Source organism: Phyllobates terribilis, unplaced genomic scaffold (genome assembly GCF_046119375.1).
Source record: "Phyllobates terribilis strain yellow unplaced genomic scaffold, ASM4611937v1 Scaffold_3__8_contigs__length_932513732, whole genome shotgun sequence".
Lineage (NCBI taxonomy): Eukaryota > Metazoa > Chordata > Amphibia > Anura > Dendrobatidae > Phyllobates > Phyllobates terribilis.
This window is the reverse complement of record NW_027362763.1, coordinates 848,262,054-848,406,232: the sequence shown is the minus strand read 5'-3', so window position 1 is coordinate 848,406,232 and position 144,179 is coordinate 848,262,054. Positions and strand designations below refer to the sequence as shown.

Here is a 144,179-nt window from a genome sequence, read left to right as displayed (position 1 = left end):
GGCCAGGGGAGATCCCATCTGCTCAAGGACTGACCAGGCCCCGTTCGCTAGCAAGTACTCCGGGAGGGTCTATCGTTGTTACCAGTAAAGACCCTGAACGCTACCATACCGTCTCTGAGTGGTTCCTGCTACCCCCATCATCCACGTCGGCTGCCCTGAGGCCATACCCCTCCCGTTGGGGGTTATACTATCACGCTGCACCATCCTTCCACCGGCCTCAGCGGTCTGCCCTGCAGCAGCAGCCCCCTGGCTGCATTCAACGGGTGGCGTAGTCATCAACCATTTTCTACCGCTAACAGACTGCCGTCCAGTTTGACTCCCTGGGCACGGACCGGGTCACCGCCACGAGACTACAACCCTAAACAGATCCGGCTCCGGGTAAGCTCCCGCGTGCGCAACGCAGCGCGACACAGGCCCAGGGGCGCGTCAACTTTGGCGTAGTCGGCAGGATCACGTGCCCGCAACCACCGGGTACTGCGTGCCTGAAAAGCAAAGACTGTTCAAACTTACCAGTGGTGAAGATTCCCGCCATCGGTGAAGATTCCCGCCATCCGGCGCCATCTTCAGCCTTCTTCCCGCCATCGGTGAAGTTTCCCGCCATCCGGCGCCATCTTCAGCCTTCTTCCCGCCATCCGTGGAGTTTTCCCGCCATTGGACGCCATCTTGAGGACGCCGCGCGGGAAGAAGAGGGGCGTGGACTCCGAAAGCGCGCGAGAACTGAAGCCCCGCCTCACGTCCGGACGTTGCGTAAGGTCCTGGAAGGAGCCCAGCAGACGCCGACGTCACAGGAGCGCGACGGAAGGTCCTCAACCCTGACGATCCACTGCGGAGCCGCGGCCTACGGAACAGGAACATCGCAAGGTAGGCCACGGTCCACTAGGGGGGAGGAAGATGTCGGCTACGGAGGAGAGCTCCACTGCCTCAACCCCCGCCAGCGCTACCGCTGTTGCAGTTATGCCCTTCACCATGCCCTATATCCCGGGAGCAGCTTGGCTACCCCAGTACTCAGGGGAGTCACATACCCTGCATGACTTTAGAGAAAAGCTGGATAGCCTCTTCCAGGTGTACCCCCTCACAGAAGAGCAAAAAGTGAGCATCCTGGTGGCCCAACTAACTGGGGCAGCCAAAAGGGAAGTAAAATCCTGGCCACCTGGGAGGAAGACTGTCGCAGGGATACTAACCCGGCTGAAGGACACCTTTGATACCCGCACCTCAGCCGAGATTAAACTTAGATTCTACGGGTGCAAGCAGCGAGCGCATGAGAGTATAAGGGACTATGCACTCAACCTACAAGAGGCCCTGAGGGCCATTAAGCAGACCGACCCTAATGGAGTGGGAAACGAGGACAGGCTGTTGACCGAACAATTTATAGAGGGTTTATATTGCAATGCCCACCGCACCCAGTTGCGGGCAATGGCCTTACAGGACCCTCATCTAGAATTTGCACAGTTCAAGGACAGAGCCATCCGGGTGCTCCGAGAACCGGCACCAGGTGGCGTTGTGACCCACAGACGCCCCACTACCACTTACTACCAGGAGGCGGCGCCCTTGTCAGCAGGGCCTGTGGGAGCTGATGCGCAGGCTTTGGACAATGACCCGGCTCCAGACCTACACCATCAGGTCCAAGAGCTAGCTAAAAGCGTTGCTGCGCTAACCCGAACTGTGCAGTCTTTACAGGTTTCCACTCCAGGGAAGATCCAGCTGGCATCCGGACCGGAGGACATCCCGTGGCGTCGACCAAGGAGGACCCCACCGGCCAGAGGAAGACCCAGTGACCGATACAGCGAGGACGGACGACCCATCTGCCGCCGCTGCAATCAACCCGGACATATGGAAAGGTACTGTTCTTTAAACGGGCACAACCTGGGGTAGAGGGCCAACCCCCAGGAAAAAGATCACCAGGCCCATCGAACTGGCGCGACAGATATGTGGGAGGACGTCCAGTCTTGCCTGTGGTACTGGATGGCATTCCCATGAGTGCCCTACTGGACACCGGGTCACAGGTCACCACCATCCCGTACGTGCTCTTCAAGCAGTACTGGAATGACTCGGATATTACCCGCTACCCTGACGACGACTTGAGTATCATCGCCAGCAATGGTCAGCCCGTGCCACAGATCGGATTTAAAGAGGTGACCATCAAAATTGGTAGAGTCGAACTGGCCGCACAGGGACTGATCATTGTAGATATTGACAAACATGAGAGTCACCCAAAAATAACTCTAGGAACTAATGTAATTGAAAATTGTCTTGCAGAGGTGATTTTCCTTTTACAGCAGGTTGCCAAGAATGCCAGCTCCGGCGAGCAGCGGGTGCTCCAGAAAGAGATCCGGGCACTGATGCAACGGCAACAAGTGGAACTCTCCGGCGGTGAGATTGGTAGCGTAAGAATGTGTGACCCTTTTCCTATTGCCATGCCCCCAAAAAGTGAAATGATGATTTGGTGCCGGGCAGCTATTGGTCTGAGAGGTAGAGATTACCAGGCAATGGTAGAACCAGTTTACTCAGACAGTAGGCCCACCATTTTGACAGCACGGGGGGTGGTCAATGTACGCCATGGGAGGGTGCCCGTTCGCATAATAAATATCGGGGAGAGGGAAGTGTACCTGCCCCGGTATGCCACGCTAGCCAAATTATATACCACTAATCAAAATTCTATACAATCTGTGGAACCCTTGCCTCCATCTCACCCGGAGGAAGGTAACGGCTCTAAGAAAGACATGGAGGACTGGTGTCAGCAACTACATCTGGGTACTGACTCCACTCCCTCACACCAGAAACAAGGAGTCTATCGGGTGGTTCAAGAGTATGAGAGAGTGTTTAGTAAACACCCGTTAGACTTCGGGCGAGTCAAGGGGGTAGAACACCGCATCCCCACGGGAGATCATCCTCCCATAAAAGAGAGGTATCGACCCGTACCCCCTGCACATTACCAACACGCCAAGGGGATGCTTAGAGACATGAAGGAGGCTGGGGTAATCCGGGATAGCTGTAGCCCCTGGGCAGCCCCACTAGTTTTAGTCAAAAAGAAAGACAACACCATGAGGATGTGTGTAGATTACCGGAAAATCAACCGTATCACACACAAGGATGCGTACCCCTTACCAAGGATAGAGGAGTCATTGGCTGCTTTAAGATCTGCTAACTTCTTCTCTACCTTGGATCTCACTAGCGGGTACTGGCAGGTTCCTGTAGCAGAGGCGGACCGGGAGAAGACCGCATTCACCACCCCGATGGGACTTAGCGAGTTCACCTGCATGCCGTTCGGACTCTGCAACGCCCCAGGAACCTTCCAACGATTAATGGAGTGCTGTCTGGGCCACAGAAACTTCGAGACGGTCCTGTTGTACCTGGACGATGTCATCGTATACTCCAAAACTTATGAGGACCACCTGAAACACCTGGCGGAGGTGTTCGAAGCTCTGGCGAGTTACGGCCTAAAGGTGAAACCCTCCAAGTGTCACCTCCTGAAACCAAAGGTGCAATACCTGGGACACGTGGTGAGCGCTGACGGAGTCGCTCCCGACCCCGATAAGATCACCGCAATCAAAGGATGGCCAAGCCCTTCCAGCGTAAAAGAAGTGCGGCAGTTCCTAGGGTTGGTAGGCTACTACCGAAGGTTTATTCCCGGTTTCACCAAAAAGGCGGCGCCTATGCAGGACCTCCTGATAGGCCAGTCCCGGAAGGCCAAGAACCAGAAGCCGCCCTTCAAATGGGAAGAGCTAGAGGAAGAGTCCTTCCGCCAGCTGAAGATGGCCCTCACGGGGGATGAAATCTTGGCGTATCCGGACTATAGCCAGCCCTTCATCCTCTACACCGACGCCAGTAACGTCGGGCTAGGAGCCGTACTGTCCCAGATTCAGCAGGGGAAAGAGCGAGTAATCGCCTATGCCAGCCGAAAACTGCGACCCACCGAAAGGAATCCCGAGAATTATAGCTCATTTAAGCTAGAGTTCCTGGCCGTGGTATGGGCAGTCACCGAGCGCTTTAAGCATTACCTCGCTTCTTCCCGGTTCACCGTATACACGGATAACAACCCGCTGACACACCTGGACACGGCAAGACTCGGTGCCCTGGAGCAGAGGTGGATGGCCCGTCTGTCCAACTACGAGTTCACAATTAAATACCGGGCAGGGCGCTCCAATACCAACGCGGACGCCCTGTCCAGGATGCCCAACCTGCCGGACGGAGGAGAAGATCCGGAGGGACTGGAAGAAGTTGAACTCCCTGCGTTCCACCGTCATGGGACTATCCAGTATTCCCACCGGGTAAGGAGTAAGCAGGCTGCTACGTTGAACCCCTTACCTCACTACAACTGGGCGGAAACGCAAGACAGCGACCCTGCCGTCCGACTGGTGAAGGAGATGCTGACTCGCCCGGAGGCTAGCCTGGAATCAGACGCTCCAGAGGAAGCCAAACAACTATGGGCAGAGAAGAGTCGACTGTTCCTTTACAAGGGGAAGTTGTGCCGCAGAATGGTTAACTCCAGGACGCATGAACTACTCTGGCAAGTAGTGGTGCCACGAAGAGACGCAGCCATGGTGATGGAGGCATACCACGACGGAGCTGGACACTTCGGGTGGAAAAAGCTGGAGTTCCTGCTGCGCGAGCGGTTCCACTGGGTAGGCATGAGGGGAACCATCGAGAAGTGGTGCAGAGACTGTGGCCCGTGCAATCTGAGAAGGAAGGACCGGGCCAGCCAGAAGACTCCCCTGCAGTCCATCGTCACCCGGCAACCGTTGGAACTGGTAGCCTTGGATCATGTAAAACTGACCCCCAGCAGAAGTGGCTACGTCTACGCGTTAACCATCGTGGATCATTACTCCCGGTTTCTGGTTGTCGTCCCCGTCAAGGACTTAACGGCTCGAACAGCAGCTAGAGCCTTCCAGCAGCACTTTTGCCGTCCACACGGGTACCCGGACCAAGTGCTGACGGACCAGGGACCTGCCTTTGAAGCGGAGGTCTTCCAGGAATTCTGCAATCTGTATGGCTGCCGGAAGATAAGGACGACACCCTACCATCCGCAAACTAATGGACTTTGTGAGAAAATGAACCAGGTGGTAATGGATCTTCTAAAAACGTTGCCCCTGGAAGAACGCAGTCTGTGGCCTGAGAAGTTGCCCGATCTGGTGGACCTATACAACCACATCCCGGTAGGTTCCACCAACTGTACCCCGGCTTACCTAATGAGGGCAAGACCTGGTAAGTTACCTGTTGACCTGGAAATGGGAGTCCTGACGCCCGAGGACACTTCACCAGAAACAGACTGGGACACAGAGAGGCGGCAGCAGTACCGGAAAGTACAGGAGAGCGTGGAGCGAAGTCTCTGTCAGGCTAGGGAAAGACAAGAGAAGACTTACAACCAGTTTGCTCCCGCTGTTCCCCTGGTACCCGGAGAGCAGGTCTTGAAGAGGAAGAGACGGCTCCACAAGTTGGACGACCAGTGGGAGAAGGACCCGTACACCGTACTGCCCTCAAGCCACGAGAACCCGAAGGTCTGTACCATCAGTAAAGACGGAGGGGAAACCACAGCCATTGTATCCCGGGACCACCTGAAGAAGTGCCCCGAACAACTGAGGAACCCTGAGGAGGAACAGGAAGACCATCGACCCGTGGAAGAAAGGGAAGATATGGTTAGTACCGTGCTCGGGGACTTCCCTCGGTCTTGGACTCAAGTCAATGGTGCAGTTGTGGTACCCGTACTCACCTTCCTCCAACCATCATCCCAAGAACCTACGGAGCAACGGGTAGAGCTGGAAGAGCAGCCGGTCCAGGAGGCAGAAGACTCCACCCAAGCGGAACAGGAGAATCCACCCTCTGCTTATAGTGAGCCTGCCGTACCCCTAGTGAGACAAAGAGCCGGTAGACAGCTGCCCAGTTTACCCTTGACAGCTCCTACACCCTGTAGTTTAGGGCCAGACAGTCAGCTCCGTAGGTCCACTAGGGCCACTAGAGGCCAGTTACCCGCACGTTGGAGGATCTAAATGTTTAAGTTGTTTTACGATGTTTACCTGTTTATTGTTGCTTGTGTGTAATTTTGTGTTTCTAGTTGTTTTTAGGAGTCTTCGGTGGATTTGCCGGGAATCCTTTGTATATAGTTGGAGCGTAACCCAGGATGGACTAGAGACTGTTAAGGACTCGGGGTAGGACAGACCCCTACCTGGTTACGTCTCCCTGTGTTGGTGAAATGGACACCTTTGCTTTTCTTCAAAGACTGCACCCGGTTGCGGACATCCGTGACCATCTTATTGTGTTTCCTTATTGTATTTTATTGTTCTTTGATATACCTTGTTATATTTTTCTAAAAAGTGTTTAGTCCCGGAGTACTAAATTTCACTAGGGGGGAGTGTGACACCCCAGGGGTCTGGTTGTCACAGTGATAGAGATATTACGTCTGAGAGCAGGTGGGAGGTCCTTTGGTCAGGGATCCTGTGCATGCCACACCTCCTGCCCAGCCTTGGGAGGGGAAGAACTTCCCCTGTATAAACCCGGGGCTGAGGCAGGGTTAGTGAGTCCAGGAAGAGTAGAGACAAGAGCAGCATAGGAAGCAGCAGAGTCACAAGGAGTCAGGGGCTGGCAGCTAAAGAGCTCGCCCTGACTAAGAAGATTCTTTACCGGACCCGGAGTCCGAGGCTGTGGGGACTAACTTCTACCCAGCAGCAGAATCCGTCAGGCAGGGGATTTCAGGTCCCCTGGCCCAGAAGCCCGAAGGCCCGGTCACACGCGTGGGACCAGCACCGCCATCGTGGAGCGGAAGCCATTAGAAGGCCCCGAGTCACCGGCCATACGGGTGAGCACCACACGGTACACTCAGGGACGTGGGCTACTTACATCAGCTTCTAGCAAGGTAGCCAGAAGAGTACAGTCAGCTTGGGAGGCCTACAACTACGCCTGGCCAGGGGAGATCCCATCTGCTCAAGGACTGACCAGGCCCCGTTCGCTAGCAAGTACTCCGGGAGGGTCTATCGTTGTTACCAGTAAAGACCCTGAACGCTACCATACCGTCTCTGAGTGGTTCCTGCTACCCCCATCATCCACGTCGGCTGCCCTGAGGCCATACCCCTCCCGTTGGGGGTTATACTATCACGCTGCACCATCCTTCCACCGGCCTCAGCGGTCTGCCCTGCAGCAGCAGCCCCCTGGCTGCATTCAACGGGTGGCGTAGTCATCAACCATTTTCTACCGCTAACAGACTGCCGTCCAGTTTGACTCCCTGGGCACGGACCGGGTCACCGCCACGAGACTACAACCCTAAACAGATCCGGCTCCGGGTAAGCTCCCGCGTGCGCAACGCAGCGCGACACAGGCCCAGGGGCGCGTCACTAGTATTGCCACCCTTTGCATTAATTTAGTATGGAAGCACATTTTGACTCGCCTGTGGTAAATCACAAAAGTGATTCACCTGTGATTAATTGTCGGTGCCCATGGGACAAGAATTAGCCAATGAATGATGACTTCACTTTTTTAAAAAGCCACATGTTAGGCCCTGATCCTTTGTCACAATGGTGAAGACAAAAGAGCTCTTAGGACATCCGAACTGCTATTATTAGCAAACACAAGACTTCCAAAGGGTATAAGGCCATCTCCAAAGACCTTGGTATCCCAGTTTCAAGAAGTTTGCCAAGCATGGAACTGTCCAGAACCTCCCTGGACGCAGGGGAAAGAGGAAAATTGACAAGAGATGTCTTTGAAGGTCGGTGGCAATGGTGGAAAAAACACTACGTCAAACACCCAAAGACCTGAAGGCCAATTTGGAACAGTCTGAGGTCATGGTTTCAACAAGTACCATACGCCGCACTCTAAACTAAGCTGAGCTTTATGGGTGAAGGCCAAGGAAGAAACCATTGCTGAAGAAAAGACATAAAAAGGAATGACTGATCTTTGTCAAAGAGTACCTTGACAAACCAAAATCCTTCTGCGAAAATGTTCTGTGGACAGATGAAACAAAAATAGAGCTTTTTGGCAATGCAAAGCAACAGTTTGTTTACAGACGGTGCAATGAAGCTTATAAGGAAAAGAACACCTTACCAACAGTTAGGCATGGAGGAGAATCCATAATGCTGTGGGGTTGCTTTGCTGCGTCTAGTACTGAAGGCCGTAACTATATCACAGAAATCATGAAATAAGAGAATTATCAAGAGATTTTAGAGCAAAATGTCCTACCCAATGTAAGAAAACTTGGTTTGAGTCGAAGATCATGGGTCCTCTAGCAAGACAATGACCCAAATCACACACCCAAAAGTACACAGGAATGGTTGAAAAAGAAAAAATGGACTGTTTTAAAATGGCCAGCAATGAGTTCTGACCTCAATCCCATTTGAAATCTTTGAGTGAGCTGAAATCTTCCATTGGGAAAATGAACCCTGCAAGCATTCAAGAGCCTGAACAAACTGCAAAGGAAGAGTGGGAGAAAATTCCAGCTGAGATGTGCAAGAAGCTTATAGATGGCTCCAAGAAACGTTTGGAGGTTGTCATCAATGCCAAAGGGTGTGCAACCAAGTATTAATTAGGGGTGCCTTTATTGCTGCACATGCTATTTATTTTGTTTCTTCTTTGAAATTGCAACATGGAAGTTAAAAAACAATGTTTTATTGTTGTATTACTTTGGACCACTAAATAAAAAATCCTGAGGATATAACTTTGGTACATTTCCTTTTATTTCTGAAGATATTGTACAGTCTATTAAAAAAATGAAGAGTTGCCAATAACGATGAGCAGGACTGTATGTGATATGGTGTTCAGTGGGAACTGTTAATGTGTGATTGGTGAGGACACGGTGCAGAAGTGAAGTTTTTCCAAGAGTGGGCTGTGGGACTGTGGAAGATTCGATGGGTTGAAGGTGGAGCTGGGGTGGAACCTAGGCGGAGTATCAAGGGGGCCCAAAAAATTTTGCCAGTATGGGCCCTGAGATTCCTGGTGGCAGCCCTCAACACATGTACCGAAAATAAAATTATGTTTGATTGAATCCTCAGGCTATGTTCAGACTTCAGGCCTTAGTTGAATTCAGGCCAGTCACGTCTGCAAATTGCTGACAAAACTGGCTCCGTGTGCCCGTCTGTAAAGTGGCAGGTGCAGGAGTCTGGTCCATAAATCAGACTAGACTAGTGCACACAGCAATTTTTTTCATACAAATTTGCGGTCCGTGTGAAAAATATGAGAAGCATGGTGGCTTAGTGGTTAGCACTGTCACTTTGCAGCCCTAAGGTCCTATGTTCTAAATCTCACCATGGACATCAACGAGGAGTTTGTATGTTCTCTATTGGTTTCCTTCAGGTTCTCTGGTTTCCTTCCCCACTCCAAAGACATACTGATAGAAGCTTTATATTGTGAGCTCTAACTGGGACAGTGATGATAATGTCTATAAAGTACTGCAGAGCATGATGACACTATATATTTTGCACTGAAAATATGCTTGCCTGAACGTACCCTTTGGTCAGTATTTTACCTCAGTATTTGTAAGCCAAAACCAGGAGTGGGTGATAAATACAGAAGTGGTGACGTGTTTCTATTATACTTTTCCCCTGATTGTTCCACTCCTGATTTTGGTTTCCAAATACCGATGTAAAATACTGACCAAATACTGAATGTGTGAACGTGGCCTCATACACACATGCTATTCGTAATATTAGTGTCTTTGATTTGGCTATTTCCAAATAATCTGTATTTTTTCAGGATCTTGAAATTCAACACTACGAGGCATTGCGGCAGGATACCAAACTTATACTTCTTGTCTTTATCACAGCTGCGGGGGATGGGTAGTGACATCTTTGATTAGCACATGACCTTCCTATCTTGGAGCAGTTGTCACCTTTTGACAGCCCCCCGATCCACATTTATTATAGGCAGATGATGTGACAGACTGTCCCGTTTTATTATGGTACAGCACATCCACAAATAAAAGAGATGCAAGAACAAGAAGCTCTCGGTCAGGGAACACAGCCATGATCAAGGTCAATAAGCAGAACAATCTTCACACTGTGTATAAATATACCACATTACGCTTTATAATTAGGTGCTTAGTGCAGGAAGAATGATATCTAAATGCAATGACGGAAACAAGTTCTGGACGACTCCAGGTCCATATTAATTAACTAATCTGCACCCTCCATTTGTATTAATCCAAAACTGAATCCCTGTCATGTAATAATTTATCCGATTTATGCATTTATTTCATATTAATTTATGAATAGTGATTAATATTATCATCATTAGTTTTATACATTGAAAGGGTTTTAGATAATTATACCCTAAGGTTCACAAGGCTCATAATTGGTGCAAGCTTTAGTCTACACTGAAATACACAATTGTTTTTGCACCAAAAATCTGTGCACATTTCCATACTTAGGGCTCTTTCACACGTCAGTATCTCCGGTACGAGTGGTGACAGTTTCCACACGTACTGGAGACACTGACACACGCAGACCCATTAAAATCAATGGGTCTGTGCACACCTCAGTGTGTTTTTGCAGACCCTGTGTCCGTGTGCTCCACGCGGAGACAAGTCTGTTTTTTTGCGGACACACAGTCCCCAAAACGTACCACACGGATGACATCCTTGTGTCATCCATGTGACACGTACCGGCGCCTGGGAATCACGCTGTTCCCAAGCGCCCGTGCTGAACATTGCCCTCATCATGGTTCCCTTCCGGCGCCGTGATCAGCACCAGCAGGGACCATGATAAGGGTAGTAGTAGTGTACTCTCAGTGTCCCCACCTGTAAAATTAAGAATAAAATAATAAAATCCTTATACTCACCTCTCCTAGGTGTCCCCCACTCTCATCTATGCGACCGCTGCTGCAGAGAAGCCAGAGAGAATGAGCCGCTCTGGAGCTGCAGCTCAGGAGCGGTATCCTGTCACTCACTGAGCGCAGCTTCGGAGTGGCTCATTCTCCCCAGCTTCACTGCAGCAGGAGCACATGGACACATGGTCTGCAAAAACACACTGACATGTGCACAGACCCATTCATTTGAATGTGTCTGCGTGTGTCGGTGTCTCCGGTACGTGTGGAAACTGTCACCACTCGTACCAGCGATACTGACGTGTGAAAGAGCCCTTAACCTGCGGAACTATACTTAAAGTCATCATAGTGTATCGCTAGCCTAAAGGGTTATTCAGCTTGAAAGTAATTTTGAATAATGACAGCAAAATATACATTCATTTAATGTACTTCATTACATGTCAACTATTCCCTTTACTTTCTACCCTCTTATTTTTGTGCCAGATGTTCTGTAGTCATTTTTGTTACTTGTAGATTAAGTTGGAACCCACCCCCCAAGTAAGAGCTCATTCACACATCAGATTTTTGGAGAGAAAAACAGACCAAGTTTCATCAGTGATTTTCATCAGTGTCATCAGTTTGGTCTGCGTTTCATCAGTTTTTTCACTGATGAGAAAAAAAAAGTTTCTCCACCTTTTCCTATCGATCGGTCAGTAAAAGGCCGCACAAGGATGGCATCCAAATGCTGTCCGATTTTCTTCACTGACCAATAGACCTGCTTTTGCAATTTTGATCCAACACGTGGATCAATATCGGATAAGTCTCCACGATTTTGTACGGACCACTCGGTCCTAGGAAAAAATCAGACATGTGAACAGCCCCATAGACTGTCTTAAGCAAGAGTGCTATCAGTGAAAAAAAATGGATAAAGTGACGTGTGAGTGAATGAGCCCTTAGCATGCCTCAACCACACCTGCAGCACACCATACCTAGGTGGTTGCAACTTTAGCTTACAAAGCTCTGGGTAGACCGGATTCAATTATACTCACATTATGAGCCTGAATCTTAGATATAGGGTCATCTAAAAAAAGCTAAAAGAGAGGTAGTAACCAATTTTTTTACTTTTTTTTTTTATCCATAGCCTCTTAACAATATTCAGTTCAACTCAGATGAAAAACTGAAGTACAAAGTCAGTCTGTCTTCAGCGTGTCGTCCATTTTACACAGATCCCCATAGACTATAATGGCCCAGTCTGATCCGCAAAAACTAATGACAATAGGACAAGAGACACAGATCCATTTTCAAAACTGATGTGTATATGGCTTGAAATTCTATTCGTCAATGTGGTGTCCTAGAAAATAACAGAGAGAACATGGACGTCTCACACGGATGTGTGAATGTAGCCTAAGGATATGTGCACACAACATTTTCTTTCTGACGGTGGTGCCATTGATTTTTTCTAGGCAAAGCCACTTCAGAAAAACGCTGGGCACCTTTTTCCTGAAACGGCTTAGCTGGCGGCTTTGCCATCGTTTTTTATGCCAGCTTGGACACCGGCGTCTTTTCTCTATATTTAAGACTATATCCACCCGATAAATAAACATGTTACTTCCTTTAATTGCTTTACGGTTTCCGAACCCTGAAGCTGTTAAAGAAGTGGTATATAGTTCCTTGAAAAATTATTCACACCCCGTGAACTTTTACACCTTTTTTTCATATTACACCCACAAACTTTAAATATATTTTATTGGGAATGTATGTGATATACCAACTCAAAGCAGCAAGTATTTATGAAGTGTAAAGGAAATAATACATGGTTTTCTAAATATTTTAAAAATATAAATCTGAAAATGACGTGCATTTGTATTCAGCCCCCCTGAGTCAATACTTTGAAGGACCACCTTTCACTGCAATTACTGATGCAAGTCTTTTGGAGTATGTCTCTACCAGCTTTACACATCTAGAGGCTGAAATTTTTGCCCATTCTTCATTGCACACTCACTCTCGCTCAGTGAGATTGGATGGAGGCATCTGTGAACAGCAATTTTCAGGTCTTGCCACAGATTTTGAATGGGATTTAAGTCTGGACTGTGACTGGGCCATTCACACACATGAATATGCTTTGATCTAAACCATTCCATTGTAGCTCTGGCAGTATGTTTAGTTTCATTGTCTTGCTGGAATGTGAACCTATGCCCCAGTCTCAAGACTTTTGCAGCCTTTAATAGGTTTTCCCCCAGTATGGGGGATAGCTCCATCCATGTTTGCATCAACTCTGACGAGCTTCCCTGTACCTGCTGAAGAAAAGCATGCCCACAGCATGATGCTGCTATCACCATGTTTGACGGTGGGAATGGTATTTTCAGAGTGGTGTGCAGTTAGTTTTCCTCCACACACAGCATTTTTCATTTAGCCCAAAATGTTCTACTTTGGTCTCATTTGACCAGTGCACCTTCTTCCAAATGTTAACTGTGTCTGCTACATGGCTTTTTCAAATTCAAATGTGACTTCTTATGGCTTGCTTTCCAAAAAATTGCTTTCTTCCTGCCTGTCTACCATAAAGGCCAGATTTGTGGAGTATAGGACTAATAGTTGTCCTGTGGACAGATTCTCCCACCTGAACTGTGGATTTCTGCAGCTCCTCCAGAGTGACCACGGGCCTCTTGGCTGCTTATCAAATTAGTGCTCTCCTTGCTTGGAATGTCGGTTTGGGTGGATGGCCATGTCTTGGTAGGTTTGCAGTTGTGCTATACTCCTTCCATTTTTGGATGATGGATTGAACAGTGCTCTGTAAGATGTTCAGAGCTTGTGGTATTTTTTGTATAACCTAACCCTGCTTTACTCCTCTCCACAACTTTTTCCTTGACCTGTCTGGTGTGCTCCTTGATTTTCATGATGCTATTTGATCGCTAATGTTCTCAAACAAACGTCTGAGGCCTTCACCGCTCAGCTGAAGATATACTGAGAATAAATTACACAAAGGTGGACTCAATTTACTAATTGTGACTTTGGAAGGCAACTAGTCAGTCGGGATTTTGTTTAGAGGTATCAGACTACATGGGGCTGATTACAAATGCACATCACAATGTTCAGATTTATATTTTTAAAGCACCACTCCAGCACTCCACTCCTGGTGTAATGAGCCTGAAAAATATACCAAAGCTCATACCAAATAAGTAAACCCCACTGGGATATGCTGTTTTATATTTTTGAGCAAGGGGCCCTACCATCAAGTAACATTTAAGGGAAACGAAAATGAACAATGGACAAGATCATATTGATGATCAGGACCTATGTAGAAACAATCTGATGTACAACTGATAGGTCATCAATTAAGTCTATTTGTGCATTTAGCTTTAATGGGTATTCCAATACTTTTGTAAATGTTTGAAAAGGGTCTTGCCATATTATAAATGCACCAGTAAAGATCCAACAAAGTCTGGGATGGATTTAGAGCAGTATGGATTTAGTGAAAAGAACAGATACTCATCATCATGGATTCTATTAATTTTCATGAAGCAAACGGCTGCTAAAGCACATCATCAGTTTGTCATAAGACAGGTGTGCACAGCATATGGTCCGCGGGCCACATTCGCCCATCAAAGGATTTATTGCGACTCGCAGAGAACCAGGAGACCATGGTTCTCTCTTTCTTATATTCAAATGTATTTGCATCTTATAGAACACTTGAATGCCGTAGTGATGGGTTGTTCGCAAACGATCCCGTACAAAGAGCCTCCTCCATACTGAGACAGGTGGGAGCAGACACCCCTGTGAGAGCCACTAAGTCTTTGCATGTCTCTCACTGGTGTAAAATGACGAAGTTCAGCAGACAAAACCCCCCCAAAGCTGGCAAAACCCTGACCACCCAGTAATTTCATTGGCTAGCTATAGGTGGGAAGGTTTTGATTTTATCTTAAATGTGTGATCACTGCGAGTGAACTCATATTTAATAGGCATCCATTTGGGATCAAAAAGAGCTGGATCGTTTTGGTGAGTGGAGCTAAGTTATCAAAATGACCAAAAAGACCCAGACTGACCATCACTAGAATGCTGGGAAAGGGCAGAGGAGACCTCATCAGCTCCCTGCCCGAGGTGCAACGGCATGATGAGGTCATCACGTTGCTAGCCTCATCACACTACTGTCACCGCTGTGCTGCACAGGCAGCAGAGACAAAGGTGAAGTTGAACAGTAAGCGCTCCATGGAGGAACTGAAGATTTAATGTCCTATTATTGTAGATGATGGGGGGGTTGTGTTACTGTGAGGGTACATTATAGGGCAATGGGTGGAAAATTGTGAAAGTGGGCTCAGTATAGAGAAGGAACAGTATGGAGAGAAGCAGCATGGGGGACAGTATGGAGAAGGGGCAGTAGGGAGAGGTGGTAGCATGGGGAAGGACAGAATGGAGAGGTGGGAGCATGGGAGGACAATATGGAGAGATGGAAGTGTGGCATTATGGAGAGGTAGCAGTTTGGGGGGTCATTATACAGAGATGGGAGTTTGGGGGTGTTAGTATAGAGTGGTGGCAATGTGGGAAGCAGTATGGAGAGGTAAGAGAATGGGAGGACAGTGTGGAGAGATAGCAGTGTGGTGGGAACACTGATGGTGGGGACAGCATGAAGGAAGACAGTGTTGAGGTAGTAGTTGACAGTTATGGTTCATAAGGGAGGACTGTTATGGTTATAATTTATAAGGGCACAGCATGGGAGATTGTCAGGAAAATATTGAGGAATATTGATATAGACCATCCCTTATTCCCCTTTTGGTCGGTACAAAGCTGTCTCCATAAAAATCTCAGCACAAAGCCCCAATTAACACAGTCATGAGTAAGGCCTTAAACAAACTGCTGACAGCCAAGAAGTGTTATAACTTAGTTAAGATGCGAGCATCTTGTCCCTGGAAGACGCAGGGGGTGATTAAAATGCAGGATTGCAATAATTTGTGTGTAACTGGGAAAGCTTGCTTCCCGAGCTTCAAAAAGAAATCTCCAGACACTTTGACTCCGAAATGAAATATGAAATATTGTAAGTTCCATGCATCCGACAATAGCGGGACCTATATTTTTTGTGGCAGAATCGGCCAAGAAGCAATATGCGTATTCCCTGTCACTGTAAGTGTCTGCGTAGAGCTGTAGCACCTAAACACCAGGAGAGCAGACTGCAACTATGCGATATGTAGTTTCTACATGAAGGTAAAATCATAATAGAAAATATGATATCACTTTTGGGCTTCTTTGTAAGGGCACAGCATGGGAGATATTTTTATTCTTAAGGGCACTGTTTCAGGTAGTGCTACAGAAGACCAGAGAAGGTGGAAATCTGCGGAGACAAGCTGTGGGGTGTGAAATCTCATCATGGCATCTCTACTTCATGGAGACAAAAGGGATGAGAATGACTTTAACCTGAAGAGATGTCACCTATAAGGTACCTGGATGTAAATCTTATTTGTGATAATGACCATATCTCATCAGTACTGTGGTTCTTTCATTTTGAGATTATATGAGGAATATTTGGAGAGTTTCTGCTCCAAAACACACAGATTTTCTGCATTAGAAGCTATCCAAATTCTCCTCAAATACTTGAAACTTTGTTCTGGACATGTATTCATGTAAATACCCTTTAAAAGAATTTTGCTGCCCTTGGGATTAGGTCAGTATGATGATGTGGCCTTAGGACGAGAAAATTTGTGTACACCTTCTGTAAAGAAAAGAGCATGCTGCAAAAAATAGGTGTTAACATACATTTATACATTTCCTATAACACTCAATAATAAATGTGTCTTCAGTAAGCTCCCTCTAGTGGTAAATGCAGGTTGACACTGAATTATTATTTCACTCTGTGTATTTAAAAAAACATTTTGGATTTTCTGTCTTAACACCTATTAGAATATATTTTGTTATGAAATAAATCAGCAGAGAATTTTGAAAATAATAATTTATAAATTAGGTTTATTAAGATGAATGTTACTGGTTAATCCCACTGCCTCTTAGAAATAAGCCACAAAGGGTGGTTTCAATGGTATTTCAATCTGTATTCACACCAGGAAATCCCACATCTTTCCAGATTGTATATCATTCCAATTTTTGTAAATGGTTGACTGGAAAATACAGTTCTTCACTTAAGAGGAACTGCCTTTATATGTCGCTTTACTTGTAGGATGTGCTAGGGAGTGCATGTTTATTGCTGTGAACACCTCTAAACATCACATCAACAGATAAAACATCATGTTCTGCTCCATCCTGTCACTTGATGAAGTCTTCAACCACATTTTGCATGTACATGCTTCATAAAATGAGTGGTTGAGCACAGAGCTGTTTAATTTCCTGCCTTAGTCAATAGTCAGGTCAAATAATTAGCTGTAAAAAGCAAAAATGCTGGGAAATGGTTGTCTGCTTTCAGCATATAATGAAGATCTACAAGGGAAGAGCTGGTTTATACTCGGGCTAAAAACCTCTGTTACTGGGGAAGCTTTACACATTCATTAGGAAAATCAGAACCTTTCTGTCCATTAGTGGTGAGTAGGAAACAACCGGATTGTGTATCCAGGGTCAAGGTATATTGAAGAATTTACATGAGCCTAGAATGACACTTGAGTCTCTGAGTTTCATGCAGAGCTGACATTTAAAAAAAAATAAAAATAAACAAATATCCTAATACAGTAGTACGAGATTTACACTACAAAGTGGTGCGGAGAAAGGTCAAATAATAAATTGTGCATGTAGTGCAAAAAAAAATAAAAAATAGTCACTGTACTTATTTGATTTTATTTGATTTTGAATGTGGTAGATAGACAATCTACAAAACACTTTATTAAAAGCAAATATTTTCTTACCCTTTAGTAATAACCAGTCCAAAGATCCAGCCACCAGGTGTTTCCTTTCTATCTAATTTGCAGTTCTCTGTCTGCCTCAAATATAATGTGTCTTTTCCAGCAGATACACCGAAATGTATTATGCCTCATTCACACGTCCGTGTTCACAGTACGTGCGGTATCCGTTTTTTTTCACAGATACTGGACGTACCCATTATGACTTATGGGGCTTGTAAGGTGGCTAATGGTCGTGTAGTCAATGGGAGGTACAGTACAGACCAAAAGTTTGGACACACCTTCTCATTTAAAGATTTTTCTGTATTTTCATGACTTTGAAAATTGTACATTCACACTGAAGGCATCAAAACTATGAATTAACACATGTGGAATTATATGCTTAACAAAAAAGTGTGAAACAACTGAAAATATGTCTTCTATTCTAGGTTCTTCAAAGTAGCCACCTTTTGCTTTGATGACTGCTTTGCACACTCTTGGCATTCTCTTGATGAGCTTCAAGAGGTAGTCACCGGAAATGGTTTTCACTTCACAGATGTGCCCTGTCAGGTTTAATAAGTGGCATTTCTTGCCTTATAAATGGGGTTGCGACCATCAGTTGTGTTGTGCAGAAGTCAGGTAGATACACAGCTGATAGTCCTAGTGAATAGACTGTTAGAATTTGTATTATGGCAAGAAAAAAGCAGCTAAGTAAAGAAAAATGAGTGGCCATCATTACTTTAAGAAATGAAGGTCAGTCAGTCCGAAAAATTGGGCAAACTTTGAAAGTGTCCCCAAGTGCAGTTGTAAAAACCATCAAGTGCTACAAAGAAACTGGCTCACATGAGGACCGCCCCAGGAAAGGAAGACCAAGAGTCACCTCTGCTTCTGAGGATAAGTTTATCCGAGTCACCAGCCTCAGAAATCGCAGGTTAACAGCAGCTCAGATTAGAGACCAGGTGAATGCCACACAGAGTTCTAGCAGCAGACACATCTCTTCAACAACTGTTAAGAGGAGACTTTGTGCAGTAGGCCTTCATGGTAAAATAGCTGCTAGGAAACCACTGCTAAGGACAGGCAACAAGCAGAAGAGACTTGTTTGGGCTAAAGAACACAAGGAATGGACATTAGACCAGTGGAAATCTGGGCTTTGGTCTGATGAGTCCAAATTTGAGATCTTTAGTTCCAACCACCGTGTCTTTGTGCGACGCAGAAAAGGTGAATGGATGGACTCTACATGCCTGGTTCCCACCATGAAGCATGGAGGAGGAGGTGTGATGGTGTGGGGGTGCTTTGCTGGTGACACCGTTTGGGGATTTATTCAAAATTGAAGGCATACTGAACCAGCATGGCTACCACAGCATCTTGCAGCGGCATGCTATTCCATCCGGTTTGCGTTTAGTTGGACCATCAACAGGACAATGACCCCAAACACACCTCCAGGCTGTGTAAGGGCTATTTGACCAAGCAGGAGAGTGATGGGGTGCTACGCCAGATGACCTGGCCTCCACAGTCACCAGACCTGAACCCAATCGAGATGGTTTGGGGTGAGCTGGACCACAGAGTGAAGGCAAAAGGGCCAACAAGTGCTAAGCATCTCTGGGAACTCCTTCAAGATTGTTGGAAGACCATTTCCGGTGACTACCTCTTGACGCTCATCAAGAGAATGCTAAGAGTGTGCAAAGCAGTCATCAAAGCAAAAGGTGGCTACTTTGAAGAACCTAGAATATAAGACATATTTTCAGTTGTTTCACACTTTTTTGTTAAGTATATAATTCCACATGTGTTAATTCATAGTTTTGATGCCTTCAGTGTGAATGTACAATTTTCATAGTCATGAAAATACAGAAAAATCTTTAAATGAGAAGGTGTGTCCAAACTTTTGGTCTGTACTGTATGTATCACAGAGATGGCTGGTCTTTGTGATGTAACCCGGCTGCCGGTGCATGCATGCACTAAGAGGATTAATTGGTGCACCTGGGAGCCGGGGTTCGGGTTGCTAGGAGAGATAGGCGGGTCCAGCTACCCACATGCCTCACCTCTGGGTGTGGTTAAACAGCCTATAAAATGGAGGCTGTTGTTTGGCACATGGTCTATGTGTCTGGAGGGAGAAGGCCTCCTGTTGTGGTTGTCTCCAGACTAGGCCGTGTACTGGATGCTACGCCAGCCTGTGTGACCACAGTGCTGGCTAACCAGAGACTTTTACTTTGCTTTTTGCCTGCACTGAAGGCTGTTTGATTGCATTTTATTTTCTGGACAGTTTATGAAGCCAATAAACTGTACTGGACATTTAAAGGAACATGCCTCCTGTTTGCCTCACATCTCTACAAGCTGTTCACATATCCATGTTTTTACACGGACCATGTGTCCATGCAAACCACACAGAGACATGTCAGTTTCTTTTACAGCAGAACAGATGACAAAGGCCAATGCAAGTCTATGGGTCCATGAAAAACACATACAGCACACGGATGGCATCTATGTGCTGTACATGTTTAGCATTGCAAAGTATAAGAGAAGCCTTGTAATTTCATTCTTTCTTTATCTATACTGGAAAAACACTGATGAGACACTGGTGGAAAATACTGATGGCACCAGTACCAGTTTTTCATATACGTATCAGTGGTGCTGTATGATGAGCGGGGGGGCGTATTTGATGAGGGAGGAGATGGGGAGAGGTCAGAGGAGCAGCACGGACTGTTATTCTTAATTTTTTTTTTCTTAACTTAATGTGTGGAGATTCCGGCAGCCAATCAGGGAGCAGTAACCATCCACAATGTCCAGACATAAGGGCTTGTGTCATTGACTGCCAAAGTCACATGTCCCTCTCCATATACAGAGTGGACATGTTGTTTTGGCACCATTTTATCAGTGTAACAGCGCAGAGAGGCTGCTCCTGCTACTAAATAGTGAGATAGTTAGCTAGGCGGTTTCTTGTCAGTCAGCTAATTTAGATAGATAGGATCCTGTGTGCCTGTGAATTCGACCTTCCAGCAGATCAATCGTTTTTGCTAATAGTGTGGTCCAGAGACACCAGGCCACATTTCAACATGTAACTCTGTTGTGCTGCTAATAATGTGCTCCATGCAGAATTACACCTTTGAAACTCCAAATTCTTTCTGCTAATACCGTGGTCCTGAAACAAGGCCACATTTGTGCATAGAAAGATGTGGTGCTAGTAATTTTTTTTGGCCAGGCAGGAGTTCACATTTGAAAATCTAAATTCTTTCTACTAATAAGCGTGGTCCTGAAACCAGGCCACATTTCAGCTTTTAATTCTTTTGTGCTGATATTGTGCTTCATCCAGGGGTCCACATTTCAAAATCAAAATTATTTCTGCTAATAACGTGCTACAGAAAACAGGCCATATTTCAGCTTTTAATTATTTTATGCTGATATTCTGCTCCATCCAGAGGTCCACATTTGAAGTTCTAATTTTCTTCTGCTACTATAGCTTGCTACAGAAAACAGGCCACATTTCAGCTTTTAAAAATCTAAATTCTTTCTGCTAATAACGTGGCGCTGAAACAAGGCCACATTTGTGCACAGAATTATTTGGTGAGAATTTTACATATTTCTCGAATTAAGAAAATACCTGAGGAAACACTTTAAATTTCCATTGGTCCTTCCAAAAGACTTACTATTGCTTATACAAAACCCAATACAAGCTAACTTATGGATAACCAGAGAAATCTATTCAATAATAAATCTAGACTCTTTTTTCTCAAAATCTCCCTATGCCCAAAAATGGGAAAGGGAATTAAATACTCAATTTTCTGATGAAAAATGGCAAAAAGCTATTAAACTTACATATTCTTCAACCATTAATGCCTCATTGAAGGAGTCGTTCTTCAAACTTATAACCAAATGGTATTATACACCTTCTAGACTACATTTAGCATTTGCAAATTACTCAAATCTGTGTTGGAGAGAATGTGGACTATAGCAAATATACAACATATATTTTGGGACTGCCCCAAAATTAAAAAACTATGGGAGGAAGTTTTTACACTTTAAAAAAAAAAACAGACACGGATATACCAATGGAACCACATTTTGCACTGCTATCATTGGATATAGAGAATTTTGTACCTAAATCCACATCTATTATTCTACATCTCTTTTTAGTAACAAAGAACCTACTAGCATATAACTGGAAATCTTCCAATATCCCATCTATTGAAAAAATAATTGATAAAGTTACAACTCATAACTCATTTGAACTTGCGTACACGGTATGAAATAATATTCTCCAACAATACTGCAATAGATGGGATCTCTGGAATAAAGAGTTTCCTTCAAAGTCATTGCCGTCATTTTACGGTAAACAATAAGGCTGGGAACTTTAGAGTTCTTAGATTAAACGATGTATGTTTTTGTTTTCTATAGAAATACTTTAACAATATTCATGTAACAATTATAGTACTCTAGAGCATTGTTTACTTTCTTATTATGCAAGTATTGCTTCTTAGTGACTTATTTGTATTCATATTGTTTGTATTTGTATTGTTTGTTTGGTTTATTTCCCACTTATTTTCTCCTATTTTTTTCCCGTTTACCCCCTTCACCCTCTTCCATTAACCTCCCCTCTTACCTCACATTCCTCCTAATATTAATAATATTGTAAAATCTCAATAAAAATAATTTGTTGAATTATTTGGTGCTCGTAATTTTTTTGGACAGACAGGAGTTCTCATTTGAAAATCGAAATTCTCTCTGTAACTAACAAGGTGCTGAAACAAGGCCACATTTGTGCATAGAAATATTTGGTGCTGGTAATTTTTTTGGACAGGCAGGAATTCTCATTTGAAAATCTAAACTTTTTGTGCTAGTATCGTGCTACAGAAACCAGGCCACATTTCAGCTTTTAATTGTTTTGTGCCAATATTGTGCTCCATCCAGAGGTCCACATTTCAATATGTAAATTCTTTCTGCTAATAACGTGGCACTGAAACACGGCCACTTTTGTGCATAGAATTATTTCGTGCTGGTAATTTTTTTGGCCAAGGAGAAGTTCACATTTGAAAATCTGAATTCTTTCTGCTACTAGCGTGCTACAGAAACGAGGCCACATTTCAGCTTTTAATTCTTTTGTGCTGATATTCTGCTCCATTCAGGGGTCCACATTTGAAAATCTAAATTTTTTCTTCTACTAGTGACGCGCCCCCTGGGCCGTTGGGTACTCAGTGCCGGGCCGGTCGTTGCTAGGGGAGATGTCACAGTGGCGGGGCGGTCAGTAAAAAGGGGAGATATTTACAGGGGATTTATAGTTTTTATGTACAGTTTGTGACGTCACCTGTGGTATGCGGCTAACGGGAGCTGCCGCTGCAGAGCAGGTCCTCTGGAGCTGGTGTGAATGCAGCAGAGTTGGTTTAGCTCTCCACAGGTAGAGCTTAGCTCCAGGGCAGTGCAAATGTTGTGGATGATGCTGGGCAGTATGGCGCAGGTGATGGCGCAAATAATGATCACAGACACAGTAAGGTGCAGTCCTCAGGGTTTACTCACGGTTTCTTAGACTTCGAGTTACCAGTACTAGAGTAACTTCCCACGGCGTCCTGTGCTTACTCAGGGAGGGGTTCAGCAAACTCCCAGGCCTCTCCGGAGTATGTAATGGGACCCCCTTCTGCGTATTCCTTCTGCCCATCTCCCTGCACTTCACACCCAGTGTCTCATTCCAGTGGCCGCGGACCTTGCCGGGCGACGTCTTTTCTGTCCCCTGGGTCCTCTATGGCCACCTTTCTGGTGATTAGATGTGGCTTTTGGCCACAGTACCTGAAATACTTCAGCCTCCGGTTTCCTAGTTGAGGCTTAAAGAACTCTGCTAGTTTAGGGACCGGTCCCCTCTGTGCGACCTGACCCCTCCACCTCCTGGTAGATTCGGGCGTACGGGTGGCCTCCAGCACTACCCGTACCCCTGGGGTCCCTTCCACGTTCCTGGAGCCTTTCTCCTGCTCCTCTCTCTCTCTTCGGTCTTGGGCCTCTCTGGCTAGGCCCTCCTCCAGAGCAGAGCTCCTACAGAGCTCCTGCTCCCTCTACTTCTCCTCTCAGACTGACTACACTCCCAAGATGGCTTCTCTTTTTATATCACTTCCTTCAATGCTCTCCTGATCTTCTTCCTCCACCCATACCCTCTACATGGTTCCCCCTACTTTTGTTCCCCCCACTCCAGCTAGCGACAGGGCTCAGCAGGGAAGCGACGCATCTTGCCCCTCCTGCTGATCTGGAGTAGTGTAGTGTTGGATGCAGGTGTTAGGGTCCCGGGCTGTACTCCTTCCTTTCCTGAGAGTGAGATACCACACCTCTGGGTGAGATGCAGTACCTCTGTGGCAACTGAACCCGCAGGGGCGCCACACTAGCATGCTACAGAAAACAGGCCACATTTCAGCTTTTAATGATTTTGTGCTAATATTCTGCCTACTTTGTAAAAAACGACCCAGTAGAGGCAAAAATTGCAATAATTTGACTACTAAATTCATTCGCGATCAACATGCGTTAGTCTTGGAATCTCACTGCGATAAAATGCAGACTAGGAGGACTCACCAACCACCGGCCGCCCCATCAACCACATCTGCTGCTTATTCCTCTTCCGGCACCGCGGCAAGTGTTTTCACACAAGTCTCTGGCCGTAGAACCTCTACTTGTTTACCCGCTACAGTTGGGGTGAGTGAGAGCCTGCTGTATTCATTCACTGAGCACACCACATCTTTCTCAATCTACCGTAACATCTCCACCTGCACCTCACTCACAGTCCAGCAGTTTGACGTATTCACTCTACTCCACCCTCTCTTAGCACAGGAGCCAGCCCTCGGTTCTGCAGTTGTGGTCACGTAAAAGATTATTTCCTCCTACACATGACAAAGCTAAAAGCTTGAACTCCACCATCTCTAATCTGTTAGCCACGGAAATGCTGCTTTTCCGCCTGGTGGATACAGACGAAAGCTAATGGCCGGAGCAGTTTCCCTGTACTGGTTGCCCAGACACTATTACTTCTCTAAGAAAACTGTGCCTGCGCTACTCCAGCATGTTGCAGACAACATCACCCTTTCTTTGAAAAAAATCTATGTATGCCGGGGTACATTTCACCACAGACACCTGGATGGGCAAGCATGGCCAGGGGCGTTACGTCTCGCTCACTGGGCATTTGGTGACTCTGGTGGCTGTGGGGGCAGGTGGGGAAGGGGCTTCTCCACAACTCTTGGAATCCCCAAGGCTTGCAGGACAAGCCTCTGTATGTAACACTTCCTCTACTGCCTCCTTCCTCTCGTCTAGGGTCTCCACCTGCGTCTTAATGAGGCACACGTTCCAACAGCGCAGAGAGAATCCCTCCCACCTCCGTACTGCACAGCCATGGCTCACCACAATCAGGCAGTGTTAAAATGAATATGCCTTGGAGATCGCACTCGTACAGTATCTGCAACATGAACCCCGTATTGTTAGGATTCAAAATAGTGCTTACTAATGGGTTGCCACTCTTAGATCCACAGTACAAGAGTAAATTTTGCCACATGCTTTCTGCCCAGGAAAGGGACGCACGCATGCTGGAGTATCAAAACACGCTTGTAGACAAACTTAAGAGTGGTTTTCCCCAAGACAGCTGTGAGGCACACAGTGTGCATCGCAGTTGTAGACTTCCAACCCCGGGAACGTCAATTTGTCAACACAAAAACATTCGCAGCAGCAGTAAGTCGCAGAAGCAATTTCTGTGAGTCGTTTCACACAATTTTTAGACCAGCACTTATTGGCGTATGAGGCCTGGTGACCAGAGGGGCCCAAACGGAAACCCTCCTCTTTCTGCTTATGCTCACTGAGGGCCAGCGGACGGGAGATGACATGGGGGATGGATGGAGACATGGGGGCAGAATGCAGACATTCAGGACAGAATGGAGACACATGGGGTCAGAATGAGAGATGACATAGGGCAGAATGGGAGATGACATAGAGGCAGAATGGAGAGATATGGGATATAATTGAGACACATGGGGCAGAATGGAGAGACATGGGGGCAGAATGGAGAGACATGGGGGCAGAATGGAGTGACACGGGGCAGAATGGAGAAGTGGTGGCAGGATGAAGTCCCATGGGCCAGGATGGGAGAACATATGATTATAGGATATAATTACTGGTGTGATATATTTTATTTTTGAGGATACTGTTTTCAGTGAAGGGGGGTCCTGTTACTGTGCAGGGCGACACTGTCGCTTTTTTTCTTCATCTGGTGTAGTGTAAAAGTTGGGGAAAAATTAGGGAATGTGCTCTGGAAACTGCTCTAGATAACTGTGTTATTTTCTGAAGAGAGGAGTCCTGGCTGGAAGAAGTGATGGCCGTCTGTGCTGGATGAAGAAGAAAAGCGAAGATGAAGGACTTCAACTAGAGACGTCACCAGTGAGTCAGTGTGTTACCTGTACACTTACACTATATACTACATACTACATACAGGGCTCCTGTGTATAATTTCACTGGTGATCCCCATATTACCTGTACACTGACACTACATACAGAGTTCATGTTTATAATGTCACTGCTGATCACTGCATTACCTGTGCACTGACACTATAAACAGTCCTCCTGTGTATAATGTCACTGGTGATCACTGTATTACCTGTACACAGACACTATATAGAGAGCTCCTGTGTATAATGTCACTGGTTATCACGGCATTACCTGTACACTATACACTATATACAGAGCTACAGTGTATAATGTCACTGGTGATCCCTGTATTACCTGTACACTTACACTATTCACTGTATACTACGTACAGAGCTCCTGTGTATAATGGTAATATTAGTATTGTGTTTTTTATTAATGATCAGTATTGTAGTATTTGTTCATGATGTGATGGTAATATGTGGTCTGGTCATGGTGTGGTGGTATTTGACCCTCGTATGTGTTATTATTCAGTCACTATGTGGTGGTAATATGTGATCTGGTCATGGTGTGGCGGTATTTGTTCCTTGTAAATAGTATTTTTTGGATACTATGTGATGGTAATATGTGGTCTGGTTATGGTGTGATGGTATTTGTCCCTTGAATGTGATATTATTGGTAATTTTTAAAAAAATGTATGCAACACATTCTCTTAAAGAAAAATATACCTAAAAAGAGTACTGGATATTTTAAGAAATGTTTAATAAGCTAGAATAGAGATGGCCCAGCCAAAAGAGTCTCCTTGTCGTGGTGGCGGCTTAAATTTTTTTTGGGGCCAAAACAAAAGCTGCTGGCTATGTATGTGATATGGTATTCAATGTGAACTGTTAATGTGAGATTGGTGAGGACGTGGTGCAGAAGTGGAGTTTTTCCAAGAGTGAGAGGTGGGACTGTGGAAGGTTGAGTGGTGGAGGTGGAACTTGGGTAAAAGCAGAGTTAAGCTGGAGCCTGGGCAGAGTCTCAAGGGTGCCTGAAAATGTTACCAGTATGGGGCCCTGAAATTCCTGGTGGCAGCCCTGGCACCAGCAGAACAGAGTACAAGTCTGACACATAGTCAACGACTGGAGATGATGGTGCAGGAGTATCTTGAGCTCAATATCAATGCCATCAGGGAGGGTTTGGACCCTTTTGCATTTTGGTCTTCAAAAATGGAAGAGTGACCTGAGCTCATTTGTCACGCGTTTGAGGTTTTGTCATGCCCGACAGCCAGCGTTCTCTCAGAACGTGTCTTCGGCGCTGCTGGTGGTCTCCTGATGGATAAGCACATCCGGTTGTCCCCTGAAAGTGTACACTGCCTAACTTTCATCAAGATGAACAAGTTATGGATCTCCAAGCACTTTTGCGCCCCAATCGCAGACTGTGCAGACTAGGTGATGGTGTAGTTTTTAGTGTACTGCATTGATGTTGCAGTATTGCAGTCTGTGACACCTTTTTCGTGGTTTCTGTACCTGCTGTTGCTACTGCTGCTGATGTTATCAATCAATTTTTGAAATGTTAAGACTCCTAGTTGGGTCTCCATCTGGTGTGTTTCCTGTAGTGGAAGGGGTGTCAGTGCCCCATTATACTATTTCTACTTTGGTGAAATTGATGCCACCTTAGTGGTTTCTGCCCCTAATTTTTTGAAATCTGGACACTCCAAGTTGGATCTCCTTCATCTGTGTTGCTTGAAGCAGTAGGGCTCCCAGACCAGCCGGCCTGTACTTATTTTCAGTCAACTACTAGTGATGAGCATACACTAAAATGCTTGGATACTCGTTGTTCGGGTCGAGCAAATTGAAATGCTCTAGTGCTCGTGACTCGCCCCCTGGGCCGTGGGGCACTCAGAACCAGGCAATAGGGAGACGATGGGGGTAGTAGTGGCGACCCGGTCCCGTGGCTCAGGGTGGTCCTACCAGTGGCAGTCTTTTAGATGTTTTAGATAATGTCCGACTACGCCACCCATGGATTGCGGTTATTAGGAACCGCCGCTGCAGGGCAGACCGCTGGGGTCGATGGTGTATGCGGCTGGGATGGTGTGACTCCCCACGGGAAGAGTGCGGCCTCAGGGCAGTGTAGTGGATGGTGGGAGTGATGGTGGTGAGAGTCCCAGTGCCGTTAGTGCTGGAGCAGCGAAAGAGCACACAGACAACGTACTGCAGTCCAATGTCTTTTACTCACAGTTCAGGTACTCCGGGTCACTTCTGTACAGGTAGTGACCGCCCGAGCCGTGCTGCGTCCACCTGGTGAGGGGCTCGGTCAACTCCCAGGCAGCTCAGGAACATGGCACAGGACCCCCTTCTTTCCTTTCTCTGGCCTGCTTCACCAGTGACCGACTTTTGTCCAGCTGCCGCAGACTTGTGCAGGTAAACGTGGGCCCCGTTCTCCGCTGTCCTATATGGTGCCTTCCTAGCAGGTTTGATGAGGTGTCGCACCAATAAATGATCACGACGTCCGGTCTTTGGCTGAGGGTAGTTTCTCCTCCACCAACTTGGGATCCGGCACCCTTAATCTGCCTGACCCTTCACCCTGTATTCTCGTGGGTTCTTAGGGTCCCTTCCACCTTCTTGTTCCTGAGCCCTTCTGTTTCTCTGTCTCTTCTTCTCCTTTTCTGTTCCTTCCTGTTCCTTTCTGTTCCTTTCTTGTGGAGCTGGGATGAGACGTAATCACAGCTCCCTTTCACCTCCTCTCTCTCTCTCTCCTCCACTCTCTCTTCCTCGGCCTCTCTGTAGGCCCGCTCCTGAGTGGAGCTCCTGCAGAGCCTCCACTCCCGGTTTTCTCCTCTCACTGACTGAACAGACTGAACTTCCCAGAGCTAAGATGGTGCCCACCTTATATACCTCCCTCTGACCATGAGCCCAGGTGACCAGCAACCAATGGGCTCCTTCCTGCGCTCAGGAACCAACCCCTATCTGCCCCTACAGCACTGGGTATTCCACCCCCCTCCCCACTCCAGCCAGGGACATAGTCGGTCGTGCCTGCACTTCTGTCTAGTGGGAGCACCGTTGAGCTGTCCCTCGGAAATGGGGTGTGTTTGCTGTATGCAGCTAACTGAGCCCTGGTCCATACTCCATCCTCACCTGGGAGTGGAATACCACACCTCTGGCAGAGGTGCAATACCCCTGTAGCAGCCGAACCCTCGGGGCGCTACACTTGGTCCGAGTAACGAGCCCAATGTAAGTCTACGGGAAATTTGAGTATTTTTACTGCGCCCCCCCCCTCCCCCGGCGGTCTGCAGAGGGCCTAAAAATTGCACAAATCGATGGGAACAGTGCTCAAATGACATGGGAACAGCATGGGGAAGACCCCTGGATGCATCTCTGACTCCCAGGTTACTGCTGTCAACAACATTGTCAGAGGTATTACGCCACTTTTACGGACTCACAGTAAAACATACAAAAATGAAGCCAAAATGGATTTTCCTGGGAAAAATGTTATGCAACATCCTTTCCAGGGTAATGATTTGTATATAAAGCAAAATAAATAACCAAAAACAAAAATGCTCCTCCACACCTTGGGCTATGTTCACACGTAGCGTTTTTGATGAGTTTTTGCACTGCTTTCAACGGTGAAAAAATGCATTCACAAGGAAACGTCAATTTAACATTTTACTGCCTTATCAGGCCATGTGGTGTGTGAGACATCATCAGACACATCCTGTTTCATTTATGAAGGAGGGACTCTGAAAATCACAAACGCTATTTTTATAGGGCCATCAGGTGGCCCTTACTATTCTTAAAGGGCCAGCAGTCGGCTATGCTCTGTTGTTCCCATTATTAAAGAGTGTGTCTCCTATACTATTATTGGGTATGCAGTGACTGCAAGGGCTGCCAAAAATTTGGACGCACCCCAATACACCTTTGAAGAGACATAGAGGAGGGTCTCGGTAAAAAAAAATGTTCCCATGATAAAGGAGTGGGTCTCCTATAGTGGTAATGCCATGCAGTGACTGCAAGGGCTGCCAAAATTTGGGAAAAACAGAAAATAACAATTTAAAGACACCTAGAGCTGGGCCACAGTAACAACATGCTCCCATTAGAAAGGAGTGGGTCTGCTATACAGTTATAGGGTATGCAGTGTGTGCAATGGCTGCCAAAATTTATGAAATACCTCAATAACAATTTAAAGACACATGGAGCTGGGCCACAGTAATGACATGTTCCCATTATTAGGAAGTGGGTCTCCCATACTGTTTGCCTATGCAGTGAATGCAACAGCTGCCAAAAATTTGGAGAAACTCCAATGTCCCTTATAACAGACGTAGAGGTCAGAGGGCCTCCTGAAAACAATGTTCCCATTATTAGGAAGTGGATCTCCCATACTGTTTGCCTATGGAGTGAATGCAACAGCTGCCAAAAATTTGGAGGAACTCCAATGTCCCTTGCAAGAGACGTAGAGGTCGGAGGGCCTCCTGAAAACAATGTTTCCATTATTAGGAAGTGTGTCTCCCATACAGTTTGCCTATGAAGTGAATGCAACAGCTGCCAAAAATATGGAGGAACTCCAATGTCCCTGGCAAGAGTCATAGAGGTAAGAAGGCCTCCTGAAAACAATGTTCCCATTATTAGGAAGTGGGTCTCCCATACTGTTTGCCTATGCAGTGAATGCAATGGCTGCCAAAAATTTGGAGGAACTCCAATGCCCCTAGCAAGAGACGTTGATATGGTGATATGGTAGATTTTGTGGTGATATGGTGGTAGAGGATGAGGATGAGGACAAGAGCAAATAGACAAAATCAAGAAGCTTATACCCATCTCTGGGTGTGAAAACATACAGTTATATGAAAAAGTTTGGGCACCCCTATTAATCTAAAGCTTAATGTTTTATAAAAATTGGTGTTTTTGCAACAGCTATTTCAGTTTGATATATGTAATAACTGTTGGACACAGTAATGTTTCTGCCTTGAAATGAGGTTTATTGTACTAACAGAAAATGTGCAATCTGCATTCAAACAAAATTTGACAGGTGCATAAGTATGGGCACCCTTATAATTTTCTTGTTTTAAATACTCCTACCTACTTTTTACTGACTTACTAAAGCACTTTTTTTTGGTTTTGTAACCTCATTGAGCTTTGAACTTCATAGCCAGGTGTATGCAATCATGAGAAAAGCTACTTAAAGTGGCCACTTGCAAGTTGTTCTCCTGTTTGAATCTCCTCTGAAGAGTGGCATCATGGGCTCCTCAAAACAACTGTCAAATGATCTGAAAACAAAGATTATTCAACATAGTTGTTCAGGGAAAGGATACAAAAAGCTGTCTCAGAGATTTAACCTGTCAGTTTCCACTGTGAGGAACATAGTAAGGAAATGGAAGAACACAGGGACAGTTCTTGTTAAGGCCAGAAGTGGCAGGCCAAGAAAAACATCAGAAAGGCAGAGAAGAAGAATGGTGAGATCAGTCAAGGACAATCCTCAGACCACCTCCAGAGAGCTGCAGCATCAACTTGCTGCAGATGGTGTCACTGTGCATCGGTCAACTATACAACGCACTTTGCACAAGGAGAAGCTGTATGGGAGAGTGATGCGAAAGAAGCGGTTTCTGCAAGCACGCCACAAACAGAGTCAGCTGAGGTATGCAAAAGCACATTTGGAGAAGCCAATTTCTTTTTGGAAGAAGGTCCTGTGGACTGATGAAACCAAGATTGAGTTGTTTGGTCATACAAAAAGGCGTTATGCATGGCGGCAAAAAAACACAGCATTCCAAGAAAAACACTTGCTACCCACAGTAAAATTTGGTGGAGGTTCCATCATGCTTTGGGGCTGTGTGGCCAATGCCGGCACCGGGAATCTTGTTAAAGTTGAGGGGACGCATGGATTCCACTCAGTATCAGCAGATTCTTGACAATAATGTTCAAGAATCAGTGACAAAGTTGAAGTTACGCAGGGGATGGATCTTTCAGCAAGACAATGATCCAAAACACCGCTCCAAATCTACTCAGGCATTCATGCAGAGGAACAATTACAATGTTCTGGAATGGCCATCCCAGTCCCCAGACCTGAATATCATTGAACATCTGTGGGATCATTTGAAGAGGGCTGTCCATGCTCGGCGACCATCAAACTTAACTGAACTGGAATTGTTTTGTAAAGAGGAATGGTCAAAAATACCTTCATCAAGGATCCAGGAAATCATTAAAAGCTACAGGAAGCGACTAGAGGCTGTTATTTTTGCAAAAGGAGGATCTACTAAATATTAATGTCACTTTTCTGGTGAGGTGCCCATACTTATGCACCTGTCAAATTTTGTTTGAATGCAGATTGCACATTTTCTGTTAGTACAATAAACCTCATTTCAAGGCAGAAACATTACTGTGTCCAACAGTTATTACATATATCAAACTGAAATAGCTGTTGCAAAAACACCAATTTTTATAAAACATTAAGCTTAAGATTAATAGGGGTGCCCAAACTTTTTCATATAACTGTAGGTGCATGCGAATAGAGTTAGACCTCCCAAAAAAAAAAAGACACTGTATTTGAGTTTATGCTACACTGCTATCATTCGGTGGTGTTGAGAAGTCTGGCCCAACCCAATTTTTAACAATCAGCCTGTCAGCATTTTCAGTTGACAGGGGGATGTGCCTATCAGTTATAATTCCACCAGCAGCACTAAAAACCAGCTCTGATAAAGCTAGCGGCAGGGCAGGCCAGGACCACCAAGGCGTAGAGAGCCAGTTCATGCCATGTGTCCAGCTTGGACACCCAATAATTATAAGGCACAGAGGAATCACGGAGGACGTTGGTACAGTCGGCAAGGTACTCCCTCAGCATTTTCCGAAACTTTTCAATCCTTAGGAGAGTACTCCGTGCCTCAGGGCCTGTGCGATGGGAGGGTCTGAGAAAACTGTCCCTGAACTTTGTCAGTGTTCCCCTTCCTCTGCTGGATTGCATTTGTGTCTCTCTTGCCTGTACTCCTTGGTTGTCCAACGAACTGTGACCTCTGCCGCCAGTGTTTTCAGATTTTTTTTCAGAATTTTTTTAAGAATTTCGAAATAAGGGCATTCTGGTACTTTCCCATTTTATTAGACCTGTCCGACAGGGGAATAAGAGACAGAAATTTCTCCTTGTAGCGTGGGTCTAGAAGTGTCACCAACCAGTGATGACTGTTACTAAAAATTTGGACAAAGCGAGGGTCACAGGAAAGGTAGCGTAACATAAACTCAGCCATGTGTGCCAGACTGAAAAGAGGCAATACTTCCGTGTCCTCACCAAAAGGATGACTAACCATGCTCTCCTCCTCATCCTCCTCCTCCTTCTCATCCTCCTCCTCCCTGTCCTCAGGCCATCCACGCTGAACAGACGGTATGACAGCTGTGCAGATAGTACCGTCTATAGCGCAGGAAACTAGCTCCTGTTCATCCTCTTCCTCCTCCTCCTCATTGTCACCCAAACCACTTTGGGATGAGATGAGGCTGGGCTTTGTGGATTCACCCTGTATGATTCCTTGCTCCATTTCATCGTGCTCCACCTGCAATGCATCCTCTTTAATTGTGAGCAGAGAGCATTTCAGAAGACAGAGAAGCGGGATGGTGAAGTTAATTATGGCGTCATCGCTGCTCACCATCTTGGTGGACTCCTCAAAGTTTTGGAGTATGGTACAGATGTCTGACATCCATGTCCACTCCTGAGGTCTTATGTGTGGAGTCTGACCTGAATACCGATGGCCGTGTGGATGCTGGTAGTCAACAATTGCCCTCTTATGCTCACAAATCCTTCCCAACATCTGCAATGTATAGTACCAACACGTGGAGACATCGCACACAAGTTGGGGAGCTGGAAGCTGCAAACGCTGCTGAAGCATGGCAAAGGCGGCAGAAACTGTAGCTGACTTTCTAAAATGGGCACACACGTGGCATACTTTCACAAGCAGACGCGACAGATCTGGCTAGGTTTTGAAAAACCGTTGAACCACAAGGTTAAGCACATGGGCCAGGCATGGTACGTGTGTGAGCTTGCCTTGCTTCAGAGCCACCACAAGGTTCCGGCCATTGTCACTCACGAACAAGCCTGGTTGTAGGTTCAGCGGTGTCAGCCACAGATCTACCTGCTGTTTCAGAGCTGTCTACAATTCTTTAGCGGTGTGCAGTTTGTCACCTAAGCATATTAGCTTCAGCATAACCTGTTGCCGCTTATCCGAAGCAGTGCTCCAGTGCTTCCAGCTTCTGACTGATGTGCTCATTTTGGAGATGGAGGCTGAAGAGGAGGACGAGGAGGGCAACCCTGATTGACCCAGGCCCCGCAATCCTCGAGGTCGGGAGGACGTGTTCCGTCCCAAGGTCCGACTGGGTCCCGGCTACCACTATATTAACCCAGTGTGCCATCAGCGAGATGTACCGTCCCTGCCCACAAGCACTGGTCCACGTGTCTGTGGTTAGGTAGACTTTCCCAGTAACTGCGTTGTTGAGGGCACGGCTAATGTTGTTGGACAAGTGCTTGTGTAATGCGGGGACGGCACACCGGGAGAAAGAGTGGCAGCTGGGGACCGAGTACCGAGGGACGGCCTCCGCCATCACGTTACAGAAAGCTTCTGTCTATACAAGCCTAAAAGGCAATATTTAAAGTGTAAGCAGTTGCGAAATGTGTGAATTTAGTAGTGTGGCTTGGGGGGCATTGGCTGCGTATTTGCGCTTGCATTCCAAGGACTGGGGTAGAGACAACTGAACGCTGCGCTGGGACAAGGAAGCGGACGTGCTTGCTGATGGTGCTAGTTGAGAGTGTGCAACGACAAGTGCAGGGCGAGAGGCAGCTTCGCATGTGCCATTGACATGGGATTGGCGTCCACACACAACAGCGGAATAAGCAATGGTGTCATCCACAGACACTGTGTCTGGACCCTGGGGTTCAGCCCACTTAGTAGAGTGCTTTGCTACCATGTGCCTGATCATGCTAGTGGTGGTCAGGCTGCTAGTTTTGCTACCCTTGCTGATGCTGTCCTGGCAGGTGGTGCAAATGGCCTTTTTGTGGTTATCTGCAGAGTCTTTAAAAAACAACCAGACTAGGGAAAACCTAACAGTTGTACTGGCAACTTCCGTCGTGTTGGTGTTACGGGGAACGCTTTCCCACCTTGTGTCTTTTGCCACCACACTGCTTCTTCCTGCCTGTAGTGGTGCTACGCCTTCCTCCCCCTCTGTGCTGCTGTCCTCGCTCTGCATGTCTTCCTGCCAGGTTGGGTCAGTTACTATATTATCCACCACCTCATCTTCCACTTCCGCTCCCTTATCTTCCTCCTGACTTTCTGGCAATTGTGTCTCATCATCATCATCATCCACCTCTTGAGACAGTAATTGCACTGTCCCACCATTGCCTTCGTGTGACCGTGGCTACACAAATATTTGGGCATCGCTACACGCATTCTCCTCTTGACTCGCTTGAAGCTGGCCGGGCGTGAGGCCTGAATCTACAAATGGAAAAGTGAACAGCTCTTCTGAGTATCCAAGTGTGGGATCAGTTGTCTCCGGGCACTCAGCATGGTAGGAGGAAGGAGGATCAGGGTGAGGAATATGCGGTCCAGATTCACTGCTACTGAGACTTGACCGTGTGGAAGACAGGGTGGTAGTGATGGTGGCAAAGTGACTGTAAGCATTATCTGCTATTCAACTAACAACCTTTTGACATTGCTCTGCGCTCAATAGTGGTGTGCTGCGGTCCCCTAGCAATTGGGACAGGAAAGTCGGGCGACAAGATGTGGGTGTTTTTTGTGGCACAATTTCAGCATGCCCACAGCCTCGGCCTCTGCATGCATCATCACCATCATGTCCACTTCCCCGCCCCTTGCCTCGCACCTTGCCAATTTTAAATGGATGACAATATTTTCCACGTTCACTAGAAATGGCTGATTTTAGAATGCAGTTATATGTGATACGTCTGACAGACAACCACAGTTTTAAATAGCAGGCCTGTAATTTACTAATATTATTCTTCACAGAGACCTAGTGTGAATAGCTTGACCGAAACACTGCAACGAAATGGAAGGCAGAAATGGCTGATTTTGGAACACTGTTATATGTGATATGTCTGACAGAGACCACGGTTTTAAATAGTAGGCCTGTAATTTACTAATATTATTCTACACAGAGACCTAGTGTGAATAGCTTGATCGACATACTGCAACAGAATGGAAAAGGAGGCCAATATTTTCCAGGTTCAGTTCAAATTTCTGGATTTTTATCGCTGAAATATAGAACAGATCTAGCTGCAGTGCTAACAAGCAAATGAAGCAGAAAATTGGTGCACTCTGGATTGCTTTTAAAGCAAATTATCAGGATTAAGATTAAAAAAAATATTGCCCTGACCCCTGATACTTGGGGCTCAGTCTACAAATATTTGTCACAGCAGGATCACTCAGAAATTGAACATGCAATGGACTCTCTTGTGCTGTATCATGCACTGCAGTCTGTCACATACCCTGCCTGCCTTGGTTTTTAAGCAAATAACCAGGATTAAATAAAAAAAAAATGGCCCTGGCCCCTGAACCTGGGGCTATGTCTTCAAATATCTGTAAGAACAGCAGCAGCAGGAACATACTATGGACCCTCTTGCACTATATGCACTGCAGTCTGCCACATACACCGCCTGCATGCCTAAATCCTGCTATCACCTTCGCCACTGAAAATGTGCACCTGGATTAGTCCTCAGAAGGACTGTTAGTTCAGATGGATATATAGATATATGTTGTGGAATACCTATACTAACTCTAAACAAGCAAATCTCTCCCTGACGCAGCAGCACCTCTCTACTCTGCCTGATTCCGGAGTAGACTGTGACGAGCATAGCGGCACCAGGTCTTATATAGACCTGATGACGCTATGCGGCCAGCCAATCACTGTAATGCCCGCAACCAACATGGCTACAGCATTACAGTGTGTGGCAAGCAATTCCTGCATGTTCACTGGCTCTCTAAAGAGCGCCAAACATGCAGGGAGGAGACCTGAGTTCCTGCTCGAGCAACTCGGAAATACTCGCCGAGCTTGTCGAGCACTGTGAAGCTCGGGCGAGTACCGAGCAGTGGTGAGCATGTTCGCTCATCACTATTAACTACCTGTGTTATTATCCTTACATTTTTCTAGCAACAGTAGTCTACAAAACTGATATTTGTGTCACCTGAGTGTGTCTGAGCAGAAAAGCAGCTTAAACTGTTGCATGTGGTATCAGGGCTCCCAGCACAGCAGGCCTACACCGATCCCTCACCCACCTCATCTTAATTTGAACTTAAATTCAAAGCGACCTGCTTGATTCGAGTAACGAGCACTCGAGCATTGTAGTGCTCGTTCATCACTAGACAGAAGCATTAGATTCTCCCAAAATGTCTCCTCTTCTGTAAATAACTGACTAGTCCAACTTTCTATACTTCTTCGATGCGATCTAACTCTTGTTTTTCTTCATAGAATAGAGAGACTTTCTTCTTTGGAATGCCATAGATGCGGGTCTGAGGGAGTTGACTTCTTGCAGGAAATGTGGCACTGTCTCACAACATTTGAATTTTGGACAAGTGTAGTTAGTAATAGTGGGATTATTCAACTTTCAATCTCACTCAATCTGATAGTTTGTCTGTTAGGTATTTTGGAGGACGTTTGACCTCATCATTTCCTCATTATGATTTGAGAAACTCAGAAAGACAGTCATAATGCTGTGGATGGACCAATGGCCTCCTAGAATCTTATATAGGTTAAATATGGTTAACACTACCATTATGTATAAGAAGATAGTATATAAGAGTGGACAGTGTACTAATAAATTTGAGAAGGTTTGGAAACTTTGGTGTGACCCATTCCCTACACATTCTACCTCACTGAGAGATAATTGCTTTCATTGTATTTCCCCTATAAGACCAAATGTAATGTGTATTGTTGTCATCTTTAAACTTGACTGACATGATGTTTATGGAGATCTATATGATATTGCTAAATAATTATTATCTTCATTCTGTAACCATTGTTATTTTTTTCTGTTCAGCAATCTCTCAATAACTTGAATTTAAAAAATATATATATATTCTTGGAAAAGTGACATTGAAGCAGGGAAAGAGAATAAGAGATGGTCTATTTCAATTTGGATGGAAGAGATAAAGAGATAAAACCTAACAGAGGACACAGGCAGAGTTGCACAGGAATGACAGTGATCAGAGAGGTATCTGTATTTTAATTTTAAGACTACGCTAGACTCCTTTGTTTCATCAAATACTAGTGAACATCTACCTTAATATTGGAACTAGCTGGTGTGAATTGTCAGCACTGATCAAGGACCTAAAGGAAGAAGTTGTTCTTCATTTGTATCTGGATCCTCAGTGAAATGCAACAAATGTCTATATAAATCTGAAGCCCCCACTAATGTCTTACCGGAATGGTTTTATTCCAGGGATTCATTTAAGGAAAGTGCTTGCAAATAATAGAAGATGGAGTCCATCCTGGCATCAAATGCCACAAAGACTTGTAACAGGGTGGAGTAGAAGTTCTTGTGGAGGGTGTTCAAGATGTTTTGGTTCAGGGAGAATTTTATTAGGTGGCTCAAACTATTATACCATTCACCCCAAGCCAGAGGAACAAAACGCTGATGCCCCCTCTCCCCTCTGTATTTTTCTTGTGGAAATTTGTGTTTTTTACAGCAGTGGAGAGGGCGAAAAATATGGATCTATGCAGATGATATTCTGCTGATTTTGTTAGAGATAAGAAATCTCTCCTGTGGACTAAAGAGGTGATCAGGTCTTTTGGTGCCCACTCTGGCTTGGATAATAACTGTAGCAAATGGGTTTTATTACCACTGGATGAAAAGAATCAGACAAGCGTGAAGACAATTACAGATTTTAGTAAAAAGATAGCTTTGAATATTTACGGATAAGTACCACAGGGGAGGTTGTGAGTTTTGTATCATTTAAAATTATATTGTTAATTTGGAAATTAAATCAGATGTCGATGTACAGTATATGCCGCTGCCGATATATCTAATGCGGATAGAATAGCCCCTGATTAAGATGATGGTCTCTCGCTTCTACTTCTTTATGTCCTCAGGGTCTGCCCGGTATGGGTTAATGAGGAAATTATTAAATTAATAGAAACTCTTCTGAACAACCTGATTTGTTGGCGAGAGAGGGTGAGAATAAAACTAAATATTTTCTGAAGTCTCAGGAAGAAGGAGGCTTGGCCGTCCCTTACTTCCACAGATATTTCTGGGCAGCACAATTACTTACATTTCAGGATCAGGAATTCTCATTTGGAAAGATTTTTACTAAATAAGAGAAATAGAGGATTTTGGTCCTTTTTTTTTATTTTTTAAATCAGGGGTCTTTATTTATGGGAATCTAGGAGATGGCCAATGTTTTACTCTTGGAATCATACTTGGGAATCTATAAAGATATTAAATATTAACACGGTAATTGGAGTTTCCTCATCATAGGATAATATAAATATACATAAAATTGTTAAGAGACAGGATACAGTATTTTGGAGGAGAAAAGGTTTTATTTGTTAAACATTAATTCCATGAAGATGAGTTGTTTCCATTTAATGTGTTGGAGACACAGTTTAGCATAAGAAAAGTGCACGATTTTAGATATTGTCAAATTCAACAAGAGGTGAAGAGTATGAAAGAATCAAATAATTTCACATCACCTCTCATAGATGAATGGATTATTTGTTGATTGGTTGCCATTTAAAAAATAATCTATCTAATATTAATAAACTTGTATATATTATGCAATATTCTATAATATAATAAATATAATATTAATACACCATTAACTGTAGATTACTTGCAGATTTCATATTTAAGAAGAAGATTAGTTGAGAAAGTAAAGAGTAAATATTGCAGAGGGTCAATATAAATAAAAACATAAGTGGGATGTCAGTCAATCAAATCATAAATTAATCCAATTGATCCATTGGTTCTATTATTTTCAACAAGTATTATACAGAATGGAGAAGAAGGCTGACAATACTTGTAACCTGTGTAAGAAACAACGGCAGATTTGATACATTTATCAGAGGGTATAAAGATATAGAGGGGAAACCGGGGACTTAGATTCTCCATTGAGGTCAAGTCAGCAATTTTAAACTGCTCTCAGTGAGTTATAAAATACGAGAGGGTGTGATTTTCCTCCTATACATCAGTGTTTTTTTTTTTGGTTTTATTAATGTTGGTTTTTGTGGATTTTTTTGTTTATTTTTTTTTTCTGAACAATTAGTTAAAGGGCAGGAATAGGGGAATTAGAAGGATTGTTGTTTTTCTGATTTCATTTTTTGTATTTGTACAGTATGTTTTCTATATTTAAATAAAGCTATATATAAAAAAAAAAAAACAATCGCATAATTCCGATGATGGCACAAATGACTGGACGATATAGAACGCCCCGTCATCCAGAGTTCCGTTGAGGGTTTTGTAGGCGTTTGTGGAGAGAGGAGTGTTGTTAGTGACTTTTGCAAATATGATGGGAAAAAAGCGCTTTAAGCGTATTATTGTTCTCTCTGACACCGAGGACAGCAGTGATGATGACGACTTCCATCAGGTGAGCGTCACATTTATATTTTTAAATAATTAGGATACATTTGAAATAAAAATCCCAGAATAAGATGGTAAGATCAAAAATATAGCTCCAGGAAGAGAATATATGGGATGTCATTACTCTGCTCATGTTTGCAGAATAATGACTGCCCTCAGTTGTAGTAATTGTAACATTATGTCCATGTACAGGATACATAATAATATTGTATAAAGACACACAAATGTCACCAAGACCCCTATCCATTTCTTAACCATGAGCGTCCTGTACACCCGTCATACTCTGCACATGAAGTAAGTGCAGGCCAATGGTAACCACATTCATATAGGCGTCTACCTGTAAATCTGTGGAATATGGAGTAAGATTATAATTTGGAGATCTTCATGTTTGTAGATTTTCTCTGACATCTTTGCCATTTTTTCAGTCTCACCCACGAAAGAAGCCAATTCCGAGGTCTCCAGGCCAGGATACCATCAGTGGCTTCAATTCGGGCCCGACTCCGAGTTTACCAGGTACTGTGCTCCGATCCAGTAACGGCTCTGATATATTGAAGTGTCATTATAGTTATTGGGTGCAGCTCACGTGCACATTGTAGTCAGGGCTTGGGTTTATCTCTATTGTACGTCTATGGTAATGAGTTCATATTAAACATTTCTTTTCAGTATTTGGTCAGGAATATTTATGCAGGCGTTAATAAGTCAGAGATATGGGATTTGGGGATTTCTTCTCATGGTGGCCATGCACAGTGCAGGTTACTGTAGCTGAATGTGGTCTTTTGCCCCATGTACATACAGGGTTACACTGAATACTATATTAGGATTTATTTCTTTGATATTGAGCCTCAGTCGTTGTTATTACAATATTCTAATAAGAGATTTATGTTGTGTTGCCCCCACAGATCTGATTTTACCACCTTCAGATCCTGATCCGGACAGTACCACCTGGTAAGACCCACATCTCCTCCATTACTAGGTACATGATGGGGATTAATTATTAATGGTCGGCTCATTATTTGTTACCTTTATTTCACAGCTCCGATGCCATCATTATTAATGATGATGAGGATTCCAATAGAGCAGGAACTTCCTCATCTAATAGTAAGTGATCATTTCTAGATACAATCCAGGGTTATGTTATTGTAGAAAAAACATTGCATTTTCTGTACTGTGACAGATCAATTTCCAAATGTAACAATTAAAGGCAAATTATATATTAGTCTGTGCATTTTTTAATTAAAGATATATTAAAGGGGTAATCCTATTTTACATAAGCTTTATTGTTGTGAGTCCTATGTCTGGGACATTTCCATATTGGGAGAACAACATTTCTTTTCAGCATTTGGTCAGGGACATTATTGATGCATTCGCTCTATAGTCAGGCAGGAATGGGATTTGGGGATTCCTTCTCATGGTGACCATGCACAGGGCAGGTTACTGTAGCTGAAGGTGGTCTATTTCCCAATCTACATATAGGGGTACACTGAATACTATAATAGGATTTATTTCTTTGATATTGAGCCTCAGTCGTTGCTATTACAATATTCTAATAAGAGATTTATGTTGTGTTGCCCCCACAGATCGGATTTTACCAACTTCAGATCCTGATCCGGACAGTACCACCTGGTAAGATCCACATCTCCTCCATTACTAGATACCTGATGGGGATTAATGATTAATGGTGGCTCATATTCTGTTACATTTATGTCACAGCTCCGATGATGACATCATTATTATTACTGATGATGACGAATCCAATGCTGGAGAATCTTCCATACATCATGGTAAGTGATCATTTCTAGATACAATCAGGGTTATATTATTGTAGAAAGAACTATGTCACAGGTCAGTTTCCAAATCTAACAACTAAACGCAAATTACAGATGGGTCTATGCCTTTAACCCCTTAGGGACTGGTAAATTTTTAGTTAACTTTTGTCTTTTCCTTCCCTCCTTCCTTGAGACATATCTGTTTTTATATTTCCACCCACATTGCCGTATCATGACTTGTTTTTAGTGCAATGAGATGTTCTTTTCAGTGACACAATTCACATTCCCATATAATGTATTGGAAAATGGAAAAATATTCCAAGTAAGAGGAAATTGCAACAAAAAACATAATTCCGATTTTTTATTCTTTTTATTTTTTATGGCCTTTATTGCTCAGTAAAATTAACATGGAAATATGAGTCCCTGTGTCAGTATGATGATGTCCATACCAAATTTGCCAAGTTTTTCTTTTCAAGTGTCAAAATCATTATTCAAATTATTAATAAATATATTTAATTTTGTCGCCATTTTCCGAGATCTATAACATTTTTATTTTGCTGTTGATGGAGCTGTATGAGGGCTTGTTTTTTTATAGAATGACTCAATGTTTTTGTTGATACTATTATGGGATGGATGCGACATTTAAACCTCTTCTTATTGCATCTTTTTGAGGAGTTGCAGAGAGAAAAAAAACCTCAATTCTGGCATGTTGATTTATTTTCACTTTACAGCATTTATTATGTTTTCTCTCCAGCATCGATCTGCGTTCTGACATGTCTGATTACAAATTTTCTCTCTTCCATGTTTCTGTACAGATAATTTACCATCTGATAGTGAGGAGAGCTCCGCTACAGAGGAGAGGTGAGTTATGCCGGACTCATCTACGCCTATATAAAACCATGACCTAGGTAAGAAATGTTTCCTGTGGATTTATATCTGATTCCTTATCTTCCCCAGGACACCTCTATGTAATATCCTCGCCTGTTTCCTGGAAGACATTATTTCTCCTACTTCCATCTACGTTACCCACTTCCAGGTAACAAAGGAGAAGCTGGTGGAGCGACTGTACCATCTATACAACAGGACAGTCTTCGAGAACAAGGTATCTTATTATCGGTATCTGGGCCTCACATGGCTTATCCAGTATCTCACCTTCAAACAATCATTTCTATCATTCTGACTTTATGAAGAGAATCCTAACCCCTTTGTCATGGTTGTGAAATTTAGTTATTGAAAATCTCAGATAAAACTCACCTAGTTTGGTAAATGCCATCACTCTCTTCTTATCTGTGGGATGAGAGGAGACCTTACACGATCCATCATGCAGAGATATAGAGATTAGCAACTTTTGGCTTATAGTTCACAGGATTTTTATATATAAAAACCATTTTGTTGACATCTGGACAATTTTGAAAAATGTTTGGTTTTTTTTGCTCTCACATATTGGACTTCTCAGTAGACCCCATGCCCCATACAAGGAGACCAGTGCTTGTAAATCACACATGAGAGTTGGGTACTTTGTTAGATTGGGGTCAAAGAGTTTACAGATTTAGTGGAATTTGGTTTCTTTATTTTAGCTCCCGAGGAAAATGGACATAGTCTGGAATAAGAGGCTGACATCAACATCCGGTCAATGTCGTCACAAGTTGGAGAACAACCACCATTCCTCAATTATTGAGCTTTCAGATAAAGTCTTGGATTCTGCCGGTAGGTTTCACATCACGTCCATCCTGCAGCTTCATGAGACAACCTGTAAACAGGGCAAAAAACTGCTACTTCTGAGAAAATACATCTTATAAATTCATTGTACATGCTGTCATAAGAAAAACTAAGTACACCCTCTTTAAATTTTAAGGTTTTACATATCAGGACAAAGTCAAAAAAGCATCAGGTCCTTAGAAGATCTTAAAAGTAGGAAATACAATCTCAGAAAACAACATAATAAATAATACAGCGTAATTATTGAACAAAAAGTAGGCCAAAATGCAAAAGCAGTGTGTGATAAATTAAGTACACCCTTGCTGCAACTTCAAGTTATTACTGATAAAGATGATTCTTAAAGCTAGTGATTCATGGGGTGTACTTATTTTTCCCTCTCTGCTTCTGCATTTTGAAGTGCTTATTGGTAAATAAATAATGGCACGGTGTGACTTGTCATGTGCTGTTCATCTCAGGATGTATTTACCTGATTTGAAGACGTTTTAAGGACCAGAAATTTTATATTATGTTCTAATATGTAAAACCAAAGCGTTCAAGCCGGGTGTACTTAGATTTTCTCATGTCTGTGTAAACTCTTATTGTAGTGCGACTACGATCCACACTTGCGCACGAGATGTGTCATGCTGCCTGTTGGATAATCGACGGTGAAGACAGAGACAACCATGGCCCATTATGGCAGACTTATACCAGAAGGGTAAATGACATCCATCCCGAGCTGCCGGAAGTGACGATGTGTCACAGTTATACCATCAGCTATAAGTACAACTACCAGTGCTCCCTGTGTGATAACAAGTAAGTAGATTTGATGATTCAGCTCCTCATGAAACACAATCACCGTGCTGAGACGTCAGTGCGGTTCTGTTGGTATAAGGCTTTTATACTTTACTACTATCAGAGCGGACTGACATCTGGGGCTGTAGGGCTTAGGATGCTACATGTTATATATATATGTGTCCTTAATATATTGGTTTCAATTTGTTCTTTTTAACATAATCCATGGTATTAACCAATGTTCTTTCCAGTCTGGTAACCAATATTCCTCTTATCTTTGTAGACTTGGGCGTTTTCAAAAATTAGCTGACAATAAATCTTATTGCCGCCGCTGTGGAGGCCGATTACGCCAACTGTCTATCAGCTAAACATGTAACTATTCTTCAGAATATTTAGTCTCTAATTTTGTTTATTTATAATTTACAGTTCAGATACTTTTATATGTTTTCCCCTGAGTAGCGAGACAATGAGTATCTGTGTTCATCACCAGCACCAGCAATTAGCACCAAACATTCAGAATTCATCCTCATAGGTTACCATATTAATACTGGATACATTTTCCATAACTTGCTGGATATGGAATGATTGACAATCCCCATCAATTATCTACAATGCTTTTGAAAACCTTCTATAATTTCAGTCTTAGTTGGATTTAATTATTTTTCTTTATATTTTCAGGTTCATTATTTTGAACATTGAGATTTATCTAAATATCGTCATCTCATCTACCTAAGATGAAGGTAAGAAAGAATTCTCCACTATCGTCAACAATCAGTAATAAGATATTTTTAATTTAGGTTCGTATTGCCTTATATCATTTAAAGTTTAAATACTTTTATATATTTTGCCTCCTTTTTCACCATATAGAGAGACAATCAGCATATGTCTTCATCACAAGCAGCTAACAGAAAACATTCAGAATCCACCTATCCTGATTCACACAAAGCTTCCAACATGTATTTTCCGGGTAAATATTTTTCTGTGTTTCTCCTCAATGACTTATCTTTACTTGTTTCATTTGATAACCAGTATATATTGTCAATTTTTAAAAAACCTGTGTTTTAATTGTTTTCAGATTAAGGAGAAAGGCATCTTATACAGTCATGACACATCTTCGTAGAAAGAGGTGAACACCTGCACAGACCTGCACTGAGGACATGATCAGATGCAGTTTCCGAGATCTGGAGAATCTCTACATGTGTTTTTTCAGAGCTGCCAGCAATTGATATGGTGTTGGACATGTGAACATTGTTTTTTTTTTTTACATTTAAAAATAAAAACAATTAAAAAAAGAAATATAATGATTCTTTCTAGTTATGGATTTTTGTCCTGGAAATCAATGTTTTTTTGCCAAACATATTAATAATAATCTTAATAATAATAATCTTTTTATTTATATAGCGCCAACATATTCCGCAGCGCTTTACAAATCAGACAATTTGATATTACAATCAATATAAACCAAAAGCACTGAGAGCCACCTCAGGCTAAAATGAGTGAATGAAAACCCCACATGATTAAGATATAGATTTATTAGAAAATAATAAAAAATACATACAATTCAAGCAAGGTAACTCGAAAAGGAAGGATGAATGACATTAACAATTGTAGTAACTCAACAACAGATACAAATAAACTAACCTGTTTACAATAAAAAATGCAGACTACATTGTCCCAAGTATAGGCCAAAGTGCCACAACATATTAAAATGTATAACTCAAAATGACCTTACAACCAGAACAAAGCTTATGGTGATGTAAACAATTATTCTTAGTAAAATATGGTTACCCAATAAAGGTACTATAGTGCATAATGAAAATAAGTATTTAATAATATATATGAGTTTAATAATATATGTGGATTAATATAAAACATATCACAAAGACAAACGAACACAGACATAATTTCCAAAAAATGTCACGGAGTATGTTAGAGTAGCATATTTAGCTGCTGTGTGCCACCATCAACCTCGTGCCCCAACGCGTGTTTTGCCCTTCTTCCTCAGGTAGTGTGTTTATCATCAAATGAATCACTCTTCTATATGTGTACATTTTGCCGCAATCAACAGAAAGGTGTGTAATAATTAATATTGATGTGGTGGCGCATGCAGCACTATATCCCTGCTCGCCACCAGGAACTTCCAGTTTCCGGTCAAATGAATGCATATGAAGCGTAGACTCATTGGCAAGTAGTATCTGGCGTGCATGCCCCATGGCACCAAACTGTCGGAAGAACCATGAAGAGGAATATTCACACATGCACACGGTGGTAAGCAGTAAAAAAGAAAAGTGAAAAAAAATGACACCACCACGTACATTTTTTCACTGACCCTTCTTGTTTCATCACAGTCCCGCAGTCAGTTTCCATGATTATATTTTCTTTTCTTTTCTGTGGTCATCGCGCGCACGCGCAGCGGGTTCCCGTTGATAAGACATCTTTTTTCACTTTTCTTCACTTCTTACCACTGTGCGCATATGCAACTATTCCTCCTCTTGGTTCTTTTGATTGTATGGCACTGTGCAGCATCTCCACATGCACTTATGTGCCGGCAACGTCTTGCACATGGATCTACTCCTCGTATGCGTTCCATTGACCGGAAACAGGAAGTTCATGGTGGTGAGCGAGGATATAGCACGGCATGAGCTATCACCATGTGGTAGGTTCCTTTGAGCTATACATTTTCATATATTGTGGCAGTATCTTATATATGTACTTTGACCTATACTTGAGTCAATAAAGCCTGTATTTCTTATTGTACACAGTCTCATATATTTGTATCTGTTGTTGAGCTACTAGAACTGTCGCTATCATTCATCCCTCCTTTTCGAGTTAGGTTGCTTGAATAGTATGTATTTTTTAATTATTTTCTAATTAAATATATCTTTTAATCATGTGGGGATTTCATATACTCGTTTTAGCCTGAGGTGGCTGTCAGTGCTTTTGGTTTATATTTATTACCCCAGAGTGTTTTCCCAGTTACAGCTATGTGGATCTAGTTTAGGATTTTTTCCTTGTTGTGTATTACAATCAATACTGTCTTTGTGTGTTATTTAGCCATCATCAGCCTCTAACAGCGAAGGTCCGTCTGCGGCTGTTAACCTGTTAAATGCCGCTGTCAATCTGTGATAGCAGCATTTATTGCACACTGGCAGGGAGCTCACTATTCTAGGCGTCCATTGGCCCCCCGAGACGTTATCGTGGGGCGTCGATGGGTTGCCATTATGGTCGTGAGTCTGCTGAAGACCCATGTGCCAGTCATGATGGTACTCCTGTGTAGTGTTGAATTTGTTCGGCATTTCAAATTCGAGTCTGTGTTCGGGGTTCTGGCTTGTTTGCGCAAAAAAAACGGCTCCGCCCATGAACATCCCTGATTTGCCACGCTGTCACGCAGATAACAAGCCGGAACCCCGAACACAAACCCGAATCTGAAATCCCGAACAAATGCGCTCAACACTACTCCTGTGAAAACTAGCCCGTGGCTGACGTTCATAGGAGACCATGATTTTTGCTATATACAGCAATGCTATGGCGATCAGATGATTGTAAGTTTAAGTCCCCTAAGGGGACTAGAAATACAGTAAAAACTGTAATCAATGTATAGAATAAATTATTCTAATCAGTGAACGGTGAGAAAAAAATAAAAACGCTAGAATAGCAATTTTTCAGCTATTGCAACAACACAAAAAAATGTAATTAAAACATCCTATCCACCCCAAAGTGATATCAGTAAAAACAACGTCTTGGGGTACAAAAAGCAAAACCTCGCACAGATCGAAATCCTGAAAAAAAAAATGCTACGGATTTTGGAAAATGGCCACGCAATATATATTTTTTTCTTACAAATTTCTGAATTTTCTTTTATCACATATTAAAACAAAAACTATGCATGTTTGTATAAACGTAATCATACTGAACTGGAGAATAATATACCCAGATCATTTTTACTTTTGGCTTACACTTAAACCCCCGTGTTAGCTGGCAAGTTGGAATAGAAGTCACGTGAGGGAGAAAAGGACTAGAGCGGCACTGGAAACCAGGGAAGGTGATCGGTGTGTATATTAACACACTTACACACTACACACAGATTTACACAGGTTCAGCTCATAAAAATGATTGAGTGTTTTTTAAAGAGGTTGTTCACTACTTTAACATTGATGGCCTATCCTTAGGATAGGTCATCAATGTGTGATTGGTGAGAGTGCGACACCCGGCACCCCGGCGATCAGCTGTTCTCTGTGTCGGCGGTGGTTGGAACTGCTCCGTTTCGGAGCTGGACAACCCAGTATGGTGTATAGTGCCCCTGGCCGGGTATTGCACGTCTGTCCTCTATTCAAATCAATAGGGGGCGGATGTGCATTACCCGGGCGCAGCCACTATTTCGTGGATGGAGTTGTGCTTTGCAGCTCCATCACTGAGCAGTTCCGGCTGTTGCTGACACCAGGAGCAGCTGATCGGTGGGGGTGCGATCAGACATTGATGACCTATCGTATGGATAGGCCATCAATGTTAAAGTAGTGGAACCTATTTAATACAGTGCACATTAATTTAATTTTCTTTTTTCTTAAATTAGGAAAGTGTGCTAATATGTGCATCCTAGTCACCAAATTATATACTCTAACAACCATTTAGATGTAAATCCTTATTATTTTCTCCTTGACTTAGAGTGGCAAGGCTGAGAAGTCCCAATGATGTTGGCTTGTTAGGAAGCTGTGAAGCAGAGACGTGACAGTTAAGATGTTAGCTCTGGAAACTGCACAAACCCTTAAGAAAATTGGATCAGGCTAGCTTTATCCACTCTTTAATAAGATTATACACTGCCTCAGTCAAACACAGGTTATCTAATGCAATTTATACAGCATTATTCTTCAGATTGAGTCTAATGCTCTCACATACAATCATCTAATGAGCAATAAGAAAATATATAGGAATACATATAACAAGCAGACACATGCATGTGATTTTATCAGCATCATGGAATGTACGCTATACTGAATACTGAGAAAACATTTTTTTATGGCATCACAGAAATATGTTATGTAATAACTCAGGAGTTTTTTTTTCTGGAGGTTATATACAGTGGGTGAAATAAATTGAACACATCACCAATTTTCTAAGTAAATATATTTCTAAAGGTGCTATTAACATGAAATTCTCACCAGATGTCTGTAACAACCCATCTAATCCACAAAGGAAAAGAAATCAAACCATAGATGTCCATAAATTAAGTTATGTGTAATAATGGTGAATGACACTGGGAACAAGTATTGAACACGTTTACTGAAATTTAACTAATACTTCATTCAAAAGCCTTTGTTGCTGATGACAGTTTCAAGACACCACCTGTATGGAGAAACTAGCCGCTTGCATTGCTCAGGTGTGATTTAATCAAATCCTTCCACACAAACACTGCGCAAATCCTCGAGCTCCTGTGGGCTCCTTCTATGAGCTCTGAGCTTTAGTTCCTTACATTTTCTATTGGATTCAGGTTCGGTGATTGGCTGGGCCATTCTAGCAGCTTTATTTTCTTTCTCTGAAACCAAATAAAGCAGCTTTATGTTTGGGATCATTGTCTTGCTGAAATGTCCACCCTCATTTCATCTTCATTATCCTGGTAGATGGCAGAAAATTTTTTATCAAGAATGTCTTGGTATATTTGTCCATTCATCCTTCCTTCAATCATATGAAGTTTGCCAGTGCCGTATGCTGAAAAATCAAATTGGAATGAAATTTCACATTTGAAATACACAAAAAGATAGTTTTTTGGATTTGAAAATTCATACTGATCCTGTTGGACATATCTAAACCGAAATTTACAGGAAGCCTACTTCTACAAATGGTTTCCTCCATTTGAACAGTTGGTATCCTGAATCTTCAAGTAGAAGTGTACCGGTGGGGAAATATCTGCTGGCTGGTCTGGTTTCTAACCGAAGTGTGATGTTCTCCATCACAGATTCCAGGCTTGGAGCTACCCCAAAAAACATCTGAGGACATTTGCCAGGGCTAGGGCGTGTTCTAGGTATTCTCTGCTGGTAAATCGTTCTAATAAAGAAAAGAAAAATGCAATCACAAGATGTATTGGAACCTTTCATGGCTTTGCTAATGATGTAAAAAGGTTAATTAAGAGATATTGGCCAATTTTAGAGTTGGATTCAGACTTGAAAGTAGTATTACGATCATATCCAAGTGTGACCTATCGGCAAAGAAGTAACCTCCTTGTACATTGCCATCTAGGTAATACCAAAAAAAATACATCAAATAATTGATTATCTAAAAAAACTGTGGTATTCCTTCCCTGTAGGAATTGCAGTTTCTGTCACATTATTTAATAATTTATGAATCTTTAAAATGGGGAAAAAATACACTATCAAACAATTCATTAATTGTAAAACGAGAGGCATTGTGTACATAGCTAAATGTGAATGTCAAAAAATACATGTTGGTAAAACAGTTGAAGAATGCAGAAGACATATTTCAAAGCACACAATTATGATTAATAGTGATGAACTTACACCTTTGGCACAATATTGCAAATCTGTACTCCCAGGTGATGTCAGCAAATTAAAATTTTTTGGAATATGTTAAAAACAAGTTAAGACCAAGAGCTGGGGATTTAAATAAGATATTCCTAAAGGAAGAGGCCAAATATATCCAAAGGTTAAAGAAGTTTTCCACTACTTTTACATTGATGCCCCATCCATAGGATGGGGCATCGATGTCTGATCGGCCGTAGTCCCGCACCCGGCACCCCCGCCGATCAGTTGTTATCGTTGCCAGCGGCGACCGCAGGCCGGACGTGCTTATTTGCGGAGCTTGGCCATTTAGCTGTATTGGCCACCGCAAGGTACTACACATCTGCCTCCCATTGAACTAAATAGGAGGTGGACATGCAGTACCCCGCGGCGGCTACTACAGCTAGACGGCCAAGCACCATAAGTAAGTACTTCCCACCGGCGGCCGCTGCGGCCTGCAGATGACAGCTGATCGACTGGGGTGCCGGGTGTGGGCCCCCGGCTAATCAAACATTGATGCCCCATCCGTAGGATGGGACATCAGTGTAAAAGTAGTGGAAAACTTCTTTAAATATTTTGAGCCAAAATTCCCTCAATGAAGGTTTTTCTCATACAGCCTTCATTTGAAAATTAATATATTCAAGCAAATAGACATACCAGTGATCTCGCCTATACTTACTTATTATTGAAATATTAACATTATTTATTGTCACCATTGCTTTTTTTTAAAGAAGCACTCTCATCAAAATATGTATCCTCTTAATATACTACAATCATCATTTTATATAGCACTGTGTACTTACAATTGCTCATTTTGCCTTTATACCCAGCTAATTCTTCTCTTTTCCATTAGGTTTATGACATCATGTAATTAAAATCTGACTAGCTGAATTATTCTATGCTCTATGTAGAAATAGGAAGTAAATTTTGCCTGTATGAGTCATAAGTCACTGCAAAAGTCAATGTCAGTGGGGAGGAGCACAGCAGCTGGGTCAGGAGTTGAAGAGGGGATGATAAAAGCAGGGACAAGAGACTTCCTGTTTCTACATAGAGACGAGAAAAATAAAAGAATCAGCTGGGTAGAAAGGCAAAATGAGCAATTGTAAGTACACAGTGCTATATAATATGATGACTGCAATATATTGAGAGGATAAAAACTTGGATGGGAAGAGGAGTGCTTCTCTAATTTCACTTTGGGGAGATGATTGACAATCAAAAATACAGGTCAAATAAGGAACAATCTCAGGCTATAAATATGCAATAGTGAATCTTGACTAATTATAATCTAGAATATAAAGTAAGTTCATTAAAGCACATATGATAATCTCTCAAAGTATAATATTGCTGTAATATAATTACATACTAATATTGAAGCCTTTATTAACCACTTTACCCCCGAGGGTGGTTTGTACGTTAATGACCAGGCCAATTTTTACAATTCTGACCACTGTCACTTTATGAGCTAATTACTCTGGAACGCTTCAACGGATCCCACTGATTCTAAGATTGTTTTTTTTGTGACATATTGTACTTCATGATAGTAAAATTTCTTTGATATCACTTGAGTTTCTTTGCAAAAAAATCGGAAATTTGGCAAAAATTTTACAAATTTCAAAATTTTAATTTTTATGCCCTTAAATCAGAGAGATATGTTATACAAAATAGTTAATAAATAACATTTTCCACATGTCTACTTTACATCAGCACAATTTTGGAGCCAAATATTTTTTTATTAGGGAGTTATAAGGGTTAAAAGTTGACCAGCGATTTCTCATTTTTACAACAAAATTTACAAAACCATTTTTTTAGAGACCACATCTCATTTGACGTGACTTTGAGGGGCCTTTATGACAGAAAATACCCAAAAGTTAAAGCATTCTAAAAACTGCACCCCTCAAGGTGCTCAAAACCACATTCAAGAAGTTTATTAACCCTTCAGGTGCTTCACAGGAATTTTTGGAAAGGGGAAGAAAAAAATTAACATTTAATTTTTTTCACAAAATTGTTACTTTAGACCAAAATTTTTTTATTTTCGTAGGGGTAACAGGAAAAAAGGGACCCCAAAATTTGTTGTGCAATTTCCCCTGAGCATGCAGATACCCTATATGTAGGGAAAAAACACTGTTTGGGCGCACGGCAGGGTTCGGAAGGGAAGGAGCGCCATTTGACTTTTTGAATGTAAAATTTGCTTGAATAATTAGCGGACACCATGTTGCGTTTGGAGATCCCCTGGTGTGTGGTGAGCACTTTGAACCCCCAGGTGCTTCACAGAAGTTTATATCATTGAGCCGTAAAAATAAAATGTTCACATTTTTCCCACAAAATTTTTTTTCAGCCCCCAATTTTGCATTTTCATAAGGGTAACAGGAGAAATTGCGCCATACCATTTGTTGTGCCATTTCTCCTGAGTAAGCCGATACCCCATATGTGGGAGAAAACCACTTTTTGGGAGTACGGCAGGGTTTGGAAGGGAAGGAGCGCCATTTGACTTTTTGAATGTAAAATTTGCTTGAATAATTAGCGGAAACCATGTTGTGTTTGGGGAGCCTCTGATGTGCCTAAACAGTGGAAACCCCCCACAAGTGACACCATTTTGGAAACTAGACCCCTCAGGGTACTTATCTAGGTGTATGAGCACCTTGAACCCCCAGGTGCTTGACAGAAGTTTAAATCATTGAGCCGTAAAAATAAAATTTTCACATTTTTCCCACAAAAATGTTCTTCAGCCCCCAATTTTGCATTTTCATAAGGTTAACAGGAGAAATTGTGCCATATTGTGGCGCCCCTGAGGGTTCGGTCGCCACAGAGGTATTGCATCTCACCCAGAGGTGTGGTATCTCACTCTCAGGTAAGGAAGGAGTATGGCTCAGGACCCTAACACTACATCCACTACACCACATTTCCGGGGGACAGGGCGATAATGCTCCTACGGGAGAGCACAAGTGTCCCTGATCCCTGGCTGGAGTGGGGAGGAAACACTTAGAGAGGGGGAACTATGTATTGGATGGGTGGAGGACGTAGATAATGGGAGCACTGTGGTAAGAGGTATAATAGCAAGGAACCATCTTGGTTCTGTTATGATCTGCTACAGGGACTAAGGAAAGACAGGAGATCTGCCCCTACAATAGAACTAAACTAGATCCCTACGATGTAACAGGGGAACCTGATCCTGCGATCAGACCCGCTAAAGTCCTCGGCTAGTCTGTACGAAGACCTATAGATGTGAGGGAGGGATCCCTACAAGAACTAGGGACTGGGATAAGTTTGGACACCTCCTAGCAGAAATAGTAGCAGTCAAAGACAAACACACAACAAAAAGCATAGAGGTCAGAAGACCTAGCAAAACTAACAGAGAACGGCAACAGAGCACCAAGCTAGCTCAAGAGTAGTAAATACAATGAAGTCCAGCAAGGCCAGGAGGGCGGAGCCGGATTAAATAGGCAAAAATGGTCATGTGACCAGCAAACTAAAAAAAAACTAACAGGAGAGTTCTAACAGTACCCCCTCTTCTAAGAGGATCCTCTGGATCCCCTAGGCCCAGGCTTACCAGGAAGCCTCCTGTGAAAAGCTCTGACAAGTCTGGAAGCAGAAACATCATCCGCCCTCACCAATGAGTTATCCTCAGGTCCGAAACCCTTCCAAGCGACGAGATACAGCAAACTCCCTCTATACCGTCTAGAATTTAGGATGCGGGAAATTTCATATTCCCCGTCCTCCACCACCGGGGGAACAGTGGCAGAGGCGTCACCATCCGACACATCAGCTTTTTTCAACAGAGAAACATGAAACACCGGGTTAATCTTCCAGGACGTAGGAACCTCCAACCTAACAGCAGATTGGTTAACTATCTGAAGCACCTTAAAGGGCCCTACGAACTTGGGACCCAATTTTTTAGAAGGAATCCTCAATCGCAGATTCTTAGAGGACAACCAAACCATGTCACCAACAGCAAACAAAACCTCTTGCCGTTTCCTATCAAAGTACCTCTTAGATTTTTTGTTAGCCTCCTGAAGATTACCACGCACATCCGTCCAAACTCTCTTCAAATCACCGGAAAAACTCTCCTCCTCAGGCACAGCCGAAACCAATTTGGAGAATGACCCAAAAGACGGATGTCTCCCAGAACAACAAAAAAAAGGCGAACACCCAGCAGAAGAGGATGTATGGTTGTTAAGAGCAAATTCAGCAAGTGGCAGAAACTCAGACCACCCCTCTTGATTGTCTGCCACAAAACAACGCAAGAACTGCTCAACATCCTGGTTCTTCCTTTCTGTCTGGCCATTAGACTCAGGATGATATCCGGATGAAAACGACAAATGAACTCCCAACCTGTCACAAAAGGCACGCCAAAAACGAGCCACGAACTGAGGTTCCCTATCAGAAACAATGTCAGTAGGAACACCATGTAGTCTGACAATTTCCTTGACAAAGGCCTTAGCGAGTGTCTTAGCGCAAGGCAGTTTGATGAAGGGAACCAAGTGACACATCTTGCTAAAACGGTCCACGACCACCCAGATGACCGTGAAACCTTCAGAGGGGGGAAGGTCAGTAATAAAGTCCATAGCCAGATGTGTCCAAGGTGCACTAGGAACCTCCAGAGGGCAAAGCAACCTCGCAGCAGGAGCATGCGAAGACTTGGATCTAGCACACACAGTAAATTGGCGCACCCACTTAATGACTTCCTTCTGCCATCCAGGCCACCCAAAACTTCGACCCACAAGTCTCTTGGTCTCAGAAATTCCTGGATGACCTGCCAACCGAGACTCATGACACTCAACAAACAAATCTCTCCTAAAGGTCCTAGGCACAAACAACCTCCCATGGGGAGTGTTTGATGGGGCATTCTCCTGAGCTGTAAGAATCTCATCCTCCAAAACGGAGTCCAAAGCAGCAATCACAACACCTTCTTGTAAAATGCTCTCCTCTTCCTCCTCAACACCGACCATGGGAGAAAAGCTGCGAGACAAAGCATCCGCTTTAACATTCTTGGTACCCGGGATGTAAGTAACGGAAAAATTAAACCGCGAGAAAAAAAGTGCCCACCTAGCCTGACGGGCATTCAAGCGCTTGGCAGCATCAAGATAGATCAGATTTTTATGATCAGTGAAAACCTGAATGGGAAATTCAGCACCTTCCAAGAGGTGACGCCAGTGTTCAAATGCGAGTTTAATCGCCAGCAATTCCCGATTACCAATATCGTAATTAAGTTCAGTCTCAGAAAATTTTTTTGAAAAAAAGGCACAGGGATGTACTCTATCCTTGTTTTCCTGAGACAACACCGCACCGACCCCCACCGAAGAAGCATCAACCTCAACCAAAAACGACTTAGTCACATCAGGCTGCATAAGGATGGGAGCAGAGGTGAACCTCTCCTTTAGAAACACAAAAGCTTCAATGGCTTCAGAAGTCCACTGAACCGCATTAGCACCTTTCCTGGTGAGATCGGTCTGCGGTTTGACAATAATAGAAATTTTTTTTATGAATTTTCTGTAATAATTGGCGAAACCCAAAAACCTCTGTATCGATTTCAAACCAATAGGCCTAGGCCATTCCTGCACAGCTTGAACTTTAACCGGGTCCATCTCAAAACCTTCACTGGAGATAATGTAGCCCAAAAAACTAATTCTCTGTACAGCGAACTCACATTTCTCCAGCTTAGCAAAAAGCGAATTGTCCATTAATAACTGTAATACCTCACGTACGCTCCGCCAATGAGACTCCAGATCAGGCGAATAAATCAGAATGTCATCCAAATACACAACCACATTTTTGCCGATTAAAGGTCTAAGGATGTCATTAATAAGATTCTGAAAAAATGCTGGAGCATTGGTAAGACGAAAAGGCATCACCAGATTCTCAAAATGACCCACAGGAGTGTTAAAAGCAGTCTTCCATTCATCACCCTCCTTCATGCGCAACAAATTGTATGCCCCCCGGAGATCAATTTTAGAGAACCACTTGGCCCCCACTAACTGGTTAAATAAATCAGGAATCAATGGCAGTGGGTAAGGATTGCGTACAGTAATTTTATTAATCTCACGAAAGTCCAGACAAGGACGTAAACCGCCATCTTTTTTTTTTACAAAAAAAAATCCAACAGCCACAGGAGACTTGGAAGGCCTAATGTGACCGGCGGCCAAGCTTGTCTGTATGTATTCCTCCAAAGCCTTTCTCTCAGGAATAGTAAGATTAAATAAACGACTTTTAGGAAGAGTCGCTCCAGGGACAAATTCAATGGTACAATCATAGTCTCTATGGGGAGGCAAAATTTGTGACTCCTCCTCAGAAAAAACTCTCCAAAAATCCTGAATAGGTACAGGTAATTCCCCTTTATCCACCGCAGCAATACGTCCGTTACAACACTTGTCATAACACTTAGGGCTCCAGGACTTAATTTCATTAGTAGACCAATCCAGTACAGGATTGTGCAATTTTAACCAGGGTAACCCCAATATTACTGGAGAAGGCAAATTATCTAATACCACCAAATCCAAATTCTCTTGATGAATACCATTAATAGTGAGGGGAAATTCACAGACCTTATGAGTAACACTCTTCAAGGGAGAGCCATCAACAGAAACCACAGCAATAGGGGATGACAAAGTTTTAGGTTCTAATCTAAGTTTTTCCAAGAATCCCCCATCAATCACATTCAGAGTAGAACCACAATCCACAAATACCCGAAATTCAATTAATTCATCCTGAGCAGCGGTAGTAGCAGATAGGAATACTCCCTTAGAATTTAAACAGGCAATACGTGCATGACTGACCATTTTTTTTTCTTTCTTCATACGAAGCACACAGTTCTTAATAAAATGACCAGAATTTCCGCAATAGAAGAACAAGCCTTCAGAAAGCCTGCGGTCTTTTTCCTGAGAGCGGGGTGCCATCGCTCCAATCTCCATCGGCTCTCCATTGTCAGCACAGACCCTCTCAGGACTCGGAGCTGACATAGCAGAGGATTTGCTCTCATTAACCCTTGCACGCAGTCTCCTGTCCACCCGTATAGCTAATTGCATTGCCTCCTGCAAGTTTCCAGGTGTGGGATAAGCAATCAGTAAATCCTTAACCCTTTCACCTAGCCCTGCAAGAAACAAGCTTTTCAAAGCTGAATCGTTCCACCCCACCTGGGCAGACCACCGACGGAAGTGAGAACAATATTTTTCCACATTACCTGATCCCTGCCTCAAACGTCTCAATTCAGACTCAGCAGATGAGACACGATCAGGATCATAGTACAACAAACCCAAAGCAGAAAAAAAACTATCCACTGATCTAAAGCACGGATCACTAGGTTGGAGAGAGAAGGCCCATCCCTGAGGATCTTTGCGCAAAAGTGACATTATGAACCCTATGCGCTGTGATTCATCACCAGAGGATCCGGGTCTCAAACGAAAATACAATAAACAAGCATTTTTGAAAGAAAAAAAATCTTGTTGTTCGCCAAAAAATAAATCAGGCAGACGTACCTTAGGTTCCACAAAATGTGCTCCAGAACAGCTACTCACGTGTTGTTGGAGCTTGGCCACCTCCAGAGAGAGTCCCTGCAAGCGTTGAGCCAAATCTTGAACCGAGACCATGATGGAAAACTGGAGGTCTTTCCTTAGAGAAATTTTTTTTTTTTTTTTTTTTAGGGCTGGACTTACTGTTATGATCTGCTACAGGGACTAAGGAAAGACAGGAGATCTGTCCCTACAATAGAACTAAACTAGATCCCTACGATGTAACAGGGAACCTGATCCTGCGATCAGACCCGCTAAAGTCCTCGGCTAGTCTGTACGAAGACCTATAGATGTGAGGGAGGGATCCCTACAAGAACTAGGGACTGGGATAAGTTTGGACACCTCCTAGCAGAAATAGTAGCAGTCAAAGACAAACACACAACAAAAAGCATAGAGGTCAGAAGACCTAGCAAAACTAACAGAGAACGGCAACAGAGCACCAAGCTAGCTCAAGAGTAGTAAATACAATGAAGTCCAGCAAGGCCAGGAGGGCGGAGCCGGATTAAATAGGCAAAAATGGTCATGTGACCAGCAAACTAAAAAAAAACTAACAGGAGAGTTCTAACAGGTTCAGTGAGTCGGTGGGGAGTTTCAGTCAGACAGACTGAGGAGGAGTCAGGGAGCAGAGGCTCGGTATGAGCTCTGCTCCACAGGCGGGCCTAGTCAGGAGGCCTGAGTCTGGGAGAGAGAGAAGACTGAGCAGGAAGGCTCCAGGAACCGAAAGGACCCTAGGGGTACGGGCTGTGCAGCAAGCCACCCGTACACCCGCCGCTACTAGAAGAGTAGGGGGGTCAGGCCAGAGAAGGGGAACCGGGTCCCCCAACCAGCAGAGACTACAGGGCTCAACTGGGAACCGGAGGCTTCAGCACTTCAAGTACAGCAGGCCATCCACACCAGCCACTAGGAAAGTAGCCACATAGGGCCAGGGGACGGAACACACGTCGCCCGCCAAGGCCCGAGGACACTGGACAGAGGTGCCGCTAGGTGTGAGATACGAGGAGAGAGGCCAGAGAGGACACACAGAAGGGGGTCCTGCTAAGTGCTCCAGAGCTACCTGGGAGTCGACTGAGCCCCTCACTTGGTAAATACAGGACGACGCGGGAAGTTATAAACCTGCAGTAATAACTTGGAGTGAAAGAACAGGGAGTAAAGACCCTGAGACTGCATTGTAAAGACTCCGCGTTGTCACTACTGATTCCCTGCACTATCACCACCATCATCCACTCACGTTGCCCTGAAGCTACACTCTACCTGTGGGGAGTCACAACACCTAGCTGCACATACCACCAGCTTCAGCGGGCTGCCCCACAGCGGCAGTTACCAATAACAGCAATCCATAGGTGGCGTAGTCGGACATTGACATTAGTGCACATAGACTACCCCCCTGGTTTGACCGCCCTGGGTCACGGACCGGGTCGCCGCCACGGTGACTACAACCCCCAGCAACTACGAGGCCCGGCTCCGGGTATTCCCCATGGCCCAGGTGGCGCGTCAACTTTGACGTAGTCGGCGGGATTCGAAACCAACCCGTCATCATCGGGTATTGTGTGCCTAGAGACTGTTTCACTGTACTGAATGTGGCGCCCGCCCCAGAAGAACGGGCGCCATTATGTTCGTGCTAAAAGATGACCATAGACCACCTCCCATTGTGGGCCGGGTCCCAGCATGGCGCCAACAGCGGAGCCCGCCCCAAACAGCAATGGTCATGTATGCCAGTGTGTCCATCAAGGTAGGGGGGCTGACCCTGAGGGTGACCGACAGCAGGCTGCCATGGGACCGCAGCAAATTGCCCTGGGACCGCCCCCAGCAGGGGAGGGGAGAGAAGAAAACTGGGAGACAGGGTGTGGTCTGGATCACACCCGGTGGGGAAGATGCAGGACCGCAGCACCAGAGCCCCAGCCAGCGACATGCTGCAGTCTGAAGCACCCTACACCCTGGAGGAGCTCGTGGCAAAGCTGCCCCAGGAGGACTCGGAGTTCCTCCGCTCCGGGATGGAAGACCTGGGCCGGAGGATGGAGAAGGCCCAGCGCGACGCCATCGCCGGATGGAAGCGGGAGATGGAGCAGAGGATGGCGGACCGTCAGCAGAGAACGCTGCCCAGCACCGGCAGTGTCCCAGCCGTCGCGGATCCCGACCAGCACCAGGAGGCGACGCGAGACGCAGGAGCGGCCGCAGGAGCAGGTAGGAGGAGTCTCCCTGTCCCGGGCGCTGCCAGTGTCGACCTGCTCCTGGGCCCCCTGGTGGAGCCGCTGCCCCTAGGCGCTACCACCGCCAGCCTGCTCCTACCCCTGCAGCTGGGCCTATCGCCAAGCCCTCCAGCCTCGGGTGCCACCAGCGGCGGCCCGCTCCCACAGCCAAGCCCTCCAGCCCTGGGTGCCACCAGCGGCAGCCCCCTCCCGCAACCAAATCCTCTGATTGCGGGCGCTACTACCACCAGCCCGCGCCCAGGTCCAGAGCCGTGCCCTCTGACCCCGGGCGTGCCCTGAAGCTACACTCTACCTGTGGGGAGTCACAACACCTAGCTGCACATACCACCAGCTTCAGCGGACTGCCCCACAGTGGCGGTTACCAATAACCGCAATCCACAGATGGCGTAGTCGGACATTGACATTAGTGCAACCCCCAGCAACTACGAGGCCTGGCTCCGGGTATTCCCCACGTCAATGCCATTTGTTGTGCCATTTCTCCTGAGTACGCCGATACCCAATATGTGGGGAAAATGCAGTGTTTGGGCGCACGGCAGGGTTCAGAAGGGAAGGAGCACTATGTGACTTTTTGAATGCAAAATTGGCAGGGGTCCAGCTCCTGGTGGTAAAATAATCATAGCAAGCAAACAAAAGCACAGATAAGAAGCATCGCTGAAATCTGTGTTTTAACCTCTACACCATACATGTCAAACTCTGGCCTGTGGGCCAAATATGGCCCTCAGGATGGTTATATTTGACCCGCGACACCAGAACCACCACCTCTATGTGGGGCCATTATTCTGTATGGAGGACTATGTGGGGCAATTATTTTGTATGGAGTACAATGTGGGGCCCATTATTCTGTATGGAGGACTATGCGGGGCCCATGGTTCTGTATGGAGGACTATGCGGGGCCCATTGTTCTGTATGGAGGAATATGCGGGGCTCATTATTCTGTATGGAGGAATATGCGGGGCCCATTATTCTGTATGGAGGACTATGTGGGGCCCATTATTCTGTATGGGGGACGATGTGGGGTCCATTATTCTGTGTGGAGGACTATGTGGGGCCATTATACTGTATGGAGGACTATGTGGGCCCATTATTCTGTATGGAGGACTATATGGGGCCCATTATTCTTTATGGAGGACTATGCGGGACCCATTATTCTGTAAGGAGGACTATGTGAGGCCCATTATTCTATATGGAGGACTATGTGAGGCCCATTATTCTATATGGAGGACTATGTGGGGCCCATTATTCTGTATGGAGGACTATGTGGGGACCATATTCTGTATGGAGAACTATGTGGGGCCCATAGGAGGATTATGTGGGGCTCATTATTCTGTATGGAGGACTATGTGGGGCCTATTATATTGTATGGAGGATTATGGGGGGGGGCATTTGTCACGGGTGTGTCAGATGTAGCAGACAGTCATTCTGCAGCTGGTTGCAGAAGGTCACTTCGTTTGGCATTACAAAAACCTTCTTAAATCTTTCTTACTTTAAGACCCAGCAGCTACCTCCCTTCTGCTCTGATTGACACCCAGGCCTGGGTGTTTAAATACTTTCAGTTTGCTGCAGGTGATATTCACATGTCCCCTTGTGAAGACTTGGAGCTATTGCAGTCTGCTTCCTTCCCCTTTGGTGCTTGGAGGACGTTTGGTGTAGTCTCTCTGAAGTCGGCTCAAGCTAAGTTTCTTCCCCCTGTGTTTGTCTCCCTTGTTGTCTTTAGTTTACAGTGGGGACTGACCAGTGCTCACCCCCCCCCTCCCTATCCAGGGCCTAGCTCCAGGGATATACAGGGCTTAGGCTTCCTGTTTGGCGATTGGTGAGGAACCAATATAGGGACAGTAGGGGAGACAGGATGATATTAGATCAGCCTAGGAGGTCTCCACTTTCCCTTTCCCTACTGTCTGGGCTCCGTTCCCCTCATCCCTTCGTGTTGCACTTTGTCTTTCCTACACTGTGCGTGACATTATCACCGGCCGTGTATATTTAGGGAGAAAAAAACTGACATGTGGTTTTATTTGTGTGGGGTTTTGTTCGGGCGTGGTTTTTTTTCTTCCTTTCTCCCTTGGTATGGCTTCGGTTGCAGAGCTCGCAGAGCAGCTACGCTGTCTGTCTCTGGACGTAGCTGGCCTCCGCTGTGAGGTTCAGCAACAGCATCTGACTCGCCCCCTGGGCCGTGGGCACCCGGAACCGGGCTTCAGTGCGATGATGGGGGTAGTAGTGGCAACCCGATCCCGTGGCTCAGGGTGGTCAGGCAAAATGCTGTGGCAGTCTATTTGTAGAGTTATGAATGTCCGACTACGCCACCCGTGGATTGCGGTCAGGGATGACCGCCGCTGCAAGGCAGACCGCTGAGGCTGGTGTTGGTGTGCAGCACAGGGATAGGATAACTCCCCACGGGAAGAGTGTAGCCTCAGGGCAGCGTATGTGAATGCTGGGGGTGATAGTGCAGGCAGCAATAATAAGAGTTCAGAATTCGCTTCAAACAGTCCAGGGTCTTTATTGTAGGTATTACTAATGACCCGACAGGAGTACCGGGCAGGAATGGGCCTGGGTGTCTGAGAGCATTCGGGCGAGCCCCACTGGTCAGGGTGAGTGTGAAGGCCTACCGTTCCCTCTCTGCCCTTGCTGACTATCCCCCTTTTCGTGGTGTGATAGCCCACGTCCCTGAGCTGGCCGTGTACTTCGCCTGTATGGCTTGCGACTTGGGCCTTAGGTACCTTTTGCTTCTCCGTGCTGTACTGGTCCCTCTGTGTGGCGGAGCCTCCAGGCTTCTTAGGCCAAGGGACCTGAAATCCCTCGCGGGTTGGTTCTCTGCTGCGGGGCTTGCAACCCAGACAGCCTTGGACCCCAATGTCCGGTAGTGTAGTTCTCTCAGCCAGGACCGGCTCTCGTCGCCTCTGTCCCTGGCTCGCAGCTTCTCCTCTGCCTCACGGACTCCTTGGCTACAGCTGAACTGTCCCTCCTTCTCTGGGACTAGTCTCAGTCCTGAGCTAGGTCGTCCAGTTCTCTCTAACCCTGCCCCCAGTTCCAGCTTTTATAGGGGCAGCCAGCTCCCCCTACTGACCTGGGACAGGAGGTGCTGTATGCTAATTGTCCCTGACCAGGGAACCTCCCTCCTGCTCTCAGACACAGCCTTTAATATTTGTGGCATCCAGGCCTGGGGTGACACACATCAGCGGCTACAGGTCGCTAATGTGTGGGTCTCTGTGTGACACCCCAGGGGTCTGGTTGCCACAGTAATAGAGATATTATGTCTGAGAGCAAGTGGGAGGTTTCTCTGGTCAGGAGCCCTAAACATGCAACACTGCCCACCCAGACCTGGGAGGGGAGGAATCTGCCCTTATAAACTGGGTCTGGGGCGGGATTAGAGGAGTCAGAGTGAAGCTGCAGACAGAGTCAGAGTCTGGAGAGGGAAAGTGAGATCAGGAGCTCTGGAGGAGCAGTAGCTGAAGTCCAGGGGCTGGAGCTGAGCAGAGCTCGCCCTGGACGAAGACACTAAAACCGGACACAGGAGTCCGAGGCTGTGGGGACTGATCTATACCCAGCAGCAGAAACCAGCCGGCAGGGGATTCCAGGTCCTCTGGCCATAGAAGCCCGGAGGCTCAGTCACAAAGAAGGGACCAGCGCCGCCATCCAGGAGCGGAGGCTAACAGAAGGCCCCAAGTCACCAGCCATACGGGTGAGCACCACACAGTATACTCAGGGACGTGGGCTACTTGTAACCGCTGACAGCAAGGTAGCCAGGAAGAGTGCAGATTAACGGGGAGGCCTACAACTCCACCTGGCCAGGGGAACTCCTGCTTGCTCGCAGACTGACCAGGCCCCTTATACTAGCCAGTACTCCCGGGAGGGTCTGCCTTGTACCATCAGTAAAGACCCTGAACTGCACCACACGTCTCTGTGATTCCTTGCCGCTCCTGCACCATTAGCACTGGGACCCTCACACCATCACTCCCATCATCTCTCACATTAGCTGCCCTGAGGCAATACTTCTCCCGTGGGGAGTTATCCCATACTCAGCTGCGCAAACAACATCAGCCTCAGCGGTCGGCAGCGCAGCGGCGGTCCCCACTGACCGCAATGCACGGGTGGCGTAGTCGGACATTTGCTTTACATTAAGACTGCCACTGGTTTGACCACCCTGGGCACGGACCGGGTCACTGCCACACGGAGACTACAACCCCCAGCATTCTACAACAGGCCCGGTTCCGGGTTCCCCTGCACAACACAGGCCCAGGGGGCGCGTCATCTGCAGGTAGGCCGGTCCAGCTTGAACCCAAGGTTGCCCTCCCGGACAGTTTTTCAGGAGGTAGGGACTAGTTTTTTTGTGTTCAAGGAGGCTTGCAAATTGTATTTCAAACTTCATCTTTACTCCTTCGGAAGTGAGGAGCAACGAGTGGGAATTGTGATCTCACTCCTGCAGGGAGATCCTCAATCCTGGGATTTTTCTTTACTGCAGGATTCAGTTTGTCTCCAGTCTGTGGAGGGTTTTTTCAGGGCTCTGGCCTTCATCTATGATGACCCTGACCGAATTGCCAGGGCTGAGTCTAGGCTACGTCTCCTCCTGCAGGGGAATCGGTCAGTGGAGATGTACAGCTCTGAATTCCGTAGATGGGCAACGGATACAAAATGGAATGTCTCAGCTTTTAGAAGCCAATTTTGTCAGGGCCTTACTGAAAGGTTGAAAGATGCTTTGGCAGTGTATGAAACCCCTGATTCCTTGGAGGCTGCCATGTCATTGTACCCCTTTGCCGGGGGGAGCGGTCTGGCGGTGGACCAGTATTGGGGGAGGGGGATGAACCCATACAGTTAGGGGTGCCTCTGCATCATACATTTCCCTGGAAATTAGCAAAAAAAAAAGGAGGTGTTTTTGTGGGAAAAAGGGACATTTTATTGGGGCCTGTCCTTCTATTCCTAAGCAAAAGGAGACTCGATTAACCCTTGGTAGTCTGGAGTTGGATAAGCAAGGGGTACATTTATCGTCAACCTGTAGTTTCCGATTTGTCCTGACAACAGAGGTGGTGCTAGAGAGGAAAACCGAAAAAAATTTCTGTGTTTGTTGACAAGTGGGCGGATGACGGATTTCATCAACTAAGGTATCATATTAATCAGTGAAATGTCGCCCACCTGACAGTGTATGTAAATTACTGAGCACAATCCTGCTGACAGGTGCGCTTTAATGGATAACAAACTATATGCCAAACTAGAAAAATGTGTTTTCGTCGTCCAGGAGGTATAGTTTTTGGGGTACCTGTTGTCATCTTCGGGTTTTCGGATGGATCCGGAAGAGATCCATGCTGTCCTTGATTAGGACAGTCCTGAGAACCTGAAGGCTCAACAACATTTTCTGGGCTTTACTAATTTTTACCGGAAATTCATCCAAAATTATTCAGTAATTGTGAAACACCTTACTGACATTACTAGGAAGGGGTTTGATTTTTCCAAATGGTCGGATGCCTCCCTGGAGGCTTTTTGCTCCTTAAAGAACTGTTTTGACAAGGCACCTATACTCAGTCGACCCAATGTTTCCCAACCCTTTATTGTGGAAGTTGATGCGTTGGAGGTGGGGGTTGGGGCTGTGTTGTCCCAGGGTCCGTCCTCTGGTAAATGGCATCCATTCTCTTCCTTTTCTAAGAAATTGTCTTCGGCTGAGAGAAATTATGACGTGGGTAATAGGGAACTTTTGGCGATCAAATTGGCGTTCGAAGAATGGCGACATTGTTTGGAGGGGGCTGTCCATCCTATTACTGTTAATGCTGACCATAAGAACTTTTCATATCTTCAATCAGCTAAACGTCTCAAACCTAGGCAAGCTAGATGGTCCCTGTTTTTTACTAGGTTCAATTTTGTTATCACTTTTTGTCCAGGGGTCAAAAATGTCAAGGCTGATATTTTGTCCCGGAGCTTCCCTGGTGTTGGTGACCATGAGAACCCTGCCCCGAAATTACAGATGGGGGTAGGTAATTCGGCATTGTACCCTGAACTGGAGGGTGAGGTGTTGGAGGCCCAAGGGGACGTCCCTGCCTCCTGCCCTTCAGGAAGGTTATTTGTACCATCTAATCTGTGCTGCAAAGTAATTAAGGAACACCACAACTCTGTGCTTGCTGGTCATCCAGGTGGTAAGGCAATCACGGACTTCCTCTCTTGTGGTTTTTGGTGGCCGGGGTTGCATCGGGATGTGGTTGAACACGTATCTGCTTGTGGTATTTGTGCGCGTTCTAAAGTGTCGCATACCCATCCGTCTGGTACTCTTCTTCCCTTACCTATCCCTAGCAGGCTATGGACACTCTTGTCCATGGATTTTATTGCTGACCTACCGGTTTCTGCAGGCAAAGCGGTGGTTTTGTTGGATGTAGATAGGTTCAGTAAAATTGTTCACTTCGTTGCATTACCGGCACTTACAAATGCCAAGACTCTTGCTCAGGTGTTTATAAATGAGATCATGAAGCTTCATTGGGTTCCCTCGGATGTGGTGTCAGATGGGGGGACCCAGTTTGTTTCCAATTTCTGGAAAGCATTCTGTTCTCGACTGGGAACTGTCCTTTTCCTCTGCTTTCCATCCTCAGTCGAATGGACAGACCGAGCGCATCAATCAAAATTTGGAGACCTACCTCAGGTGTTTTGTCTCCGAAGATCAGGAGGATTCGGTATCCTACTTACCGCTGGCAGAATTTGCCATTAATAATCATCGTCAAGAATCTACTGGCAGGTCACCATTCTTTGGTGCCTATGGTTACCAACCACAGTTTGGTACTTTTAGTGGGGGAGGAGCTTCGGGAGTTCCTGATGAGGAACGTTTTGCTTCATCGCTCTCCTTGGTGTGGCGGGGGGGTTCTGAGTAATTTGAAGATCATGGGAGACAGGTATAAATGTATGGCTGACAGAAAACACTTGCCAGATCAGGACCTGAATGTGAATGACTTTGTGTGGTTGTCTACCCAGTAATATCAAGTTGAAAGTTCCTTCTTGGAAGCTGGGACCTAGGTTTATTGGTCCCTATAAAATAACCGCCATCGTTGAACCAGCAGTGTTTTGTCTTGAGCTACCTCAGGTCCTTAAGGTCCACCATGTCTTTCACAGATCTCTACTCAAGAAATATGTGGAACCTCTTGAGTCCTCACCTCTACCGCCGCCTCCAATAATGGTTGATGGTAATCTGGAGTTTCAGATTTTGAGGATTGTAGATTCTTGTCTCCAACGTCGTTCCCTACAATACTTGGTGCACTGGAAGGGTTATGGTCCTGAGGAGAGGATATGGGTTTCAGCATCAGAGCTGAATGCTCCCAGGCTGGTTTGTTTATTCCACATCTCTTATCTTGAGAAACCTGGTCCTGAGTGTCCGGAGGCCAATCGTAGAAGGGGGGGGTGCTGTCACAAGTGTGTCAGATGTAGCAGACAGTATACATGGCTTAGGTATCCCGTTCGGCGTTTGGTGAGGAACCAATATAGGGACGGTAGGGGAGACAGGATGATATTAGATCAGCCTAGGAGCAGTGGCGTACCGTCAATGGCGGCAGACCACGCCACGGCTATGGGGCCCATGGCCGGAGGGGGCCCGCGAGGGCCCCAAGCAGCGTGGGAACGAGGAGGGTGGTAGGTGAGTAGGAGGTTGCAGCAGCAGAGGAGCGGATTGCGCAGTGGAGGAGCGGTGCACATGCAGTAGCCGGCTGCTGCAGCCACCACGTGTCCCCGCTGCTAAAGGGACATGAATATTCCCTCTTCTCCACTCCCATGGGCGTGGAGAAGACGGAATATTCATTCTCTTTAGTAGCGGGCACGGAGGAGCGCTGAGCCGCATCTCCTGCTGTCAGTGCAGAGGAGTGAATGTGCCGGCAGCAGCTCACCTCGGCTTCTGAGAGCTCGCGCTGCTCAGATGCCGACATGAGCTGCTGCAGACAGGACTCAGCGCTGGAGCAGAGGTGAGGAAGGAAGGTGAGTATAAGTGTTTATTGTTTTATGTGTGCAGTGATTGGGGGGATGAGGAAGCCACATATACCAGGATACTTGGATTGAGGAGGCCACACATACCAGGAATGGGGGATTGAGGAGGCCACACATACCAGGAATGGGGGATTGAGGAGGCCACACATACCAGGAATGGGGGATTGAGGAGGCCACACATACCAGGAATGAGGGATTGAGGAGGCCACACATACCAGGATACTTGGATTGAGGAGGCCACACATACCAGGAATGGGGGATTGAGGAGGCCACACATACCAGGAATGGGGGATTGAGGAGGCCACACATACCAGGATTTGGGGATTGAGGAGGCCACACATACCAGGGATTAGGGGATTGAGGAGGCCACACATACCAGGATACTTGGATTGAGGAGGCCACACATACCAGGATTGGGGATTGAGGAGGCCACACATACCAGGATTTGGGGATTGAGGAGGCCACACATACCAGGAATGGGGGATTGAGGAGGCCACACATACCAGGAATGGGGGATTGAGGAGGCCACAAATACCAGAATTGGGGGATTGAGGAGGCCACACATACCAGGATTTGGAGATTGAGGAGGCTACACATACCAGGGATTGTGGGGGCCACACATACCAGGGATTGTGGGGGCCACACATACCAGGAATTGTGGGGGCCACCCATACCAGGGATTGTGGGATTGAGGGGCCACACATACGAGGATGGGGAAATTTACCAGTAGCTGCTGCATTTCCCACCCTAGGCTTATACTCAAGTCAATAGGTTTTCCCATTTTTATGTGGTAAAAGTCGGGGCCTCGGCTTATATTTGGGTCGGCTTATTTAAAATATACGGTATTTTAAAATCAGTGAGTACGTGGTGCCCATAATACTGCAGGACTGTGGCGTGCATTATACTATATGGGGGCTGCATTTTACCCTATGGGGTGTGTAATATACTGTATGGAGGACTATGGGGAGTGCATTATATTCTATGGAGGACCATGGGAAGTTCATTATACTATATGGAGGATTATGGGGGGCGCATTATACTATATGGAGGATTATGGGGGCGCATTATACTATATGGAAGATTATTGGTGGTGCATTATACTATATGGAAGGCTATGTGGGGCCATTATAATATTTTGAGGGCTATGTGGGGCCATTATACTGTATGAAAGCAATTATACAGTGTGAAGGTTTGTGTGGGGTCATTATACTGTTTGGAGGGCTGTGTGGGGGCCATTATACTGTTTAGAGGGCTGTGTGGGGGCCATGAGAGTGTATGGAGGGCTCTGTGGGGTTCACAGTTGGGGGATTATACTGTGTTAGGGTCACCATACTTTGCCGTGGGAGTTGAAGTGGGATACAATAGGGTCATTATACTGTGCATGTGGAGGAATGCACCATAGGGGTATCATACTGTTTGGGGGGAACTTTTGTTGGCATCATACTTTATGGGGGCAATGAAGGAGGAATCTACGACTTCAGAAGGAGGTAAATTACTATGTAAAGGCTGGAAAGTTATGAGATCTGCTCTTCTGTGACACAGACAAATATTTATTTTTTGTAGTGGGGGGGGCCCAATTAGAGCTTCTGCTATGGGGCCCTATGACTTCTATGTACGCCCCTGCCTAGGAGGTCTCCACTTCCCCTTTCTCAAGAGTCTGGGCTCCCTTCCGCTCATCCCTTCGTGTTGCACTTTGTCTTCCCCAAATGTGCTTGACACCATTTATCTGTATGGAGGACTATGTGGGGCCATTATACTGTATACAAGTTGGCCTGCGACTTTGTCCAAGTTTTTCATTTTGGCCCTCTGTGTGTTTTGAGTTTGACATCCCTGCCCTACACCATGCTGTCTTCAGATTACATAGCAAAAACTTCCGGTTTGTATCACTTACTGGGCTTCTTGCTATCATTTTGATAAAACCATTGTTTTATCTGCTGCAGATCTGAGCTCAGTATAACACCACCCATGCCACTGATTGGCAGAATTCTGTGTACACTCTGCATAGGCAACTGACAATCAGTGGGGCGAGGGGTCATACAGCGTTCATGAATATGGAGGACCCAATGGCAGCAGGTTTAGTAGTTCTCTGGTGATAATCTCTTGCTGCTCATAAAACAGTGATTTTATCAAAATTATAGCAGGCAACCCAGGAATTGACAAATTGCTGGAATCAGGGCCTCAGTTTATACATTATGCTGCTCTCAGATTACATGGCAACAACCTGGTGACAGGTTTCCTTTAGGAGGAAATACTTGTAGAAGATTCGGTTGGCATTACGCATGGTCTGCCTGGGCTTCTTGATTACTAGTATTGGGAAGCATCACTAAACTGATTCTTGACAGAGCTCTATGTGAAACTATCCAGCGGACCATGATCCTTGTTGTTGTTTTTTTTAATAGCTAAAACCATTAATAATAAGTAATACATTTGCACAGTCATTTCTCTAAATCTCTATTTGACAGTCACGCACCAACCACTAGTTGTGACCCTGTCCTTATATGCACCTTACAGTGTAGGTTAGGCTCACATTTAGGAGCAGACATACCAATGGTGCAACTTACCCTGGACCTCAATAAGTTAGGGGTTCACTATTATCTTGAAAGCGGTTTCCTATTTTTAATTACATTATATTGCACGTAAAGCCATGACACAATAAACGTCATAGCTCACAATTAATGGTGAATTGTTAGAGAAGTAATACTGTGGTTCTTTTTGATGACCTACAGGGTAAGAGGGGGCCTTTATACAGTTCTTGCACAGGGGCCCTCTCCTTTTAGTGTTTGCCATATGGAATATAATCCAGGTATGAAAAAATAGCAGCACTCAATTCCGAATAAAGTGCTGACCTTTTATTGAAGCATGAAATTGCTAAGCCGGGCAGATGAAAACCCTGTCGGCCAATGCCGTTTCATGTGAACACACGCTTTCTCAAGGCCTCCCATCTGCAGACGTATGGCGTATGCTTCGAACGTATACGTTAAAACCATATGCAAGTGTCTCCTATATGTTTGCCTTCGTCTGTCTATATTTCAATACATACATTTAACATTTACACATTTTTGTATTAAACATGTTTTTTTTTCCAACTAGGTTTTACTGGTTTAGGCCCCCTACACAAGTCCATATAACACCGTTATCGGGAAAAATGGTACCGGTATCATCAGTGTTTTGGATCAGTGAGCCATTGGAGAGTCATCAGTGTGCCATTTGTGTTTTCCCAGTATGGTTTAAGAAAAATCAATTAAAGTTTCTTTTATACTTTGCAATGTTAAACACAGACAGCACATGGAAGCGCACAGGTGAAGCACAGGTGAAACACGGATTCAATCTGTGTGCTGTACATGTCTTACACAGACCCATAGACTTGTATTGGACCTTGTCATCCGTGCTGCTGGTAAAAAACAGACATGTTTCCGTGTGGTTTGCACAGACACACGGTCCGTACCGGAAACACAGACATGTGAAGGGGGCCTTAGACCCAAGCCTTGGATCGCTGTGGGAAGGTGCAGAGGGTGTCTCTGCAGGAGTAAATCCCCCCTCACCGTTGAAAACACCAGTAATAGAAAAAAAAAGTATGCGTCTTCTGTATTCTTTTTTTTTTTGGGGGGGGGGCAAAAAAGAGTGGTCAACTATGTTTTTCTGTATGTCCAACGCAGTGCAAAAAAATTATTATTTTTTTAACCACATATTTCCCACTTTAGTCCATGGGTAGTTTTTCCCAATTCAGGCAGGATGCACTGTACTATTGTCAACTTAGACTAACTTGGCTAATTCTGACACAAGTTTCAATTGACTGCTCTGACGTCATACGCCGGCACTGTCTATCTCATGCAGATAAAACGTGTGGTAACACATCATCCTCCAAGTGCACATTTCGTAAGCTAATAGCTGAAAATAGCTGCAACACTTGGAGACGTTACAGCTGTTCATTATTCAGCCACAGTTTGAGAAAGAAGCACTGTGCAATGCCCAGGTCCTAATCGCACTATACAACTAATGCCGAGGAATGTCTGGCTTATCCTCCTTGCCCTGCCGCACACATTTCTTTCCTAATAAGAGCAAATCTGTGAATAATAGTTCTAAGGTATCAAATATGCAGAACGTGACTTCTCCAAAATGAATATTTCAGGGGAAATTGCTGAGTATTCAGGCTTGGTTCCCAGTTTACTGTGAACAGTGTGATATCAGATGAGTACAGAAAGTTCACCCAAATTAAGGACTAAATTGTGCTTTGGTTTTAGAGGGTAGAAGCAGGGGAGCACCAGTTCTAAAATGAAAATCAATTACTTTACCAATGGTAAATTGTTGATGGTATTTGGGCCTCATTCACACGTCCTTGTTGTATCCGTTTTTTTTCATGGATATAACACGCACCCATTATAATCTATAGGATGTTCACATATCTGTTTTTTTCCTGTATCACAGACGAAAAGTGCCAATACAAATCTATGGGTTTCTGTAAAACACGTTCAATACAAGGATGGCATCAGTGTGCCTCACATATTTAATATTGCAAAATATAGGAGGAGCTTCATCATTTATTTATCCATCCATGAAAAACACTGATGACACACTGATGGTAAAGATGGGCTGACACACTGATTCAAAACACCGTGTTTAAATACGGCCGTCTGAATGAGGCCTTATGTAGTATCGTCAGTAGCTTAAAGAGGCTGTCCACTGCTTTTCATTGATGGCCTATCCTTAAGATAGGTCATCAATCTCTGATTGGTCGGGGTCAAACACCTGGCACTACATACTATGCTAATATAGTATCACAATATATAGTGTAAATTGCTGTCTCCTATGAAGCTCAAAGTGTAGCTGAGGTACACCGGATTACCAAGTTGACAGCAGCAGGCCCTTAGCTGCCATGCTAACCCATTAGCTCCCTGCTATCATGTTGTGGGGAGGTGAAGGAAGACGGTGTACATTCCATTTAAATGCTGTAGTCAGAGATTGACAGCAGCATCTAAATGGCTAACAGCAGTTGGAAGGATCTAAGCACCAGCCACAGATTTCAGATACTGATGCTGGCTATTTACTATAGACAGCATTTGCTATGCGTGGAGCAGATTCAGCTCCTGAGCCCACTCCACACCCCAAACTGTTTCATGACAAATATATCCGTCAAGGGGAATAAAGGGGTTATATATATCATTATTTCTTCTAATACCTTGCTCCAAATCTCTAGTACACACATAGGCTTCAATTCATCCAGACCGGCATTTTTCTCACTGTTCTTGATTAGGAGGCGTGCTGGAGTCAGACACTCCTGATACATTAAGAGGCGAACACCTCATAATGAATCCATTGCGTCAGAAAAGTGTCATGTGCCTCCGTGTGCATCACAAATCTTATTCTGTTCAGGGACTGGAGTAAAATTTGTGGCGTAAGGAACACCTTAGCTCATCATGAATTTGATGAGCGGGGGTTGCAACACCCCTGTCCCACCCCTACTCCGTCCTCTTTGTCAGAACTAGGTGACAATGGCGCGAGAAAGACAATAGTTGCTTTTAGTGCCGCCTTTCTTTGCGCCTAAAGTTTACGACTTTCATAAAAGCTTTGATGAACTGGGGCCATAGATGTGAAAGTGAACATTCTGGGTCCCTGTAGCTACCACTAGAGGGAGCTTAGGAGCTTATTGCAGGTCGCTACACCCTGATCTCAGTAATAAAGCAGTGTGCAATAAAATCCTATGTTTCCTCTACTATGACTGGAAAAATAGGGCAGCAAACCGGACTCCATAATGGAATAAAGATTATAGCAACTTGGGTCCTTCTAATGCTGTTTTCATAACTTTATTTAATGAACCTGTTCTCTACATGCATTCTGGTTCTGTTGTAAGAACAGAATAAAGAAACTGAATTGTAGATCACAGATGTGAACAGAGCCTTAGAGAGAATATCTCTGTGAGTTCGTTCACACAAGCAAACAAACAATTGTCTGATTTTCAACCCGAAAAATGGTCAATTTTCATCTGTATCGTCATCCGTATAACATCCATATGGCATCCATTTTTATACGTCATCGCTGATTAAAATTTACATGACCATTTTTCATCTTAACAACTGCAATGTATCCGTAAAAATCAGATGCTATATGGATGATCTGTATGGGATCCAATTTTTTTTTGTACACCCATATATTTAAATAGGCGAGACTTATCCCTAATACTACTGCATGTGTGGCGCCCCTGAGGGTTCGGTCGCCACAGAGGTACTGCATCTCACCCAGAGGTGTGGTATCTCACTCTCAGGTAAGGAAGGAGTACAGCTCAGGACCCTAACACCTGCATTCACTACACCACATTTCCGGGGGACAGGGCGAGATTGCTCCTACGGGAGAGCACAGTCCCTGGTCCCTGGCTGGAGTGGGGGAACCACCTAGAGAGGGGGAGCCATGTAGTGGATGGGGTGGAGGAAGTAGATCCTGGGAGCACTTGAAAGGAAGCAGTATAAAATAGAGACACCATCTTAGATCAGTGTTCAGTTCAGTCAGAGGAGGAGAAGAGTAAGGAGCAGAGGCTCTGCAAGAGCTCTGCTCCGGAGGCGGGCCTAGTCAGAGGCCCAGGACTGAGAGAAGAGAAGAGAAGGGACCCTAGGGGTACAGGCCGCGCAGAAAGCCACCCGTACGCCCGCTGCTATCAGGAGGTAGAGGGGTCAGGCCAGATAAGGGGAACCGGTCTCTCAACTAGTGGAGAACTGCAAGGCTCAACTAGAAACTGGAGGCTGCAGCACTTTATGTACCGTTAGCCAAAAGTCCACACCAGTCTCACTAAAAAGGTAGCCACATAGGACCCAGGGGACTGAACAGACGTCGGCCGCCAAGGCCCGCCGGTACCAGATTGGAGTCACTAGGTGTGAGGTGCAGGGAGAAGGCCAGAGAAAGGACACACAGAAGGGGGTCCTGCTAAGTACTCCGGAGCTACCTGGGGGTGGACTGAGCCCCTCACTGAGTAAACACAGGACGACGTGGGAAGTCGTGATCTGAAGTGATGACTTGGAAGGAAACAACTGTTAGTAAAGGACCTGAGACTGCATCCCATTGACTCCGTGTTTATTACTGACTCCCTGCACAACAATCACCATCATCCACACACACTGCCCTGAAGCTACACTCTTCCTGTGGGGAGTTATACCACCCTTGCTGCCAAACCATCAGCTTCAGAGGACTGTTCCGCAGTGGCGGCCTCATTAGCCGCACTCCACAGGTGGCGTAGTCGGACATTATAAACTCTATATAACCTTTACACATATAGACTAGCCCCTTGGATTGACCTCCCTGGGTCACGGACCGGGTCACCACCACAGTAACTACAACCCCCAGCATCCCACCGGCCCGGCTCCGGGTACCCCACGGCCAGTGGCGTTCCGCCAATGGCAGCAGACCACGCCACTGCTATGGGGCCCGTGGACGGAGGGGGCCCGTGAGGGCCCCAAGCAGCGTGGGAACGAGGAGGATAGGTGAGTAGGAGGTTGTGGCTGCAGAGGAGCGGGTTGCGCAGTGGAGGAGCGGTGCACATGCAGTAGCCGGCTGCTGCAGCCACCACGTGTCCCGCTGCTAAAAGGACATGAATATTCCCTCTGAGGCCACTCCCATGGACGTGGAGAAGACGGAATATTCATTCTCTTTAGTAGCGGCATGGAGGAGCGCTGAGCCCCGGCTCCTGCTGTCAGTGCAGAGGAGTGAATGTGCCGGCAGCCGCTCACCTCGGCTTCTGAGAGCACGCGCGCTGCTCAGATGCAGACATGAGCTGCTGCTGCAGACAGGACTCAGCGCTGGAGCAGAGGTGAGGAAGGAAGGTGAGTATAAGTGTTTATTGTTTTATGTGTGCAGTGATTGGGGGGATGAGGAAGCCACACATACCAAGATACTTGGATTAAGGAGGCCACACATACCAGGATTTGGGGATTGAGGAGGCCACACATACCAGGATACTTGGATTAAGGAGGCCACACATACCAGGATTTGGGGATTGAGGAGGCCACACGTACCAGGATTTGGGGATTGAGGAGGCCACACGTACCAGGATTGGGGGATTTAGGAAGCCACACGTACCAGGATTTGGGGATTGAGGAGGCCACACGTACCAGGATTGGGGGATTGAGGAGGCCACACGTACCAGGATTTGGGGATTGAGGAGGCCACGCGTACCAGGATTGGGGGATTGAGGAGGCCACACGTACCAGGAATGGGGGATTGAGGAGGCCACACGTACCAGGAATGGGGGATTGAGGAGGCCACACGTACCAGGATTGGGGGGTGAGGAGGCCACACGTACCAGGACTGGGGGGGGGTGAGGAGGCCACACGTACCATGATTTGGGGATTGAAAAGGCCACACATACCAGGATTGGGGGATTGAGGAGGCCACACATACCAGGATTCGGGGATTGAGGAGGCCACACATACCAGGATTTGGGGATTGAGGAGGCCACACATACCAGGATTTGGGGATTGAAAAGGCCACACATACCAGGATTGGGGGGTTGAGGAGGCCACACATACCAGGATTGGGGGATTGAGGAGGCCACACATACCAGGATTGGGGGATTGAGGAGGCCACACATACCAGGATTGGGGGATTGAGGAGGCCACACATACCAGGATTGGGGGATTGAGGAGGCCACACGTACCAGGATTGGGGGATTGTGGAGGCCACACGTACCAGGATTTGGGGATTGAGGAGGCCACACGTACCAGGATTTGGGGATTGAGGAGGCCACACGTACCAGGATTCGGGGATTGAGGAGGCCACACGTACCAGGATTTGGGGATTGAGGAGGCCACACGTACCAGGATTGGGGGATTGAGGAGGCCACACGTACCAGGAATGGGGGATTGAGGAGGCCACACGTACCAGGAATGGGGGATTGAGGAGGCCACACGTACCAGGATTGGGGGGGTGAGGAGGCCACACGTACCAGGATTGGGGGGGGGTGAGGAGGCCACACGTACTATGATTTGGGGATTGAAAAGGCCACACATACCAGGATTGGGGGATTGAGGAGGCCACACATACCAGGATTCGGGGATTGAGGAGGCCACACATACCAGGATTTGGGGATTGAGGAGGCCACACATACCAGGATTTGGGGATTGAAAAGGCCACACATACCAGGATTGGGGGGTTGAGGAGGCCACACATACCAGGATTGGGGGATTGAGGAGGCCACACATACCAGGATTGGGGGATTGAGGAGGCCACACATACCAGGATTGGGGGATTGAGGAGGCCACACATACCAGGATTGGGGGATTGAGGAGGCCACACATACCAGGATTGGGGGATTGAGGAGGCCACACGTACCAGGATTGGGGGATTGTGGAGGCCACACGTACCAGGATTTGGGGATTGAGGAGGCCACACGTACCAGGATTTGGGGATTGAGGAGGCCACACGTACCAGGATTGGGGGATTGAGGAGGCCACACGTACCAGGAATGGGGGATTGAGGAGGCCACACGTACCAGGATTTGGGGATTGAGGAGGCCACACATACCAGGATTCGGGGATTGAGGAGGCCACACATACCAGGATTTGGGGATTGAGGAGGCCACACATACCAGGATTTGGGGATTGAAAAGGCCACACATACCAGGATTGGGGGGTTGAGGAGGCCACACATACCAGGATTGGGGGATTGAGGAGGCCACACATACCAGGATTGGGGGATTGAGGAGGCCACACATACCAGGATTGGGGGATTGAGGAGGCCACACATACCAGGATTGGGGGATTGAGGAGGCCACACATACCAGGATTGGGGGATTGAGGAGGCCACACGTACCAGGATTGGGGGATTGTGGAGGCCACACGTACCAGGATTTGGGGATTGAGGAGGCCACACGTACCAGGATTTGGGGATTGAGGAGGCCACACGTACCAGGATTGGGGGATTGAGGAGGCCACACGTACCAGGAATGGGGGATTGAGGAGGCCACACGTACCAGGATTTGGGGATTGAGGAGGCCACACATACCAGGATTTGGGGATTGAAAAGGCCACACATACCAGGATTGGGGGGTTGAGGAGGCCACACATACCAGGATTGGGGGATTGAGGAGGCCACACATACCAGGATTGGGGGATTGAGGAGGCCACACATACCAGGATTGGGGGATTGAGGAGGCCACACATACCAGGATTGGGTGATTGAGGAGGCCGCACATACCAGGATTGGGGGATTGAGGAGGCCGCACATACCAGGATTGAGGGGTTGAGGAGGCCACACGTACCAGGATTGAGAGGTTGAGGAGGCCACACGTACCAGGATTGGGGGATTGAGGAGGCCACACGTACCAGGATTTGGGGATTGAGGAGGCCACACATACCAGGATTTGGGGATTGAAAAGGCCACACATACCAGGATTGGGGGGTTGAGGAGGCCACACATACCAGGATTGGGGGATTGAGGAGGCCACACATACCAGGATTGGGGGATTGAGGAGGCCACACATACCAGGATTGGGGGATTGAGGAGGCCACACATACCAGGATTGGGGAATTGAAGAGGCCACACATACCAGGATTGGGGGATTGAGGAGGCCACACATACCAGGATTGGGGGATTGAGGAGGCCACACGTACCAGGATTGGGGGATTGAGGAGGCCACACGTACCAGGATTGGGGGATTGTGGAGGCCACACGTACCAGGATTTGGGGATTGAGGAGGCCACACGTACCAGGATTTGGGGATTGAGGAGGCCACACGTACCAGGATTGGGGGATTGAGGAGGCCACACGTACCAGGAATGGGGGATTGAGGAGGCCACACGTACCAGGATTTGGGGATTGAGGAGGCCACACATACCAGGATTTGGGGATTGAAAAGGCCACACATACCAGGATTGGGGGGTTGAGGAGGCCACACATACCAGGATTGGGGGATTGAGGAGGCCACACATACCAGGATTGGGGGATTGAGGAGGCCACACATACCAGGATTGGGGGATTGAGGAGGCCACACATACCAGGATTGGGTGATTGAGGAGGCCGCACATACCAGGATTGGGGGATTGAGGAGGCCGCACATACCAGGATTGAGGGGTTGAGGAGGCCACACGTACCAGGATTGAGAGGTTGAGGAGGCCACACGTACCAGGATTGGGGGATTGAGGAGGCCACACGTACCTGGATTTGGGGATTGAGGAGGCCACACATACCAGGATTTAGGGATTGAAAAGGCCACACATACCAGGATTGGGGGGTTGAGGAGGCCACACATACCAGGATTGGGGGATTGAGGAGGCCACACATACCAGGATTGGGGGATTGAGGAGGCCACACATACCAGGATTGGGAGATTGAGGAGGCCACACATACCAGGATTGGGGAATTGATGAGGCCACACATACCAGGATTGGGGGATTGAGGAGGCCACACATACCAGGATTGAGGGGTTGAGGAGGCCACACATACCAGGATTGAGGGGTTGAGGAGGCCACACATACCAGGATTGGGGGATTGAGGAGGCCACACGTACCAGGAATGGGGGATTGAGGAGGCCACACGTACCAGGAATGGGGGATTGAGGAGGCCACACGTACCAGGAATGGGGGATTGAGGAGGCCACACGTACCAGGATTGGGGGGGTGAGGAGGCCACACGTACCAGGATTGGGGGGGGGTGAGGAGGCCACACGTACCATGATTTGGGGATTGAAAAGGCCACACATACCAGGATTGGGGGATTGAGGAGGCCACACATACCAGGATTCGGGTATTGAGGAGGCCACACATACCAGGATTTGGGGATTGAGGAGGCCACACATACCAGGATTTGGGGATTGAAAAGGCCACACATACCAGGATTGGGGGGTTGAGGAGGCCACACATACCAGGATTGGGGGATTGAGGAGGCCACACATACCAGGATTGAGGGGTTGAGGAGGCCACACATACCAGGATTGAGGGGTTGAGGAGGCCACACATACCAGGATTGGGGGATTGAGGAGGCCACACGTACCAGGAATGGGGGATTGAGGAGGCCACACGTACCAGGAATGGGGGATTGAGGAGGCCACACGTACCAGGAATGGGGGATTGAGGAGGCCACACGTACCAGGATTGGGGGGGTGAGGAGGCCACACGTACCAGGATTGGGGGGGGTGAGGAGGCCACACGTACCATGATTTGGGGATTGAAAAGGCCACACATACCAGGATTGGGGGATTGAGGAGGCCACACATACCAGGATTCGGGGATTGAGGAGGCCACACATACCAGGATTTGGGGATTGAGGAGGCCACACATACCAGGATTTGGGGATTGAAAAGGCCACACATACCAGGATTGGGGGGTTGAGGAGGCCACACATACCAGGATTGGGGGATTGAGGAGGCCACACATACCAGGATTGGGGGATTGAGGAGGCCACACATACCAGGATTGGGGGATTGAGGAGGCCACACATACCAGGATTGGGGGATTGAGGAGGCCACACGTACCAGGATTGGGGGATTGTGGAGGCCACACGTACCAGGATTTGGGGATTGAGGAGGCCACACGTACCAGGATTTGGGGATTGAGGAGGCCACACGTACCAGGATTGGGGGATTGAGGAGGCCACACGTACCAGGAATGGGGGATTGAGGAGGCCACACGTACCAGGATTTGGGGATTGAGGAGGCCACACATACCAGGATTTGGGGATTGAAAAGGCCACCCATACCAGGATTGGGGGGTTGAGGAGGCCACACATACCAGGATTGGGGGATTGAGGAGGCCACACATACCAGGATTGGGGGATTGAGGAGGCCACACATACCAGGATTGGGGGATTGAGGAGGCCACACATACCAGCATTGGGTGATTGAGGAGGCCGCACATACCAGGATTGGGGGATTGAGGAGGCCGCACATACCAGGATTGAGGGGTTGAGGAGGCCACACGTACCAGGATTGAGAGGTTGAGGAAGCCACACGTACCAGGATTGGGGGATTGAGGAGGCCACACGTACCAGGATTTGGGGATTGAGGAGGCCACACATACCAGGATTTGGGGATTGAAAAGGCCACACATACCAGGATTGGGGGGTTGAGGAGGCCACACATACCAGGATTGGGGGATTGAGGAGGCCACACATACCAGGATTGGGGGATTGAGGAGGCCACACATACCAGGATTGGGGGATTGAGGAGGCCACACATACCAGGATTGGGGAATTGATGAGGCCACACATACCAGGATTGGGGGATTGAGGAGGCCACACATACCAGGATTGAGGGGTTGAGGAGGCCACACATACCAGGATTGAGGGGTTGAGGAGGCCACACATACCAGGATTGGGGGATTGAGGAGGCCACACATACCAGGATTCGGGGATTGAGGAGGCCACACATACCAGGATTTGGGGATTGAGGAGGCCACACATACCAGGATTTGGGGATTGAAAAGGCCACACATACCAGGATTGGGGGGTTGAGGAGGCCACACATACCAGGATTGGGGGATTGAGGAGGCCACACATACCAGGATTGGGGGATTGAGGAGGCCACACATACCAGGATTGGGGGATTGAGGAGGCCACACATACCAGGATTGGGGGATTGAGGAGGCCACACATACCAGGATTGGGGGATTGAGGAGGCCACACGTACCAGGATTGGGGGATTGTGGAGGCCACACGTACCAGGATTTGGGGATTGAGGAGGCCACACGTACCAGGATTTGGGGATTGAGGAGGCCACACGTACCAGGATTGGGGGATTGAGGAGGCCACACGTACCAGGAATGGGGGATTGAGGAGGCCACACGTACCAGGATTTGGGGATTGAGGAGGCCACACATACCAGGATTTGGGGATTGAAAAGGCCACACATACCAGGATTGGGGGGTTGAGGAGGCCACACATACCAGGATTGTGGGATTGAGGAGGCCACACATACCAGGATTGGGGGATTGAGGAGGCCACACATACCAGGATTGGGGGATTGAGGAGGCCACACATACCAGGATTGGGTGATTGAGGAGGCCGCACATACCAGGATTGGGGGATTGAGGAGGCCGCACATACCAGGATTGAGGGGTTGAGGAGGCCACACGTACCAGGATTGAGAGGTTGAGGAGGCCACACGTACCAGGATTGGGGGATTGAGGAGGCCACACGTACCTGGATTTGGGGATTGAGGAGGCCACACATACCAGGATTTGGGGATTGAAAAGGCCACACATACCAGGATTGGGGGGTTGAGGAGGCCACACATACCAGGATTGGGGGATTGAGGAGGCCACACATACCAGGATTGGGGGATTGAGGAGGCCACACATACCAGGATTGGGGGATTGAGGAGGCCACACATACCAGGATTGGGGAATTGATGAGGCCACACATACCAGGATTGGGGGATTGAGGAGGCCACACATACCAGGATTGAGGGGTTGAGGAGGCCACACATACCAGGATTGAGGGGTTGAGGAGGCCACACATACCAGGATTGGGGGATTGAGGAGGCCACACGTACCAGGAATGGGGGATTGAGGAGGCCACACGTACCAGGAATGGGGGATTGAGGAGGCCACACGTACCAGGAATGAGGGATTGAGGAGGCCACACGTACCAGGATTGGGGGGGTGAGGAGGCCACACGTACCAGGATTGGGGGGGGTGAGGAGGCCACACGTACCATGATTTGGGGATTGAAAAGGCCACACATACCAGGATTGGGGGATTGAGGAGGCCACACATACCAGGATTCGGGGATTGAGGAGGCCACACATACCAGGATTTGGGGATTGAGGAGGCCACACATACCAGGATTTGGGGATTGAAAAGGCCACACATACCAGGATTGGGGGGTTGAGGAGGCCACACATACCAGGATTGGGGGATTGAGGAGGCCACACATACCAGGATTGAGGGGTTGAGGAGGCCACATATACCAGGATTGAGGGGTTGAGGAGGCCACACATACCAGGATTGGGGGATTGAGGAGGCCACACGTACCAGGAATGGGGGATTGAGGAGGCCACACGTACCAGGAATGGGGGATTGAGGAGGCCACACGTACCAGGAATGGGGGATTGAGGAGGCCACACGTACCAGGATTGGGGGGGTGAGGAGGCCACACGTACCAGGATTGGGGGGGGGTGAGGAGGCCACACGTACCATGATTTGGGGATTGAAAAGGCCACACATACCAGGATTGGGGGATTGAGGAGGCCACACATACCAGGATTCGGGGATTGAGGAGGCCACACATACCAGGATTTGGGGATTGAGGAGGCCACACATACCAGGATTTGGGGATTGAAAAGGCCACACATACCAGGATTGGGGGGTTGAGGAGGCCACACATACCAGGATTGGGGGATTGAGGAGGCCACACATACCAGGATTGGGGGATTGAGGAGGCCACACATATCAGGATTGGGGGATTGAGGAGGCCACACGTACCAGGATTGGGGGATTGTGGAGGCCACACGTACCAGGATTTGGGGATTGAGGAGGCCACACGTACCAGGATTTGGGGATTGAGGAGGCCACACGTACCAGGATTGGGGGATTGAGGAGGCCACACGTACCAGGAATGGGGGATTGAGGAGGCCACACGTACCAGGATTTGGGGATTGAGGAGGCCACACATACCAGGATTTGGGGATTGAAAAGGCCACACATACCAGGATTGGGGGGTTGAGGAGGCCACACATACCAGGATTGGGGGATTGAGGAGGCCACACATACCAGGATTGGGGGATTGAGGAGGCCACACATACCAGGATTGGGGGATTGAGGAGGCCACACATACCAGGATTGGGTGATTGAGGAGGCCGCACATACCAGGATTGGGGGATTGAGGAGGCCGCACATACCAGGATTGAGGGGTTGAGGAGGCCACACGTACCAGGATTGAGAGGTTGAGGAGGCCACACGTACCAGGATTGGGGGATTGAGGAGGCCACACGTACCTGGATTTGGGGATTGAGGAGGCCACACATACCAGGATTTGGGGATTGAAAAGGCCACACATACCAGGATTGGGGGGTTGAGGAGGCCACACATACCAGGATTGGGGGATTGAGGAGGCCACACATACCAGGATTGGGGGATTGAGGAGGCCACACATACCAGGATTGGGGGATTGAGGAGGCCACACATACCAGGATTGGGGAATTGATGAGGCCACACATACCAGGATTGGGGGATTGAGGAGGCCACACATACCAGGATTGAGGGGTTGAGGAGGCCACACATACCAGGATTGAGGGGTTGAGGAGGCCACACATACCAGGATTGGGGGATTGAGGAGGCCACACGTACCAGGAATGGGGGATTGAGGAGGCCACACGTACCAGGAATGGGGGATTGAGGAGGCCACACGTACCAGGAATGGGGGATTGAGGAGGCCACACGTACCAGGATTGGGGGGGTGAGGAGGCCACACGTACCAGGATTGGGGGGGTGAGGAGGCCACACGTACCATGATTTGGGGATTGAAAAGGCCACACATACCAGGATTGGGGGATTGAGGAGGCCACACATACCAGGATTCGGGGATTGAGGAGGCCACACATACCAGGATTTGGGGATTGAGGAGGCCACACATACCAGGATTTGGGGATTGAAAAGGCCACACATACCAGGATTGGGGGGTTGAGGAGGCCACACATACCAGGATTGGGGGATTGAGGAGGCCACACATACCAGGATTGAGGGGTTGAGGAGGCCACACATACCAGGATTGAGGGGTTGAGGAGGCCACACATACCAGGATTGGGGGATTGAGGAGGCCACACGTACCAGGAATGGGGGATTGAGGTGGCCACACGTACCAGGAATGGGGGATTGAGGAGGCCACACGTACCAGGAATGGGGGATTCAGGAGGCCACACGTACCAGGATTGGGGGGGTGAGGAGGCCACACGTACCAGGATTGGGGGGGGTGAGGAGGCCACACGTACCATGATTTGGGGATTGAAAAGGCCACACATACCAGGATTGGGGGATTGAGGAGGCCACACATACCAGGATTCGGGGATTGAGGAGGCCACACATACCAGGATTTGGGGATTGAGGAGGCCACACATACCAGGATTTGGGGATTGAAAAAGCCACACATACCAGGATTGGGGGGTTGAGGAGGCCACACATACCAGGATTGGGGGATTGAGGAGGCCACACATACCAGGATTGGGGGATTGAGGAGGCCACACATACCAGGATTGGGGGATTGAGGAGGCCACACATACCAGGATTGGGGGATTGAGGAGGCCACACATACCAGGATTGGGGGATTGAGGAGGCCACACATACCAGGATTCGGGGATTGAGGAGGCCACACATACCAGGATTTGGGGATTGAGGAGGCCACACATACCAGGATTTGGGGATTGAAAAGGCCACACATACCAGGATTGGGGGGTTGAGGAGGCCACACATACCAGGATTGGGGGATTGAGGAGGCCACACATACCAGGATTGGGGGATTGAGGAGGCCACACATACCAGGATTGGGGGATTGAGGAGGCCACACATACCAGGATTGGGGGATTGAGGAGGCCACACATACCAGGATTGGGGGATTGAGGAGGCCACACGTACCAGGATTGGGGGATTGTGGAGGCCACACGTACCAGGATTTGGGGATTGAGGAGGCCACACGTACCAGGATTTGGGGATTGAGGAGGCCACACGTACCAGGATTGGGGGATTGAGGAGGCCACACGTACCAGGAATGGGGGATTGAGGAGGCCACACGTACCAGGATTTGGCGATTGAGGAGGCCACACATACCAGGATTTGGGGATTGAAAAGGTTACACATACCAGGATTGGGGGGTTGAGGAGGCCACACATACCAGGATTGGGGGATTGAGGAGGCCACACATACCAGGATTGGGGGATTGAGGAGGCCACACATACCAGGATTGGGGATTGAGGAGGCCACACATACCAGGATTGGGTGATTGAGGAGGCCGCACATACCAGGATTGGGGGATTGAGGAGGCCGCACATACCAGGATTGAGGGGTTGAGGAGGCCACACGTACCAGGATTGAGAGGTTGAGGAGGCCACACGTACCAGGATTGGGGGATTGAGGAGGCCACACGTACCTGGATTTGGGGATTGAGGAGGCCACACATACCAGGATTTGGGGATTGAAAAGGCCACACATACCAGAATTGGGGGGTTGAGGAGGCCACACATACCAGGATTGGGGGATTGAGGAGGCCACACATACCAGGATTGGGGGATTGAGGAGGCCACACATACCAGGATTGGGGGATTGAGGAGGCCACACATACCAGGATTGGGGAATTGATGAGGCCACACATACCAGGATTGGGGGATTGAGGAGGCCACACATACCAGGATTGAGGGGTTGAGGAGGCCTCACATACCAGGATTGAGGGGTTGAGGAGGCCACACATACCAGGATTGGGGGATTGAGGAGGCCACACGTACCAGGAATGGGGGATTGAGGAGGCCACACGTACCAGGAATGGGGGATTGAGGAGGCCACACGTACCAGGAATGAGGGATTGAGGAGGCCACACGTACCAGGATTGGGGGGGTGAGGAGGCCACACGTACCAGGATTGGGGGGGGGTGAGGAGGCCACACGTACCATGATTTGGGGATTGAAAAGGCCACACATACCAGGATTGGGGGATTGAGGAGGCCACACATACCAGGATTCGGGGATTGAGGAGGCCACACATACCAGGATTTGGGGATTGAGGAGGCCACACATACCAGGATTTGGGGATTGAAAAGGCCACACATACCAGGATTGGGGGGTTGAGGAGGCCACACATACCAGGATTGGGGGATTGAGGAGGCCACACATACCAGGATTGAGGGGTTGAGGAGGCCACACATACCAGGATTGAGGGGTTGAGGAGGCCACACATACCAGGATTGGGGGATTGAGGAGGCCACACGTACCAGGAATGGGGGATTGAGGAGGCCACACGTACCAGGAATGGGGGATTGAGGAGGCCACACGTACCAGGAATGGGGGATTGAGGAGGCCACACGTACCAGGATTGGGGGGGTGAGGAGGCCACACGTACCAGGATTGGGGGGGGTGAGGAGGCCACACGTACCATGATTTGGGGATTGAAAAGGCCACACATACCAGGATTGGGGGATTGAGGAGGCCACACATACCAGGATTCGGGGATTGAGGAGGCCACACATACCAGGATTTGGGGATTGAGGAGGCCACACATACCAGGATTTGGGGATTGAAAAGGCCACACATACCAGGATTGGGGGGTTGAGGAGGCCACACATACCAGGATTGTGGGATTGAGGAGGCCACACATACCAGGATTGGGGGATTGAGGAGGCCACACATACCAGGATTGGGGGATTGAGGAGGCCACACATACCAGGATTGGGGGATTGAGGAGGCCACACATACCAGGATTGGGGGATTGAGGAGGCCACACGTACCAGGATTGGGGGATTGTGGAGGCCACACGTACCAGGATTTGGGGATTGAGGAGGCCACACGTACCAGGATTTGGGGATTGAGGAGGCCACACGTACCAGGATTGGGGGATTGGGGAGGCCACACGTACCAGGAATGGGGGATTGAGGAGGCCACACGTACCAGGATTTGGGGATTGAGGAGGCCACACATACCAGGATTTGGGGATTGAAAAGGCCACACATACCAGGATTGGGGGGTTGAGAAGGCCACACATACCAGGATTGGGGGATTGAGGAGGCCACACATACCAGGATTGGGGGATTGAGGAGGCCACACATACCAGGATTGGGGGATTGAGGAGGCCACACATACCAGGATTGGGGGATTGAGGAGGCCGCACATACCAGGATTGGGGGATTGAGGAGGCCGCACATACCAGGATTGAGGGGTTGAGGAGGCCACACGTACCAGGATTGAGAGGTTGAGGAGGCCACACGTATCAGGATTGGGGGATTGAGGAGGCCACACGTACCAGGATTTGGGGATTGAGGAGGCCACACATACCAGGATTTGGGGATTGAAAAGGCCACACATACCAGGATTGGGGGGTTGAGGAGGCCACACATACCAGGATTGGGGGATTGAGGAGGCCACACATACCAGGATTGGGGGATTGAGGAGGCCACACATACCAGGATTGGGGGATTGAGGAGGCCACACATACCAGGATTGGGGAATTGATGAGGCCACACATACCAGGATTGGGGGATTGAGGAGGCCACACATACCAGGATTGAGGGGTTGAGGAGGCCACACATACCAGGATTGAGGGGTTGAGGAGGCCACACATACCAGGATTGGGGGATTGAGGAGGCCACACATACCAGTATTGGGGGATTGAGGAGGCCACACATACCAGGATTGGGGGATTGAGGGGCCACACCTAAGAGGATGGGGAACTTTACCAGTAGCTGCTGCATTTCCCACCCTAGGCTTATACTCAAGTCAATAGGTTTTCCCATTTTTATGTGGTAAAATTAGGGGCCTCGGCTTATGTTCGGGTCGGCTTATTTAAAATATACAGTATTTTAAAATCAGTGAGTACGTGGTGCCCAAAATACGGCAGGATTGTGGCGTGCATTATACTATATGGGGGCTGCATTTTACCCTATGGGGTGTGTAATATACTGTAAGGAGGACTATGGGGCGTGCATTATATTCTATGGAGTACCATGGGAAGTTCATTATACTATATGGAGGATTATGGGGGGCGCATTATACTATATGGAGGTTTATGGGGGGAGCATTATACTATATGGAGGATTATGGGGGCGCATTATACTATATGGAAGATTATTGGTGGTGCATTATACTATATGGAAGGCTATGTGGGGCCATTATAATATTTTGAGGCCTATGTGGGGGGCCATTATACTGTATGAAAGCAATTATACAGTGTGAAGGTTTGTGTGGGGTCCATTATACTGTTTGGAGGGCTGTGTGGGGGCCATGAGAGTGTATGGAGGGCTCTGTGGGGTTCACAGTTGGGGGATTATACTGTGTTAGGGTCACCATACTTTGCCATGGGAGTTGAAGTGGGGTACAATAGGGTCATTATACTGTGCATGTGGAGGAATGCACCATAGGGGTATCATAGTGTTTGGGGGGAACTTTTGTTGGCATCATACTTTATGGGGGAAATGAAGGAGGAATCTACGACTTCAGAAGGAGGTAAATTACTATGTAAAGGCTGGAAAGTTATGAGATCTGCTCTTCTGTGACACAGACAAATATTTATTTTTTGTAGGGGGGGGGCCCAATTAGAGCTTCTGCTATGGGGCCCCATGACTTCTATGTACGCCCCTGCCCACGGCCCAGGGGGCGCGTCACATGCTGTGATTTTTTTTTTTTTCACCCAACCATTTGGTCTATAGAAGAAAAAAAAAACGCTCATCTGAACAGCCCTATTGAATAACATCGGTCGGAGTGCTGCCAGTTTTTTTCATGAGGAAAAATAATGTAGCAGGAAAAATAAGCCACATTTACCAACACAGGTGAGAAAACGAATGCACTTACAGCATGTATTAGCCCCCTTTGATAAAGGCGGAGGCAACACAGGTGCAAAATACTGATGACACAACCACTCACACACCGACCATTCATGGAGGGGGAGGTCTTCTAGTATTAGAATTGCACCCAGATTAGACTTGTATAGGGCGCTGGTCACACAGGTAGTGCACAGTGTCTGGCTTACTGCCTATTAGTGACACCGAGACTAATAAATAAGTCACTATATAAATGCACCCCACAAGGACAGGCACCCTATTTTACAAGGCCAACATAGGTGGGCCTGGATGCATCCTGCATAAAAATGAAAAATGTGCAGTAAAATGTATTTATTTATTTTACTCACTTATATAGCGCCATTAATTCCACAGTGCTTTACAGACATTATCGGCACAGTCCCCATTGGGGCTCACAATCTAGATTCCCTATCAGTATGTCTTTGGAGTGTGGGAGAAAACCGGAGAACCCGGAGGAAACCCACGAAAACACGGGGAGAACATACAAACTCCTTGCAGATGTTATTCTTGGTGGGATTTGAACCTATTAATAATATGCAGAAGGTAAATTACGGATGTGCATGTGCGGCTCCATGTGCTCGTCCGCATAGTTACTGCGTGCTACTTAATTCCATTAGTCTGGTCTGTAAATTGGATCAAAGTAGTGCATGCCGAATTCTTTGGTTGGTTTTTGTGGAAAATCGGCCATTTGCACTGGCACATTGGACATAATGGGTTCATGTGCTCTTTGTGTGTGGTCCGTTGGGGACACAGACAGCACATATCCATATAATACGCTCATCTGAACGAGCTCATTAAGGCAGGTGCGAATGAGTCCTAAATGCAGGTGCGAACATGGCACATTAAGGCATGTGCAGATGAGTGTATTTTCGGTCCGAGTGTAATTGGGCCCTAGACAAACTTGAGTAACGAGCACTTGCACTCATCACTATTTATCATACATTAGACACGATCTTTAAGTGCAAATGCAGCTGGTATCAGTGAGGTTCTCTTTCACACGTCAGTATCTCCGGGACGAGTGGTGACAGTTTCCACACATACCGGAGACACTGACACACGTAGACCCAATAAAATCTATAGGTCTGTGCACATGTCAGTGTGTTACCACGGATCCTGTGTCCGTATGATCCTCAAGCTGACATGTCCGTTTTTTTGCACATGCACGGTCCGCAAAAGTGTCTCACGCTGAACACACACGGATGACATCCGTGTGTCATTAGTGTGACATGGACCAGCGCCTGGGAATCAGTGTACAGTTAGCGCTGTTCCCAAGCGCCGGGTGCTGAACGCTGCCCTCATCATGGTTCCCTGCCAGCGCTGCGATCAGCACCAGCAGGGACAATGATGAGGGTAGTAGTGTCTGCTCCCGCAGTGTCCACCTGTAAAAATAAGATTAAAATAATAAAATCCATATACTCACCTGTCGGAAGATGTCCCCTGCTGTAGTCTTCTGACCGCTGACGCAGAGGAGCCTGGGAGAATGACTCACTCCAGCGAGCGGGCGCCGAAGCTGCGCTCAGTGAGTGACAGGACACCGCTCCTGAGCTCAGATCTGGGGCCCACTCGCTTGAGTGGCTTATTCTCCCCGGCTCCTCTGCGTCAGCGGTCAGAGGATTACATCTCCAGACAGGTAAGTATAAGGATTTTATTATTTTAATCTTATTTTTACAGGTGGACACTGCGGGAACAGACACTACTACCCTCATCATTGTCCCTGCTGGTGCTGATGGCACACGGTTGCCAGACGTGTGACACACATGGATACACGGGACATGGATATCTCCGGTACCGTATTTTCCAGTACCGTAAATATTTGGACGTGTGAAACTGGCCTAACATAGCTGAAATGTGCTACAACCCGGCTGTCAGATGTTTAGATGTTTTATTACACAGGGTCATTAGATGCATAGGCGCATGCTCGACCGACACCATTAGAACCACTGGAGAACAAATCCAGTGTGGATTTTAAAATAGGTTGCATTGGCACACATGATTAATTCTGCTTGTATAGAAAACTGAGACCATATTAGGATTTTGGGAATAATCGTTTAATAAACCTCTGGTGTCAAAATAGCTTATCAGACTTAGAGACTGTCCACATTGTGTTCGGCAGTGCTTCCATTAATCCATGCAGAGATTCCATCTGAATCCAGGAAAAACAGGATTTATATGTGTCCTTGTATGAAGCCAATGAGTTTAATGAAGCAAAGGGAGTCCAAAGAATAAAACTTTTGGTCTCCGTTTGCTCTCCTTTCCTGTATTTTCAGACAAGCAAAATATCATAGTGTACAATGTTTGTCATTAAACAATAAGACTTGGTCAAGGACACGCCTGTTCAGAGTCAGAACACAGTGTCAAATGTATTGTGTATAGCTCCATTATTTTCTACTAGCAAATAATAAAACCCCCACGGACCATGGCTTACGATTTGCATTAATTTTACTTATGCCTTTTAGATACTGAAAATAGTGGAATTCGTAATAAGTGCTCGGTCGTGAGTGTAAGCCTAGAAATTTGCTAGCACTTAGGGCTCGTGCACATGACCATATTTTCAGTCTGTGTGTGATCCAACAAAACATCGGATCTCATTTGGACCAGTGTTATTCTATAGGGCCGTGCACATTTTTTCCTCAGAGAATCTGTCCGAGGAAAAAATTGCAGCATGCCCGAGTTTTCGTCTGACATTCGGATTGCACTCAGCCATGCAAGTCAATGAGTCTGTGGAAAACATCGGACTGCACTTGGGTGACATCTGAGTGCAGTCTGATTTCCACAGACCGACATAATGAAGAAGATGTAGAATTTGTTTTCTCCATCTTCGCATCCAACAAAAGGATTCGATTCTCACGGGTGAGAGAATATGTAGTCATGTGACCTTAGCTTTAGGCCACGGCCTCAGTATCAGTATTTGGTCAGTATTTTTTCTCAGCTATAAATTTTTTTTCTAGGTTTTAGAGTAAATTTTACCTTTTTGAAGGGAGGATGGGGTGGGGGGGGGGCAAATTGGACTTAATGTTTTTTTGTTTTTTTTTACCAAATTACAATATTTTTTAAGATGCATGTCTCCAAAAGGTCAAGAAGACAATGCTGGTAGTGATGAGCAAGTATGTTCGTTTAACCCTTTCGCCGAGTATACTCGGCCGAGTATTTATAGCGTGCTCGGGCTTTAAGTTTTCGTCGCTCCGTGAACATGATTTGCGACTGTTTTACAGATTTAATACATGTGAGGAATGCTGGAAAAACAGGCATTCCTCACATGTATTAAATCTGTCAAACAGTTGCAAATCATGTTCACGGAGTGACGAAAACTTAAAGCCCGAGCATTCTATAAATACTCGGTGCTCGGCCGAGTATACTCGGCGAAAGGGTTAAACGAACATACTCGCTCAACACTAAATGCTGGGTCTAGTTAAGACTACCAAAAGGTTTCCTGGTAAATTATGGTTAAGATTCCCTGGTCTCTGAGCAATCATAGTGATAATTTTTCCTGATAAAGAAAAGGGAAGTTAAATAATCAAAATGTATTTTATCATTGATATTTATCGATTGTGCTAGGTGTTAAATGTATTGTAGCCGGGGCTAGATCAGTAAATGTAAATGCTGGCCCGAGAGGGGGATTAGATTCATTTCTGTAAGACGAGACGATCGTTTTCATTACAATGACCATCAGATCTTCAGTGGCTTAAAAAATTGTGCGACATAAAGGGGCTTTTAGGCTACGTTGCTACGATGAGCTTTCGGTGAGTTTTTTACGCTGTGCATTCTCGAAATAATGCAAGTAACCTACAGTGGGTACGGAAAGTATTCAGACCCCTTTAAATTTTTCACTCTTTGTTTCATTGCAGCCATTTGGTAAATTCTGAAAAGTTCATTTTTTTTCTCATAAAAGTACACTCTGCACCCCATCTTGACTGAAAAAAAAACAGAAATGTAGAAATTTTTGCAAATTTATTAAAAAAGAAAAACGGAAATATCACATGGTCATAAGTATTCAGACCCTTTGCTCAGTATTGAGTAGAAGCACCCTTTTGATCTAGTACAGCCATGAGTCTTCTCAGGAATGATGCAACAAGTTCTTCACACCTGGATTTGGGGATCCTCTGCCATTCTTCCTTGCAGATCCTCTCCAGTTCCGCCAGGTTGGATGGTGAATGTTGGTGTACAACCATTTTCAGGTCTCTCCAGAGATGCTCAATTGGGTTTAGGTCAGGGCTCTGGCCAGGCCAGTCAAGAATGGTCACAGAGTTGTTCTGAAGCCACTCCTTTGTTATTTTAGCTGTGTGCTTAGGGTCATTGTCTTGTTGGAAGGTGAACCTTCGGCCAAGTCTGAGGTCCAGAGCACTCTGGAAGAGGTTTTCACCCAGGACATCTCTGTACTTGGCCGCATTCATGTTTCCTTCAATTGCAACCAGTCGTCCTGTCCCTGCAGCTGAAAAACACCCCCATAGCATGATGCTGCCACCAACATGTTTCACTGTTGGGATTGTATTGGGCAGGTGATGAGCAGTGCCTGGTTTTCTCCACACATACCACTTAGAATTATCACCAAAAAGTTCTATCTTTGTCTCATCAGACCAGAGAATCTTATTTCTCATAGTCTGGGAGTCCTTCACGTGTTTTTAAGCAAACTCTATGCGGGCTTTCATATGTCTTGCACTAAGGAGAGGCTTCCGTCAAGCCACTCTGCCATAAAGGCCCGACTGGTGGAGGGCTGCAGTGATAGTTGACTTTGTGGAACTTTCTCCCATCTCCCTACTGCATCTCTGGAGCTCAGCCACAGTGATCTTGGGGTTCTTCTTTACGTCTCTCACCAAGGCTCTTCTCCCACGATTGCTCAGTTTGGCTGGATGGCCAGGTCTAGGGAGACTTCTGGTGGTCCCAAACTTCTTCCATTTAAGGATTATGGAGGCCACTGTGCTCTTAGGAACCTTGAGTACTGCAGAAATTCTTTTGTAACCTTGGCCAGATCTGTGCCTTGCCACAATTCTGTCTCTGAGCTCCTTGGGCAGTTCCTTTGAATTCATGAGTCTCATTTGGTCTGACATGGACTGTGAGCTGTGAGGTCTTATATACACAGGTTTGTGCCAATGTAGCACCCCGAGGGCTCGGCTGCTACAGGGGTATTGCACCTCAAGCCAGAGGTGTGATATTCCACTCCCGGGTAAGGATGGAGTGTGGACCAGGACTCAGTAGCTGCATGCACCACACACACCGCATTTCCGAGGGACAGGTCAACGGTGCTCCCACGAGACAGGAGTGCAGGCAAGACAGCATCTGTCCCTGTCTGGAGTGGGGAGGGGAAGGAAAGCCCAGTGGTGTAAGAGCAGATAGGGGTGGGTCTCTGGGCATAGGTAGGAGCCCATTGGTTGCTAGTCACCTGGGCTCACACATAGAGGGAGGTATATAAGGTGAGCACGATCTTAGAACAGTGTTCAGTGAGAGAAGGAGTTCAGCCAGAGAGGGCTGACAGGGAGCTGTGGCTCGGTCTGGGCCCCGCTGCACGAGGCAGGCCTAGGGTGAAGGCCGGAGCCAGAAGGAAGGAACAGAAACAGAAAGGAAAGTAAGAAAGGAACAGGAACACAGAGAAAGGCCCAGAGACACGAGGACAGAAGGAACCCCATAGGCCCAGGAGATTGCGGGTGACGGGTTGGCAGAACAGGGTACCGGAACCCAAATTGGTGGAGGCAATAAATTCCTCAGCCAAAGACCGGAGGTTGTGACCACAACTTGGTGCGACACCTCACTACATCCACCAGGAAGGCATACCACATAGGGTCAGGGAAACCGGAGATAGGTTTCGCCAAGAGAAGGCCCGAGGAAGCTGGACAAAGGTGGGTCACTGGTGGGGACGGCCAGAGAAAGGAAGAGAAGGGAGCCCTGTGCCACGCTCTGGAATTGCCTGGGAGTTGGTCGAGCCCCTTGCCTGGTGGACGCAGCACGGCTTGGGCAGTCACTACCGGTACCGAGGTGACTAGGACCAGTAAAGAACTGTGAGTAAAGCATTGGAAACTGCAACCACACGTCTCTGTGTTTCATCGCCGCACCAGCACCATCAGTACTGGGACGCTCACACCATCACCCTCATCATCTACTCTAGCTGCCCTGAGGCAATACTTTTCCCGTGGGGAGTTATCCCATACTTGGCTGCGCAAACAGCATCAGCCTCAGAGGTCTGCAGCGCAGCGGCGATCCCCACTGACCGCAATCCACGGGTGGAGTAGTCGGACACTTGTTATTACACTAAGACTGCTACTGAATTGACCACCCTGGGCATGGACCGGGTCAGCGCCACGGAGACTACAACCCCCAGCGATCCGGCTCCGGGTATTCCCTGCACAACACAGGCCCAGGGGGCGCGTCACCTTCCCAAATCAAGTCCTATCAATTTAATTAAACACAGCTGGACTCCAATGAAGGAGTAGAACCATCTCAAGGAGGATCACAAGGAAATGAACAGCATGTGACTTAAGGCTGTGTGCCCACTATGCGTTTTTCAAGCGTTTTTGCTGCGGAATTTCCACAGCGTAAACGCTTGCAAAACGCTTGGTAATCCGTGCCCCATGATTCCCAATGAAAATCTGCATGTTCTGTGCCCATGCTGCGGAAAAATCCGCAGCATGTCCATTATTTGTGCGTTTCTGCATGCGGATTTGAGGTCCCAATGCATTTGGAAAACGCAAGTCAAATCCACATGTAAAAACGGTGCAAAAACGCGTGTAAAATCCGCATGCGTTTTTACTGCCAAGAACATGCAGAAACGCTGCAGAAATTTTCTGCTTCATTTCTGCATCGTGGGCACATACCCTAAATATGAGTGACTGAGCAAAGGGTCTGAATACTTATGACCATGTGATATTTCAGTTTTTCTTTTTTAATAAATTTGCAAAAATGTCTACATTTCTGTTTTTTTTTCCACTTAAGATGGGGTGCAGAGTGTACTTTAATGAGAAAAAAAAAATGAACTTTTCAGAATTTACCAAATGACTGCAATGAAATAAAGAGTGAAAAATGTAAAGGGGTCTGAATACTTTCCGAACCCACTGTATTTTACTTGGTGCAAAAATGGTCCTGAAAATCTGTAACAGCAAAAAGTCACCAAAAGCTCATTGTGGAAATATAGCCTTAAAGCAAAAATTACTATAAAATCCCTGAGCTAACAGTCGAGATGACAGGGGATTATTTCCATATTCTGTGTGTACAATCATGGACTGATTTTGTATGTTATATACCACTTATTTGTCTCTTGTTAATTTTTTTTTTTTAATAAAAAGGAATGGAAATGACTCAGTTTACAGCTCCGCGGGCTTCCATTCAGGTGTGACTTCATTAACGTCAGAACGTATAGTATAAGAAACACGTTTTTTTGTGATATGGCAGCGTGAAACAAAACATGACAAGTTTTATCGCATGCTGAGTTAGAATACAAGTCACAATTCATGCCATATTCTAAAAGGCCCAAACACTGTGCTCACTCACCGCCACACAGTCATCTTTCTGTGTGCTGCTGAAAAGAAACAGCACGTATGACAGAACCGCCAGGGTTACATTGTCTCGTATAAAGCAATTTTTGCCAGATATTTCATATGCTTTTTTGACTCACAGGGTATAAATGCTCCATTGTATCGTAACTAGCATTACTATGTTTGTTTTCTGCTATTTTCTGATTTCTATATCTTTAGAAGCAATGCCTAGATTTTAGTTTATAAAACTGAGAAAACTTTGCATTGGGTTTTACTTTTACTTTTACACATATTCCTGTAAGTGAGGATAAAGGTGTTGCACTGACTTGTGATACTGATGATGTATCCCAAAATGCTCGGGTGCTCGAAGCTCGGGCTGAGCTCACCGTGATACTCGGGTGCTCGAGCAACGAGCCCAATGTTAGTCTATGGGAGACCCGAGCATTTTTGCGGCGGCACCCCCGGCAGTCTGTAGAAAGCCTAAAAAGTGACAAAAACGATAGTGACAGTGCTCAAATGATATGGAGACAGCATGGGCATCGCCCCAGGAAGCATTTCTGACCCCCAGGTCACTGCTGTCAACAACGTGGTCAGAGGTATTAAGCCACTTTTACGGGCTCACAATAAAACGTTCAAAAACGAAACTGAAACTGCTTTCCTGTGAAATATATTAAGGAACATCCTTTCCAGGGTAAAGACTTGTGTATATGGTAAAATAAATAACCAAAAACAAAAATACTCCTCCACACCTTGGGTTATGTTCACAAGTAGCATTTTTTATGCGTTTTTGCACTTTTGTATTGCTTTCAACCGTGATAAATGCATTCACCAGGAAATGTCATTTTAACATTTTACAATCTTATCTGGCCATGTGCTGTGTGACACATGCATACAGTGCTGAAAAGACATGGGAACAGCATGGGGAAGACCCCTGGAAGCATCTCTGACACCCAGGTCACTGCCTAAAAGTGTGCCCATCAGAAGTGATCCTTGCCGCATCAGAAGATGCAGACTTGCAACTATCCCCGTGCAAGTCCTTGTCCCAGGGCAGTGTTCAATTGTACCTCCCCCATTCCTTGCAATGCAAGAGGAAGTATGCAGCCTGCCACCCACCCACCCCCAGGCTGCAATACCATACTGCTAGCTTGCTTGCACTTGAAATTGGGCCTTTTAGGCATATGGAGGCGGAATCTGGCCACCACGTCATTGCTGAGTCGGTGGCCTGGTATCCATACTCAGTCCCCAGCCGCCCGGCGGCCGGGTGTCCATACTCGGTCCCCAGCCGCCTGGGGGCGGCCGGGTGTCCATACACTGTCCCCAGCCGCCCCTATTTGTCCCGGTGCGCCTTATACACAAGCGCGCATACCAAAACATTACCTGTGCCCTCCCCAGTGCATTTAGTGGGAATGACAGCCTAACCACAAACACGTGGACAAGTGAATGCGACCAGGGATGGTCCATCTCACTGACGCCTTCACACTGGGTTAATATTGTGGAAGCCGGGACACAGTTGGACACTGGGATGCAACACATCCTCCAGACATAGAGGATTGCGGGTCCTGGGTCAATCAGGCTTCAACACAAAGTTCAGAAGTTAGACAGCAGCAGTGGTCGGCCTCCTACACAACGAGTAAATTATTCATGATCATGCGGCCATCCATCTCCTTAGCTTTCTGTTCCTTGGAATGCAAGCGCATGTATGTAGTAGCGGCTAGGCCTGAGGTGGTCAGCGTTTTGGCGCATATCCTACCTCCTCCGAGGATTGCTGGATGTTTTCCTGCTACTATCCCAGTTCTATGACTCCCGTTAAAACAAAGCTTCAGGTGATGAATGATGGATGAGGTGGTGGCAAAGGAGAAAAAGCAGGAGGAACAGAGACCATTAACATCAATATCAGGCCAGTCAACCACACATGTCTTGTAGGATATGTTTCTGTACCAAAAGGAGCGGTTCGGCTACACAGTTATAGGGCATGCAGTGAGTGCAATGCCTACTAAAAATTTTGAGGCACTCTAATGCCCCTTGGAAGTGACTTGGAGGTGAGAGGGCCTTAACTAAACCGTTTTTTCCATTTATAGCAACTGGGTCTCCTGTACACTGTTGGCCTAAGCAGTGAATGGAAGGCTTTCCAAAATTATGAGGAACTGCAATGCCCCTTGAAATAGACGTGGATTACAGCGTACTAAAAACCTTCTACCCATTATTGGGGAGTGGGTCTCCCTTAGTGTTCGCCTATGCATTGAAAAGCAAAAGCTGACTAAAATTAGGAGGAAATGCAATGCCCGTTGGAAGAGTCGTGGAGGTTAGAGGTAATTAAAAACAACATTTCAATGCCCCTTCAAGAGCTGTGGAGTTCAGAGTGGTTTAACAAGACGGTTTTAATGCGCCTTGGAAGAGACGTGGAGGTCCCAGTGGAATAAAAAGACAATATCAATGCCCCTTGGAAGAGTGGTGGAGACTACAGTGGAATAAAAAGACAATATTAATGCCCCTTGGAAGAGTGGTGGAGGTCGCAGTCGAATAAAAAGACAATATCAATGCCCCTTGGAAGAGTGGTGGAGGTTACAGTGGAATGAAAAGAGAATATCAATGACCCTTGGAAGAGACGTGGAGGTCACAGTAGCTTAACAAGACGATTTTAATGCCCCTTGGAAGAGACGTGGAGGTCACAGTAGCTTAACAAGACGGTTTTAATGCCCCTTGGAAGAGACGTGGAGTTCAGAGTGGTTTAACAAGACGGTTTTAATGCACCTTGGAAGAGACATGGAGGTCACAGTAGCTTAACAAGACGGTTTTAATGCCCCTTGGAAGAGACGTGGAGTTCAGAGTGGTTTAACAAGACGGTTTTAATGCCCCTTGGAAGAGATGTGGAGGTCCCAGTGGAATAAAAAGACAATAGCAATGCCCCTTGGAAGAGTGGTGGAGGCCCCAGTGGAGTAAAAAGAGAATATCAATGACCCTTGGAAGAGACGTGGAGGTCACAGTAGCTTAACAAGATGATATTAATGCCCCTTGGAAGAGACGTGGAGTTCTGAGTGGTTTAACAAGACGGTTTTAATGCCCCTTGGAAGAGACGTGGAGTTCACAGTGGTTTAACAAGACGGTTTTAATGCCCCTTGGAAGGGATGTGGAGGTCACAGTAGCTTAACAAGATGGTTTTAATGCCCCTTGGAAGAGACGTTGAGTTCAGAGTGGTTTAACAAGACGGTTTTAATGCCCCTTGAAAGAGACGTGGAGATCACAGTAGCTTAACAAGACATTTTTTTTTTAACAATACTTTTTATTGAAATTTTCACTTTATACAACTGTATTCCAAGTATTGGACTCTGGATACATTAAGATACATCTCTCGCAAAGGTAACATCGTTGATCAATAGTATTATTCCGGATTTTTGAATATCATGTTCAGTGAGAAAACAAAAAAAAACAAACAAAAAAAAAACAAAACAGAAAACAGTTTAACAATATAATCCCCAACTGCCCTCCCTCATCCCAGACATACAGGAATACCTATGTACAGCGACCTTGTTAGTTCTGTCTTTATTTATTTCAGTGTCTTATAGCTCTTCCCACCTATGCGACACGTTCTATAGCTTCTTTCCCTTCCACATTTGGATCAGCAATTTTTAACCTACCTAATGTTCCACTCATGTCTTCTACTATATACCAGCTAGTACATAGAAATGACTTCACAGCTCCTTGAATTTCCTCATTTGTGTAATACTTCAATAGAAAACCCCTCCACTTTGTCATGAGTGCTTTTACATTTTTTTCCCTATCACGCTCGGCTTCCAGCTTTTCCGAGCGAAACAGGGCTTTCAATTGGGCTATGATTTCGTTCGGACTTGGAATAGAGTCAGACAACCAATGTTTTAATAAACTTCTTTTAGCTATCAGACACACTGTATGGAACATTGGGGCCAAAACATTCCCACCCTTCTGTTGTTCATTTTTTTCAGTACCCCAAAAATGAAAAAGAAACGTTAGCGGATGTAGATCTATATTGTGGACGCCTAAGTTCTCTAGTATATTTTTTGTATCCATCCAAAATTTTTGCACTTTGGGGCAGCTCCACAGACCGTGCAGTAGGTTAGAACTTTTGAGCTTGCACTTTGGGCAGTGTCAGGCGGTCTATCATATTTTTGGAAACTGGTATATTAAAGGCTATAATTGCTCTATGCATAATTCTGAATTGCATGTCTCTCCAGGTCTCACTCAATATGTTTTTACGCACCGCCTGCCAACCTAATAGAATTTTTTCCCCAATTTCTACCCCTTCTATTTGACTTTCCCAAGATCCAAATATTTGTTTCGCATCCGCCCTCACAAGGATTTCTTTAATACCTTTATATATTGCAGAAACACTGTGATGCGAACTTGCCCGGTTTAGCAGCAGGGTATCCATTGCATTCCTTTTTGTTTCTTCCCTGACATTTATCAAGTGAACCATCACTGTCTTTCTTATCTGTTCAAATTGTAGGTATTGTTGCTTTTTAAGATTAAATTTTGAGATGGTCTCCTCTTCAGATAGCCACCTGTTTTCCTTCTCATGTAGTAGGTTAGCAACCTTATGTATCCCCTTTATTTTCCACTCTTGGAAAAGCTTGTTTTCCCCTATTTGTCTTAGTGCTGGATTATCCCACAGAGGCAAGTCCCTAGATATTCTCCATGATAATTTTAGTCGCTTTCTAATTTCCTTCCATGTTGCTATCGTGTCCCGGTATATTATTGAATTCTTAATTTTGCTAGGTAGTAAATTTAAAGGTGTATGTAGCAGGGCGACTAAGTTCCAGGGCCCTGCATAATGTTTTTCCAGGTTCGTGTCAGAATATTTACTAGTACCTTTTAACCAGTCTATTATGTGTCTAGATATGCATGCCAGATTGTACCCTCTTATGTCTGGTAGATTGGCACCTCCCTCATTCCTTGTTGCCATCAATGTTTTCAGTTTTATCCGAGGTCTCCGCCCCTTCCATATGAATTTCCTAATAGAAGAATTTATCCTTTTAACATCTACATGTTTTAAAACAGTTGGTATAGTTTGCAGCGGGTACATGAGTTTTGCAGTGCTCATCATTTTTATTAGGTGTATCCTACCTAATAGGCTCAGGGGCAAGTTTTGCCATCTTTCTAGTTCTTGCTGTATTTTAGATATAATTGGGGGAAAGTTTAAGTTATACACTGACTCTGGTCTCCTACCCAGTTTGATGCCCAAATAGGTTATGTATGCTCCTGCTATCGGTATCTCATGCAGCTCTTTTCTCACTGTGTGCCCTCTTCCTTTTTCTTTTAATTCCAGTATTTCACACTTATTTTTGTTTAGCGTAAACCCTGAGCATTTCCCAAAAGCCTCCAGAAGATTCAACACTCCTGGTAAATCTCTTTCTACCTCTGCCATGTAAAGTATTATGTCGTCCGCAAAGTACGAGGCCTTAATCTTCTCGTCTCCTATTTTCAGCCCTTCAAATACTTCATACTGCTGCAGATAGCATGACAAAGGTTCAAGCGCTAAATTAAATATAAGTGGCGACAAAGGGCAACCCTGGCGTGTTCCTTTTTCCAAGAGGAAGCTAGCGGAAAGGTGCCCAGGGGTTTGAATTTTCGCCATGGGATTATTGTATAGGGCTTTTATAAGGTTTCTAAATTTGCCCATCACCCCCATTTTGTCCAGGACTTGTTTTAACCAGGACCATTTCACCTTGTCAAATGCCTTCTCTGCATCTAATGTGACTAAGGCCGGGTCTTTACTCTTATTATCTCCATTCCTTACTGTGTCTAATGCTAGTAATGTACTCCTGATGTTTGTGACTGCGCTCCTGCCCTTTACAAAGCCCACTTGTGCTGGTGACACTAGTGTCGGGAGTAGTTCTGCTAGCCTGTTCGCCATCAGTTTGGATATAAACAAGACTGTTTTAATGCCCCTTGGAAGAGACGTGGAGTTCAGAGTGGTTTAACAAGACGGTTTTAATGCCCCTTGGAAGAGACGTGGAGGTCCCAGTGGAATAAAAAGACAATATCAATGCTCCTTGGAAGAGTGGTGGAGGTCCCAGTGGAATAAAAAGAGAATAACAATGACCCTTGGAAGAGACGTGGAGGTCACAGTAGCTTAACAAACGATTTTAATGCCCCTTGGAAGAGACGTGAAGTTCAGAGTGGTTTAACAAGATGGTTTTAATGCCCCTTGGAAGAAACATGGAGGTCACAGTAGCTTAACAAGACGGTTTTAATGCCTCTTGGAAGAGACGTGGAGTTCAGAGTGGTTTAACAGGATGGTTTTAATGCCCCTTGGAAGAGACGTGAAGGTCACAGTAGCTTAACAATACGGTTTTAATGCCCCTTGGAAGAGACGTGGAGTTCAGAGTGGTTTAACAAGACGGTTTTAATGCACCTTGGAAGAGACGTAGATGTCTCAGTGGAATAAAAAGACAATATCAATGCCCCTTGGAAGAGTGGTGGAGGTCCCAGTGGAATAAAAAGACAATATCAATGATCCTTGGAAGAGACGTGGAGGTCCCAGTGGAATAAAAAGAGAATATCAATGACCCTTGGAAGAGACGTGGAGGTCACAGTAGCTTAACAAGACGATTTTAATGCCCCTTGGAAGAGACATGGAGGTCCCAGTGGAATAAAAAGACAATATCAATGCCCCTTGGAAGAGTGGTGGAGGTCCCAGTGGAATAAAAAGAGAATATCAATGACCCTTGGAAGAGACGTTGAGGTCACAGTAGCTTAATAAGATGATTTTAATGCCCCTTGGAAGAGACGTGGAGGTCACAGTAGCTTAACAAGACGATTTTAATGCCCCTTACAAGAGCCATGCAGTACAGCATATTAAAAACATTATTCCCATTATTGGGGAGTGCGTCTCCCATAGTCTTTGCCTATGCCTTCCAAGCAAAAGCTGCCAAAAATTAGGACCGAGGAACTTGCAATGCCCCTTACAAGAGCCATGCAGTACAGCATATTAAAAACATTATTCCCATTATTCGGGAGTGGGTCTCCCATAGTCTTTGCCTATGCCTTCCAAGCAAAAGCTGCAAAAAATTAGGACGGAGGAACTTGCAATGCTGGCAACACGGACCACGGTCACCCTGGTGGGTATAGTGGTGGTGGAGGCTGAGGATAAGGAGAAGAGCAAAAAACAGTCGAAATGAGTAAGCGTATACCCATGTGTGGGTGTGAAGCGGTGCATGGGAATACACTTCTCGAAATAACATAGTGGATTTGACTTTATGTTATTCATGCTAGCGGCAGGGCAGGCTAGGACCTCCAAGGCGTACAGAGCGAGTTCATTCCAAGTGTCCAGCTTGGATACCCAATAATTAAAAGGCACAGAGGAATCACGGAGGACGCTGGTACGGTCAGCAAGGTACTCCCTCACCATCTTTTGAAACTTTCCACTCCTTGTGAGAGTACCCCGCGCCTCATGGCCTGTAAGCTGGGCGGGTCTCAGAAAACTGTCCCAGAATGTTGACAGTGTTCCCCTACCTCTGGTGGATTGGAGTCTCTCTCGCCTGTACGCCTTGGTTGGGTAACGAACTGTGATTTCTGCCACTAGCGTGTTCAGATGGGAATTTTTTTTAACAGTTCTGCAGCAAGGACCTTCTGGTACTGCCCCATTTTTGTAGACCTCTCCACCTCAGGAAAAAGAGAGTGAAAGTTCTCCTTGTAGCGGGGGTCTAAAAGTGTCACCAACCAGTAATGACTGTCACCCAACATTTTGACAACGCGAGAGTCACAGTTAAGGCAGCGTAACATAAAGTCAGCCATGCGTGCCAGACTGGTAAAGGGCAAGACTTCTGTGTCCTCACCAAGATGACGACTGACCATGCTCTCCTCCTCCTCCTCCTCCCTGTCCTCAGGCCAGCCACGCTGAACCGACGGTATGACAGTTGTACAGGCACTACCGTCTACAGCGCATGATACCAGCTCCTGTTCTTCCTCCTCCTCTCCCTCATTGTCCCCCAATGCACGTTGGGATGAGATGAGGCTGGGCTGTGTGTAATCGCCCATTATGGGTTCTTGATCCATCTCATCATACTCTGGCTGCAATGCCTGCTCTTTAATTCTCTGCAGAGAGCGTTGCAAAAGACAGACAAGTGGGATGCTGACGCTAATGATGGCGTCATCGCCACTCACCATCTTGGTGGACTCCTCAAAGTTTGTCAGGATGGTACATATGTCAGACATCCAGGTCCACTCCCGAGGTTTTATGTGTGGAGTCTGACCTGAATATCGACGGCCTTGTTGCAGCTGGTACTCCACAACTGCTCTCTTCTGCTCACAAATCCTTTGCAACATGTGGAGGGTAGAGTTCCAACGTGTGGGGACATCACACACCAGTCAGTGTGCTGGAAGCTGAAAACGCTGCTGCAACACAGCAAGGGCGGCGGAAGCTGCAGCCGACTTCCGAAAATGAGCTGACGGGGTGTACCTTGACGAGCAGATCTGGCAACTCGGGGTACGATTTAAGAAACCACTGAACCACGAGGTTAAGCACATGAGCCAGGCATGGTACGTGTGTGATCTCGCCTCGCCTCAGAGCCGCCACCAGGTTACGGCCATTGTCACACACGACCATGCCTGGATGTAGGTAGCAGTGTGAGGTTTATCACCAAAGCTTATGAGTTTCAGCACAGCCTGTTGCCGCTTGGCTGAGGCAGTACTGCAGTGCTTCCAGCTTGTAACTGATGTGGTGATATCTGAGATGGAGGCTGAACATGAGGAGGAGGAGGATGCGCAGGAGCTGTACACTATGGAGGCAACTCTGACTGACATAGGGCCCGCAATCCCCAGTGTGGGGAGGATGTGTTCCGTCCCAAGGTCCGACTGGGTGCCGGCTTCCACTATGTTTACCCAGTGTGCCGTCAGGGAGATGTACCGTCCCTGGCCACAAGCACTTGTCCACGTGTCTGTTGTCAGGTGGACTCTCCCAGTAACTGCGTTGTTGAGGGCACGGCAGATGTTTTGGGACACGTGCTTGTGTAGTGCGGGGATGGCACACAGCGCAAAATAGTGTCGGCTGAGGACCGAGTACTGAGGGACGGCCACCGCCATAAGGTTGCGGAAGGATTCCATCTCCACCAGCCTAAAAGGCAGCATTTCCAACGCAAGCAGTCGTGAAATGTGCGAATTTAGGACTGTGGCCTGTGGGGCGTAGGCTGCGAATTTGCGCTTTCGTTCAAAGCTCTGGGATATGGACAATTGAACACTGCGGTGGGATGTGGACGTGGACGTTGATGCGGTTTCTTGAGAAACTGCCATAACAAGTGAAGACTGAGAGGAGAGGGCATCTTTGCATGCAGTATGGACAGGGGATTGCCTTGCACGCACAACAGGGGGTTCTCTTACACGCACAACAGCAGAAGAAGCAGTGGTGACAACTGCTGACACTGGTCGTGGACCCTGGGATTCGCCCCACAAAGTAGGGTGCTTTGCTGACATGTGCCTGATCATGCTGGTGGTGGTCAGGCTGGTAGTTTTGTCACCCCTGCTGATGCTGGCCTGGCAGGTGTACAAATGGCCTTTTTGGGTTTATCAGCAGAGTCTTTAAAAAAATTCCAGACTCTGGAAGACCTACCGGTTGTACTGGCAACGTCCCTCGTGTTGGTGTTACGGGCAACGGTTGCCAGCCTTCTGTCTGCGGCCACCACACTGCTTCTTCCTGCCTGTTGGGGTACTCTGCCTCCCTCCCCCTGTGTGCTTCTGGCCTCGCTCTGCGTGTCCTCCTGCCACGTTGGGTCAGTTACTAGATCATCCACCACCTCCTCCTCCTCAATTCGTGGCAATTGTGTCTCGTCATCATCCACCTCTTGTGACAAATTGCCAGCGTCGCTTTCCTGTGGCCATGGCTGTTCAAATATTTGGCCATCGCTACATGGGATCTCCTCTTCCACCTCTTCAAGCGGAGCAGGCGAGGGGCACAAATATGGAAATGGACCAGTGAACAGCTCTTCAGAGTGTCCAACTCTGCGATCAGTTGCTGTCTGACGACACTTGGCATGGTGGGAGGAAGGAGCATCAGAGTGAGGAGGAGTATGCGGTCAAGACTCACGGCTACTAACACTTGACCGTGTTGAAGACAGACCAGAGGTGGTGGTGCCCAGGTGACTGGAAGTATTATCTGCTATCCAATTAATAACCTGTTCACACTGATTAGTTGGCAATAGTGGTGTTGTTGTGTGCTTCTCTAGTAATTCGGTCAAGAACTGGGAGCGAGAAGATGTGGCTGTTGGTTGTGGCACATTTTCACCTTGGCCACGGCCCCGTCCTCTACACGCACCATCACCAGAACGTCCAGTTCTACGTCCCTTGCCACGCGCCTTGCCCATTGTAAATGAAGTTAAATAGCTTACACTCGTGCTATCAATGGCAAAAGGAAAGGTTAATAAAAAGATTAGTACCGTGGAAGAGGAAAACCACAGTTCTATTTCTCTGGCCTACACCAGAATCTTTAAAATAGATATATTTGTGTCTGAACAGTCAGCGAGACACTCAAACTGCTTTTTTTCATGCAAAAAGGTGGATTACACCCAGATTTGAACCATGGAAGAGGAAAACCACAGTTCTAGTTCTCTGGCCTTCACTAGAATCTTTTAAACAGATATATTTGTGTCTGAATACTCACAGACACACTCAATTTTTTTTTGGGGGGGGGGGATACCAAAAGGTTAATAAGACGGGTATTTGTACAGTCTGACTGAGGGGAAAAAAAAAAAAAAAAGAGGATTTAGATGAAAAAAAAGGATTTTTCCTGGCCCCTGAGACCTGGGGCTAAGGCTAGCAATTTGAGAAGCAGCACACAGGACTGTAATGCAGTGTTTGTTGGTATAACCACTGCGTCTCCTATACAGCCTGCCTGCCTGCCTGATATCTGGGATGGATATTAGTCCTGAGAAGGACTGTTTGTTTGATTTTGCAGGCTTTAGAAACTCTACACTACCTATTTCGCAGCATAAATCTCTCCGTAGCTCAGCAGCACTGACCCTACACCGTCTGATCCGGAGCGACTGTGTCCAAGATGGCGGCGCCCGGTTTTAAATACTCGAGGTGACGCTGTGCAGCCAGCCAATCACTGTAATGCCCACAACCAACATGGCTGCGGCATTACAGTGACTGGCTGGCTATCCCTGCATGTTCATTGGCTTTGTAAAGAGCGCCAAACATGCAGGGCGGAGACCCAAGCTCCCGCCCGAGTAACCCGGAAATGCTCGGTGCTCGGCGAACATCCCAAGTAGTGAGATGCTCGGGCGAGTACCGAGCAGTGTCGAGCATGCTCGCTCAACACTAATCCTAAGATAATAAGTCATCAACATCAGTCAGTGGGGGTTCTACACCCAGCACCCCAACAACCAGCTGTTTACAGGTGGTTGGATCAGCAAAGCTTCATCTACTTTGTAGTAGCGATGGCTGGGGACTGCAGTTAGGCTTCTATTAATTTTTAAAGGATCGGTGGTGGTGACAGGTGATGTACCCCACTGGTCTGATATTGATTACCTATCCTAAAGACAGGTCTTCAGTATAATGTTTTGACAGCCCCTGTGGCTCCAGTTATCATGCATCTAAAATTCTGCCTGGAAATGTATGAATAACTTAACTACAAGGTGTTACCATTTTCCATTGTCAAAAACGTTGAGTTACTGTTGCTCTGAATCATTCTCACTTGGACTACTGCAACTGTCTACTAATCATTCTCCCTCTTACTAAACTCTCCCCTCTTCAATCTATCATGAATACAGCAGTCAGGATAATATTTCTGTCAAACCGCTACACTGATGCCGCCACCATATATCAGTCTTTGCACTGGTTGCCCATACACTACAATATCCAATATAAATGTATCACTCTTACACACTGACATCCTGTATAATCTGAAGTCCCACTCCTGTCTCCAGAACTACTTTTGTGTTGCACCAGTTTTGTGGAATGCACTACCCTAGGCAATCCAGTTAATTCCCGTTATCTACTATTTCAAGCATGCCCTAAAAGCACACTTCTTTAGACCTCACTAATCTATCTATTACCTTTTCCCTCTTCCACGCATTTTGTACCTGTACTTGTAAAAATACTGGCTGGTAACCGGTTCATGCAGCGTTATTTGAATGCCCCTATTTATTATACTTATGTCTGGACCATACATGACAGGCACTCTATTTTTACCTATTATGCTACTCCTATTTTCTCATAGATTGTAAGCTTGCGAACATGGCCCTCACTCTTCTTGGTATGTGTTACTCTGTCTTATCTTGTTTGCACAAGTAGCCTCTGAATTGTAAAGTGCTGTGCAATATTTTGGCACTATAGGATTAAAAATTATTATTGTTATAAAGATGCTGGTCAATAGGGAAGGATCCACATGAGATTATACTCACCACGGTTTATTTATCAGTGTGATTTTGGAGGGACATTTTTGAGTCTCAAATTGCTTATTTTGCTGCTGAATCTTGTGCTGTAGCTCGGGGTGCATTAAAACAGCTGCCCAGTTATAGATTGGTCATTGGATTTTAGTTATAAGATTTAAGACGTTCTCCTGGGGCTGAGGGGCTTGTTACAATTTAAAAATGTATATCCTAATGTGTAGGTGCAGTTTCCCACCCAATTTGCATGTGATTTTCATCATTATTCTTGTTACACCATATTTATTAGAAGGAGGGGTAATGTCACTGACTTACTGGTGAGTTGAATAATAATCTATTCTAAAGTCTATATAGTGATTGTGACTACATTTTGGTTGAGCCTAGGGCTAATCATTTATTTATTTCTCAGTTGAATTGATTGGTTTTATTTTCCTGTTTATTCTCAAGCTGTAATAAAGACTACGTGACCTAATATTTTTCCATGATACTCTTGTCATGTTTCTGTTTTTATTCATGAGTGTAATATTTCGCTTGGTTCTGTGTGTGATTTGTAATCCCATGGATAGGCATGGCAATGGGAAAAATAAAGGCCAACTTGGTACAAGTTCAGGCTATGTTCACACATTCCGCTTTTTTATGCAAATTAATAGCTGCTTTTTACAGTACCAGCAAAAGCTATGAGATTTCTGAAATCTCATGTACACGATTGGGTCTTTTTTCCTGACTGAATTGGAAAACTGCTGATTTTTTGAAAGCTGCAGCATGTCAATTCTTTCAGCGTTTTTTCACCCATAGAAAGTAATGAGTAAGTGCAAAAAATGTTGCCATCAGTTTTTGCAGCGTTTTTAGTAAAAAAAAAAAATACATGTACGGCAGGATGTGAAACCCATTTATTTTTGTGATTTTTCCCAAGTTTAAATCAAAATGTCTTGGTGTCCTCACCTGAGAATGGCAGTTATATTAGTACAGTTTAATTCAATTAGTGATATGTGTTAAAGTAAACAAAGCCTGACCAATGTGTGAAATTGAACAATAGCTGACCTACCCATTGAACTACCAATGTCTTGGGTAAACTATTCCCGACAAGTTTAACTCCCCCCGTTTTTATATTTGCAGTTGCGTATTTTTTCATAAACTCATATGAACTTTTTTGTTCAGAATAGTCACTATTTTTTCAGACACAAAATTTTTTTTCCCACTAAATAATTTAATCAAATTACCTTTTTTTTTCCAAAAAATGTTTTATGGTTTCACTTATGTCTTGCATTGGTGGCTCAACACCTTGCATTGTTAATGCTTGTATGGTGGAAGCAAAGCTGGACCTTGGGATCCTGAAAAACGCAGCAAGGAAAGCAGCAAAACCTGCTTTTTGTCTGCAGCTTTTTTACTGCCAAGAGATCAGGTTTTGTCCACAGAAAAAAAGCAACAAAAAAAGCAACGTGTGAACATGGTCTTAAAGTGGGCATAAGGAAATTTCATAAGGACTCTATACACATTAGAATAAAGCCAGCAGATCCTGCTGTCTCTTTTTTTTTTTTTGTTAACAACCTACCATTGGATGTGTATGTCAGTGAAAAAAAAATTAGTCGATCCTTTAGCCCTCTGGGGAGTTTGGTTGCCCCCAGAGGAGTTTAGCTTTCACCACTGCACTTTCTCCACTGAAAACACATGTGTAAGCGGAAGTAGGGCGAGACGGCTACCCTGTGTGTCGGCACCTTTACTGTGGTCATTATAAGTTTACAGTCAGTTACAGTTGTACTAATAACAAGTACTTAGGTTTGTTATGTGGGCGTTATTTGTGGCCTGTGTAAACTGTTTGCTTAGACGACATATGTTATCTATTATTGTAGTTATATCTCCTAGTTAATGGAACACTAACCTAAGTTGTCACTCACATCTATGTAGATGTTTCTTGAGCTGTAGTGACAATGAGGTAGTGAAAATTTTCAGAACTTAAAATCAGTAGTGCCATTAGGGCTCGCTCACACGAGCGTATAACATGGCTGAGTGCTATCTGATATTTTTTTGGATAGAACTTGGCCCAATGTTATACTATGGGGTAGTGCAGATCTGCCAATTCGACATGAGAAAACAATCGCAGCATGCCGAAAGTGCATCCGATAATTGGATCACACTCACTCATAAAAGTCTATGGGTGTGTGTGAAACATCAGACTGCACTCTGATGCCATCCGAGTGTAGTCCAATGCATGCGCACAGATACAATAGAGAAAATGGAGAAATTAAGTTCTCCGTCCTCTCCACACCTGTGCTGCGATTTCCTCATGCGAAAGAATGGGATCACAATAAGATAACTGTGGCACCCCAGGGGTCTGGTTGCCACAGTAATAGAAATATTATGTCTGAGAGCAAGTGGGAGGTTTCTCTGGTCAGGAGCCCTAAGCATGCAACACTGCCCGCCCAGACCTGGGAGGGGAGGAATCTGCCCTTATAAACTGGGTCTGGGGCGGGATTAGAGAGTTAGAGCTTGGAGAGAGAAAGATACATCAGGAGCTCTGTAGGAACAGTAGCTGAAGACCAGGGGCTGGAGCTGAGCAGAGCTCGCCCTGGCTGAGGACACTACAACCGGACACCAGAGTCCGAGGCTGTGGGGACTGATATACATCCAGCAGCAGAAACCAGCCGGCACGGGATTCCAGGTCCTCTGGCCATAGAAGCCCGGAGGCTCAGTCACAAGAAAGGGACCAGAGCCGCCATCCAGGAGCGGAGGCTAACAGAAGGCCCCAAGTCACCAGCCATACGGGTGAGCACCACACGGTATACTCAGGGACGTGGGCCACTTGTAACCGCTTACAGCAAGGCAGCCAGGAAAGAGTGCAGATAGAAGGGGAGGCCTACAACTCCGCCTGGCCAGGGGAGATCCTGCTTGCTCACAGACTGACCAGGCCTCTACTGCTAACCAGTACTCCCGGGAGGGTCTGCTTTATAACACCAGTAAAGACCCTGCACTGCACCACACGTCTCTGTGTTTCATCGCCGCACCAGCACCATTAGTACTGGGACGCTCACACCATCACTCCCATCATCCACACTAGCTGCCCTGAGGAAATACTTCTCCCGTGGGGAGTTATCCCATACTTGGCTGCGCTTACAACATCAGCCTCAGCGGTCTGCAGCGCAGCGGCGGTCCCCACTGACCGCAATCCACGGGTGGCGTAGTCGGACATTTGTTATTACACTAAGACTGCCACTGGTTTGACCACCCTGAGCCATGGACCGGGTCGCCGCCACACTGAGACTACCACCCCCAGCATCCCACCAAAGGCCTGGTTCCGGGTTCCCCACGCGGCCCAGGGGGCGCGTCAACTTTGGCGTAGTCAGCAGGATTTCGTGCCCGCAACCACCGGGTACTGCGTGCCTGAAAAAGACTTTTGTACTTACCTGTGGCGAAGTTTCCCACCGTCCGGAGTCGTTTCCCGCCATCAGACGCCATCTTGGATCGTTTCCCGCCATCTTCAGCCGTCTTCCCGCCATCCGCAGCCTCTTCCCGCCATCGGACGCCATCTTCGGGACGCCGCATGGGGAGAAGAGGGGCGTGGACGCCGAAAGCGCGAGAGATCCGAAGCTCCGCCCCACGCACTGACGCTGCGCAAGGTCCTGGAAGGGAGGAAGAGCGACGCTGACGTCATCGGAGCGCGGCGCCAGGTCCTCTACCCCGACGATTGACTGCGGAGCCGCGGCCTACGGAAGAAGAGCATCGCAAGGTAGGCCACGGTCCACTAGGGGGGTAGAAGGATGTCGGATACCGAGGGGAGCTCCACCGCCACACCGGCCGCCAGCGCAACCGCTGCAGCGGTCATGCCATTCACCATGCCCTATATCCCGGGGGCAACCTGGCTACCCCAGTACTCAGGGGTGCAAACAACGGGCACATGAAAGTATAAGAGACTATGCTCTAAACCTACAAGAGGCCCTGAGAGCCATTAAGCAGGCAGACCCTGACAGCGTGGGAAATGAAGACAAGCTGTTGACCGAACAATTTATTGAGGGTCTACTGTGCAATGCCCACCGAACCCAGTTGCGGGCAATGGCCTTACAGGACCCTGACCTGGACTTTGCACAGTTCAAGGACAGAGCCATCCGGGTGTTCCGAGAACCGGCACCAGGTGGCGCTGTGACCCACAGGCGCCCTGCTATCACTTATCACCAGGACGCGGCGCCCTTGTCTGCAGGGCCTGTGGGAGCTGATGCGCAGGCTTTGAACAATAACCCGGCTACAGACCTGCACCATCAGGTCCAAGAGCTGACTAAGAGCGTTGCCGCGCTAACCAGAACTGTGCAGTCTTTACAGGTCTCTTCTCCAGGAAAGATCCAGCTGGCATCCGGACCGGAGGACGTCCCGTGGCGCCGACTGAGGAGGACCCCACCGGCCAGAGGAAGACCCAGCGACCGATACAAAGAGGACGGACAACCCATCTGTCGCCGCTGCAATCAACCCGGACATATGTCAAGGTACTGTCATTTAAACGGGCACAACCTGGGGTAGAGGGCCAACCCCCAGGCATAAGATCATCAGGCCCATCGAACTGGCGTGATAAATACGTAGGGGGACGTCCGGTCTTGCCTGTGGTACTGGATGGCATTCCTATGAGTGCCCTACTAGACACCAGGTCACAGGTCACCACCATCCCATACGTGCTCTTCAAGCGGTACTGGAATGACTCGGACATAACCCGCTACCCAGATGACGACCTGAGCATTATCGCCAGCAATGGTCAGCCCGTGCCACACATAGGATTTAAAGAAGTGACCATCAAGGTCGGTAAAGTTGAACTGCCGGCACAAGGACTGATCATTGTGGACATTGACCTCGCGAGAGTCACCCAAAAATAACCCTAGGTACTAACGTAATTGAGAACTGTCTTGCAGAGGTGATTCTTATTTTGCAGCAGGTTGCCAAGAACGCCAGTTCCAGCCAGCAGCGTGTGCTCCAAAAAGAGATCCGGGCACTGATGAAGCGGCAACAAGTGGAACTATCTGGTGGTGAGATAGGTAGCGTGAGAATGTGTGACCCGTTCCCTATTGCCATGCCCCCAAAAAGTGAGATGATGATTTGGTGCCGGGCAGCTATTGGTCTAAGAGGTAGAGACTACCAAGCAATGGTAGAACCCGTCTACTCAGACAGTAGGCCCACCATTTTGACAGCACGGGGGGTGGTCGATGTACGTCATGGGAGGGTGCCCGTCCGCATCATAAATATCGGGGAGAGAGAAGTATACCTGCCCCGGTATGCCACGCTAGCCGAATTGTTCACCATAAACCAGAACTCTGTACAGGCCGTGGAACCCTTGCCTCCATCTCAACCAGAGGAAGGTAACGGCTCTAAGAAACCAATGGAGGACTGGTGTCAGCAACTGCATTTGGGTACTGACTCCACTCCCTCACACCAAAAACAGGGAGTCTACCGGGTGGTTCAGGAGTACGAGAGAGTGTTTAGCAAACACCCGCTAGACTTCGGGCGAGTAAAGGGGGTAGAACATCACATCCCAACGGGAGACCATCCTCCCATAAAGGAGAGATACCGACCCGTACTCCCTGCACACTGTCAGCACGCCAAGGGGATGTTAAAGGACATGAAGGAGGCTGGGGTAATTAGGGACAGCTGTAGCCCCTGGGCAGCTCCACTAGTCTTAGTGAAAAAGAAAGACAACACCATGAGAATGTGTGTAGACTACAGGAAGGTCTACCGTATCACACACAAAGATGCGTACCCGTTACCAAGGATAGAAGAGTCCTTAGCTGCATTAAAATCTGCTAACTTCTTCTCTACTTTGGACCTCACTAGCGGGTACTGGCAGGTTCCTGTAGCAGAGGCGGACCGGGAGAAGACCACATTCACCACCCCGATGGGTCTCAGCGAATTTAACTGTATGCCGTTCGGGCTCTGCTACGCACCAGGAACCTTCCAACGGTTTATGGAATGCTGTCTGGGACACCGGAACTTCGAGACGGTCCTATTATACCTGGACGATGTCATCGTCTATTCCAAGACCTACGAGGACCACCTGAAACACCTGGCCGAAGTGTTTGAAGCTCTGGCAAACTATGGCTTAAAGGTGAAACCCTCCAAGTGTCACCTCCTGAAACCAAAGGTGCAATACCCGGGACACGTGGTGAGTGCTGATGGAGTGGCTCCCGACCCCGATAAGATCACCGTGATTAAAGACTGGCCAAGACCCTCCAGCATAAAGGAAGTGCGGCAGTTCCTCGGGTTGGTAGGCTACTACCGAAGATTCATTCCCGGTTTCACCAAAATGGCAGCCCCTATGCAGGACCTCCTGAAAGGTCAATCTCGGAAAGCCAAAAACCAGAAGCCTTCCTTCAGGTGGGAAAAGCTGGAAGAGGAGTCCTTCTGCCAGATGAAGATGGCCCTCACGGGGGATGAAATCCTGGCGTACCCTGATTACAGCCAGCCCTTTATCCTCCACACGGACGCAAGCAACATCAGGCTAGGAGCCGTACTGTCCCAGATCCAGCAGGGGAAAGAATGGGTAATCGCTTACGCCAGCCGAAAGCTACGGCCCACGGAGAGGAACCCTGAGAATTATAGCTCATTCAAGCTGGAGTTCCTGGCAGTGGTGTGGGCAGTGACCGAACGTTTCAAGCATTACCTTGCCTCTTCCAAGTTCACCGTGTACACGGATAACAACCCGTTGACACTTCTGGACACTGCAAGGCTCGGTGCCCTGGAGCAGAGATGGATGGCCCGCCTGTCCAACTATGAATTCACCATCAAATACTGGGCGGGACGCTCAAATGCCAACGCGGATGCCCTGTCTAGAATGCCAAACTTACCGGACGTAGGGGAAGATCCAGAAGATCTGGAAGAAGTCAAGCTCCCTGCGTTACACCGTCATGGGATTACCCTGTATTCCCACCGTGTGAAGGACAGGCGCTCTGTGACGTTCAATCCCTTGCCCCACTACAGCTGGGCGGAAACGCAAGACAGTGATCCCGCAGTCCGTCTGGTGAAGGAAATGCTGACACAGGCCGATGCCCGTCTTGACCCAGATGCTCCGGAGGAGACCAAGCAACTGTGGAAGGAGAAAAGTAAGCTGTTCCTCTACAGGGAGAAGCTGTGCCGGAGAATGGTTAACTCTCGAACACATGAGTTGACCTGGCAGGTAGTGGTCCTAAGACGAGACGCGGCTATGGTTCTGGAGGCATACCACAACGGAGCAGGACATTTTGGATGGAAGAAGATGGAGTACTTGTTGTATGAACGGTTCTACTGGGTAGGCATGAGAGGAGCCATCGAGAGGTGGTGCAGAGACTGTGGCCCGTGCAACCTAAGAAGAAAGGACCGTGCCAGCCAGAAGACTCCCCTGCAGCCCACCAGACAGCCACTGGAACTGGTAGCCCTGGACCATGTGAAACTGGCTCCGAGCAGATCTGGGTATGTCTACCCCTCACAATCGTAGATCACTACTCCCGGTTCCTGGTGGTGGTTCCCGTCAAGGACTTAACGGCTCAAACAGCAGCTAGAGCCTTCCAGCAGCACTTCTGCCGTCCACACGGGTACCCGGACCAAGTGCTGACTGACCAAGGACCAGCCTTCGAAGCGGAGGTCTTCCAGGAGTTCTGCAACCTGTATAGCTGCAAGAAGATAAGAACAACGCCCTATCACCCCCAAACCAATGGACTCTGCGAGAAGATGAACCAGGTGGTGATAGATCTGCTAAAAACATTGCCCCTGGAAGAACGCAGTCTGTGGCCTGAGAAACTGCCCGATCTGGTGGACCTGTATAACCACATCCCGGTAGGTTCCACCAACTGTACCCCGGCTTACCTAATGCGAGCAAGACCTGGTAAGCTGCCTGTTGACCTGGATATGGGAGTCCTGACACCCGAGGACACCTCGCCAGAGGCAGACTGGGATACAGAATGGCAGCAGCAGTACCGGAAAGTACAGGAGAGCGTCGAGCGAAGTCTCTGTCAATCAAGAGAAAGGCAGGAGAGGACTTATAACCAACATGCTCCCGCTGTTGCCCTGGTACCTGGAGAGCAGGTCTTGAAAAGAAAAAGGCGGCTCCATAAGTTGGACGACCAGTGGGAAAAGGACCCGTACACCGTACTGCCCTAAAGCCACAATAATCCAAAGGTGTATGTCATCAGCAAGGATGGAGGAGAGACCACAGCCACTGTCTCCAGAGACCACCTGAAAAAGTGCCCCGAGAAGTTGCAAAGCACGGATGAAGATCAGGAAGACCCTCAACCCGTAGAGGAAAAGGAGGAAATGATCAGCACCGTACTCGGAGACTTTCCCCGATCCTGGACACAAGTAAACAACGCTATCGTGGTGCCCGTCCTCACCTTTCTCCAGCCAGCCCCTCAAGTGCCTACAGAAGACCAGGTAGAGCTGGAAGAGCAGCTGGCCCAGGAGGCAGAAGAGTCCACACCAGCAGCGCAGGAGAATCAACCCTCTGCTAGTAGCGAGCCTGCCGTGCCCCTAGTGAGCCAAAGAGTGCACAGACAGCTGCCCAGCTTACCCATAACACCTCCTACACCCTGTAGTGCAGAACCAGTTAGTGAGCTCCGTAGGTCCACTAGAGTCACTAAAGGTCAGATGCCCGCTCGCTGGAGAATATAAAGTAATGCACTGTAAATTTACCTGTTTCTTGAAGATGTTTACGGTTTTTGTTGTTGCCTGTTATTAATTATGTTTCTCAGTTACCCTGCAGATTTCTATGGACTAACAGGTTATGGACACTGGATAACCGGAACAATTCTTGTAGATAGTTGCACATTGTGCCTATTGCGAAGACGGCCACGGAAGAGAAAACCTGTCTGGCGTGGCCTCCTTGCGGCCCAAAGTAGCTAGCTTCAGCCTTGAAGCCATGCCCAAGGCCAACGCAAGGGGTTTGCTTTGGACAGGTCCCCTACCTCGCTTAAGACTTCACCTTGGGTGACATGGACGCCCTCTTGTTTCACAAACTTCACCTTGGGTGATATGGACACCCGGTTACGGAAACGCCGTGACCACAAAATGTACTTTTTCATGTTGTCTTGTTCTTGTTATACCCTTGTATTTATGTTTCTTTAAAAATCTGTTTAGTACCGGAGTACTAAAATTTACTAGGGGGGAATGTGGCACCCCAGGGGTCTGGTTGCCACAGTAATAGAAATATTATGTCTGAGAGCAAGTGGGAGGTTTCTCTGGTCAGGAGCCCTAAGCATGCAACACTGCCCGCCCAGACCTGGGAGGGGAGGAATCTGCCCTTATAAACTGGGTCTGGGGCGGGATTAGAGAGTTAGAGCTTGGAGAGGGAAAGATACATCAGGAGCTCTGTAGGAACAGTAGCTGAAGACCAGGGGCTGGAGCTGAGCAGAGCTCGCCCTGGCTGAGGACACTACAACCGGACACCGGAGTCCGAGGCTGTGGGGACTGATATACACCCAGCAGCAGAAACCAGCCGGCAGGGGATTCCAGGTCCTCTGGCCATAGAAGCCCGGAGGCTCAGTCACAAGAAAGGGACCAGCGCCGCCATCCAGGAGCGGAGGCTAACAGAAGGCCCCAAGTCACCAGCCATACGGGTGAGCACCACATGGTATACTCAGGGACGTGGGCTACTTGTAACCGCTTACAGCAAGGCAGCCAGGAAAGAGTGCAGATAGACGGGGAGGCCTACAACTCCGCCTGGCCAGGGGAGATCCTGCTTGCTCACAGACTGACCAGGCCTCTACTGCTAACCAGTACTCCCGGGAGGGTCTGCTTTATAACACCAGTAAAGACCCTGCACTGCACCACAGGTCTCTGTGTTTCATCGCCGCACCAGCACCATTAGTACTGGGACGCTCACACCATCACTCCCATCATCCACACTAGCTGCCCTGAGGAAATACTTCTCCCGTGGGGAGTTATCCCATACTTGGCTGCGCTTACAACATCAGCCTCAGCGGTCTGCAGCGCAGCGGCGGTCCCCACTGACCGCAATCCACGGGTGGCGTAGTCGGACATTTGTTATTACACTAAGATTGCCACTGGTTTGACCACCCTGAGCCACGGACCGGGTCGCCGCCACACTGAGACTACCACCCCCAGCATCCCACCAGAGGCCCGGTTCCGGGTTCCCCACGCGGCCCAGGGGGCGCGTCATAACTCTCTGCTCAAACTCTGACAGAGCATGATCCTTAGCATGATCGGTCCGATTCTCTCGCATAAAAGAATTACAAGAGAATCGGACCGACCCCAGCCTTAAAGAGTACATCTCCCTAGCCTGAATTGTCTAATAGTGAGCAATAGAAAGGAGGTATTTAGGACTAAACTGTGTGCACAATTATTAGGTTAGTGCGTATTTATACCATAATTTTTATGCAGATTTTCCAATTTCAAGCTGTATAAACTTGAATAATTATTAGTTTGAAGCAGATCAAGTGATGTGTATTTGTGTAATGAGGGAGGATGAGACCTAAAGGTACAACGCCCATCATTTAGGTGTGCAGAATTATTAGGCAGATTATTTTTATCTGGCAAATTGGGCCCAAAAATCGTTTTTTGAAGGAACTCAGCAGGCAGGTTGTTACAAACATCTTGAAGAACTAACCACAGATCTTGATGATGTTGAGGGCAGGTCTTTGTGGGAGTGATATAATCAATTCCAGGACTTCTTGTTCTTCTTTACACTGAAGATAGTTCTTAATGACATCAAGGACACCAAGAAATGGGCAATGTTGAGGATTGTAGACTCAGTGCCTGGTCAAGGTAATTTAGTGCAGAAGATCAAACACACATCATGCTTATTTACCTTTTAAATTGGATGATGTCCAACAGTGCCATCAGCTCAGAATTTGGGCAACCAGTGGGATCCAGCTACACCCACCTACTGTTCATAGAAGTGTGGCCAGAAGTGGTCATCATGGAAAATTTGCAGCCAAAAAACATACTTTCAACATGGAAACAAGTGCAAGTGTCTCAACTATCCATGAAAACACAAGACCTGGGGTGCAGAAAAATGGCAGCTGGTGCTCTGGACTGATGAGTCAAAATTTGAAATATTTGGCTGTAATAGAAGTCAGTTTGTTAGCCAAGGGCTGGAGAAGGGTACAATAATGAGTGCTGCAAGCAGCAGTGAAGCATGGTGGAGCTTCCATGCAGAGTTGGTGCTGCATTTCAGAAAATGGAGATGGGAATTTAGCCAAGAATAAGGATGTCCTCGGTGTTAAGAAATACAGAAGAAATGCAGGCAGATACCTATCCATCATGTAATACCATCAGGGAGGCGTCTGATTGGCTCCAAATTTATTCTGTAGCAGGTTAACGACCCCAAACATACAGTCAATGTCGTTAAAAACTATCTTCCATGTAGAGAATAAGGCATCCAAGAAGTGATGATATGGCTCACACAGAGGCCTAATCTCAACATCAATGAGTCTGTTAGGGATTACAAAAGGATTTGTGCAAGTTTCCATTCACAGAAGATCTGTTAGTTCTCCAAGATTTTTGGAACAACCTCCCTGCCAAATTCCTTCAAAAACTGTGTACTAGAAGAATTGTTGCTGTTTTGAAGGCAAAGGGGGCCACACCAAATATTGATTTCATTAAAAATTTTCTTTTACTCAGTTTCTTTGCATTTTGCTAATTGATAAAAGTAAATGATTAACACTTCTATTTTTAAAGCATTCTTACTTTGCAGCATTTGTTCAACACCTGCCTAAAACGTTAGCTTTTTTTCCCATCTTTTCTGTTTGGCCCTGACCGCCATGAACACTTCTTCCACCCACGATTCGTATCTTCAGAGTTTTGCAACTTTGACACATTTGACTTCTAACATTCCAGCACTACACAAACACTGAGCAAAACTAATTACACCCAATTTGAATTCTATGGTTTCCTATATCAGTACATAATAAAATAGCTGGTACCTAGAAGGTCTTAAATTAGGTAAATACACACTCTGATGAACAACAGCACATGACAAATTACACCAAGTCAGTATTTATTCATTTACTTAACAAAACATAGACCAAAATGCAGAAACAATGTGTGAAAAATTAAGTACACCCCATGAATCAATAACTTGTGGAACCCTCTTGGCAGAAATAACTTGAGGTAATCGTTTATCGTATGACTTTTTCAGTCTCTCAAATCGTTCTGAAAGATTTTACCCACTCTTCTTTACAACATTGCTTAAGTTCATTAAGGTTTTGTGGACATTCATTTATTCACAAGTCTCTTAAGGTCCTATCACAGCATTTTAATTGGGTTTAGGTCTGGATTTTGACTAGGCCATTTCATTATATTGATTCTTTTCTTTTTCAGTCTGATGTAGATTTGCTGGAGTGCTAGGAATCATTGTCCCGTTCCATTACCTAGTTTCGGCCAAGCTTTAGATTTTGGATAGCCTCTTTTTTGACTCTAGAATACTTTGGGGTACACAGGAGTTTGCAGCCGACTCAAAGATTACAAGATGACCCAGTCCTTTGGATGCAATACAAGCCCAAATCATCAACACTCCACCACCGTGCTTGATATGAGGTGTTTGCTGATGTGCTATGTTTGGTTTTCACCAAACATGGCACTGGGGATTATACATAGTTTTTAAGGTTGAAGGAAGACTAAGTCCATCTAGTTCAACCCATAGCCTAACATATTGATCCAGAGAACTCGTCTATCCAAAAGGCTATTGCTCCAGGAGCCATTTGGCTTGCTCAAATGCAAATTTGCAATCATTTGCTGTGCTGCCATTTTCTTTTTGGACAGAAAAGGCTTTCTCATGGTAATTGTTCCAAACACGTTTTGAATCTTTTTCTAATTATACTGTCATGAACTTGAATATTTAACATGCTGAATCCTTTAGAGTCCGAATTGTAGCCCTAGGGATTTTTGCTAGGTTTCTCTGAGTATTGCAGAGTCTGACATTGGGTGAATTTGCTGGGACATCCACTCCTGGTAAGATTGTCAACTGTCTTTAATGTTTTCCACTTGTGAATAATCTTACACTCTGTAGAATGATAGACTACTGCTGCTATCCTCAGTTATGTGCCTGTTGCTGACCAAGCTGTGTTGTGATGCACCCTACATACTGTACTTAAAAAATATTAGTGTAATTGTAATCCCACTTGAGTGTCTTTTAACACGTAATAATGCCCTCTGAGTGCCCCCAAAAAGTTATAGTGCCCCTTCGATTCATGACAAAAAGAAAAAACACCAGAACGCTGATGTGGAAACCTGTATGAAAAGTTTTAGGAGAAACTCAAGAGGTTTCACACGTTTGCCAATTTTGATCAAATTAGGGAGTCAATCGATCGGAGACAAGAGAACACAACCAATTCTGTCTGTGACCCAGACTTGTCTGCCCTCAGGTGCCTGGTCACATGTTTTTATTACTAACCACACAGATAAGGAAAGTGGGAATGTCTCACATTACGCTACCTAAAAAGGAAGATAAGTTGGGAAAAACAAAGTCGTAAATTATGTATTCTGCTACATTCCTTAGGATCTGGCTATATCTAGTTTACTATACTTTCAGAACAAAGGAAGGCTTTAATACAATGACAGCTCTGTATTAGATATGCCTTATGTTATTTGCTTTTACGAATAACACTTATAAAGCTAATATTAAAATACAAAATTATAAAAGATATATGTGTATATATAATTGTCTAAATAATAATCAAAACAAAGTATAAACATTTACCATAACAACGGCAACATAACAATTGATAATGCCACCTGAGTGCCACCTTACCAAATAAATAATATCCCCGGAATGCAACCTTACTCTACTGAGATGGAGGTAATATGCGGCCTAAAGGGATGTTTGGCTTTTGTGCCCATGTCCTAAAACATCTCAAGTTGAATATCTTGTCTGTCACCTACCTATTACTTACAAACCTATATCACGTGGCCTTTTTTTCCAGCCAAGCCTTATAAAGTGTTTGTTGTGAGACGGTTGTTCATGATTAGAAAAACTTGATTTCTTTCTTCCATAAACAGTGTCACTTTCATCCATGGGTTGTCGGGTATTGCAGCTGAACCTCACTGAAGAGAGTGTGAATTAGCAGCAATAACACAGACAGGCTAAGGACATTATGGTGCTGTTTTTAATAGAAGGCAGTCATGTTTTTCTTATTCTGGATCTTCCAAAGTTCAATGAAAATGTTGTTTCTTTATGAAATACTGGTAGTGTTGAGCGAGTATGTTCTATTAACCCTTTCACCGAGTATGCTCGGGCCGAGCTCCGAGTATTTATAGCTGCTCAGTGATATGGTTGAATCGCTCCCGTGTGCATGATTTGCAACTGTTTGACAGCTTTATTACATGTGAGGAATGTCTGCTTCTTACACATTCCTCACATGTAATAAAGCTGTCAAACAGTCGCAAATCATGCACACTGGAGCGATTTAACCTTATCACCAAGCAGCTATAAATACTCGGACAGAACATACTCGCTCAACCCTAAATACTGGTAGTGTTTGGCTCTGAAGCTTCCACACTGGCCAGTTTTACGGACTGTAATTTGAGATTAGTACAATAGAAGCAATGTAATTGTATATTTATGTAATTGGAAAATGCTGTTCAAAGGTTAAGATAAGGTTTTTCCCTAATAAATAAACATGGCTGCAGGTCAGTGTGATCATGTTATAGGGCAATGTTCAGGTCCTCTAAGCAAAGGGAGTTTAACGTTAGTAACAAACACAAAAGATATTCTGAAATCATTCATGTAGCAGATTATGGAGGGTCCCACTCGCCTTGTGCAGCATTTAATCCCTTTATATACGGGTCACTTATTCGTCCTAGCAGTGGCTAAAATGCTGCACCTGACATAGACAGTAGACTTCCTCTCATAAAGGACATATTCTAGCCTAATCTGCATTAGCAGCAGGCTAGAACTCATGCCATACTCTATATATCCCTTTGAACATATGCACAAGACGTCTTTTCCAGCTGACAAACCCATCAATTTTTTTTCACAAGGAAGATAGTTTAGGAAAAGCTAGAGTTTTTTTCTTGATGCATATTTTTTAGCGTCTTTTCGTAGTTTTCTAAGCGTTTTTCTGATATTTTTAAGCATTAATGGGCAGCAGCAATTTCTTTACTAAAATCATTATTGATGTCTTTCCTCCTAAGCATTGTGTTATCGCACACTTGAGCTCCAGACCAGCAAACTGTACAAACTTCTGCTTTCATGGGGTGGTGGCCATAAGATCTGATGAACAATTTTTCAAGGGAATTTGATAAGCGCCTGCCTGCAACTTGCCCTCTGAAACACTTTGGAAGCAGTAAGCGTATAGTTATCTTTTCATATACTACTACTGCATTTTGGTCTAGTTTTTGCTAAATTAATATTGACATGGAGTTGTTGAAGATCTGAGTTGTTTTTTCCTAATTTCAAGGGATCAAATGTTTATTATGTCCAGATATGTAGAATTCATAGAGGGTACACTTATTTATTCTTATGATTGCGCATGTAAATCATAGCCAAGGTTAGGGTAAAAAAATGTGACAGAACTTGGGACTCAGCAATTACCTGAAAATTGTGTGTGAGAATGGAGAGGTCTGTCATTTTTATCATAGGTATGTCAAGGTAAAATATATATATTATAGAAAATCAATTAGTTTCTTTTAATAGATTACCTAATCAATGTGAATTAATATAGAGATGATGGAATAATTTATGTGTATGTATGTAAGCAAATGTGTATATGCACATGGATTATGTTAATCGTTAATGAATATATAACTAACAGTTTTTATTCTTATTGTAGACATGAACAACTGAATGACGTATGCATGTGCATGGCTGATAACAGAAAGATTCATGTCGAATTGGCAAAGATGGCGCTGAGAGACGAACTCACCCATCCCATCAGAATTCCTAAGGCATTACTGAGGCCAAGAGATACATGGATGAGCAAATTGCAGTATGCCGAGTTATCAGAAAAAGCAATGAATTTTACTAATCCCACCTAGAAGTAGAATACTATATCACCCCATGTCTACGTAATAAAGTATGCCATTTTGCGTGGTTCAGTCTCTGAGTGAAGTTTTTCAACCAGATTAGCAAATTTGGTTAATTAGCTTCTCTGCATGCACTCGGACATCTTTAATTTGGAGGAGAGCAGTTACCTGGTGTATCTTAAATTGGTGAAACCTCCACAAATGGTGCCATGACTCGGATCACATTCGAGGGGACTCGAGGTCTTGGGGTGCCCATCACCGGACCACCTACGGATGAGCCGGGACTGCTCAAAACGAGAGCCTGATCAACTCTCATCACTGAATACGGTAAGTCTGCAGATTTAATGAATCCGTAGTGCTTATTCGTATTTCGAGTGGTCTCTGGTGAGTTTGTGGTGTCTAGATTGGCCCTTAGGGACAGCCCCGTGCGACTGGGCGGGTCCCCGCTGTGTGATTCCAAGAACTCTGGTGTGTAGTCGCTCCTGACTAACTGCTGCTCTGTGGTTCTCTGTGGTGCTCTGAGGTGTTTCATCCAATTAGAACGATCTTTATACACTTGAGAATTTAGGAAAATTTATTTGTGTATAACGTGGGCACGTGGGAAGTGACGTTGCTGATAAGTCGTGTATTAACACGCCATTAGGGCGCGGGCATGCGGGGCCAACCAATCCTCTATTAAGTCGTGTATTAAGTTGTGGGACACGCGGGGAGTGAAGTTGCTGATAAGTCGTGTATTAAGACGCCATTAGGGCGTGGGCATGCGGGGTCAACCAATCCCCTATTAAGACGTGGAATACGCGGGGAGCCAACTGCATCGAAAAGCCGTATATTAAGACGTCACTAGGATGCGGGTGCGTGGGGTGTTCAGTGCTTCATTAAGTCGTAAAAGAATCAATTGAGTGCTTGGTACGGAGTGTAGGGACCTGTTACAATTCTACTTGTGTATCAGCTGCCTGGTCTGATCATAAGTCAAAGGGGACGGAACGCCTGGAGCCAAAATCATGAAAAAACTAAAGACATTGTCGCTCGATCAGGAGCGACAGGACCCCAAAGATATAGTTACTAGAAGAGAAGGAAGGAAATATGTAGAGAAAACCAAAAAAGTAATGTCATTGTGTGGGTTGTACCGGGGGGGGGGGGTAGATTACAGTATGAGATGTTGAATGCAGCAATTTGTGAAAACAAGAGAAAACTGGAAGATAATGGGTTGTTGCAAAGTGCATACATGTGGAAAAAGGTTGCGCTGAGTTTATCGAAAGAAGGGTTTGTGGAGATTGAGGATAGGGATAACAAAGGAAACATAACTGGTTATTTCTATGTTAGAGAGATGCCTCCTGCACCGCCCTATAATGGCGGCGCAATGAATTGTTGGGTGTGTTCTAATTGTGGCCAGCAAAATCCATTGACAGCAGATTATTGTGTTGCATGTCACGCGCCCCGTCCAGGAGGCCCACCCCTCGCTACTACCCAAGCCACTACTAGTGCCCCATCCTCACCCGTTATACCTATGTCCGCCCAAAGTTCCAACCCTTCCCAGTGGCACGCACCCTTCCTGTAGTGTGCTTCCTTCCGGTGGCGGCCATCGTGGCGCACCCGGAATACAGGCCGCAATACACACTACACCCGGAATGTGTATGATGAAGATCATCATGATCAGTGTGTGACACAACTTAGAGCTACAATCAACAATATTCTGAACTATGCTGGAACAAGGAACCTTACTTCTATTGCTCTTCCTGCTATAAGTTCATGAATGTATGGATTTCCTATGCAAGCCAGTGCCCAAGCAATAGTCTAAGCTATACCGGAGTATAGAGGATTAACTATGTTGGAGGAGATAAGACTAATCAGCAATGACTATCAGGCTGTGTGCCCACTATGCGTTTTTCAAGCATTTTTGCCGGGAATTTCCGCAGCGAAAACGCTTAAAAAACACTAAGTAATATGTGCCCCATGGTCCCCAATGATAATCCGCATGTGCTGTGCACATGCTGCGGAAATTTCCGCTCCGGATTATTATTGCGGAAAAATACGCAGCATGTTCATTAATTTTGCGGACACGCAACGTAATTGCCGCCATTGACTTGCATTGAAAAGCTTGATATCCACATCACTACATGTGCACACTTGGGTATGAAGCGATTCAATGTGCGGATGGTACCCAGGCCTGGAGAAGAGGAGACTCTCATCCAGACCTGGGTACCATGGTACCTGTAAAAAAAAAAAAGAATTTAAAATAAAAAATAAAGTTTATACTCACCTTCCGATGTCCCCTCCTCAGCGATGCGTGCGGTGTGTTGGGCGGCTCGCGGTGGTGTGAGGACCTGACATGATGTCATTGAGTCATGTGACAGGTCACGCGACCACTGACGTCGGCGGTTGCGTGACCTGTCACATGACTCAATAACGTCATCGCAGGTTCTTCACACCACCGCGAGACACCAAGGAGACCGGACGCATCGGAGAAGGAGACCGCGGGCCATCGGAAGGTAAGTATAATCTTTATTTTTCACCATTCTTATTCTTTTTTTTTTAACTATTACTTGGTCACACTATATAAATCCATGCCGGTTGCATGGATTTATATAGTGTGACCAAGTTGTCAAGCACTTTTCCAAGTGATGCTAAAATCGCTTGGAAAAGCGCTTGATAACCCGCATGCAGAAATGCATGTGAAGAACGCTTGACAAACGCTTCTACCTGGTAGGAAAAACGCATGTAAAATCCACATGCGTTTTTCTTGCCAGGGAGAAGCGAAAAAAATATGCAGCATTTCTGCATCGTGGGCACATAGCCTCATAAATCTCAAATTCTCACCCGAGCTGTGGAAAGTGCCACAGCTAAATCAGACCCACTCAGCCGCCAAATGACCTCAGAAGATAGCACAAATGAACTATTTGTTTAGATAAACAAGCCCACCTCCTGATGCTATGTTGCCAGTATCTCCCTCAACATCTTATCAGTCAGAATCTCCAGTGCCAGATCACCATAATAGATATGTGGCATTCACACCCTCACAAGTTTATAGAGTAATTAGTCAACTACCTGACTCAGACAGACATCTTATGGCGTTCTACAGAAAAATCAGACAAATTCAACAAACTTATTCAGCCACTTGGAAAGATCTTCATGAAATCAGTAGCATTAAAGCGTGAGATGCCTTTTGGCCAATAATTCAAGTAGCTCTGAATGACAGCCAAGTGACAGACAAGGAGACTTACCAATCAGGAGGAGCTTTTTGTCAACAACTTCAGCAATGGGCCAAGGAGCGGCTCACAGACTCATCTACCAGTGTATTGGACTGTACTCAAGAATCAGGAGAATGTCGAAAAATTTTACACCAGAATCTATACGCTGTTCAAGGATCAAGGGTTCGATGAAGGTCAGAGGATCCAACAGAATCTGCTAGTCACTTCATTTGTTAGGGGACTCAGATAGGAAATCTCAGAGAAGCTTACAGACTCCAGGCCAGAATACATGGACATGTCCTCGCAGAAGGTACTCCTTATTGCTAAAGCTATAGAGAAACAATTGCATGCTGTACCAAGGCCTGCTCCAGAGCCTGCTCCAGCACCTGCTCAAGAGACTTACCCTATGAATCACTTATTTCTGATGATTTCCTTTCATGTGTGGGAGTGGATGGAATACCACACTCATCCCAACTAACATTTCCATTGCCTATTGGGAAAGAACAGAAGCTGTTGGCCAGATTGCTCGTTTCAGACACCTGCCCGCTTAATTTGTTGGGAGCAGATCTACTCCAGAAGTTAAATGCTCAGATATCATATGATGAGAATGGAATGCATCTAGGTGTCTCTACTCCGTTATCATTAGAGGAACAAACAAAGGTACATGCCCTCCCATTGTGTGTCATCCAATTTGCAATAACCGCCATACCACAGCATTATCTTGACTGCATACCACCTGAACTCTGGTCTTGAGGTCCTGATGATATAGGCCGGCTGCCTGTCCCGCCAGTCCAAGGTTTCCTGAAAGAAGGTGTACGGATTCCCAGACTCCCACAGTACCCACTGAAAGCAGCCCAAGAAGCGTCATTAGATGCCCAGATCCAAGAATTACTCAAGAAAGGAGCATTAATTCCCTTTGTTTCTCCTGCTAATACTCCATTGTTTCCAGTGAAGAAGAAAACTGCAAGAGGAGAACCGGATAAATTTAGGATGGTGCAAGATCTAAGAGCTGTGAATGCAGTTACAATCCTGGAGACCCCAGTGGTGCAAAATCCACATACATTACTCAGTGAAATTCCCCCTGAGGCAACGCATTTCACAGTAATCGACTTGGCAAACGCCTTCTTCAGTGTGCCTCTGCATCCCGACTGTCAGTATCTTTTTGCTTTTACACACAAAGGAGTACAGTACACCTGGAGCGTTATGCCTCAAGGAGCTCAGAACTCCCCTCCTCACTTCACACTGGCCATAACTACCTATCTCCAACCCTGGAAGAGTGAGAACCCTGAAGTCACATTGATACAATATGTCGATGATCTACTCCTCTGTTGTCCCGATGACCAAACTTGCCACAGGTTCAGCTATTCTTTGCTCCAATTTCAAGCCACCATCAGATGCAAAGTTACTCTGCGAAAGCTACAATGGTGTTGTACCAAAGTTGTGTTTTTGGGTCATTGCTTATCCCAAGGTACCAAGCATCTCACTGAAGAGCGGAAAACTGCCATGCGTGATATCCCGTATCGGAGAACTGTCAAACAACTCCAAGCTTTCCTGGGAATGGTCACATACTCCAGGCAGTGGATCCCTAACGCGTCAGCTCTCATGCAATCTCTATATGATCGGGTCCACTCTTCTGAGCTTGACCTGCACTTTGACCAAGAAGCTGAAGATGCAATGGACCAGTTGAAAGAACTCATCATTTCAGCCCCTGCACTGGGGATTCCCAACTATGAATTTCCATTCTTTCTATTTGTCTCTGAAGCGTGTGGCCATGCCTCAGGAGTTCTGGCACAAAAACATGGAGGCCACATGAGACCCATCGGATATTATTCCAGTAAATTGGATCCAGTGGTGCAAACAGCTCCAACATGCTCAAAGCAGTGCTGGCAGCTACAGAACTCCTCCACAGAACAGCAGATGTTGCACTTGGCCATCCTACAACTATACTGGCCCCTCATGATTTGAAAGCTATCCTTGCACATACCCAGCACAACCATCTATCTATGCAACGTCGTGTCAGAATCCAATGTGAGCTCCTTTTACCAGAAAATATAGCTCTTCGGCGATGTACTGTCTTGAATCCCTCCACTCTGCTTCCTCTGTCAAGGGGGGACTGCTCTGAAGACTTAGGGGGGTCCTCAGAAGACCATGAATACCCTGATTCAAGTGACCATGATTGCCTTGAGGTCATGAAGGCAGAAACCTCTCACCTACCTACTGTCTCTGAGCAGCCACTGCCAGAAGCGGATCTGATACTGTATACTGACGTGTCCAGATATGCAGATGAATATGGAACGTACCATACCGGATATGCGGTGGTGTCCCCACCAACGGTTGTTTCTGCTGGACCACTGCCATCTTATATGTCAGCTCAAGAGGCCGAACTGTATGCTCTGACTGAAGCCTGCAAGTGCGCAGAGAGTCGAGTGGCCAATATCTACACAGACTTGAGGTACGGATTCGGGATTGCCCACGACTTTGACCTGATATGGGTTCTGAGGGGCTACAAGACAGCCAGTGGAGCTCCAATCCGGAATGCAGCTGCAGTGAGAAGTCTGCTAGAAGCTCTGAAGTTACCTAGGCAAGTGGCTGTGATCAAAATTAAGGTTCATGGGAAACTGAATTTGGAGGAAGCCAATGGGAATCATCTGGCTGACATTACAGCAAAAGCAGCAGCTATGGAATCAATATTTCCAGAGGAAGCAGAGGTGTCGGGGGGTACGGAGGTGTTTGTGCTCACCAGAAGTCAGAGACAATGAGGGGATGAGGAAGAAACAAGAATGAGAAGTTTGGGGTTGGAAGAAGAAGAGGAGGAAGATGAAGAGGAGCAAAGACTAGAAGTGAATCTGGCACACAGGACTTTAGTGGACCAGCAGAATGCGGTAACAGAAGAAGAAAAACAAGGATGGATCGGAAGGGGAGGAACGTTTTGTAATGACGGAATCTGGAGAGTGGGAAGAAGAATATATCTGCCAAGAGCACTGTATCCTGCAGTGGTTCAGTGGGCTCATGGAAAGGTACATAGAGGGAAGAATCAGATGATTTCAGCTATCAATAAACTCTATATTGCACCCAAGATCTCAGCTCTTCCTACAAACAATACTAGGTGCTGTGAGATTTGTAACACTTGTAATCCCGGAAGAACAGAACATGTGCCAAAGAAGAAACTAGCTAAGTCACAGTATATTTCTATAGAATCCAAATTGATCATATGCAATTACCCAAGAGTGGAAGATATGAATATGTTCTGGTAGTAGTGGATATGTTTTCCGGCTGGACAGAAGCATACCCAGTAGCCAACATGACCACTAGAACTACAGTGAAAAGGCTTCTGGCAGAACTTATCTGCAGATTCAGGATTCCAGAAGTGATTGAAAGTGATCAAGGACCCGCCTTCACTGCAGAAGTTACCAAATCAATCTGGGAGATGATTGGGGCGGATTTTGGCCTGCATACTCCTCATCATCCTCAAAGTAGCAGCAAAGTTGAAAGGATGAATGGCACTTTGAAAAACAAAATTCTTAAAGTCAGTAAAAAATTGTCACTTCCATGGCCGGAGGTGCTGCCTATTGCCCTATACTCAGTCCGAAATACCCCGACACAACACACAGGACTCACTCCATCTGAGATCTTGTTTGGGGGGCCACCTAGAATGGGTCGATATTACCCACAACAGCTTAGTTCAAGGAATGATTAGCAAGTCCGACAACAAAATTCACAAGTTAAGAGTTAAAATTAACACATGCTACAGTGTACTCTTCTATTCCAGACTCAGATTTTGAATCAGGTACTCACAGCATCCAGCGTGGAGATTTTGTCTGGATAAAGAATCACGTGCGAGGCACACTGGATGCCAGATTTGAAGGGTCCTACCAAGTGCTGCTTACATCACCTACGGCTGTGAAGGTCGAAGGCCGAACATCATGGGTTCACGCATCCCATTGCAAGAAGGTGGTCTCAGACCCACAACCCTGATGTTTCTTTATCTGATGACAGTAGCTGGGGGGGAAGCCTTTGTTATGGAAACACGTGCATTCCAAGCAATTATTACTAAAGAGAATGATATTCCAGTTTTCTGGTACATACAGGGCCAAGAGAGAAGTTAACCCCAAAGGCAGTTTTGACCCACATATATATATTGATGTTCTTGGAGTGCTTAGGGGGGTGCCAGACGAATTCAAGGCCCGAGACCAAGTGAAGGCGGGATTTGAGTCCATAATACCCATAATAACCGTCAACAAGAACGTAGATTGGATAAATTACATATATTATAACCAACAAAGATTTGTCAATTACACCAAAGATGCCCTACAAGGAATAGCTGACCAACTAGCACCCACATCTACCATGGCCTTACAAAACAGAATAACTCTGGATATGTTACTTGCAGAAAAAGGAGGAGTATGCAAAATGATAGGTGAGCATTGTTGTACTTATATCCCAGACAATACCAGCCCCACAGGGAAAGTTACTAAGGCTCTCAAAAAATTGACAGATTTAAGTGAAGAACTAGAATGGAATTCAGGTGTGACCGATCCCTGGGATAAATATTTTTCTTGGATGAGAGATTGGAAGAGTTGGTTAATCCAAGGGGGAATTATTTTACTAAGTGTGATAATTCTAATTAGTGTATTGCTGATCTGTGTGATTCCCTGTGTCAAGAGGTTAATTGCCAAAACAGTAGATGCAGCAGTACCTGTCAGCGTCTTGTCCGAAGAATCTAATGAAGAGGCCTATGAACAAACAGTTCCCCTTAGAACAAAGGTGTTGTACCAGAGAGATTACCGGAAGTAAATGAGTTTGTAAAGTTAATATCGATATTTCTGTGTTAGGGGTGGCCCGCGATTACCCAGTCACTAGATCTTTTAGGGTCTCCATCCCTTTCCTGTAGGTCTTCGTTTGAGTTAGATTTAGGAACGTTGGTGGGTCCGTCTAAAAGGGACGTGGCGCCCGTCACATCGTAGGGTTCCAGAATAGTCTTAACATAGGGTCAATTCCTTCTCCCCCTCTGATTTTTAGCATATGGATATTAAAAGCAAATAATTGATTTTAGGGGGTTCTGTCAAGGTAAAATATATATATTATAGAAAATCAATTAGTTTCTGTTAATAGATTACCTAATCAGTGTGAATTAATATAGAGATGATGGAATAATCTATGTGTATGTATGTATGCAAATGTGTATATGCACATGGATTATGTTAATCGTTAATGAATATATAACTAACAGTTTCTATTCTTATTGTAGACATGAACAACAAAATGATTTCCTGAGAATGATGTATGCATGTGCATGACTGATAACAGAGAGATTCATGTCGAGTTGGCAAAGATGGCGCTGAGAGACGAACTCACCCCTCCCATCAGAATTCCTAAGGCGTTACTGAGGCCAAGAGATACATGGATGAGCAAATTGCAGTGTGCCGAGTTATCAGAAAAAGCAATGAATTTTACTAATCCCACTTAGAAGTAGAATACTATATAACCCCATATCTACGTAATAAAGTATGCCATTTTGGGTGGTTCAGTCTCTGAGTCAAGTTTTTCAACCAGATTAGCAAATTTGGTTAATTAGCTTCTCAGCATGCACTCGGACATCTTTAATTTGGAGGAGAGCAGTTACCTGGTGTATCTTAAATTGGTGAAACCTCTACAGGTACACTTCAATTGTGAGAGACAGAATCTAAAAATAAAAAAATAAAAAAATCACATTGCATGATTTTTACTAAATTAATTTGCATTTTATTGCATGAAATAAGTATTTTATACAATAGAAAAACCTTTGTTTGCAATTACAGATATCAGACATTTCCTGTAGTTCTTGACCAAGTTTGCACACACTGCAGCTGGGATTTTAGCCCACTTCTCCATACAGATCTTCTCCAGATCTTTCAGGTTTCAGGGCTGTCGCTGGGCAGCATTGAGTTTCAGCTCCCTCCAAAGATTTTCTCTTGGCTTTTTTATTTTATCAGGCCCAAACATTTAGATCAAGAAGGAGTTGTCCTACTAGTGGACAACCCCTTTAAAGGGGACCTGTCACAAGGTCAAAAGTGTTCATTTGTGTTTATTATATTTTCACTGTTCCCCTGAGTATTCTTTTTTTGTTTTAATCCATCCTACGGTTCCAGAGATATGGGCCTTCTTATTTAGTGATTATTTATTATGGTCTTTAACAAAGGGGCTCACAGGGTAATAATGCAGAGCAGCCTAAAGACACGCCATCAAAGAATCCTGTGAGCAACATCCCCTTGTAAAGACCATAAAAGTTAGCATTAAATAAAATGGCCCATATCTTTAGAGAATTTATTAATCCCACCTCCCAAAAAAACCCAATGGAATACTCAGGGCAGCGGGGATAAAATAAGCGCAAAAACTGAACACTTTTGACCTGGTGACAAGTCCTCTTTAAAAATTGAGAATTTCTCCTTTGCGTTGGATAGTGTGAAATCTGCAGCAAATCTGTCACCTAGGTCTCATTAAGATATCCTTGAATCACGTATGTATTATATTCGTGTTTTTCACAGATAGAACACATACTCATTATCATTCATGGAGTTGTTCACATTTTTGAATTTTTTTGTGAAATGTGTGTCTCGAAAAAAACAATCACGGAGCGATGTCCACTAGATTTTTATTGAAAACTTAAACAATTAACAAACAGGGTACATTATATAATCATATTACAGATATTACACTAAGTGGGGTACAGAGGGAAGGACTAACATTACAGACAAGTAAGTGGAAAGGGTAAGGGAAAGGGGAGAGGAACTCGAGGGGGAAATTATTTGAGTCTAAATCCAGTAGGGTAAGTTAGGATGAATGTGGGGAGTCAGGAGCATGTGGCCGAAGAGATGGTGTGTCGAAGGGAGTGTGATTGGCGTATTCCGCCCAGGGAAGCCAAACATTCTCGAATTTATGGTCTTTATCTATGGGTATGGCTGACAATATTTCATTAATCAGATACCAGGAAAGGAGTCTCTTGACTTCAGATAAATCTAAGCCTGATTTTTTCCAGGTCAATGCTATAGTTTGCTTGGCTATAAGAAATATGAATGAAATAAGTACTTAGGTGTGTTTGGGAATATTAGGGATACGTTTGTTAAGTAGGACTTCCCAATGTTTTTTTAAGGTTAATATTTGTGACTGAGAGAACAAGGTAGTAAACCCTGATCTAAAATCTACGCACTGTAGGACATAGCCACCAAATATGATACATATCCCCGGTGGAATTGCAACCCCTAAAACAATTGGGAGAAAGGTAGGAACTGCCTTGGCTACTCTAGCTTGGGTTACATACCGTCTAGTTAACACCTTATAATTTGTCTCCAGCATTAAGGTGTTTAGTATTCCACCGGTTGAAGAGGACCAAATCTGGGACCATTCCGAGTCTGTTAAGGTAGTGCTGATATCAGACTCCCAACGAGAGGTATAAATTAGATTATGCCTATTTGAGGTGTAATTAATATGTGAGTAACGGAGTGAGGTAATGACAGAGGCATGTGGATTTTGGCGGCACCTTTGTTCGAAAGGAGTGAGTGTGCAAGGAGGGATGGAATTTCTCAGACGTGTGATAATAAAATTCTTCAGTTGTAAGTAGTGAAAACTTTCTTTAGGTAGAAATTTATATTTTTTTGGGAGGACTGGGAAAGGAATGATCCCGTTAACATTAAATAAATGGTGCATTTTTGTGATTCCTGCTGAGACCCATAAGCGGAAGTTAAAAAGAGACTTCTATCCTGGGGGGAATTGTGGGTTGTTCCATAACGGAGCAAGAGGCATGAAAGGGGAGATTAGGTTCGAGGAATATTTCAGGGAGTCCCATAATTTGAGTGAATGTGACAGGATAGGGTTTGTAATGTGTTTGCGATGTGCCGGGAAGATCCATAGTAATGCATCAAGGGTCACTGGGTGGCACTCAGGGGCTTCAAGGAAAGCCACAATGGGGGATACGAGTAGGCATGGTATAGACTTAATTGGGCCAGCTGAGCTGCTTGGTAATACTTAGAAAAGCCCCCCTTTAAGCGGTGTCAGTAAAGAGTTGCTCTATTTACCCTGGGAAGACCACCTTTCAAAACAAAAAAGTGTTAACTAAGCGTTCTGCTGTTTTAAGGTAATGTGAAGGAACGGAGATAGGTAATACTCAAAATAAATAAAGTATTCTAGGGAGAAACGTCATCTTAAGCACTCGTATACAGCCCAACCAAGAGAGATGCAACTTCTCCCAGGTGTGGAGTTGCAAATGGAGTTTGCACAGTATTTTGGATAATTGGCTGAAAAAAAGGGACTCAGCAGTTAAATTAACTCCCAGTAGATGTTGATTTTCTGCACCCATTAAGTAAACTAGGTTACTTCATTTTTTCAAATATAAGTAGCATAAAAAACTTACCAAAAACTCATTGTGGGAATGTAGCCTAAGAAAGGGGGATATGTTGAGCTATTTTGTAGCAAAGGACCCCTATGCCTGTTCTTGCATGGAGGGCCTCTCCTGTCAGTCGTCCCCTGATCTGGACTGTATTTGATGTACATAACAATGCTGTCAATTAGATCACATTTACTCAGTATGTAAATGGTCATTGCCAAAGAATATTACATTACATGTAAACTGATTGCATCAAAGCAAAATATCTCTGTATGTAAACTACTAGTTCTGCCGAATCAGACCATCCAATGGTGAGTGAAGTGTGATTTTGCATTATCATCATGGCCTCTCATGTGCTTCAGTAAGTGACAGAGGTAAAATGATCTCTTATAGCAGCTGGCCCTGCCACTCACCCGTCTTGTTCTGAGTGTCGCAGACTCAGCGGGCATCAGAGAAACCAGCACAGATGCGCTTTGTCTGCTATGTCCTCTGTCCAGATATCTCACTTTATGCATTAGCATTCAGACCACAAGTCTATAGCTTGCTTATTCCACCAGGGAAATTATCGCTAGGACCAGCTAATCGTAATCTGGTATGTTTGTGGAGGTCTTCATATAGCTACTAAACAACTACATAATAAATCAATTATTTAGTGCAGTGTTACAATTGTTTCACCATTTAAAACAGAAACAATAAACCACGTGTCTTATTAATAATTCATTGTCCTTTCTGAGCGATCAGTACATTTACAAGTGACCATTAAATCTCACTGCTAATTACTAATATATGTCTTCTAATTGTGGAAATATTGTTTACAGTAAGGATGTCAAACTCGAACACACAGGGCCAAAATTAAAAACTTGGACAAAGTCGCAGGACAGCCAGTGAATAATGGGCCCTATAAAGTCCTTTATACAGAATAATGGGCCCACATAATCCTCCATACAGAATAATAGGCCCCACATAGTCCACCATACATAAAAACTGGCCCCACATAGTCCTCCATATAGAATAACTGGCCCCACATAGTCTTCCATACAGTATAATGGCCCCCACATAGTCCTCCATACAGTATAATGGCCCCACATAGTCCTCCATACAGAATAATTGGCCCCACATAGTCCTCCATACAGAATAATTGGCCCCACATAGTCCTCCATACAGTATTATGGGCCCCACATAGTCCTCCATACAGTATTATGGGCCCCACATAGTCCTCCATACAGAATAATAGGCCCCACACAGCCCTCCATACAGAATAATTGGACCCACATAGGCCTCCATACAGAATAATGGTCCCCACATAGTCCTCCATACAGTATCATGGGCCCCACATAGTCCTCCATACAGAATAATGGGCCCCACATAGTCCTCCATACAGAATAATTGGCCCCACATAGTCCTCCATACAGAATAAAGGCCCCACATAATCCTCCATACAGAATAATGGCCCCACATAGTCCTCCATGCAGTATAATGGGCCTCACGTAGTCCTCCATACAGAATAATGGCCCCACATAGTCCTCCATACAGAATAATTGGCCCCACATAGTCCTCCATACAGAATAATTGGCCCCACATAGTCCTCCATACAGTATTATGGGCCCCACATAGTCCTCCATACAGTATTATGGGCCCCACATAGTCCTCCATACAGAATAATGGGCCCCACACAGCCCTCCATACAGAATAATTGGACCCACATAGGCCTCCATACAGAATAATGGCCCCCACATAGTCCTCCATACAGTATCATGGGCCCCACATAGTCCTCCATACAGAATAATGGGCCCCACATAGTCCTCCATACAGAATAATTGGCCCCACATAGTCCTCCATACAGAATAAAGGCCCCACATAATCCTCCATACAGAATAATGGCCCCACATAGTCCTCCATGCAGTATAATGGGCCCCACATAGTCCTCCATACAGAATAATGGCCCCACATAGTCCTCCATACAGTATAATGGGCTTCACATAGTCCTCCATGCAGTATAATGGGCCCCACATAGTCCTCCATACAGAATAATTGGCCCCACATAGTCCTCCATACAGAATAAAGGCCCCACATAATCCTCCATACAGAATAATGGCCCCACATAGTCCTCCATGCAGTATAATGGGCCCCACATAGTCCTCCATACAGAATAATGGCCCCACATAGTCCTCCATACAGTATAATGGGCTTCACATAGTCCTCCATGCAGTATAATGGGCCCCACATAGTCCTCCATACAGAACAATGGCCCCACATAGTTCTCCATACAGTATAATGGGCCCCACGTAGTCCTCCATACAGAACAATGGCCCCACATAGTTCTCCATACAGTATAATGGGCCCCACATAGTCCTCCATACAGAACAATGGCCCCACATAGTTCTCCATACAGTATAATGGCCCCACATAGTCCTCCATACAGAACAATGGCCCCAGATGGTCCTCCATACAGTATAATGGGCTTCACATAGTCCTCCATACAGAATGATGGCCCCACATAGGGGTGGTTCTGGTGTCACGGGCCAAATAAAACCACCTTGTGGGCCAGATATGGCTCACAGGCCAGAGTTTGACATGTATGGTTTAGAGTATTGCCTGTTTGGAGGAAGCGTTGGGATAGGCTATAGTCAATGGAGATATTACAACAATCTCTTTTGAAAAATCTTACTGACTTTAATCTGACACATTTTCCTATCAACAATGTTGCATTGTGGAAAAGTTGGTACGTACAGGTGGCTTACATGCATTTCTTGAGTCATTTACACTCATGGTTTGGCACAAATAACTATCTCTGTACAACACAAATCAGAAGTTGAATCTGCCAGGACATCGGTGGAGCTTTCGTAATAAATACATTAGTAAGTTATATGTATTTATATTCCAGTCCATCGAAAAATGTATATTTTATCTAGCTGACGACCCCTTTAATGTTTTACTTTGTAGTCACGGAAAGGCTCAAGAAGCTGCCTGTTGGTTGTGGAAAAGGTGCACGTTATTCTCAAAGGATGAGGGCAATACACTGCTGGTCATCTCCAGGGGGACAAATCATTTGGCTGAAAATCCATCATATCTTTACCGCAAGTCAAGTGACTGCCAGACAGTTCCTATATAGATTGTCTGCATAACTCGCTGGAATCAGCAGGATCATCCATAAAACAACTAATGTCTATGGCTTTTCTCAAGAACTGACCCAGGACTGCTTTCACAAATCATCAACAAAAGGTAAATTAAAAAAAAGAAGAGAAGGAAGAGGAAATGATTGGCAAAAAGAAATAGGAGTAGAGAGTTGATGAAAATAGAAGAGAGAAGAGATGTTGCTTTGGAGATACTTATGGGGGCAAAACTCCAGAACAAAGACCCAAAATAGGGAAATAGTATACATAATCCACTGCTATGTGATACAATACACAACTCATTCAGACGTCTGGGATGCAAGCAGGGTCGGACTGGGGTGTCTGGGGCCCACAGGGAGAACTGACTCTAGGGGCCCACCTACAGCCATATGCAAATATCTGTTATCCGCTATCCCTGTTATAGTGGAGCACTGACTGGCGGCTCCTGCACATCTACTGTGCGACACTCTAACTGGGATGTACAATTACGGCAGTTTGCATTAAAGGGGTTCTTTGGTTAAAACAAGTTATCACTGATCCATGGGATCCACAGGATCGGTGATCACTTACTGATCGTTTGTGTCCGAACATTGGAAAACGCACCTATCGGAAGAATGGGGAAGTTTTATCCCTGACAGGACACTTATCCCCATTTTAAAATGCAGTGACAGGTGGGACGTCTGACTGCAGCTCTATTCATTCTCTTGGGAGCTTCCAAAAAAGAGCAGCGCTCACAGCCACTGAGGGAATGAATGGATCGCATCTCACATGCCGCTCCAGTCTAATGGGGAGAAAAGCTTCACATTCTGCCGATTGTGTCCCAGCAGTCAGACCCCCACCAATCAATATTATCACTGATCCTGTGGAGAGGTGATTACTTGTTTTCACCAGAGAACCCTTGTAAGTACATCTCTGACACTCTGGTCCAAGTATTTAATCTCTAAGACCACGGCCCTACTATCAGTATTCGGTCAGTATCCGGTCAGTATTTTTTCTCAGGAGTGGGAGCCAAAACCAGGTGTGGAACAATCAGAGAAAATGTCTAATAGAAACAAGTCACCAATTCTGCATTTATCACCCACTCCTTGTTTTGGCAGCGACTCCTGAGAAAAAATACTGACCGAATACTGACCAAATACTAATGGTGGGGCTGTGGCCTAATGGAAAAAAATCTTTTCCTAGTTAATATCAGCAAGAACAAAATGACCGCCATACACAACACAGTCCACTATATCAACACCAATAATACCACATACAAAAGGGACAAATATCGCCACACCATGACTAGATTACATATTACCATCACATAGTGACCGAATAATACCACATACAAGGAACAAATATGGGCACACCATGACCAGACCACATATTACCACCCCAAAGTGACCAAATACTACAATACTGATCATGAATACAAACCACAATACTAACAAGACTGTTATTACCACCAGCGAGATTATACACAGGAGCTCTGTATATAGTGTCAGTGTACAGGTAACACAGTGATCACCAGTGACATTATACCCAGGAGCTCTGTATATAGTGTCAGTGTACAGGTAATACAGGGATCACCAGTGACATTATACACAGGAGCTCTGTATATAGAGTCAGTGTACAGGTAATACAGTGATCACCAGTGACATTATACACAGGAGCTCTGTATATAGTGTCAGTGTACAGGTAATACAGTGATCACCAGTGACATTATGCACAGGAGCTCTGTATATAGTGTATAGTGTACAGTTAATACAGTGATCACCAGAGACATAATACACAGGAGCTCTGTATATAATGTCAGTGTACAGGTAATACAGTAATCACCAGTGACATTATATACAGGAGCTCTATATATAGTGTACAGTGTACAGGTAATACAGTGATCACCAGTGACATTATACACAGGAGCTCTGTATATAGTGTCAGTGTACAGGTAATACAGGGATCACCAGTGATATTATACACAGGAGCTCTGAATATAGTGTATAGTGTACAGGTAATACAGGGATCACCAGTGACATTATACACAGGAGCTCTGAATATAGTGTATAGTGTACAGGTAATACAGGGATCACCAGTGACATTATACATAGGAGCTCTGTATATAGTGCACAGGTAATACAGTGATCACCAGTGACATTATACACAGGAGCTCTGTATATAGTGTCAGTGTACAGGTAATACAGTGATCACCAGTGACATTATACACAGGAGCTCTGTATATAGTGTACAGGTAATACAGTGATCACCAGTGACATTATACACAGGAGCTCTGTATATATTATATAGTGTACAGGTAATACAGTGATCACCAGTGACATTATACACAGGAGCTCTGTATATAGTGTACAGGTAATACAGTGATCACCAGTGACATTATACACAGGAGCTCTGTATATATTATATAGTGTACAGGTAATACAGTGATCACCAGTGACATTATACACAGGAGCTCTGTATATAGTGTCAGTGTACAGGTAATACAGTGATCACCAGTGACGTTATACACAGGAGCTCTGTATATAGTGTCAGTGTACAGGTAATACAGTGATCACCAGTGACATTATACACAGGAGCTCTGTATATAGTGTATAGTGTACAGGTAATACAGTGATCACCAGTAACATTATACACAGGAGCTCTGTATATAGTGTATAGTGTACAGGTAATACAGTGATCACCAGTGACATTATTAACAGGAGCTCTGTATATAGTGTACAGGTTATACAGTGGTCACCAGTGACATTATACACAGGAGCTCTGTATATAGTGTATAGATAATACAGTGATCACCAGTGACATACACAAGAGCTCTGTATATACTATATACACACGTGGTCAGAATTGTTAGCACCCCTCGTTTAATGAAAGAAAAACCCACAATGGTCACAGAAATAACTTGAATCTGAGAAAAGTAATAATAAAGTAAAAATCTATGAAAATGAACAAATGAAAGTCAGTCATTGCTTTCCAACCCTGCTTCCACAGAATTTTTAAAAAAATTAAACTCATGAAATAGGCCTGGAAAGAAATTATGGTACCCCTGAAAATAATGTGACAAAAGGGACATGTTAAATCAAGTTGTGTCCACTAATTAGCATCACAGGTGTCTACAATCTTGTAATCAGTCAGTGGGCCTGTATATAGGGCTACAGATACTCACTGTACTGTTTGGTGACATGGTGTGTACCACACTCAACATGGACCAGAGGAAGAAAAGGAAAGAGTTGTCTCAGGAGATTAGAAAGAAAATTATAGACAAGCATCTTAAAGGTAAAGGTTATAAGACCATCTCCAAGCAGCTTGATGTTCCTGTGACTACAGTTGCACATATTATTCAGAAATGTAAGATCCATGGGACTGTAGCCAACCTCCCTGGACGTAGTGGCAGGAGGAAAATTGATGACAAATCAAAGAGACGGATAATACGAATGGTAACAAAAGAGCCCAGGAAAACTTCTAAAGAGATTAAAGGTGAACTTGAAGCTCAAGG

The 144,179-nt window shown here is 45.9% G+C and overlaps 1 long non-coding RNA gene across 1 annotated transcript; it reads right to left on the bottom strand.

Annotated features, from left to right (window-relative positions):
- Window positions 1–50,234: 50,234 nt before the first annotated feature.
- LOC141258371 (uncharacterized) lies at window positions 50,235–137,731 on the bottom strand. The gene is made up of 3 exons (XR_012318307.1): window positions 137,604–137,731; window positions 134,841–134,900; window positions 50,235–50,713 (listed from the first exon to the last, which is right to left on the bottom strand). It is a non-coding gene; the product is annotated as an uncharacterized lncRNA (long non-coding RNA).
- Between the last annotated feature and the right edge of the window lie 6,448 nt (window positions 137,732–144,179).